The sequence below is a fragment of the Lepisosteus oculatus genome, chromosome 14 (genome assembly GCF_040954835.1).
Source record: "Lepisosteus oculatus isolate fLepOcu1 chromosome 14, fLepOcu1.hap2, whole genome shotgun sequence".
Lineage (NCBI taxonomy): Eukaryota > Metazoa > Chordata > Actinopteri > Semionotiformes > Lepisosteidae > Lepisosteus > Lepisosteus oculatus.
The window spans coordinates 18,256,288-18,400,466 of NC_090709.1; the positions used below are offsets into that span (position 1 = coordinate 18,256,288).

Genomic DNA, 144,179 nt, shown 5'->3' on the forward strand with positions numbered 1-144,179 from the left:
TAAAATTAGCTGGGGTGTCCGGCATAAACTACCGACTGAGCTGTCTGAACCAGCCACTGACTGCCGCGAAGATGGCCTCTTTGAATGAGGAACACGTCGTTGAGGAAACTGAAGTGGTACATTATTACAATATTTTCTGATGGGGGTTTGTTGTTTCAATCTATGGTTAGGTATGTTATTTTCAACACTTGGCTTTTTCGCCAGACAGTGCATCAACCCAGATGGACTTCAGATTTCCTGTCTATTCTGAAAGTGATTCCGGTGATGAGGAACTGACAATATCTGACATGAAAGAGTCACTACAAATGGTAAATATTTTAGGAAAAGGCACAAGTTAAAGTTATGAAGACACAGACATCCAATGACTGTATAACTGATTCATTTGTGCCCAGTCACTGGAAGCTTTAATGCGATTCTTTTCCCATCCTTATTTCTTCGTTCCCATGAATTTACTCTATAGTAAAGGAAAAGTAAAAGCTGGCAACTGCAGGTATTCTTTTTCTGTGATGAACTGCTTGTGCAGAGAGTTATGTTTGCTTTACAGGGGGTGTAGTTTGATGGTAGAGCACATGCCTTGCAAGTTTGAGGTTCTGGGTTCAATTCCTGGCATTTCCAGGTGTTTTGTTACCACCCTCACATAGCAAACATCTTCGCTTGTGTTCAGAGAAAGCCAGGTTTATACAATAAAATCTAGATACTCTTGAAGTGCTACAATGTTGCTTTACTGCTTTAAAGGTACTTCCAATGCATTTAGTCTTGTTAACTATCAAATGATTTTAACTAATTTAACGTCATCTACAAGAAAGCCAGAGAAGATCTTCCGATTTGTCTTGGCTGTTAAATCAGCCGGGATTTCTTGAGAGCTTGTTCAGCGAGCGAGTCCTCCCTCTGGACTCCGCGAGCTGAAAACTGCGTGAGCTCCTCACTGCGTGTCCTGTACTGTTACATGTGCTCTTGTGTAGATTATCTACATGCAGCACAGCGACAAGAACACCTTGAACGTGTTCCGTATGGGAAGAAAAATAATAAATAGAATGTGTAAAATATCCATGGTACAAATCAAAAACATGAAGGACAAAACAATGACTTTTGAAGATCACAAGAGATTCAAGAAACCCAACCATCCACTTGAATGCTGAACACTTAAGTTAAAAGACTGATTGTTTACCTACAAAGCGAAGGACATGACCTGTAAATCTCTTCATGGTTTATAGTTTACGAAATAAAACAATTTCTTTATTTCTTGATAGATGATTTATTGAATTTAAACAAAATCACAATTAAAAACCTTTTGTGTTAAACTGTTATACACACACTCTGACGAAGACAAACGTTAGTGTCTTCTGATGTGTGCACGCCCATTTCTCAAAAACAAAAAAACAACTTAATTGAATTAAATTTATCTACTTTTTATGCTTGCATCATTTTTTAATATTTCTGTAAAATCTTGTCTTCTTACTAGTCTTGATATACATTTTTCGAACATGGTGCAATAATTTTGTTAGTAGTTTCAGTTTTGGAAAATCGCGGCCAGAAGCTACCGAAACTGGTAATGTTCAAATAATAGCAGCATTTTGGGTGGAAAAAGGTATTTCTTCATATGAATCCTAACACTTTTATGGGCGGCATTCTAGGACTTCTCACTTCAGATAAAGCTGTCAATACATCATACATTTCTACTCCATTAATATCAGCAGTGCTATTGCTACCGAACGCTAAATATAGATCCTGGCAATACTTCATCAGATCATTTTTAGAAAATTGTTTATTTTAAGTTTTCCAACACATCTGAACTGTAATTGTGAAATATTACAGCTGAGAACACAAAAGGAATATGAAGATCAAATTCAATGTGTGAAAATTATTTTCTTGGAAGTTGCCGACCTAAATGGAGGCACACGTGTTTCCACGGTAAATTTACTCCTGCTCCCAAACCAATATGGTGCAGCGATATCTGAGAATGGCACTGTCACTGCATGTGAGTCACATGTTCCAGCTGTCAACCTACAATACCATGTTCAACCAATGCTAGTAATATTACTGTTGTAATAAAGGAGCAAGAGAGGTGCAGTTGGTAGAGCTGGCGACCCTTAAGTTCAGAATTGTTGATTCAAGGGTCGTTTGTGTCTTTAATCTTTTAGTAGGACAGTGCAAGCAGGTGTACAGTGACAACCCAATGTCGTATGTGCTTTGTGTAATTCAAGTTTCTTACTGCTTTGGGGCTTGATTCAGATATCGCTGTGAAAGCAAGGGGCAAGCAAAGGTTTTTCTAAATTGAGGGTGATCTGCTCACGAGTAAGTATAAACACCTGAGCATTTACTGTTTGAAGACAACACTTTGTTGCAATACTTCTTCTTCTTAATCTCACATAATGGTATTTTGGTGGGGCAAAGAAGTGTAGCCCTTGTACAACTTTGATAACTGATTAGAGCTTTAAGTTACAGCAACAGGAGTAGCAGTAATGGCAAGATCGTTTGGATTGGATTGGAGCCCAGCATTTCTCATTTCTTATGCAGAGCCGTCGACTCGGAAAGCACTGCCGAGCGCAATAAGGAATTGTGACTTCAGATCGCTGTAACTTAGAGCTGCCTTGGTCTGTTCATGCTGCCTACACGCTTTGAATTGCTGGCATTTTCTGCAAGCATTCCATTCTGAGGTTTCATGAAATTTCTTACATTTGAGACGACACTAAAATATTTCATTTGGGTTACCTAATACAAAGTGCAAACTGTATCTGCATGGGGATCCTGTGGCTCATGAAGCCATTTGTTATTCTGTCATGAGGTGTGAGGGGCAGAATGCAAATCGAGTTGGTGAATAGAAAATGAAACAGGAGTCACTTCTTGAGCTACAAATTCCAAAAAGTATGAAAACCCATGGATTTTAACAGTGCAGAATACTCTGCAAATTGCACTGAGTTGCTTGCTTACTTCTGCTGCTTTTACAGTCATTCACTGTCAGCAAGCACTGGAACAATTCAAGAGAGGTAAAAACAGAAGCTGTCAGGAATGTGAGTCGAACCCACCCCTCCATTTGGAGACCAGAACACCCAAGCCAGCTAGAAAGACAAACATCTTTGAGTTTGGCACCTTAGACCACTCGGCCATCCTGACAAGCAAGAGTAAAAGGTGTGCTGAATGCACCAGTAGTTGACTAAACTGAATTTCTTCCCTGAAATGATTTGCTTGTGAAGAGCCAAGTTGCTTTGAACGGATCTTGGAAATCAAATATGCGGATGGATTCAGAGTGTGCTTTCCAAAGTTTGTGTAACATTTTCCTTTGCTAGGGTACAGTTATCTTCCCAATCCTGATTACGTAAAACCGGGTCCCATCATATAAAACAGCTTTTCTTCCTGGGGAACAAAGGTTGTTTTCAATATTTCTAATTTTGGTTTCAAGATTGCAATTTAGTGTGATTTTAAGAAATTATTTAACATCATACGTGATCTAATTTTCCGGAGCAAATGCGTTTTTCTATTGTAATCTCTTGTGAATGTGTGCATAGGTTTCATGGTTTCAATATAAGACTATAAAATGTCTTCTTTGTATTATTCTGTAGTAATTTGTGAAAAGACAATAAAGTTCTTAACAAATTCCATATATTTGATTTCTGCATTCTGTTAAGGCTATAACAGATAACTTTTCTCTACAATTTTGAGACAGAGTAACAAGTAGAGACGTTTTGCAAGTTACTTTACAATCTAGATAAAATAACATGGCGGTGAATAAGGAAGGCACAGTAGGTTTAGAAGACCGACAACTTAGCTCTTGGCCACCATCCCATTGCATTCAAAGTCTCAGCCTACTATACTATGTTGTATCAACACTAGTAATATTACTGTTGTAATAGAGGAGAGCTGGCGACCCTTAAGTTCAAGATTGTGGATTCAAGGGTTGTTTGTGTCCTTTCTGATCCTTCTAAGCTTTAAGTTGGACAGTTCAAGCAGGATGTTATAGGGTACAGTGACCCCGAGTGCCTTATGACCTTTGCCTGATTCAGCTTTCTTTCCATTTTGAGCCTTGATTCAGATATTGCTCTGAAAGCAACGGGCGAGCAAGAGTGTGTCTGACTCGAGGAAGATCTGCTCACAAGTATTAAATGCTTCAGCATTTACTGTTCGAATACCACACTTTGTTAAAACACGGCTGCTTCTTAAGCTAATGGTAGCGGTTTTTGAGCAGGCATTGTATAGTTAATGCTGTTGTTAATAAAACCTTAAATTCACATAATGGAATTTTGATGGCACAAAATAGTCTAGCTCCTGTACAACTGTACATGCCCGCTGATTAGAGCTTAAAACTACAGTAGCAAGAGTAGCAATAATGGCAACAACGAGTTCGGCATTTCTCATGTCTTCTGCAGAGCCATCTTATTGGAATGCACTGCTGAGATAAAAGAGGACATGTGGCTTCGTTTTTACAGACTGCTGCGTTGCTCTGTTCATGCAGACTACACGCTTTAAATTTATGACATTTACTGCAAGAGTTGATTTTCCAGGTTTTTTTTTAATTTTTCGCATTTGAGCACGCACTAAAATATATTATTCAGGTTCGCCGAATACATCACGAAACCGGTATTTCCAACGGTCTTACATGAAACCTTTTTGTTATTCGGTTCTGAAGTTTGAAAATGAAAATGAAAATGAAAAGGAGGTCACCTTCATAGGCTTGAAAGAAGTCCAAGCCACATAAAAACCCATGAATTCTCACAAATTGCCTTGTGCTGCACCTTTCTTCTGCTGCTTTTATAAATCTGCCTTACACATTTGAATGCATACCTTACTGCTGCTAATCACATTTACGTGTTTACGAAGCTTTTTTCTGTCCATTATGTTCTTGCGAAGCAGTTTCTCCATTTTCCTCCTATTGTGATTGTCAGCGAGCACAACAAGACTGGAACAGTGTAAGACGGGGTAAAACATCTGACTGTCGGGAGTGGGATTTGAACCCGCGCCTCTATTTGGAGAGCTGAACACAAAGCTTAAAAGACACAAATCTATGAAATCGTTATCTTAAACCATTCGACTATCCTGAAGAAACGTATGCTAAGTGCACCGGTTGCATCTGATTTTCCGTAACTTTAGGACGATTGACACAACTGGAAGAACACAATTTGTGGCGTTTAGCATGACAGTCTTGCAGGCAGACAATGTTTTGTCCCATTACTTATATTATTTTATCGTTTACTCGTTTAAAAAAACTCGGTCTTCTCGTTCCTAAATCAGATTTTAAGTGCTTTCGAACCTTACTTCCAACCTAGACTGACAGCTCACTCGATCTGTTTGTGATCAGACTGTGGAGTGGGGGCTGTACCAAACGCATGTTCCTTCCCAATGCTGAGGCGATCATTCGGAAGATGGGTGTGAAGAGAGACAGGCTTTGTCGACTAAAAAACAGGGCAGGATATGCAAGAGCACTAATCACTGGCGACAGTTGTGTTCTTCTTACTATAGGGACTCCCACATTGCGAGTTTTTTAAAGACTCTGAAACTAAAGGAAAGTGGTGACAAATGAAACAGGGACAGGTGGGGTTTGAACCCACAATCTCTGGTTTATAAGACTAACACCTTACCACTTGGCCAGCGCGCCATTGAGGACTGGAGGCTAATGTTGTTCAAATTATTTTTTTCTGAATCTGGTTTACATTGTCTGGAGGCAGCATCAAGAAAAAAAAGGAACAAGTAATAGGTTTATTCCATGCTGAAAAAAAGAAGAAAGAGAACACAACGTTTCAGCCGTGGAGCCTTCTTCAGGTGTGTGACACAGGTGACACACCTGAAGAAGGCTCCATGGCCGAAACGTTGTGTTCTCTTTCTTCCTACGCATGCTGACGCAGCTACCCACCTGAAGAAAAAAAAGGGATTCTTAACAAGGAGATACGCTACAGCAGTGTGACTCCAACAGATGCTCCTGAAGAGACTGGAGGTTTAAGCCAGCTCCTTAGAGCGCTCGGCCGTGGTACACTCGACAGCTGCTCTTCAGCTCTTGTTGTCTGAGCTAGTGGTGTTATGACACGTGAAAGCGACTGCAACTTTGTTTTCTGAGATGCTTCCTCTAACGTGGTGAAATCTCGACTTCTTTGGCACCTCTCGATATACTTCTTCTGTAGAGCAGGCTTTCACACCTTTGCTAATAGCGCCCTTGAAGTCATTTTATTTTTACAGGAAGACGCATTCCCTAACGATATCTCCTGTTTTAGAAATGCTTTATGCGGCGTGTTTGATTCAACGGACAAACAGTATTCTAATTGTACAATGCAGACCTATGCAGCAATCGTACTGGATTTGACTGGGATTCCTTAATACTTCTTGCAAAGGTATTTAGACTTTCATGAACCTACAATAAAAAACAGACCTGAAACTCCCTTGCTTCCAATCTCTGATGTTGCTGTCCTGAATCTAGGACGTGATGTTCTGTAGACCTGCAGTGTCCCTTTACTCTCGTGTTTTCAAAATGTCCGTTGTCGGGCGCAGTTGAAGTAGAACTGTCCTGACTGCACAGGAAAGTACGGAATGATAAAATGTTTCTACGGCTCAAAATGTCCGTTTAGACCGTTGTCATGTCTCTGCTAGGAACGGGCAGGTAGAGAGGTTTTACAGATGCTCATGATGTTTCGCACGGGGTGTTACGTGTTGTAGTGTTTCAAAAGATGTGTTAGCGGATCACAGATTATTTTGAAAAGATGTGGGTTTGCACTGGCTGGGATTAAAACCTGACTCAATTATTTTTAAGGTGCCTGTACCACCAACGCACTTCTGAAAAACACCTGCATATTTTCGCAATCCTCTCTCTCACCTACAAAGTTATGGAGACACAGACGTCCAATGAAAACTTCAATCCAATAGTTTTCCTCCGGGTAAAAAGCAGCGCGATATATAGAGAGATGATATTCAAAGATTTCAACGTTCTTATTGGATTGCCTGTATGCAGATATCGCTCAGAATTCCTAATATGATTTTGAATTCAGTTTTTCTTTACTACTTTCAGTGTTTTTTTTTTACCTTGTTGAAGCAGAGAAGTGACATAATCACAGATGCGACCAGTTGTGCTGTTGTTTCTGGTTAATAATGATTATTGTGAGGAAAAAAAAAGAGCTTCTTGCATTAAGAGCAAGAGCAACCAACGCACTCGCTTGTTGAGTTGGGTATTTTCCATGGGGCTATTCCTCAGCTGCAAAGCTAGTTGTTGAGCAAGGACATCTGAGAACGAGTCTGAATCCGTCAAGAACACAGGAATTCTAATATCTCACTGCCGTCTTGTGTACAGAGATCTGCTTCTTCCTTATTGGATGTTTTGGTGTTTAAGAACACGCTTCCTACCTCGAATGCTAGTTTCAAAAGATGTTACCGGATGACAGATTATCTTGAAAAGATTTGGGGATGCACTGGCCGTGATCAAACCCAGCTCAATTATTTGGAAGGCCCCTGTTCCACCAACACACTTCTAAGAAGCACCTGCACATTTCGCAATCCTCTCTCTCACCTACAAAGTTATGGAGACACAGACGTCCAATGAAACTAATTTTATTCACTCAAGGCTCCGCTCTTTTGTTGTGATGTCATTTTAATTAATATTAGCTTTGTTAAGATGTCGTTTTTGCCTCTTAAAGTTAAAGTCTGCTCCTTCGTTCCTGGTATAGAAATAACATGTTCCATCGTTTAAAAACACCACGAAAAGTAAATTATTCAGCTCTACTGCCTGTGTGCATTGACAAGACATCTCAAAAGGACTTATTAAATAAGAACACGATCCTTCCTGTTACCATTCCTGTGATTGGAGCTTTGTTGCGCTCTTTTTCGTTCTTGTACAATATTTACAGACAGGGCTTTATCACTGGAGTTGTACAGAACAAGTGTACGTCTGTCCTTGAAAATCATCAGTACTGCTGTTGTTCTATGCGTAGTTTAATCAAGAGCACTTAAAAGATACAAAAAGCTTTCAAATAAAACAGAATTGAAAGACAGTCGAGTAAGGAGGTAGAAAAAAAGCACTCCTCCGTCTGGGAATCAACCACCGTCGCCCATGTAACTGGATACAAAAATAACAGATTAATTTGTGCCCATGTATGAAGTCCCGGGTTCAATCCCCGGCTTCTCCAGGTTCTTTATATTACAGTACACACATCGCAATCTTCTGTTGAGTGAGAACTCTTTGCTCGTGTTCAGAGAGAGCCAGGTTTACACAATTAAATTCAGGCACACTCGACGTGTTGCAGAGTTGCACTGCTGTTTTAAATGTACCTCATTTAGTTCTGTTAAATACTAAATTATTTGAACTAATTTAACATCATATTCAGGAAATCCAGAGACCGTCTTCACACTTGTCGTGCCTGTTGCAGAAAACACCTGTTGAATCTCACCCGGGATTTATCAGTTTGCTCGGACAGGTCATCAGTGCTTCGTCTCGGGAAAATAATCAGCACTGTCGTTTATTTCTGTGCGTATGGCCGTGTTTTAAAGCATATAAAATCACGAGATCATTGATTTCTCCAAATAACAACAATACATTTAACCCCGCGGTAAGAATACCTTCAATCCGATCGTTTTACTCCGAGTTAAAAGCAGCACTATATATAATGAGGTGATATTCAAAGATTTCAACGTTCTTATTGAATTGCCTGTTTGAGATATCGCTCAGAATTCCTAAAATGATTTTATAATTCAGTTTTGCTTTACTACTATGATCCGCAATCAGACGCGTTACCCATTGCACTCGAGTCACATTCTCCAACTCAACCACATTGACCTCAGAGCTGCGACTTGTAATATCGCCCCGGTCAAGCTTTTCACATGTGTTCTATGTGTACTTAGACACAACGTCGTTCATTTTGTCTGTTTACGCGTCGTACTGAAATTCACACACGAGGGAAGTCACACGAAAGAAATCACAGAAAAGACACCAACGATTGAAAACGGCTTCATACACGCGATGCATGTGCTCTACCACTGAACTAAACTCCCGATTGATACTTTGCTTGCAGTTCTTTGTGTTAGGAAGAGCGAGGAGTCGACTGAACATTTTAAAGGTCGCAGCAAGACAATAAAACACGAGAATTCAGAACACGAGCCTCTTCTTCATCGTATACTGAGGTTTCGATAAACATCTAAGTGAAAGACAAATTCACTTTTTGATTGAAGAACACTTTTATCACATGTTCTGCACTCCTGATGGTGTTTAGTGTTGCTCTTTTCTACACTCATTATTTGAAGATCCACAGCTAAAATATTCTAAAAAGTACAACTGAATTGCGATGTATTGAATAGTATTTACGTTTACGTTTATATTCACATTCACGGTGATATTGACTTAGGTACTCAAATATTTACTTCTTGTAGTTTGAGTCGTGCCAAAAGTTTGAAATCTCTGCAAATATCAGGATGGTTGAGGATGTGCAAAGAAACCCAATCACATTTAGAGAAGGTGATGTTCAGATCGGATTTATTCGAAGTGTGTCTCTGGGTGCGTTTGATCTACCAACGTTGTTTAACTGAAGGACACCCTGACTGAGTGTGCCAGAGAAACTGACACGTCGTCTTTTTTCCACATTCACAGATTTTTGATCGCTCCCTCTACACCCAGTTTATATCATTGAAAATGATTCAGGAAGCACAGCAAAGTTCTAAAACCAGCGAATGCATCTGCATATATAAAACGTCATTTTTTTCAAATGCAAAATCTTCAACTTTGAAAGATTGTCATATTTTCGTTTTTCTATTTTTTACATAACACGCTTTCCAGAAATAAACTGTCTTGTAAATAAGGCTGCATTAGAAAATGTGTATTTAGGTTTGCTAAAGTAAAATCGGCACATCCCAGTGGGCGAAATATGTAGAATATACGTCGATTAAACGCATACCTTATACGTATAAATGGGCTCCTTAACTGGTCTAGAATGAAATTCTAATATATGGATATCGTTATACGTCAATTAGACGTTTATGATTATATGTTCATTATACATAAATGGTTGGAGTTCTATTATACGGATAAATTTAGAGGACTATCGTTAAAGGTCTATTATACATCAAAGATAGATTTTATAGGTGTAGAAACTAGTAAATAAAGCCAATGATTTGTTTTAGAAATGTATTCTGAAAATATACAATTATTCACACCTGAAAAATATGTAGTTCAAATTATACATTATATACAATATTATAATAAACAAATGGCTAATCATCATTAAAAACACAACTAGTAAACTTCAGTTACAAATTCTAGTAACATGGCAATATATATAGTAATGACAAACACATACTAATTACATGAACACACTAATATTTAACTGAAACCCACATTTCGATATCGATAATTTCTATATTTCCACGAAAATATTAGTAATGTACCACAAACGCTACTTTCTAATAAAGACAGAAATAAACTGTTTGTTTTGTGTCTCATGGTGATCCTCCTCTCCATCCTAATGAAATGTTTAATATGATCCCTCGAGAAAAAAAAAGGAGTCAATTTCCTCCTGGAATGATTGATGCCCTATCAAACATTTTGTAATATCCCTGGAAGTTTATACAGTAGAATCCTGGTTCGTGGCTTAAGTTCAAGGTAAACAAGACTAAGGAAACGAGTTGGAAACTTGATGTCGAACTGGGATTTAAATCAACCGGAACATTTCACTACGTTCGGCAGTATGTGCCAGAGAGCTTCATCAGTCATCCCTTCGATAGCTCACTTGATAGAGCAGAGGACTGTAGTGAAATCAGCGGGGAATCCTTAGGTCTCTGGTTTGATTCCAGCTCACAGGAAGGTGTTTTTTGTGTACTTTAATCAAAGAGTTAAAATAGCAAGTCTGTTTCACTCAGACATTGATCAAAAGCTTAATAAACGCCGAAGCAGAGGCTCCTGTTCCAAATTCAGCTCACGTCTGATTGTCTTGTTTTGGCCAATATCTAATCTTTGAATTAAGGGAATACTCTGTTTGCTTTGTAATTAAAAAAAACATACAGTACAAATGTCAAGTTTTTGGTAGATATAAAGGTGTTCTCTGTTTTCAAAGGATAGGTACTTAATTGGCTTTATGATTTGGTATTGATTTTGTATCGTTGTATTATAAAGTTTGTGCTTTCTGTGTTTTTATCGTATTGCGAACTTATTTTTTAAACAAATGCTTACAAAGGCAAACACGGCACACATCTGTTTATACCAGCGGTAAATTGTACATTTTTATTAAGTCGAAGCTACTATTCACTTTTGGGAGTATAACAGGTTCGGTATAAAGTGGCAAAAATATAAAAGGGGAATATACCCCAGACTGCGTATAAAGCTCTCGTTGTGACTGTTGTTTTATTTTTAGATAAAAATGGCGTACTGTGCACGAAATGTTGCAGAAACGCAATCTGATATTTTAATAATTATTATTTTAATAATTTTATAAAATTGAGGTCCCGGATCCAAATATTAAGTTCTGATTTTCTAAAGTGATATCTTCCCTTCCTCTCGTGGAAGTCACACGATGTGAGCAATTGTTTTTGTTTTTTTCACGTTGTGATCCAAAGAGCCTCAGACGCACAGTAACCAAACCAGGATGGATTCTGCTGGGAACCTACTGAGCTCATTCTCACTCCCTCTGCTGAAAACAGAATCAGCTCTTCGCCGAGCACTGCCTACAGCTGCTGGATGGTGTTCTGCGTCCTACTGCTCCAGCAATTACTTTGACTAAAGACGGATCACTTGTGCGCTTTTAACCTTCTCGCAGCTACAGGCGAGACTGAAGCTGGAGATGTGAAGGCACCTGCTGGTACTGTACATAACTTTCACAATCGCGACAGACTTCTCTTTTTTAAAAAAAAATAGATATAGCCCTGAAAAAGCATTAGCTTTATCAGTTTTTACATTAATCGATTTTGAATCAAATTTTGATATTTGACATTTGATATAATAATTATTATTATTGCTTACACTTATTTAGTGCTTTTTTGGACACTCCACTCAATGTGCTTTACAGGTAAGGGGAATCTCCTCCACCACAACCAATGTACAGCATCCTCCTGAATGACCACAGAGAGTCAGGACCTCGGTTTTACTTCTCAGCCGAAGGACGGCACCTGTTTACAGTTTAGTGTCCCCGTCATAATACTGGGGCATGAGGACACACATGGACCGCAGGGTGAGCGCCCAGCGACAGAAACCAGATGGTACCGTGTGTCGGGCTCGGCTGCGAGCAGGACAATGACATCACGGGGACAAAGTAGAGAAAATCAAAACGGTTCTATAAAACTTGAACTTTACTTGAACTTGAACTTTATTGCCATATGTAACCGGTGCTGGTACAATGGAATTCTTATTTACAGAAAGTCTCTCGATTGTAAAACAAGTGTAAAAAACAAGACAAAGTGCAAACAAACAACAGACAATGTGCAAGTAAACATGTCGACAGTTTGAATGTAAACAATACAGACGTGTAAACAATGACTGGAGATGTGCAATAGATAAGAAATCATAAAGAGGTAGATGGTGATGGTGTAGGTGTGGTCCGAGGGGGATGGCTAAATGTGTTCTCCAATCTCACTGCTTGTGGGTAGAAGCTATTGAAGAATCTAGTGGTAAGTGTCCGTATGCTCTTATATCTCTTTCCTGAGGGCAGTGGGGTGAAGAGCTCATGCCCGGGGTGGTGACTGTCCTCTGTGATGGCCAGAATTCTACTATGGCAGCGGTCCTCATAGAGCTGTTTAATCTCGGTGAGACCGCAGCCGATGATCTTCTGGGCCATATTGACCATTCTCTGCAGTGCCTTTCTTTCTCGCGAAGAGGTGTTGCCATACCACACGGTGATCCCGTTGGTGAGGACACTCTCGATGGTGCAGCGGTAGAAGTTCACCAACACATGTATTGGCATCCCCCATCGCTTGAGGCACCTCAAGAAATAAAGGCGCTGCTGAGCCTTCTTCATGATAGAGTCAGTGTTCACAGTCCAGGTTAGATCTTAAGAGATGTGAATTCCCAAAAACCTAAAGCTGGTGACTGTTTCCACTTCCGTTCCATCAATACTGAGTGGGCTGTGAGTGTATGGCCTGTGTCTCCGAAAGTCCAATATTAGCTCTTTTGTTTTCTTTATGTTCAAGTCCAGGTTATTGCTATGACATCACCTAAGCAGCTGTACAACTTCATCCCTGTAAGTGGACTCGTCATCATCACTAATCAGTCCTATTATAGTGGTGTCATCGGCAAACTTAATGATGCGGTTGTTGCTGTGTCTTGCTGCGCAGTCGTGAGTAAATAGGGAGTACAACCTTGGACTCAGACAGCAGCCTTGTGGGGTTCCAGTGCTCAGGGTGAGTGGTGTTGATGTTTTATTGCCTATCCACACCACCTGTGGTCTCTCGATAAGAAAAGACCTGTCAGCTGTCGGTTCGCAGTCTGGACTCTAAATCCACCAATCCAATTTCAAATCTCCCTAACACCTGAGATGCGGCTTCTTCCAAGTACTTATTTGTATACTTATTATGTGTAAGTGTATAGATTAAACCTTTAATGTATTGTTTAGTTTATCTGTGTCCGAGTGCCTGGTGTAGCTATTTTAAAATCAGGGGCTATGATTTATTGTGGAAGTGCATTGTTGCCACTAAGGAAAAAAAATCCTGAGTTCTCTTAATTAAGAAATACCAAATTTTCTCCTAATTACGAGATAGCAACGATATCATATGTGTGTATGAACAACCTGTTACATTTGCAATGGCAGTACCTACAGGCTATCGATAGGTTTGCTGGCACTGTGGGTTTGGAGTTCCTGACAATGTGCACGCTGAGAAATGCGCACGGACTGACTTTCTTCTCGCAATGAAAATGTTACCGTTTGTAGCTCATGTAAACACAGTTTTAACCAATAGCACACTCATATATATCCTGAATCAAGAACGAATGTGCCTTGGAATCCATTGTACCTCTTCAAACTGAAAGTCAGATATTCAGAGCCTGTAGGTAGCTTCAACAGAACAAAACGATCTGCAGCCGCAATTCTTTCACAGAGTGTATTGTGACGCTCTAACCAGTAGCTGTTGCTACTTCTGCTGGCGTTGCTTTAAACTACTCATCGGGCAAGTAAAGTTGTACAAGGAATAGACTACTTTGAGGCGTCCAAGTTCCATTATGTGAATTTAAGTTTTTTTTATTAATAACAGCATTAGTAAAACAATGCGTGCTCTGAAACGTTACTTATTAGCTTATGAAGCAACAGTGTTTCGACAATTTGCGGTCTTCAAAAAGTAAACGCTGAAGTTTTTATACTTCCTTGTGAGCAGATCACCTTTGATTTAGAAAAGGAAAACTTACTCCCCTGTTGCTTTCATTGCAATATCTGAACCGAGACCCAAGCGCTGAGAAAATAACGCAAGTCATAAACCCGATTTTAATTTAGATAAACATTTTCTAATGCAGCCTTCATTACAAGACAGTCTATTTCTCGAAAGCGTGTTATATAGAAAAGAGAAAAACGAAAATATATGGATGACAATATTTTAAAGCTGAAGATTTTACTCATGAGAATTTGTCATCTTATGTATCTAGACGCTTTTCAACCGCTGGTTTTAGAACTTTACTGTGCTTCCTGCATCATTTTCAGCGTTATAAACTGGGTGTGGAGGTAGCGATCGCTTTGTAAAGCAGTTGATAGGCTGAACCTGTTCAGACTACTCTTGTTCTTTCTCAAACGCTTCCATCATTTTTCTTTCACGCTAGGACGCGAGTGTGTAGATGTGTTTGGTTTTCGTTTCACTGATTCTCATTGAAGATTTGGGAATTAACGACGAAAGAATCAGATGCCTCGGAAAGCAGAAGGTTTGGTTCTCAACGACCTTGAAGACGCACCCATGTAGAGCAGCGTGTGAAGATTCGTACTACAAAACACCCAAGTGCTCAAAGTGACGTCTGCGTTTACCGTTGAAACTTATCATCTCAGGTGTAAAAGCAGTTGTGTGGATTTACTTCACGTAGCAGAGTGGCGCAGCGGAAGCGTGCTGGGCCCATAACCCAGAGGTCGATGCATCGAAACCATCCTCTGCTATACACGGTTTACGCACGATTAATAAGCACACCGTCACTTTAATGAAGTGCTTTGAATTTTTTTTTTTCTCTCGTGTGTGCAAGCTTCACACTTACGGTATTCTTTTATCTTTACCAATAGCAGATGCCCAACTGTATCTTTGGTTGTTCTGAGATCCTTGATAGTTTCCTCAAATCCTTCAAATGAACATTAATATCGAAGCAATTATGTTTATACAGTATATATTACAATTAAGGCACATCTAACAAAATATCAACGCACATTTGTATAATGCTCATTTAATAATGATTGTCAATGATTGTCAAGTTATCCAACAAATCTGTGTTCTACTTTTAAAATATTTTTGCTAAGGATACAACGGGTGTATAAATGAATTCTCCCGACAGCCAGTTGAAGATAAAATTCCACACGTGAAAATAGTTTTCTTGGACATTGACTTAGGTACTTAATTGTTTACTTGTTGTAGTTCCACAAGAGTAAACCACGAAGATTTCCTGCAAAATTCAAGAGAGTTTACAAAGAAATCCCTTCAGGTCAGTTTTTAGCAGAGACTGTTTACATCAGAAAAATCTGAAGCGTATCCCTGAGTGGGTTTGACCCACCACCCTTTGTTTAACAGCTGCACAGGGACACATTCCCTTTGCTTTTCACATTTCACACGTTTGTAGTTAAAGGAAATAAAATACTGCCATTTTCCTGCTAGTTGGCAGTATTTCTTCTGCACTGACCAAGAAAAACCAAGAAATTTATTTCATCTTTCGCAGGCTGTAATTTCCAGAAAAGGGAGTGAATACTTATATTAAGCTAAATCAAGCCAACGGAGATGCACTGCCATTGTTTTTCTGCACTTTTCGTTAAAAGGAGAAAACATTTTCTTGCAATATTTCTTCTGTCCTGATAAGCAATATTTGTATTTTATCTTTCAGAAGTTATATGAATTTCTTGAAGTTCAGAAACAGCTTGTTCCAGAAAGGAAATTAACACTTGCTTCAAAGTAAATCAAGACATATGTCTCTCTCGCTGCATGTGCTCTTATCTGTCCATCTCTCTCTCCTCTTCTCTCACTCTGGCAGTCTGTGCAAAGTATCTGAATGGGATGTAACATCGTTTGGCAAAGAAGAAAAGTTCTCAGAGGCAGAATAAAAATTCATTATTCTCTTCTCAGTCTGATTCACAGCTTAGACTCACACTCGGACAAAAGCTCATCTCCATACTTCTCTTTATCTGACCAATCAATCCAGAACCAGAAGACATTCAGTGCTGCTACATGAACAATATCAGACAGAACAGCCTGTACTTGGGTCACATCTCCCCCTTTTCTCCTTCCTCCCAGCCCTCTTAGAGACAGAGAAGAGCTCCTGGATCTCCTTTCTGTGAACTGGGCTCAGGGGTCACTGATCTGGTAGCTGTGGGCTCTGTTCCAGGTCAGAAGCAAGAAGCTTCTATTAACCCTTTCCAGGACTTCCAGCCCTTCAGTATTACTTTCTTTACTGTATATCAGCCTCCAAATATGTTTTTTAAGTGTTTTATAACACAAGTGAGTGTGGAATTATATTAGTATTTATGTAATAAACACCAGTATTGAAACTCTGATCAGTATATTGATTATCAGTAGCCAATGGTCCGATGGTCGTGTCTACAATAATGACTCATTAACCAGTCTGTAACTCTGAGCAGCGGGTCTCAGATCACACAGAAGAAGACCTGTCTGTGTGTGATTCCACACCAGCCCTGGGATTCAGCTGCTTTCAGTGTCTCACAGTCTTATAAATTTACAATTAGATGAAGTAACAGTTATACAGTTAATTTAAATCATCAGGCCACCTATGGAACTGAGAGCTGGGTGGAAATAAAACCAGGATACACATTTTAACCTCCAGAATCAGGAGTCTGATCCTCCTGGCTTCTATACTCTGAAGATTCGTGTAAAACCCTTAAAAGCGCTTATTACAGGGACTCGTGCTCGTGGGTAAGCTTTATAACGCATTAATCTGTGAAGTAAACTGTATATTTTTTCTGTGAAATGAATTTAATTCCTAGGTTTGTCTCTCTCCTTCTCCAACTGTTATGAATCGCTTCTCTTCACAGCCCGGTGTGTTTTGGAGATGTTATATCTGTAAGAAAAGGTCCCGGGCTCCGGACAGGAGTCTCCTCCAGCGGAGATATGTCAGTGTTATGTCACTGTACTGTTGCAATATTAGGAGTATCTGCATTAGTGTTACTTGCAGTGTATCTGTACCTAAGAATGTATGCAGGGTCTATGTGTGTATATAGGTTCTATGTGTGTGTCTGTGCATGTTTGTGAGTGTGTGAGTGTCTGATTGTGTGTATAAATGTGTGTCGTGTCTGTGAGTGTGTGTGAGTATAAATGTATGTGAGTGTGTAGGTGTATATCTGTGTGTGTGTGTGAATGTTTGTGGAGGTGGGCTTGGGCTCCACTGGTGGGCTCACACACCTGAAGACACTAACGTTTCTCTCCGTTAGAGTATGTGAATAACAGTTTAACCCAAAATATTTGTAATTGTGATTTTGTTAAATGCAATAAATCGTCTATCAGCAGTAAGAAATTATTAAGAAAGTAAGAAATTATTATCATCACTGATAGTTTGATGTAAAGGCTGTGGAAATATCCACAAGTCGTGGTCTTTAAAATGCATTTGGTTTGAAGGCGTTCTGTGCTTCCATTGCGAAGATATGGACAAAAGAATATTCGTGCTTGGTAAAAAAAAAATGTCTTAAAAACGAAAAAGTAAAGGCTGAGAAAGCATTCAGAAGTTATTTTATACACAAAGCCAGTATTCTCGCAACTCTTAGAGGTTTCGTGTAAACGCTACAGACGTGCCAACATCGTTTTCGAACTTCAAGCTAACTTTACCCCAGTCTTAAAATCTGGACCCTCAGATTGAAAGTCTGATGCTTTACCGACTAAAATAAAGACACAACCTGCTAAGCGCTCTTCATAGTTTATAGTTTCTGAAATATTTTCTTACTTTCTTACTATTGATAGACGATGTATTTAATTTGATCAAAATAACGATTACAAACATTTTTAGATCAGCTGTTGATATGCATGTTCTAATGAAGAAAAACTTTCGCGCCCATTTCTCAAACATTGTAAGACATATCATATGAACTGATTTTTTCTGCTTTGAAAAATTAAAGGAGTAGGAAAGCATATAGTTAAATCTTTTATTTTGAAGTACTTTCCATTGATATTAACACTAGTCCCGATGAACGATTCTGGGACATCGTGCATCTTGAATACTATTCTAATAGGTTTCACTTTGGAAATGTGTGCTCTCCAGAAACTACCGAAACTGCTCATGGTCACATAATGCTTAATGCAATAGAAACGTTTGGTGTTGAAAAAGAACATGACTTGCTATGAATATGAACACTGTTACAGGAGGACTCTTTTAGCTTAGATCATCAATTAATCTTACATTTTTACTCCATTAATATCAGCAACTTTATTGCTACTGGGTGCTAAAGGTAGGCCCTGGCAATACTTCATCAGATCTTCTTTAGAAAATGTTTTAAAAAATATTTCCAATACAATAAAAAAGTAAAAAATAACAATTGCATGCAACTGATAAAATCTCTCTTCCTGGGGCGTTGCAGCTACATACAAATTACAATGGAAACTTTATCAGCTTTAAAAGTTTCTTTTGCATTCATATGATGATCAACATGAGACTCAAAACATACCTGTGTTCTGTAAGCGCTGAGTCTGCTCACTGAGCAAGTTGCCTCCTTTGCACACAATAGGAGCCCCGACACTAAGAGAAACGAAGAGAAATGGCTTTAATTGGGCACTTTTCATGTCCAATGTACTTGACATCTCCCAAGGGCGACAGAGTTCTTTTACGACACTGCTTTTTCTTTTTTCGTCTTTCTGTACTCTTTGATGGAAGAAAAAGAGAAATCATGTAAGGGAAAAAAGTCTTTTTCTTTCATGGAGAAAACGAGCACGAAGATATGTTATGTTTAGAATAAGTGATTTAACATGATATGTGACCTAATTTACTGGAGCAAATGCTCACCCAGCAAGGTCTGCTTTACTACGAGAGAGCAGTAGTGAAAGGTTTTATCATTTCACGATCTTGTACAAGAAAACAGTTTTTTTTAAGAATTCTAAATCAATCAGAATTTCAGAGTGACACATAAACCCTTTGTCTGTTTTAAAGAGATGGTATTGTAACGCATAAGGCCTCCATTGCTTGTGAGAGCTAGCTTACCAGAACAGTGACGTCACCGCCCTTCCCTGTGGATAGCAGGGACCACAGCCGCTGGGCTGAAGGGAGATTTCCCTTTGGCTCAAGAGGCTGGGTCCCTGTTGAGTGATACTGGAGGCCTGTGATGGTAGGGGGCCAACCTGATGTGGCAGTGGTGAGGGTGCCCATGTGAACCCTGTAGTGTTACATTATTTTAAAACTGATAAAGATGTCGAAAACACGTTTCTCACTTAGACATTTTAGATGGGGTGGTGTATAATAGCAGCGCTGAACTCACGGTGGTGGAATTGCGATGGGCCAGGAGTTAAATGGATAACATGAGATTGTAGGTTCAACTTTTACCGTGTTCGTGTGATTTTAAATCATTCTCCTCAAAAAGAGATGTCCATTATGTAAATGAACCGCACCTGAAACAAAGGTTGGGTCTGGTTTCCTTTCTCTCCAGCATGAAATAGCAAATCATTACAAAAACACCAGCTAATGTCCAATAGGGTTAGTCATTTAAGTAAACATGAATATACTGTAAGGTCTTGGTACATGGGAGTGGATTTCATCCACCATTTATAAAAGGGCAAATTATATTTACAGGCTTTAGACACTTTTTAATACAAAAGTGATGTAAAACTCCCTAACTTTCAGGTTTGCTTGAACCTGTAATAAAAAAGGGGTCTGAAACTTCCATTCTCTGATGTAACTGTCTCTAAAGTCAGACTTGATGTTTCGCGGATGTGCAGTGTGCCTTTTCTCTTGTCATGTTCAAGATGATTCCCTGCGTGGGCTCCTGACTGTGTGTTCTGTACTGCTCTGTTATTTCGTTTAGATTATCTATGTGGTGTACAGATAAAACTCAACTGCATGGTGTCATTTCCAGATTCAGCACCAGCAGAACCTGAAAACGCATCAGCTGACCTCGACCTGATTTGAACACGCAACCTTCTGATCTGGAGTCAGACGCTACCGGCACCACTAATGGTTACATATTACTTAAGCTCTGATCAGCTTTAAAAGTTTCTTTTGGATCCATAAGACGATTAGCATACCTCAAAACATATCTGTGTTTGATTGTACAGCATTTATGTTTCTATTTATGTTAATTAAGGCAAATATGTCCAAATATCAACATCCAACTTCACAGTGCTGATGTAATAATGCTTGTCAAGTTCTCAAACAAATCTGCTTTGTATTTTTAAAATATTTTAGCAGAGGACGCAACAGGAGTATAAATTATGTCTCCCGCCAGCCATTCAAAGAAAATTTTCCATGGGTGAATATTGATTTCTGGGGAGTTGCAATGTTGGTCATTATTGGACTTTCCCGGTGATATTGACTCAGGTACTCAACTCTTTGCATGTTGTTGTTGTTGGACACGTGCAAAACACTCAGATTTCTGGAAAATATAAAGAGGGCTAAGGTTTCAGCTTTAGCAGAGAGAATGTTTACATTGAAAATAATAATAAGACCATCCCAGGGTGGGCTTGAACCACCAACCTTTCAGTTAATAGGCAAATGCGCTCACTGATTGCACCACAGAGACTAAGGAGGAAGGCTTCTCTCCATTCAGAAGTTTCCAATCAAAGAAAAAAAATCGCTGGCATTTTCTTGCCAGCCGGCAACATTTCTTATGCACTGATAGCCAAGAATTGAATTTCATTTTTCACAAGCTGTATGAATTTCTAGAAAAACACGTTGTTGCAGAATGGAAATGAATACACGCAGTAAACTAAATCAAGCCCTATGTGGTTGTCCAAAACGGCACTTTCTGCTCAACAAGATAGGAAGAAAGGCATCGCTGGGATTTGGAGGCAGGATATCCCTTTAACTAGAAGAAGATTTATTAAAACATATTGTTTTGCTTGCGGTTTCTCCTGTATTTCATTAAATGTGACATTGTGAAATCAACCTGAAGCCCTACATAATGCAGTCACTCTCCCAGTGGAAGGAGCCAAGAGGATCATATCAGAGCTCAAACAGAGAGTTAGAAAATCTAGGCAAATTTATTTAAAGAACATTTTTATTAAACTTTCCAACTGCTCGGCCTAACTGAAGTATTTTAGCTGCATTTTAGCTTCTGTCTATTTCTATACTTTACAGTAGATAGTGTTTAGCCAGTGAAGAGAGATACAAGTGCTATACCCCACAGTAATCGCCGATTCCAATAACCTTAACTCAAGCAGGAAGATCAGTTTCTGCTTGAGACAGCCATTTTCTGAACTGTAAATCTCCAACAGTAGCTGAAGAGTCTGTGTGTCCGGGCTCAGCGGTTATATAAGAAAAGACTCAGCGACCTGCAGGCGTGGCTCATTGCTCTGCGCTCCCCTTGAGGCATGCTGTGGCCTCTCTCCTTTAATGCCTTCATACTGTAATGAATTCGGGTTCAGTGAGGATGAACACAGAGACTCAGGCTTGTGGAGTTAAAAACTGCGGTTTATTTCTTCTCCGTCTATTTACATGGAAAACGGGCGATCTCCCCAGACTGTACACCAGTTTCACTGTGGAACAGCTGCACTGGTCAGCGACCTTCCTAAACCGCATCCTGACCACTTCCACTCCTGTCCTGCCCCTCACCCCGTACCCCAGCTGGGCGCTCTTCGGCCGCAGTCCCGGGGCGAATGCGCTACACTGAGATGTCTGGCGTCCTGCTGACATTGAACAGCCTGTCTACATCCAGCACACAATCCTGCAGCCTCTGCTGCAGGTCCCAACCGTAATCCGGCCCAGCCGGCTATGCCAGCACTCCTCCTGGCGGCGAACCGAAGGCTGGGGTGTACCCGGTGGACTCCTGCACAGTGGTCCGGTACGCCCAGAGGGCGAGGGGTAAGTGGCAGTCCCAGTCCCGCTGGTGCCTTAAAACCAGGGTGGCCAGTTGAGTGGACAGCGTTCAGTTAAAACGCTCCACCAACCCATCGCTCTGGGGATGCAGCGGGGTGGTCCGCGTTTTCTCAGGCGCTGGCACACCCCCGCGAACACCCAGGACTCAAAAAACATCCCCTCCATCAGGGCGTCGGCTACGGTGGACGCGCTCTGATCTGGGAGAGCGTAGGCCCTGGGCCACTTCGTAAAATATTCCATCGCCATCAGGACATAGCGGCTGCCCATCTCAGTGTGCAGAAACGGGCCCAGCATGTCCACCCCCAACCCGCTCCATGGGCGACCCCACCTATGTTGCTGGAGGGGCACCCATGAGCGCCCGGGAGGACCCTTCTGGGCCACGCAAACCACGCATGTCCGGCAGAACTGCTCCACGTCCCGGTGACAGAGACCCCAACAGAAGTGGCCCTGGAGTCGCCACAGGGTTTACACAGAGCCGAAGTGCCCCACGCCCAGCTGGCCATGCACCGCTCGGAGAACTGCCCCGCAGAGCGACCACAGCACCACAAACTGCCACCTGACCTTGCCACTGGGGGGCACCAGCCATCCCTGGCGCAACACCCCATCCTTCACCTCCAAGGGCTCCTACAGTGCGCAGAGAGCTCACTTCCCCCTCGCCACGGGCGGCCTCCTCAAACTGCTCCCTCCGGGCGCAAAAGCGGCAGTCCGCTGCCTCGCACTTTTACTTTTAACCTGCAACTCCCTCGTTTCTTCTAAAGTAAATGGGGTCTTTGCATCATATTTCACCACAGAAAGATCAAACAGTTTCGGCAGAAGAGAAAGAAATCTCCTGGCCCCTATAGGGATTGAACCAGCTGCCTAGGCATTATTGGTACCATCCTAACCAACTGAGACGTTTTTTGTTTTCTAATCTGAATTCCAGGCTTTCTGGAAGTGGACAAAAAAGGTCAGAGTCACCGATTTTCTATCCCTGTCCTCCTTGGAAGAGGACTGTGCAGCATGTTAGGTATTTTAGAGCATTTTTTACTAAGAATTGAACCCATTGCACTTGCGTGTTGTTTCTCTGTTAAGTGACTGGAGAAAAAAAAAAGAAAATGGACACTTAACTGGAGCTGTCAGGTCAGTGTGTGTGCGTTTAAAAACAGTGTCTTTAATTTCCACACTGGTGGGAATATATTGGAGAGATGCAGATTGCAATGGAAAAGATTTGTGTGATGTAGCAACGGGATTCTTTACTGGAAACTGAGCTGCTGTTGTCTGGTTTTGGTGCTGAAAACATCTGTAACACAGTAACAGGGCTGAAAACACTTTGTTCAAACAAAATAACTATCAGTATTTTAGAACTCATGCCATTTAAAAATATTTCATTACCATTGTGTTTATATGTTATATATTGTATTATGTTAATAATTGCTCATTTAATTTGGAAAATTCTCTTTCCATTCCCCAAAGCAGCCAGCATATTTCCAGAAGACAAAAGGTTAAATGCGTTCATAAAGGTCCAGAGTGAAAGTGAATATTGTTTTACACAATATCTTAGTGTTTTGCAAATCATGTTTATTTATAGGTGGCTCAGTGGTTAACATTGCTACCACTCAGGGCTGGAGCCCCATCTTAAATTCCTGTCAGGTTGTCTCATGTTGTGCCTGGTTTTGTCTACAGTGTTTTTTGTCCTTTGTGTGGATCAACTTATACAAATAAGTTGATAAACATTTAAAATTTCCTCCTCCTCTGGGGTTGATATTATCATTATGCTGATGAAGTGGTCAAAGACTCCTTATTGTTTTTATTGATACTTTTAATATCTGTTAACAATCATTATGCTAAAAAATAAAGACCCTGTGCTCAAGTTGGTGATATCCCCACGCTGTTGCAGGAAGTCCTTATAGAAAATGTCCAAAGCTCCAAAGAGGTTCCAAATTAGGGAGCAAGGTGAGGGAAAAGAGGAGGGTTAAAGTAGTGACGGAAGTGAAAGGGGATAGGAAGATTAGCTGCGGCGTGAGCATCTGTTTAAGTGGGTGTGCGTGGGAATGTGAAGGCGTTTGTTAGAGCAGGTGGAATGTGTAACAATATACTTTCGAAATTACATGCAGATAACAAAAATGGTCTTAAAAACTTTATTGCAAAACAAAATTCTAATTACATTTATAAAAATGTTACAATCAAAAGTGGTACATTCAGAATTATATATCAATTAATATTTTGTTTCTAATTTCTGAAACATCACATCATAAAAAAGGAGAAATTATAAAAAAGAAGACTGAGCAGAAATGGGATGTTCAAGCCTCCGTTTTTTAAAACACAAGCTGCAGGTACTGTAGACAGACACTGCGGACAATATGGAAACAGTGGAGTGAAGTGGACTCAGGTCACAGACAGTGTCGGTGTGGAAACAGTGGAGTGAAGTGGACTCAGGTCACAGACAGTGTCAGTGTGGAAACAGTGGAGTGAAGTGGACTCAGGTCACAGACAGTGTCAGTGTGGAAACAGTGGAGTGAAGTGGACTCAGGTCACAGATAGTCTCAGACAGTCTCAGTGCTCAGAGCTCCTCTAAGTCTGTGTGACTCTTTTGGTGAAGCTCTTTTGTGTCTAGACCTGCAGGAGGAGCTTCTCCCAGACAGCCCCGTCAGTCTCACAGTGCCCATCCTCTCCCTGAGACTCGTCCCCAACATCATCATAGTCAGTCCTGTCAGGGGCTCCTTCTTCAGAGGGCAGTGTGGTCAGGACCCTGTCCACTCCAGGGCCAGGGTGGGATACACCTGACAGAGAGACACAGATATCTTAGCTGAAATAGAGTCATTCCTGTCCATCAGCTGCTCTCTGCCTGTCTCCGCTGAAGAGATAAAGCTGCTTAAAAAAAAAAAGAATAAGACCTACAGTAACATTTCTCTCTTTGTGAACCTGGATGCTACAAAATGAATGGCAATCTATCTCCATGTTCTAAAAATGCTCCCACTAACCAGGAGAGGCAGTTTTTAGCCAAGGGAATCTCAGAACAATTAAAGTTTCTAGAAACAATTGAATGGCAAGCTCTCTTAATGAGGTACAGATATTAAACACCAAACTGGTCTTTACATTTGATCTGGACAAGGAGTTCTCACCTTTTGTCTTTCTTGGACTATTAATTGACACTTAATCATTCACCCTAACTTAACTAAAGTAAACCGAGGTAAACGTTATGGTTGCTTTGTTCACTGAATCTCACATCCCTACATCTTAGCATACATCTCCTTGCTTTGAAGGCCCTGAGAATTGGAAATGTTGACAATAGCCAGGTGTATCTAGATTTTTTAAAACACTTCCATAGTCACAATAGTATAGTGAATGAACGTTTTAAGTCGTCGTAATAATCAGAGATTGTAACAGTACATTGTAAGAGTATTTGCTGATTTTATGAACCAATCTAAATAAACAATATACCATTTATTGATAGAAGCATGACATGATCTGCAGTGATACAAATGGCTGTTAGTGGAGTAATGGTTGGATTAAACAGAATAGTTTTTACAATATTGTAGTCAAAAGCCTTGAAATAAGTAATTTTCCATATAAAATTGTATCTTTTAGGAAGAATTGATCATTTAGAGCTCTTCTCTTCCAGTTAGTGTTTATTTGCTGGTGTTAAATTAGGTTGAAACTACTTTCTACTGACAGAGGTTAGTGCAGGCTGGTACAGGGCATACTCATAGTCTTATTTATTATAACTCACCTGACACAGTGTCTGGGCTCTGGGGTACAGTGATGGCATCATCATAGTACTCTGGAGCCTCTTCTGTCACAGAGGACATCAGCTCTCCTGAACCACACACTGTCACACATCAGATTTAAAATTAAAGAGATCTGGCAACCTAACTCTATAATACATTTCAAACTAATTTCAGATTTTTATTGATATGGTGAATAACAACAGGGCCACCTTAATCAGGACAGAGAGAGCAATGCTGTGAACCTTTGTGAAACATCTAAAGAGTTTCATCTGGACACGGGCAGCAGAATAACCCAGAGAATAATCCAGACTCAGTGTGATGAGCTGTGTAGTGCACAGAGGGAGCCTGAATCACTGGGATTGGTGCAGGGTTTCTCTGTAGGACTGGACTGAAATAACACACCTGAGAAGGCATCTGGGCTCTGAGGTACAGTTGCAGTATCATCATAGTACTCTGGAGCCTCTTCTTTCACAGAGGACATCAGCTCTCCTGAACCACACAGAGACAGGTTTACTGTTACATATCAGATTTAAAATACAGGAGACTTGGGAACCTGATTTTATAATACATTTCAAATTAACTCTATTTTGTTTAAATTAAAATGGTGAATGACAACAGAGTAGCCTGTTTCAGAACAGAGAGCAATGGTGTGAATCGTTGTTAAATATCTGAAGAGGAGCTGGAGAATGGCAGCAGAATAACCCAGAGAATAATCCAGACCTATTCACTTCCATAATAAATATAAAACTATTACTAGATTTGGACTTATTTGGGCAGAGCGAAGATACTGAAGAGGAGCTGGACACTGGCAGCACAGTGACCCAGACTGATAGTTCAGAGCTGAGAGCATAGAGAGTCAGTTTAATGTGACCGCTGCTGAGTAACTGATAACTCTGTATTCTGAGGTTGAGATAAAAGAGAGAATAGAGAGAGTCAGACTCACTGGGTTTGGTGCAGGGTTTCTCTTTGGGACTGGACTGAAATAACCAACCTGACAAAGCGTCTGGACTCTGAGGTACAGTTACAGCATCATCATAGTGCTCTGGGATCTCTTCTTTCAGAGAGGTTCTCGAGTCTCCTGAACCACACAGAGACACAGAGAATGTACACTTCAACTCTCACTTACTTCACCACAGTGCTGCAATCACTTTAAACACTGATGTTCATAAGAACTGCAGAGTAAAATGTATTTTCCATGTAGTTATAGTAAAGTGTAATTCTAAATGCTTTGTGAGATAAAATTAAGACAAGACTCCAGGGTGAGTCTTATAAACAGCCATCAAGAGAATCTTTAATAATTAAGTCAGGATGTTGGTGTTAATATCTCATCTGAAAGGTGGTTTCTCCTGCCTTCAGTTTCCCAGTCATCATACTGGGACAACGATCCTGAATTCTGCTCCTGAGGGAAATGGTAACTGTTGCATCAACACTAGTTAGAGCTGCATCCTAACTATTCCTTAAAGGTATCCTCTCCCTCTACTGATAAAGACTAGTTTTGTTTTGTCTTAGCCTCTGTGATCTGTTATCAGGCCAGCATTAGGCAACACTGAAGAGCAGAGTTAATAAGGTGTCAAACAACGGAGGTTATATTTGTCAGATTCAGAATTTTCTACACAAGTTCTCTAGATTTCAGCTTGGTTTGGGATGAGAGTGAGTACTGGACTGCAGATGCCCCACTCCCACACTGATCCCCCTGACTCCATCTCCCCTCACCTGGTACTGGGTCTCCCTCACTATCCTCCACATCATTGTATCCAGAGGGCAGCTCGTCAGAGAGGAATCTCCCTGTGAACAGGAGGACAGATCAATAATACCTGCACTCAGACAGCAGGCTCACTGTCCTCTACTGGCTGTTCCCACTGTGTGAGAAGCCAGAGTGTGAAAAGTAACACAGAGTTTGTTTTTAGATCAGGGACAGTGCTGTGCTGATTTTCGTTACTCATGTTAACATACCTCTTGAGAAAGAAACCACTATCTGAAACCAGTGTGGTGAGATATTCTACAAGTGTAAGTCCTCAAATCTTCCTCAGATGGTGGAGACCAATCACACCCTCTGTACACTCTCTCCACTCACCTCTCCTGGGGGCGCTGTAGGTTCCCTCTCTGGCCGGTTTGTGCTCTATTTCCTCATAAACAGCATCATGATAGGGGGTGTGTGCTCCCTTAGATAGGGCTGTGTTAGGAAACAAACACTCAGGGTTAACATGCAGTGAGGGGAATATAAGGTATTTAATTGGGTGCTAAACCTTTTCTTGGGCATCTGTGCACATAAATATTATAATTATACACATCTGCAAATTTCTACAGATCTCCATCTTAGAGTAAAATCCACATATCAGTTTCATGTGAGTGATAGTAGTGACCACCAGAGGTCACTAGTTCCCTCCCTACCTTTCCTCAGCTTCCTGTTATGGATCAGCTGCCACACTAACAGGGCCAGCACCACAAAAAGCAGAGCCCCCAGTGGCAGGAGGACCGGGAGTGAGCTGGAGAGGCCTCCCAGCTGCTGTGTCTGGGGTGTTGTCCTGGTGCTGCCTGAAGGAGAGGGACACAGATCAGAAAATGATCTTCTGTGTCTTAATCTTCAGTCTCAGTAGTGATCTCATCTAGACAGAGATTAGAAACTGGAGAATTTACCTGTTTCCACAGAAGAAGTGCTGGTGGAAGTAGGAAGAGCTATAATAGAAGATAAAATGTTTTTTGATGAGGAGATTCACAATAATTCTCTTTATTTCTTGACAAAAATGAAACAGAGAGGATACAGTTTATAGAGAGCAGTACTTCTGAAAACCATGCAGTTTGCCAGCAGCATCATTTAGACAAACCGAAATGTCTCTTATTCCCTTCTGTCAACTGCATTACCTGTTGTCACTGGATGACTTTGAGATCCCCAACCTGAAAAAAAAAGGAGAAGGGATGGGTCGAGATTCAGAGAGTATTTAATAGCCATAAGGGCTCATACTAATTGTATTTCTAATAGGCAGAATTTGTGTTGGATTCTTCATTATTATTTACATCTGTATTCCTGTACTGAGAGCAGCCCTGAACACGCTGGGAGCTCCAGCTGCTCCCACTCACCTTTACAGGTGACCCCAGCGTCCTCCTTGTGCAGACAGTCGCTCTGTCCCAGGGGAGGGTGCCAACAGTCCCACAAGTGAAGCTCACTGCCCCTGCAGTTCACCTCGTCCAGCCAGATTGTGCCACTCCCTGGTCCGAATGATGCGTTTCCCACTGCACTCACTGCATCTCCACAGCCCAGCTGTCTGCAGACCACCTGGGCATCTTGCAGGTCCCAGGAGTCGTCACAGACTGTCCCCCAGGAGCTATTGTGATAAACCTCCACCCTCCCAGAGCAGTGACCTCCTCCTCCGACCAGCCTGAGGGGCCACTGGTCTAGTGAACAAAATAAAACTGATTAACAGACAGAGACACAAACCTCATCAGCCTGAGGGGCCAGTAGTTTAGAGATTGGTTTGACACATCTTATCCACATCAAAGCAAAATACATCTCGGCTACTGTCTGGTTAAGAGCACTGACTTTATTTGTTATTTGTGAAAAAAAAAATGTAAGAACTGATTTATTTTATCAACATACAGATACATTTTGTAAACTCACTTGAACATGTGTCCTGGCCTGAGGCTGTGGAACAGGATTTGAAACTCCGGGGCACAGACTTCTTCTCTTCATCTAAAAGAAGGAAAACCCTGTTAATTTAAGATTAATAACCTTTATACTGGACATGATGACATTAAGGTACAAGTAATAGGTTTATTAGGCTGCTCCCACCTGAACTATGATGACATTAATGAGTATCACGTCTGAGTATGAAAGTATGTTAGCTGCAAGTATGAGTACTCATGCAGTCATTACATCTTCTTTTGTCTTTCGTATTATATATTTTTTTACTTTCATTTTTAAATGTGTTGTACGGATTCTGTATATAACACATATTACTTGCTTCTTGAAAATGCTGTGACTGCCAGATCTAAAACAATAAAATAGGAAAACTGTGTGTAGGTCTGAAGACATTTGTAAGGCATATTGCTTGGTAAACTGCTGGATTTAAAGTTCCATACACTCTGGGATTAGGGATTAGAAACACTAGAATCTGCTCATAAAACTAATATTCAGCACTTTTTGACAGGTCACCTTATTTCTTAATTAGCAGATTGTTTATTCTTTTAAACTGGAAATAATCAGTAATGGATAAGACTAAACTAACATTGTGTGACTCAAAATAAACACCACATATACGGAACATTATTTGCTAGGGAAAAGCAATATAAAATCAGCAATAAATTCACTTATACAACTATTGCTATTGCTCTCTGGCAACAGTTACCGGTTGTGTACAGATCAAACATTTTGGCATCATTTCTCTTCAATGAGTCACTCTTGGTGTTATGATAACAACGAAGAGCGACTCAGCCCAGAAACAACTAAGCGTAGCCAGCAACTGTTTTTTGAGCGGAGACAAACATTTCCCTCTTAGACTTGCTTATATCGTTTTCAACATGTTCAAACACATTCAATCCCCCTTTTTTTAGGCAAACAGAGGGTCTGTTTGCGGTCATTTCTGGGATAATGCGACAGGAACGGAGACATGTTACGAGCTTTGCATGTGGTAGAGCTGTGCATTTAACGGGGCTCGGTGTGTTACAATGTCATTAAAATAAATCACGTCACGCCTCTCTGCTGTATGGACGCAGTCCATCCTCAGCTTCACCTGGTATCTGCGTGAAAAATTCACCCAATGTTGATCCCAATGTTTCTGCAGAGATCAAGAACAAGGGGCAGATTCCTCATTTACGCATCGCGAATCCTTAATCCTTTTTCTTTGAAATCCAGCACGGAAATGACAGAACAACCAGCTTGATTAACTAACCAAAAAAAAGTCGCCTACTAAATGCTCATCTGTATTCAAAACAGGTCTCCATGTCGACCACTGTAATAAACAGCATACGGCCACACCGCGACGGTTTGGAGCCAAGCCAAATAATGCTGAAACAGCACAGCTGCAGCGATGTCTGGGCAAAAAGGTAAGAGATACCAGATCGCCTTTCACGACTGTTGGGCTGTGTCCAGTTTTGTACTGTGGAGAGTAATAGTTGTAACAATAGATGGTGTGAGAGAAATCTAGCCCTGACATCAGGTTCCTATGCCAGCAGCCATATCACCCTGCAACTCAACACTGGCAGCCCCCCCCCCCCCCCACTGAAACTCAGCAGGTGTGAGCTTGGTCAGTACCTGGATGGGAGACTCCTGGGAAAAACTAAGGTTGCTGCTAGAAGAGGTGTTAGTGGGGCCAGCAGGGGATGCTCATCCTGCGGTTTATGTGGGTCCTAATGCCCCAGAATAGTGACTGGGACAGAAAAGTGGAGTGTCCAGAAAAGCACTATATAAGTGTAAGCAATTATTATAATTATAATTTATTATAATTAAGACATTTAAAATTCTCTTGAACCTCAAAGTATTTTTTTCTGTTTTTTCTTTGATAATAATGACAGGCATGTTAGTCTGATTGTAATAAAAGCCACTAGGAACAGTTTTTGTGAAACTAATCAATTATTGACGTATTTAGGTGTCAATGTTTTACCCACCATTTTTGTGTGAAGACAGATTTATGTCAAATTAGCTTCTGAGCCATCCCACCATAATCTTAACCTTCAATGTCTTACTGTCCAACACAGGCCATGAACAAAAACAGTGAAACACTGGGCTGTCTATTTACTTTATTAGTCATGCTCTGGAGTCCTTACCTGAGCAGGTGATCAGAGCCACTTCAGAGTCTGTGCACTGGTTCTGATTCCAGGCAGAGGAGGGGCAGTGCCACAGCGTGGAGTCGTGAGGGCGGCATTTAAATTCATCAAGCCAGTGAGGAGCGGAGTCCCGTCTGGGGCGAGATTCAACAACACGCCCACTCTTCCCACAGTTCAGCTCCTGACAGATCAGACTCACTGTGTCCTCACTCATGCTATTCCAGCACACATTGCCCCAGGTGCCATTGTAGAACACCTCCAGCTGACCAGAACAGCCCTCGGCCAGTCTCAGCTCCTTGAACTCTGGGGACACACAAGTGGACAGACTGAGAGAACCCTGCTCTGAACTGACACAGACTTCTAGATTAAAGACCTCAGACAGAAACAGTGTGTCTGCTAACTACTGTGACACTAGAGGATTTCATTATTTTTTTTCTCCAAATCAAATTAATGGAATAGAATGTTCTTTTTCAATAGAAAACAATAAATTACAATCCTAATTGAGAATCTTTGGGTTATTATCAAGCACCCTATTACTATTACAGTAATAGTTATTTTTACATTACTGTCCCTGTTCTTGTCTTGACCAGGAGATACTATACAATTCTCCTGGTAGTTAACACCCTACTGTATGAAAACGTCATGGTGTGATATGAGTCCTGTACCTGAACACACCACTCCCACATCCTCCTTGTGTCCACAGTCATGTTGTCCCCACCCTGCTGAGGGACACTCCCATAGAGAGGACTCATTCCCCAGGCAGCCCACTTTGTTCAGCCAAATGGCTCCAGTTCCCTGGCTGAAGGAGGCCGGCACTGGAGCACTGAGGGCTGTCCCACACTGGAGCTGCCTGCACACCACCTGAGAGTCTGCCAGGCCCCAGGAGTCATCGCAGACTGTCCCCCAGGAGCCATTGTGATAAACCTCCAGCCTCCCAGCACAGTCGCTTCCTGCCCCAACCAGCCTGAGGGAGCGCTGGGCTAATAGAGAGACAGTGCCCAGTGATATAAACACATATACAGTACATATAAACATTACTGACAGTTAGTATAGGAGCAGATAGTCAGAGGTAAAGGGCCAGTGGTCAGAGGTCAATGCAGTACTAAGAGATCACTGTGACCTTTAGTGAGAGATAATTTGCTGAACATCAGCAGCAGATGCAGCAGGGGAAGTAAATGCAGTGCAAGCAGCTTTTACTTCCTGCTGCCTCAAAGACCCTGACTGTCTGCGCGTTAGAAAGGTTGAGAGGGACAGTGTTGAACAACTCCACACACACCTGGTGCTTCAAAGGGCCATAGTCTGAAATGAGTAACAGAGATGTCAACACACACTGAGAGCCCTGGAGATACAGAACAAGGACCAGTTCATACCTGGTGTTACTGAGGAAGGAACAGAGGAAGATGGGAAACCTGTCAAACACACAGAGAGAGAAGGCAGTGTGAGCTATATGTGAATCAAACAAGTTAACATCAGTAATGAAACTAAAATTAAAACAGCACTGATTAATGACAGAATTAGTCAGTATTCTCCCTTTACCTTTGCCAAGTGAATTGTTGCTGCTTTTCAAGTCTGTAAAAGAGAAGGAAGGAGCTCATTACTGTCCACAGGTGTGATGTTTCACCAGTGGAGTGTTGGTTGTCTGTGGGACTGAAAAATAACTTCTATAAACCTTAACCTCTGGATTCTCACTTTCTCTATGGCACAGTACCATGCTTAATTAGGCTCTGGGTTAATGCATTAATTACAGAGATCAGGTGTTAATTACAGTATACTGAGTTCCAGGACAATAATAATTAATAATAATTGCTTACACTTATATGTCACTTTTCTGGATACTCCATTCAAAGTGCTTTAGAGGTAATGGGGAAAATCTGCTACCACCACCAATGTGCAGCCCCTACCTGGATGATGTGTCAGTAGCTATAGTGCACCAGTACACTCACCACACACCAACTCTCAGTTAGGAGGAGAGCAGACTGATGAAGCCAGTTCAGAGCTGGGGATTATTAGGAGACCATGATTGGTAAGGACCGGTGGGAAATTTGGCCAAGACATCAGGGTTACACCCCTACTCATTTCGAGAAACACCCTGGGATTTTTAATGACCACAGAGAGTCAGGGCCTCAGTTTTATATCCCATCCAAAGAACGGCACCTGTTTATGGTATAGTGTCCCCATCACTATACTGGGGCATTAGGACCCACATGGACAGCAGGGTGTGCACCCCCTGCTGGCCCCACTAACACCTCTTCCAGCAGCAACTTTAGTTTTTCCCAGGAGGTCTCCCAGCCAGGTACTGACCAGGCTCACACCTGCTCAGCTTTAATGGGTTGCTAGTTGTGAGTTGCAGAGTGATGTGGCTACTAGCCCTGAACGATCTGAATAACAAATATACACATGATTTTATTCCTCACTGTTTTTGTGTATCTACCCTTCTGAAAGAAAATTACATAGCAACCTACTAACCCCTTTTGAGAAATTTAGAGTTATATATGTTGAAAACACACTGAAATGCATTAAGAAAAAAAAAATTACTGGATGGAGTATATAAAACAACAGTTATTCGGCTAATCAGTGTGCTGCTGTGTGTAAGCACATGATTTTTAAACACATGAATCTCACTAGAGCAGATGACTCCTGCGTCCTGTCCATGAGAGCACCCTGCTCTCCCCCATGTAGAGACAGCACAGTGTGAGAGACGGCTCTCATTGCCCCGGCACTCAAACACATCACCCCTTACTGGTCCACTGCCCTGTCCAAACCAGGCCTGTCCTGGCACTGCTACAGCCTCCCCACAGCCCAGCTGCTGGCAGAGAACACTGGCATCTCTCAGGTCCCAGTACAGGTCACACACTGTCCCCCAGTCCTTGAAGAGCCACTGCAACTCCACTCGGCCAGAGCAGGAGTCTGAGCCGTTCACCAGCCTGAACCCTGTGTATCCTGCATACAGGACAGGGGGAGAGTAGACACAGTGTCACAACACAACAAAATCTCCCTGCAACATCTAGCAGTAACCCTCAACTCTAACTTCAAGTATACAGTAAATCCTCAACATAGTACCACTGATAAATGCGACTTCTACAGCTCTTCACTGATTAAACATCTGTGTGAATTCAGGAGTAGAACAGAGCAGGTCCATGAAATTTGTTACTTCATGTTTCAAAACAGAACTGGATAAGAGACTCAGAGCACCTGTATCAAAAGACACATGCGGTATTGACACTGAGTCAAGGGAGTCAAGAGGGGGGTTATAGAGCAAAGACTGCAGGAAAGGACACGCTGCAGATTTATGTTGCAGTGAGAAGGTGACTGGCAGGAGTTGAGGGTTGTCTCTTTCTCCTAAACATCTCTTATTTCAATTAGGAACTACATTAAATAAATAAATGGAATCAATTATCCTGCCCTTACCAAAACACACCAGTCCCACGTTGTTCTCATGTGTGCAGTTCTGTGATGTTGTGGATGACTTTGGACAGGAGAAAATCTGAATTTCGTTGCCCTGACACTGGAGCTCCTCTGTCCAGACTTGTCCCTCCCCCTTCCCGAAATGAGCCCCCTTCAGCACCTGTGAGGGAACCCCACAGTCCAGCTCTCGACAGACAACTTCTGCATCCTGCCAGTCAAAGTCAGAGTCACACACTGAGCCCCAGGTCTCTCCATGCTGCAGTTCCACTCTCCAAGAGCAGATATCACTGCCTCCAACCAGTCTGACCCCTCGATGAGCTGCAATATCAGAACAATAACAGAGATCATTGTCCATGACCAGTCTGACCCTCAATTAGCTGGAATTGGAGAGCAATAACAGAGATCACTGTCTTTAAGCAGTCCGATACCTCGATGAGCTGGAATATCACAACAATAACAGAGATCACTGTACGTGACCAGTCTGACCCCTGACAGGCACTTTAGAACTGACAGGCCCAGGGCTGTCACAGCCTGGCACTGCTGGAGCAGGAGTACCTGAACTGGGCACTGTCAGACTATGTAGACATGACAAGGATTGTGATTCTCCACATGAAAGCAGATCACAGAGAAAGACATCATGTCATTTAATTCAATGCTATTTTCACACACCTGGGTCTAGCAATCAGCTCTTGGCTACATTGCATTGCAAGACAATTCAGGACCATCAAAGCCTTATAGAGGCCAATCTTTAAACTTAAATCTTTAATTCCCCATCATGAGCATGGTTCAGTATAACCCAGCCCATATTCCAATATGGAAGAGGAGCTAAGAGGTTAGCGGTCCAGTCTTCAATAGCAAAATCATTGAATAACTTGACTGAGCCAACAGAACTTGATCTTGTTCATTTCTATTTATATACAGTACAATTCAGTATTGAGAGCTCAATTCAATTCTGGGCTCATCTTTATCAGATTGACAGTTACTCCACCACCAAGAGTCTGCCCCTGGGCCAGCTGGTACTGCAGCTGAACACACAGATCTCTGTAGCACTGAGCTCTACAACACTGAGCCCGAAATATCATGAAAACACATTAAAATACACCTGAAACTGACCAGATCCACTGACAGCTGGAGAGAAGCTAATTCACCCCCCAGCAGACTCTCACCTCACCAGTGTTAAAACAGCAAAGACACCTTGAACTAGATATAGACTACAGCTACAGCTACAGACCATAACCTAGCTGTTTAAACTGACCGACACTAAAGGTACTGGACAGACAGGATGAGCTTCAGGCTTAGAATGACAGAGACAGGATAACTTCCTGTTGTCCTGTTGTACAAACACATTAATAAAAAAGACAAGTTTTCCGGACCTGAAGAGTCATGTGCTAAATTTTTCTTGTCCTTAGTATACAGTAATTATGGAGTATAATTATCAGTAAATTAGATCTTATTTATGACATATTTATTGCTTATATTTCTAATAACTATATAATTCAAACTAATTAGGATTTATTCTCATGTTTATTAAGAATATCACTTGCTAATGGTAGACAGTAAGAGAGAGGGAGCAATAACAGTAGGGAAAAAGTAAGTGAGAGGGATTGGTCATTTATATGGTTTGGATTAAGACAGTGACCGTAAGGAGGGTTGTCAGTGAGCAGGTCTCAACAGGATAAGAGCATTGGGAATGGGAGGATGGAGAGGTGGACGATAATGATGATGAGTTTTAATTATCCTCACTGCTGGAGATTGGAGACAGTCTGTGTCTCTTACCTGAACACCTCACTCCAGCATCAGAGTCATGAGGAAGGGGATAGTGTTTCACTTCAGTTTTACCACAGTCCCTCAGCGCAGCCTCTGACCCCCTGCAGGAAACCCCACCCAAAAGGACTGATCCAGACCCTGGTCCAAAGTGAGCTCCTCCTGGTGCTGAAACAGCAGATCCACAGCCTAGCTGTCTGCACACCACTGCAGCATCATCCAGATCCCAGTTAGCCTGAAAAACTGTCCCCCACTCTCCTTTATACTGAATCTCCACTGTCCCCTCACAGGGACTGGCTCCATTCACCAGCCTCACATCAGAACTGCCTGGGGAGAGAGAGAAGTACAGTATTATTAGCATCTCTTCAGGATATTTGGTATATTTATACATATTTAAAACATGTCAGATATTATTTTTTCCAGTTTGACTGGATTGCTAGTACATCTGCTGGTGAACTAGAAACAGGGGACACATGGAAAGTGAAACGCAGAAAACCTAATATCTGCCATTTCAGACACTCAATGTATGTGAGACACTAGAGACTCTACCAGCACAGTGTCTGTTTGTGAGAAACTGGAGAGTCTACCAGTACAGTTTTTATTTCTGCTTTTCCACTGTGTTGTGAAGTTGTTCTGAGAGATTCTGATAAGTAATTACAAATTAAAGCCCTAGAAAAATTGATAGGATATGTTTATACACCTTTAGTAATAGCAATTGTAAATTTGTACTCATGTAACCATTTGTCAAATTACACACCAAGTTAATTGTTTTTTTGTTAATCTGCACCTGTGTTCAATCGATGTGATTCAGAAAATTTCAAACTAAATAAGTTGTTCCTCTTCATCTTAAAGGATAGTGTCAGTAATCTTAGGGATTAGGTATGTTGTGTGAAAAACTAAGAGTTTAAATTTGTTAATTTTGAAGAATATACTTGTTGACTGAGTTTTGGAAAGACGGAGGGTCTTTAGAGGAGATGTTTAGGGACTGGGGTGGTTTTTTACCCTTTGTAATTCTTTTTAAAGAGGGCAAGATCTCATCTGACGTTGGAGTGAGAACTTTGATTTTCACTGAAAAGTGAACGAATGCCAAAGACATTAGACTGAGTCCATCTCTCAAGGAAAGTTTTTGTTTTGCAGGAGAACCTGGGTGCGTAGGTAGATGAAGTGAATTGTTTAATTCTGCCAAGACTTAGTTTCACATTTTTCTGTCTGCTCAGCCTGCTTTACTCCTGACATCCTGGCTCCAGTCTGTTTCTACCAGGTGTTCACCAGGTGTTCACTATATATATTAAACTATTGAAAAAAGACCAATGGCTCAAATGGCTCAAATAAACCAAATGGCTCAAATAGACCAAATGGCTCCTACCTGAGCAGAGAAGGGACACTTCCTGTCCAGCACTACAGCTGACTGTCTGTGGAGAACTGCAGTTCACCAGGTGAGACTCGTCCCCAGAGCACTGAATACCTGTCAGACACACAGCACTGTTACTGTCCCATACAGAGAGGAGTTATAGGCTTGTACTACAGAGCACTGAATACCTGTCAGACACACAGCACTGTCACTGTCCCATACAGAGAGGGGTTATGTACTACAGAGCACTGAATACCTGTCAAACACACAGCACTGTCGCCTGTCTCATACACAGAGGAGTGGTATATTTGTATTACAGATCCACAGCCCAGCTGTCTGCAGACCACAGAGGATTCTCTGTAGCCCCAGGAGTGCTGGAGGAGTCTCCCCCAGGTGCTGTTGTAGTGAACCTCCACCCGGCCATCACAGTGACTCTCTCCTCCTGACAGCCGGACTCCACCGTCTAGAGCTGACAGGGAGGAATCTGTAAAAATCAATAATCGTTTTTATTTTCAGTCACACATCAGTAAAACAAAACAAACTCGCAGAGGGGTTATCAGAAATATTTTTTTGCAAGATTAACCTAATACATCACAGTTTATTGTGTCTAATAGTAGTGTTTTAAAAACAGTCATAATAATTTTATGAATGGTCTTGCTTATGATGTTTGCCAGGATGTCAAATTCTATCAAATTCTAACATTGCACTTATTCTGTCTTCTTATACTCTACTCTATACTCTCTTCTAATACTATAAATATTATATATAAGAATATATAAATATTCACTGGTTGATAACAACTCTGCACATTCTAGTTCCCCTTTCCTTCACCTCAACTGCACTGACTCATTCCTCATGAATGAGGAGGGATGTGACAGCACTGGGCAGGTGAGCTCAGCCCTCGAGTGGGGGATGGGGGAGGAATTGTGCTGGCCAGCACCTCAACAGGTGACTGGATCAATAAAAGGAGCACAAACTGCATTGTTTACATCTGTGGCAAAGAGGGCTGTGAATGAAGAACGTGAATATGGACAGACTTGTGTGTTTGGTAACAAAGGGCGCTGAAATTAGCAGCAGGGCAGGCTCCTACAGAACAGCCTGAAGAGGCGGTTAATGGAAGAAAAATATAAAGCAGATAAGGATTGAAGAAAAGGTTGGATTTAAGGGTGGTCTTGGGAACACAGTTGTGCAGGAGCTCTGTGGAGATGAGATATGATTATGAGAATAGAGGACAGAGTGAGAGGTGATAATGGTTGTGGTGGAGCTCTGTGGAGATGACAGAAGATTATGTGAAATGAGGGCTGGGTGAGAGGTGACCACAGGTTGCTTGAGCTTTGTGGAGGTTAGGACAGTTTGAAAAGTGAGGAATGTTTTGTGACTCTGGTAAGAAGATTGCCTTTAATGGCATTTTGAACAGTTGGTCTGCTGTGGCTGGCTTGGAGGCCCACACCATGTAAATGGATTTAATTGCTTCGTGAGTAAGTGGGGGAGATTTGGATTTGACATTCTACTGATCTGTTATTTAAAGCTTTATTAATTCTGAAACTGTTATTATGTGTTGATTCTTACTAGAACAAATGACTCCAGCATCCTGCCCTTGAGAGCAAGCAGCTCTTCCCCATGAAGAGAGAGCACACCAGGAGAGATGGGTCTCATTGCCCCAGCACTCAAAAACATCAACCCCTCTTGATCCACTGCCCTGTCCAAACCAGGCCTTTCCTGGAGCTCCTACAGCCTCCCCACAGCCCAGCTGCTGGCAGAGAACAGTGGCATCTCTCAGGTCCCAGTACTGGTCACACACTGTCCTGTTTTCACCGCGGTACTGCAGCTCCACCCGACCAGAACAGGAGTCAGGGCCGCCCATCAGCCTGTAGCCACTGTAGTCTGCAGACAGGACAGGTGAGTCAGGAGCTGTACAGCATTAACATCACTAGTCTTTATACAAAGGACAGGGGAGTCAGGAACTGCACAGTATGAACACATTATAATCTAATCTTTATACAAGTAACAGTAATCAGTAACTGTACAGCCTGAACACATTGTTCTCTTTATGCAAAAGACAGGTGAGTCAGGAGTTATACTGTATGAATGCAGTGTTAGAAAGGTTGATTTAAAAGTGAGTTGATTGTATAATAACTTCTCATACTTACACATACGTATTGAATATTAAACTTAAATACACAATAGTAATTATCTTTCGCACTGTGACAAACAAAAATGCATCAAGCAATATGGAAATCACATGACCACAAGACCACTGCCTGCTGCAGCTCGCTGACTGATCCAAAGATATTAGTTTGGGGTGCAATATATGGTGGGCATGAAATGCAAAAGGCAATCAAATAAAAATTCTAGAAAGTGGCAAAAACATTCTAAAAAGCAAGAATATGCAAACTGAAAAAAAATTTCAAAAACTTTTTTCCGTTTTGTCTTTAGGTATTTAATTAACCCAGATGGTGACACTGTAGAACAGACAATGCTCTCAAATATTAGGGGGCAAAGCTATGAGGAAGAGAAGTAATTAGCCCACACTGCTCTGAGTGAGATATTGAAGTGTTTATACAACTGAGGATCAGTACAGACAGTGGTGCTCTCACCTGTACAGACCAGGCTGATGTCACTGCTGTGAGTGCAGCTCTGATGCTCCCTGGTTAAGGTGGGACAGTCGTGAATTCTGGTCTCATTTCCCCGACACTGGATCTCCTCTGTCCTGATCAGCCCCTGCCCCTCTCCGAAATGAGCCCCTCTCAGCAGCTCTGCTGGAAATCCACAGTCTAGTTGGCGACAGACGACCTCTGCATCCTTCATGTCAAAGTAGGCCTCACAGATTGTATCCCAGGACGTCCCTCGCAGAACCTCGACTCTGCCAGAGCAGAGACTCCTGCCCCCTGCTAACCGCACTCCTGACATGTGACAAAGCATTTGTACAATTTTTAACTGTATTATAGGACATTAACAGTGTGCATAATACAGTATATCAAAGTAAAATAAATTAGGAGAAATGACAATGGTTAGATTATCTGTATTAAACATTTTTAATCTTTTAAAATTTAAAAGAGTTTGAAGTCATTTGCACTCAATCTAAAAATTTCAGAAGTATTTCAATATGCTTGGTCACATTAGAAAAACCTCTTTCTAACTTGGTCACATTAGAAAAAACTTTTTTCTAATTTAATATAAAGAGGGCAATAAAACTGCAGGGAGGTGGTGCAGAAAGACAGTCAGAGAGTTAGACTGAGGCCTTGAGAGAGAATGATGGAGGACTGAGATCTAGACAGTCAACAGGGGCAGCTTCTGGAATCTCAACAGCAGTCAGAGAAACTGAAGCCTCATGAACATTTATAAACCATTTAATCTACTTCACTACAAATCCAGCTGCCCAAAATGTCCATAGCTACAGATGCAGCCATGCAAAATGCACAGGACAAACCCATACCGTGTGCACCTACGTGTGTGCCACCGCGCCCTACCATGGTACGTGATTGGTTGGCCAAAATGACTGACAGGGGCACTTGTGGTGCATTGGTCGGTCGTGGAAAGATTTAATCATTTAATCTCTTTACTGTGCACGTTTTAATCCACTTAGTATTGAATATTTATATTTAATTTTACCACTAAAGGGAAATTTTAGTAGCTGAGCATAAAAAGAATAGGAGCATAAGCGATATTAATTTAGGAACATAAACATATTATGTAAACTGTATATTGCTGGTCTTGGTATTGAAAAGAAAAAATACACACCAGTATTCCATTTCTACATAAACATTTTAAGCATCAAAGTCTTACATGTGGTTATTTCAGAAACGTTTTTATGTGCTCCTTCTGACCATGTTACTGTACGTTTATACAGTATTCAGTACTTTGTGAGAAAAGTGATAGTTTTAAGCTTTTCTGCGAATACGTATACGTTTAGAATTTGATTAATAGGGAATACAATATGGAATCGCATATCTAAAGAAATTAATAATGGTATAACTATATTCATGTAATTTTGCACAAACAGTAGTATAAGACTTTCCATTGATATATACTGGTCACATGACTGCCTTGGTGGTGTGATTGCTTAAGTGACTGATTTGTAACCCTGAGGTTAAGTGTTCAAACCCAGCAGTTGCCAGCAGTTTTCTTTTAACAAATAAATATTTCTTTGAAAAACTAAAATAGCAAATATTATTGGCATTATATTGACATTTTTTATATTTCTAAATATCACAACATGTTCATACAGTATGTACACAGCGGTAGGGCGCAAATTCACGTGAGCCCGAAAGCCCTAAATTAATATGCAATGGTTTTCGCATCTCTCTCTCACTCTCTCTCTCTGTGTCTACATTGTAAAGAAACCAGTTTCACAGGTATTTTCAAAGTAGAATAAGGGCAAGTCCATCTCCCCCACTCACATGTTTTTTTAGAAAAACAGATTCACAACGCGAAGCTGTATCAGTATTCTGTGTAAAAAAAATCAGTTTGAACATTATGGGTGCTGGTTTTAAGGCGCTGCTGAGTAAAGGAGCTTTCCTGCTATCAGCAGTATTGTGCATATAGTTGACCCTTACCTGAATTAAAACAAGACATAAAGAAAGGGTTTCAGAAATCAAACAAAGCTTTATTCCTTTGTTTTGTGGTCTGGGTAATTGGAGGCTACGCTGTTATGCTTCTTATGGTGATATAGAGGGTTTTTCGCACGAAGCCGTATTGAGCAGTATTTCTCGCGTTGTGAACGTGTGTACACAGCGGTCCCCCCGGGTCCAGTTAGTGCGTAATTATGCATCGATGAAAAACTGGAGGTTTAAAAAAAGAGAATTAGCTCACTGATAGTTTGATGTAGAGGCTGTGAACATTTTCACATTCTGTGTTTCCTTTCCAAAGATATGGACAGAAGAATATTTGAGCGTGGTAAAAAAATGGCTTAAAAACGACATAGTGACGGCTGTGAAAACAGCCACATGTATTTTGCACGCACACCAAGTGTTTTCGTAACTCTAGGAGTTATCGTGAAAAAGCTACAGTTGTGCCAATTGTAATCATTTTTATTTTTAAATACATTTTAGAAAAGTGTCATCTATACAAAAAAGTTGCATTTAATACCACTTGATATTAATATATTTACAGAGATAAGCTCTCAATTAAAGCTCAGATCAAAGATCAAGCACAGATCAAACAGCAAAATGTCTAAGACATGATCTGTGATGTGGTTGAGTGTGAATTGTGGTGCTCTAGCTGTGCTGAAAAAAAAACAGTTGAACAACTCTTAAGCATACTGTAGTTTTTGTTAACACAAGTTTATCAGTGAAAAGACCACGGGCATTTTTCCTCCCCCCTACATTCTCAGAGTAGAATAGAATTTATTATTAGCACCATTTATTACAGTGCTAAATTTAATATTATTGATTATTAATAGTTTATGCTAACACCTAACTTTCTTAACGCGAGAAATACTGTTCAATACGGCGTCGTGCGAAAAACCCGTATATATACACCATAGGAAGCATAATAGCATAGCCTCCAATTACCCAGACCACAAAACAAAGGAATAAATGTTAAATGAAATGTTAAAAGAAAACTGAGGACATAAGAAAAGGTTTCAGAAATCAAACAAAGCTTTATTCCTTTCACCCAAGTCAGGAGACATTAGAATCTTACCACACCTGGACTGTTACAGTAACGCATTAGCAAGTTAAAGCAATTACGTTGAAAAGCCTGGTATAATAATTGTTTTATTCCTTGATGTTCTGATCTGCATGGCACTTTGGCCGTGGTGAATGTGGATCCTGTCTGGCATTGCCAGATTGTGAAAAATAAAAGTATTTTATGAAACACACATTTGCAATTTTAATCAAGATGGGGGTAAGGGAGTAAGGGAGTCGTCTCTATGACACTCTCCCTTATAAAATTAATGTGAAACAAAACAAAAACTAAAAGTAAGATACAATCTACAGACATTCACAACATGTAAATGTTTTATGATATGTCAATGTTGTGAATGTGGTGCTCTAGCTGTGCCGGGCCCCACAGCCCCATCCGCACACACCCCCACAGACCCATCCGCACACACCCCTACTCCCGCACCTCACCTCACCGTGCCTGGCCACCACTGCGTCACACCACACAGCTGCCAGCGCACCTCACCGTGCCCGGCCACCACTGCGTCACACCACACAGCTGCCAGCGCACCTCACCGTACCAGGCCACCACAGCGTCACACCACACAGCTGCCAGCGCACCTCACCGTGCCCGGCCACCACTGCGTCACACCACACAGCTGCCAGCGCACCTCACCGTGCCCGGCCACCACTGCGTCACACCACAGAGCTGCCAGCGCACCTCACCGTGCCCGGCCACCACTGCGTCACACCACACAGCTGCCAGCGCACCTCACCGTGCCCGGCCACCACTGCGTCACACAGCTGCCAGCACACCTCACCGTGCCCGGCCACCACTGCGTCACACAGCTGCCAGCACACCTCACCGTGCCCGGCCACCACTGCGTCACACAGCTGCCAGCACACCTCACCGTGCCCGGCCACCACTGCGTCACACAACACAGCTGCCAGCACACTGCACCATGCCCGGCAGCAGTAGCTATTGCTACTGTCTGAGTCCCTGTGTCTACATTGTTTGTAAACAAACCGGTTTCACAGGTATTTTCAACCCCCAGCCACTGTTGTTTCATCAGTTGTTATCCTGTAAAGTGCTTTAAGAAGCCACCATTAAAAGGCGCTATATAAAATAAAGTTTATTATTATTAATATTGAAAATATTCTTCCTCCCAGAGCTTGTAAATTGTTGTTGTTATTGTTGTTATCCTGTAAAGCGCTTGAGAAGCATACAATCTAGCATATTGTATTTCATTGCACTTTGACAGATCGTCTTATATTCACTTGTTGTCAGAATATCCCCCCCTCCAAAAATCCTTTTTTTTGTTTTGCTTACAATAGTATTTCTCTCGTTAAGAAACTTAGGTGTTAGCATAAACTATCAGTAATCAATAATATTGAATTTAGCACTGTAATAAATTGTGCTAATAATAAATTCTATTCTACCCTGAGAATGTAGGGGGGAGGAAAAATGCCCGTGGTCTTTTCACTGATAAACTAGTTAACAAAAACTACAGTATGCTTAAGAGTTGTTCAACCAGTTTTTTTTCAGCATAGCCAGTGGACTGATCACAATCCCAATGTGTGAGATCTTGCTGTTTGATCTGTGCTTTATCTTTGATCTGAGCTTAAATAGAGAGCTTATCTCTGTAAATATATTAATATCAAGTGGTATTAAATGCAACTTTTTTGTATAAAGCTGTATTTATTTAATACTACTTGATAGCTATATTAAAAGAGATAAGAATTCAAGTTGATACTGTTTAGACTTTTAATTATTTTAAACTGTATTACAGCACTGTACACATGCTTAGAAGAGAGAAAACGCAATGTTTCAGCTGTGAAGTCTTCTTCAGGCGTGAGGGTCTTCTGCTCAAAATGAAACACTAAAATATAGTGTAGGCTCTGAATGGGTTCAACTATGATTTGGGCTTATTTGCCCTCACACCTGAAGAAGGATTCACAGCCGAACTGTTGCAGTATTGTATTGCAGTAAATGTTTATATTGTAATGCCTCCACTGCTTGTTTTGTTTTGCCTCCATTGCTTGTGAGAGCCGGCTTACCGGCGTGGTGACATCACCGCCCTTCCCTGTGTGCAGGAACCGCAGCCGCTGGGCTGATGGGAAATTCCCCTTTGGCTCAAGAGGCTGGGTCCCTGTTGAATGATGCTGGAGGCCTGGGTTTAAGTCCCCAATGGTGAGGGGCTGACCTGATGCAGCAGCGGTGAGGGTGCCCATGTGGACCCTATAGTGTTAAAATGTCATTATATCTAATTTTTGATTTCTTTTTTAAAAATTAAAAAAATTGTTTGCCCAGCCTAAGAGGGGGGGGTCTGCTCTCATTGACAGCTGACATTCCTCCATACACTCAAGTGAAAAATTAATAATGCCAATGTAATGTAACTCATGAGAGCCCGGGTCCTGCTGCATCTGGCTCCGTTATGTTTTTAACCTTATGTTCCTGATTCCCCACCCCGCCGGTCCCGACTTGGTTCATGGTTTTAACTCCCTGGATGGATCCCCTGGCCTTGGACTCTACCTTCTGTCTTGGATTACCCCTTTGGATTTTCTCATGGATTGTTCACCCTGGATTCAATCCCCATGGACACCTGCACCCCTTGGGCATGCCCTCTGTCTCCATACCCTCTCCTGCATGACTTTTTCCCCAGTGTTTCCTCAGAATTCCGGATTGTGCCATCTGCATAGGGCCCGGAAAGAACTGTTCGTGACAGATGGCAACAGCTCAAACACTGTGCATGAGAGGTTGGGCTTTATTAGCTCCACCTGGCAGTAATTCCAGATACTATTATCTTGCTTGCGGTATTATGCAGTATTATACTGTATTATAAGGTATTAACCCTTGTTATACCGCGACACGCCCACCATGTTTTAACGCGGTATAACCTGCTCGTTTTGAATGGCTGCATCTGTATATCCACATTCCTGAAGAAATCTCCACCTGTGGAACATAGAAAAATAGAAGGAAGAATTGATCTGCTATAGCCTGGCACTGCTAGAGCAGGACTGTCTGACCTGGCCACTGACAAACTCTGGACAAGAGCAGGAATTTCACAGCATGGCACTGGTGGAGCAGGGTTGTGCTTCCAGGACTAGCTACACATACCAGGGTCTAGCAGTCATCTCCTGGCCAGAGAGCATTGCAAGAACATGAAGGAACCTCAGTGACATAAAGAGGTCTTTAAACAGAGCCATTTTAAAATATTAATTCCTCACAATTAGTATGGTTCAGACTTTCACGAGTATAATCCAGCCCATATTCTGATATGGAAGAGAGGTCAGAGGTCCAGTCTTAAACAACAAACCTGAAATCATTAGATTACTTTAATGAGCCTAAGAGAACTGTTCTAGTTCATTTTTACTTATATCTTATATTGGTGCTGAGAGCTCATCTCTCAATTAAATCTGGGCTCTTCTGATCCAGGCTGACAGTCACTCCACCAGAGGAGACCTGCTGAGAGAGAATCAGTCCCTGGGCCAGTTGGTACTGTAGATAGACACACAGCCCGCTGCAGCACTGAGCTTCAGAACCCTGAGCCCACAATACCATTAAAACACACCTGAAACCAGATCCACTGTCACCTGACACAAAAACTGTCACGGATGTTGGAAGGGGATGGACCATGGAGAGGCAGGAGAGCGTAAAAAGACCCATATGCGTAGCGGCGGAACGGGGGATTAGCCCGGGCTCAGCAGTTCAGGACAGGTATAGAAACCAATGCCCTCAGGCAGCGGACATGGGGCGACCTGGTGCTGGGCGGGTCTCAGGACATCAAACATCACTGCTGAGCGAAGGTGAATGAGACACCCAGAAATATTTAGCCCCAGAGAGAGAGAGAGACACCGGAAGGACAGCAAAGTACAGGAAACTAGGGACAGGACAGAGTAGGAGTGCCCTCTGGCTGCAGAGGGCGTGACAAAAACACCATTAAAACACACCTGAAAGTGACCACATCCACTGACAATTGGAGAACAGACATTTCACCCCACTGCACACAGGAACCCCAGCTCACCTCACTAGTGTAAAAACAGTAAACACAGTGAACTGGATGCAGAATTCACTGACCACAGCCTTGCTAATTAAACTGACCAACACTAAATGACCTGGAGAGACAGACAGACAGAGGCACTTCCTGTTGTACTGCTGCAGAGACACACAAATAAGAGAGAAGTGTCCAGTGCCTGAATTTCTAATATGTCTACAATATAATTCTGGAATACAATTATCAGTTAATTACATCATATTTGTGACATTATTTATTACTTATAATTATAAGCACTTTATAATTAATGGAATATAATGTATTATATATGTATAAAAATGTTGATTATTAGATTAATTACACTAATTGTTCATAACTGTAACAGAGAGAGGGAGTCGTAACACTATAGAACAAGACTTATTTAAAAAATGAAATTTTCGTGGTTTGGTGGACAGAATGGATATTAACACGATTCCCTGGATTCTACAGATCCAGGGTCTGGGATTCTGATGTGTTCTGTTCAGATCAATTGATTGTTTTTTCTGTCTTATGATCTGAAATTCTGGGCTTTGTCCTCTTTGAAGGTTGAGTATAAAACTTCTCCCTGTCAGAAAGCAAACAAGAGAAGTTTGTCATGCTGTTGCTCTCAGACAGAGTCTCCTGTCTTTGTTTCTATCTTTGATCTCCACACAGGTAGAAAGACACACAGTGACACTCAGGAGTGTTGTCACAGCTGGCAGCAGGACAGGAGCAGTGAGAATGGGAGGACAGATGGATCATGATGATTGACTCTAGATCAATGAAGGAGTTTTAATTGTCTCAGTGTCCTACCTGAACATCTCACTCCAGCATCAAAGTCATGAGGAAAGCCATACTGTTTCACTTCAGTTTTACCACAGTCTCTCAGCGCAGACTCTGACCCACTGCAGGAAACCCCATCCAAAAGGACTGATCCAGACCCTGGTCCGAAGTGAGCTCCTACTGGTGCTGAAACAGCAGAACCACAGCCCAGCTGTCTGCACAACACTTCAGCATCATCCAGATCCCAGCTTAAGTCCATAATTGTCCCCCACTCTCCATCATGATACACCTCCACCGTGCCCTCACAGGGACTGGCACCATTCACCAGCCTCACATCAGCTCTGCCTGGAGTGAGAGGAGAAATATAATACTTATTACCTTGTCTACAGCATACGTTTATAATTATACATATAAAGAAATACACCAGATCCAGATATTGATATTTTCTTACAAGTCTGACTGGATTGCTAATCCTTCCCATGGGGAACAATGAATGTTACAAGAAGTCCAACATAGCAGTTATCTTACCTCTCCTTCCACATGCCTGTGTTCACATATTGACTGTGTGAGATACTGGAGAGTCTAGCAGCACACGGACTGTGTGTCAGATACTGGAGAGTCTACCAGCACAGTGACTGTGTGTGACATACTGGAGAGTCTACCAGCACAGTGACCGAGTGTGAGATACTGGAGAGTCTACCAGCACAGTGATTGTGTGTGAGATACTGGAGAGCCTAACTGCATTAAGACACTGATTTTTTTTTTAAGTGTTGTATTTGAAAGTGAGAGTGAATAAAACATAAACTGAAAAAAAATTAAATCATTTTACAATAGATGAGTGTTTCACAGCTTGTGCTGAAACATATGTGAAGTGTATATTCTTATTCTCTAGGGAATAATTATTTCTAGCAATTTATTTCTAATGAATAATTACATTTGTTTTTTTTTATTAAATGCTCATTCACCTTTAGTTTGGAATATAACTTTTATTTCTAGATTTTTTTTTCTCTGGAAACATTAAATATATGAACAATGCATTTTTAGTTTTGACCTTACAAGATGTTGATTAATTCAAGATTCACAGACTGACTTATATTTATTTATATATCACATACTGTATAACATTATGATTTTAATTAATACCCTTTAAAGCTGTATTAAAAGTGAACAGAAAAGGTCTTAACCTAAAGTTCTTCTGGGTGCTGGTCACTACAGGGATCATGGCTGTAATGACTGTGTTCCTGTGTTTATGGGAGCTGTGGACAATGTAGTGGTCAGTGGCTGTAATGACTTTGTTCCTGGAATTCTGAGACCTATGGTTACTGCAGTGGACAGTATTTTTAAAGACTGTTTAACTTCAGGTCAGTTATTTGTGTCTGTATGTTTCTATGAGCAGTGGTCACTACAGTGGTTTGTAAGTACTGTTACTGGGAGCTGTTTTCACAACAGTGTATAGTGACATTATGACTTCAGAGGGCTGGGATTTGTGTTCCTGTGTTCTTCTGGGAGCTGTGGTCATGACTTTAGTCAGTGGCTGTAATAAGTGTATTACTTGAGAGAATTGGGATTCGTGTTCCTAGGTGCCTGGTGTCTGTATGACATTTTGTTTTCAGTTTCATTAAAGCACAGTGTTATTTTAAATAAGTGTTATTTAAATAATAAGGTCATACTGTAAACAGATTAGCACAATACCATTTCTCACTTGTTATTAACATCTTTTAAACCTGGGAAATGTAGGTCACTACAGTGGTCTTTGTAATGTCTGCAATGGTTGTATTAACTATATTCGTGTGTTTCTGGGAGCTGACAGTAGCTGTAAAAACACTGTTCCTGGGTTTCTCTGAGATGTGGTCACTGCTGTGGTCAGTGGCTGACAGGTACTTCACATGTAGTGCAGAAATGTATGTGAAATGTATATTCTCCTTCTCTGTGTGAGAACTGTGAACAATGTACCTCTTGCCTTTACATTTCAACATCTACATTTGACATGATTATCTGATTAAATTATATTAAAGCACAACAGTTTTTAAGGATACTAGATAGGTTTCACATGGACACACATACTGGGGACTCATTGTATTATAGTGATGTTGTCCTGAGAAACTGCTAAAAAATCGAGTTCTGTGGTTACAAAACTCTAAGTGAATTTCTGTTTAATATTTATATTTTTAATACATATGGTATTATGTAATTAAATATTTAATTGGTATTGCCCTTACTTAAATACTTGCATTTTATTATTAATTTCTGATTATCAGAAAAAGGTGAAATAATGAACAAATATAAAAAATGTTCTTGAAAAGTCAAAATATACAAAAAATAAGCCACGTTACCCTGTCATTATGTAACTAAGACTAAATCTAAAACACAAATGAAATTAGCTGTGAAATAGATGTTAAATCATGTGTAATCATAAACCACAAATTCTTGTTGTAATGCCACAATGCCCTGTACCTGTTTTATTATTCCAGTTGCACCTCAGTTTCTAATAAGACCCCAGTTGCTAATGACACACCAGCAATATTAATGACTTTCACAACTTATTTTAAATTCTGTATTTTCTAACTTGTATACCATTAAATAATGTGACCTTTACAGTACAACATGCCTCTTCAATATCTTAACACAGCAAACTTGGGCAACATGAACCAGATAATAGAAATATCAATTATATATTCACCTTTTAAAAACGCCAAAAGACAATTGTCTAGGGACTCCAGTGTTTTACATTTTCAGAAAATATTTATAGCTCTATAAAATAAAAAATTCATACTAATAACTTCCTGTCACCGTGGGACACGTATTGTTATAACACCCATAAGAAATACTTGTTTTCACAGAACTGAATCTCACACATCTGAACATTAGAAACCTGGACTGTCTAAACACACAAGGGACATGATGACAGCATTAAAACTCCTGTCTTAATTCTCTAGCATTTATGCTTTAGTTTGTTAATAACACACTGTATATCTATTAAAACATCAATCTAAAATAAGAAAATATATGAATCACACAAATACTCCAGTTTTTAATCGCATACTTGTTTTATTAATACATCTGTCTGCATTAATAAAATATCAGTGTCTTAATAATATACCAGTCTTTACTATCACACTAATCGCTTACACAATTCTATAATAATACCATATAGAGGAGACAGAGTTGAGCATAATAACATAGGGTTAATATTTCTGAATCACCCTGTATGGTATTATAGAATTATAGAAACATTATTTTGTATTCCTCACACTTCTTCTATTTTCATATAAATGAAAATTTTACTATTTGGTAACAGATTAGGATTCGTAAACATCTTTTTAATAGATTTAATATGCAAAATATTTTGACAGATTATCAACAGAGAGTGAAAATGACTGTACTGTAGATGACCAACATGGTAGCGAAAATTCCCAATTTTGACCAAGCCTGACACAGACATGTCTTATACAGTAAAGTTTAAAAATGTGTGTTAATTATGTATTTATCACACATGAATATGGAGTTAATTGATAAGTATACTGGAGAGACAAGTGTAGTAACTGTAGTATTCATGGTGTAAATGTTATTAATAATGTTTTTTTAAATTACTGTAGGTTGTTATTTTTTCTGGATGTACAAACCCAGAAAAATAATAATTTAGACCATTTTTTTTAATTTCCACATGGTTTAATTTAAAATAAGACAGCTCAACAAAAGCTCATTTTCACACTACTTAGTACTTTTTCTCATTTTCTATCTAAAACTATAACTTTATGATTAATTGTACATTGATGGAGGTGAAGTTATTGATATGGGTTCTAAAATAGAAATGTAGGCAATTAATTTTTTTTGGTTCTGAATTTTAGAACCAGAACAAAATTGCTTATGATGTTAAGAACTTTATATTTATAATTTTAATAATAATTTAATAGAGCTCCCATAGAGCTGAATTAAAAAAAACAAAAGACAAATATCTCACCGTATAAATTGTTTAAGCAACTAGTTATGTTTCTGCCACAGGCCAAGGAAAACAAAAGTTATCACTTTGATAAACACCCACAAAAGTTAATGGAAAATAAGTTATTTTGTTTCTACCCACATCTTACTCCTTTTCCATTTAAACTTTAATTCCAGTTGCTATCAGGAAAAGACAGGACACTTACTGGCTGAGCTGTGCAGCACCAGGACAGTGAGAGAGAAGATGGACAGGCAGCTTTCCATTGTCATCAGGACAGAGCACAGCTGAGACTCCTGTCTTCACCCCTGAGCCCACAGGGCAACTGAGCTGCTGCTCCGCACCCCAGACCCCCAGTAACAACACAGCCCCCTGCCCCGCCAATCACACACAGCACTGCCTTTTCAGACTGACAGCAGGAACCTCTCACACAGGCGGGACGGCCAATCACACAGGGCCCTTTCAGTCTTCTCCATATATATCAGAGACACATCACTGTTTCCTCTCCCTGAAGACACTCCCAGCAGTGCGGAGGAGGGGAGAGACAGGAGCAGCTCTGTGTCTCACTGGAGGAAACACAGATACAGATACAGACAGCAGGGCTGCAGGTGCTGCAGGGGCAGGAAGAGATCAGATATTAAACTAAAAAAAAACTGTAGACAAGTGTAGCGGCGAGGCTTATTAATAAGAAAGAATTAAGTGTTCTGAGCTTTCCCAAATGGTCCCATCTCTGTTCATCTCTGTGGTGCAGCCACAGAGAAACTATTCATGCAGGCTGATTTAAGGTTTCCTTTGATAAAGTTTCCTAGGACAGCTCCCAAAGGGCGATGCACTTAGCTAAGCCTGGCTATCATGATCAATGGTCATCCATTGGCGCCTATCTGTCTAGGGAGTGCCAGATGGACATCTGGACTGCATTCCTAAGTGTCAGGAGTAAGTGACTCATATCTCACCTTGATCAACCAATCAGGGACTGGTAGGGCCGAGTAACCCACGTGGGACTCTGATGCCCATGGAACTTTCAGCCAATGAATGAGCTGAAGTTCCTCCAGGTAAAAACAGGCAACACAGAGAGCCTGGGAGATTCAGGAGAATTCTGTGGACTTTTCTAAAGGGAATTCAAAGGAGAATTCCAGGGCAGGACGGCCCAGGAGCAGAAGGCTCCCAAGGGCAGGACATTCTCGCAGCGTGCCTCCTGACCATCCTGAGACTCAGCCCAGACAACCACGGAACGGCAAGTGTGTCCGAGTGCCAGAACTTTCCTTTGTTCTAAGAGTCTAGATCGGAGGTTGCCAGAGAGTAACCAGAGGATCCACCCAAGGTTAGCACCAGCAGCAGGCCTCGTGAACAGGTCGGAACTGTGGAAAGCTGAATCACTATTCAGAACTAGCGCTTCACCTGGAACGAACCGGTCCTCTTCCTGACTTGCTGGGACCCACAGTCATCTTTTCTTCTGTGCAAGCCACACAGCACAGCCTGGCACCGAGCCAGAGAGCGCGGATTGGACAGCAACAGCCTGCAACTGTTTCTTTGTGCCCGCAGGAGATCTGAATCTCCAGAGATTGGATGAGTATTCAACTTCAATGCATTACTGCTCGAGAATTCAATTGTTATCCCAACCAGTTGATATCAATTTAATTCCTAAGAGTTATGTACTTGTTTTGAGTATCTAATGTAGAAGTTATAACCAAGTTCATTTACGAAACGGTCTAAATGAATGATATACTGAACGTATGTCCTCTTGATATATGTAACTCTTTGTAACTGATTGAATATATATCTTTTGTATTCTGATAACCCTCTCGATAAGATCTGTTAGGTTTACATGCATATTCTATGTATTAATAAATGTATCCTCGTGTATTAGTACCTGTGTGTGTGCGTTGTTTGAGTTATGTCGCATGGTTGGATTCTAAAGCCATCAAAAGAATCATTTTGTGATTTACTGCTACAATCAATAATTGTCCCAGTAAATGCCCAAACCCTACAGAACTGGTGCCTTCAGAGAGCACATTACACAAGTATTATATTTATAAATCAGTATCAAGATAATTAATTATGCATATATGGTCCTGTAATTCCTGCTGTCTGTATTATGAAGTGTCTAGTGACTGGTGTCCAGAATGTGGTCCTTTGTGCTTTGCTGTCTGTGTCAGGCAGTGTCCAGTGATGGTGTCCTGAATATGGTCCTGTGTGCCTTGCTGTCTGTGTCAGGCAGTGTCCAATGACTGGTGTCCTGCAGTGAGTCACAGAGTTGTTGTGTCTCCAGACAGTAATGTCTTCTGGTCCTCTTCAAGGGCAGTGTGAGGAGAGCCTGTGCTCAAGGTGGCAGTGGGGTCATTCAGGTCAGCACAGGAATACAGAGACAAGGTGGACAGAATAAGAACTGGCTGTCCTGTGACTGTGATCAATAATTTAAATGAAAAAGAAAGAAAAGCCCAGCAGTGATTGTCCCCTATGTACTGAGCCTGTTGGATAGCAGCTCTTCCAGTTGACTCCCTCAGACCCTGAGTCTGTCTCTGTACAGCTACAATCCACACCGATGTTCCAACCCCTCCAGTTGTGACCCGTGTCTCTCTGTGTGGAGCCGACTGCATGACTGAAACTCTCTAACAGCACAGTGGAGCTGAACTGATACTGATACACTGATACACCACCAGTCTGAACAGTGTGAGGGCACAGCTCACATCCTCTTCCTTATTATTATACAGATGCAGCCATTCAAAGTGAGCGGTACAGACACGTACCGGAGGTAATTGGCTGCGGTGTCGCGCATTGTGACGCAAGATGACCCGGGGTACCGCGGTACGTGATTGGTTGACCGACAGGGGCACTCGTGGTCTGTTGGTCTGTTGTAGAAAGATTTACAGTACAGTAAACATCTTTACTGTGCCCGTTGTAGATATTGAATTTTACCACTGAAGGGAAATCTTAGTGGCTGAGCATAAAAAGAATAGGAGCATACTGTAACGCGTGTGAAGGCCATAAACGATATTAATTTTGGAACATAAACATACAGTACTGTATATGGCTGGTCTTGGTACTTTAAAGTAAAAAATACACACCAGTATTCCATTTCTCCCTAAACATTTTAAGCATCGAAGTCTTTAACTAAAGAGATACCGGAGTCAACAAGCATACTTTTAGAATTTGATTAATAGGGAATATAATATGGAATCGCATATCTAAAGAATTTAATAACGATATGATTATATTCGTGTACTGTGACAGGGCTGTGTAGGGCTGTTTTGCCTCCCTCTTCATTTGACTTCCCCTGTAGCCTACTGGTCTACGTGCCCGACTACCAACTCACGGGTTGTGTGTTCAAATCCAGCTGGTGCTGGACTTTCCTTTTAACAAACATTTCTTCGAAAAAATAGAATAGCGATATTATGGACAATCAATTGACTTTTATATTTCAAAATATCACAACATGATCGATTCTAAGTCATTTTTGATAACAATGAATAGTCACCTTCTTCCCTTCTGACAACAGTCCCTGCTTCTGCTTCCTGCTTCTATTGTGTGTGTGTGTGCAATAGAGAAAAGTTTTATAGAGAAATGGAGGCTGGAAAGTATGCGTTACAATATAAACATTTATATTGATTTAAATCGTGTTCTGATTTAAATCGCAAACACCTGTTTAATTATATGTGTTTTTTAATCATAATCAGGCTAATGCAACATAAATTGATACAGTATATTTGTCTTCTAAGTATCTTAATAAACTTTCAGCATAGCTTTCTACCCGTCTAGATTTATATTTCTTGGGATTTTGGGATCAAACGTGGAAGGATTAGATTGTAATCGTTTTTTTATGTTTCAAATACGTGATTGTATTTCTGAATGTTATGTTAAACCTTAAGATTTCCCTTCAGTGGTAAAATTCAATATCTACAACGGGCACAGTAAAGACGTAGACTACAGGGGAAGTCGCATGAAGAGGGAGGCGAAACAGCCCTACACAGCCCTGTCGCAGTACACGAATATAATCATATCGTTATTAAATTCTTTAGATACGCGATTCCATATTATATTAGCAGAAAAGCTTAAAACTACCACTTTTTCACACGCTATTTCAAATGCTAGTTAAATACTTCGATGCTTAAAATCGTTAGGGAGAAATGGAATACCGGTGTGTATTTTTCCTTTACAGTACCGATTCCTGGAATCTGACTGGCTGACACCCTTCTGAAGTGGTTCCATCAAATCTGGTATACGGAAAAGGAAGCGTTGATACATACAAGTATCTTTTAATACACTCTTTGCTGTGCTCTTGAGGATCCTTGTGATATTTTGAGCTCTAGTTGAATGATAAGTGTCGCATTTTAAATCATTTTCATAGTTAGAAATTATGAAATGCCCTGTTAAAAGCAAGGAAGTTTTTATGCCCGTTGAAGTAAAACAAAATGCCTGACAAAGTATGGCTCGGACAGATTCCAAGTGCTTGTACAAATGTGCTAAAGAAATTATACTTTGAGTATACAGCTTGTCCAAAGTCATCCATTATTAATACTATTAGTAATATCTTCGGTAAAGGCTTTTATGCATAAATATTTCTGATAAAGGTAGGTTGTGTACTTTTGTCCAACTGAGCAATCTTGCTTTCATAAAGTATACCAACATTTTAATGACTGATGATTAACATGCTGTAATACACAGTTCAAAATTAAAAGCTCAAATGCTGTACATGAGAGGTTAAGCTCCCCCTGGCCGTTTTACAAGGTGACGCCGGATAGTTTCCGGCATGACGTCAAATGACGCGCGATTAACTGCGTGATACTGCGTGACACCGCGCGACACGCCCACCGGGGTATGCCGCGAAATACCCCACCCATTTTGAATGGCTGCATCTGTAGGTAGTAGGAGCAGCAGTAGGAGCAGCAGTAAAATATTATTAGTAGCAGTAGTATCAGTGGCAGCAGCAGTTGTGGTAGCAGTAGTAGTATTAACAGTTATGCTGTATTAAAACTCTCCTGTTCAATATAGCAGAGTTTTTGTGTTACAGCTTCACCATAATAGCTGCAGCAGCAGGAGCCACAGAGCAGGAGTCAGTTTCAAATTTGAAAAAGCAACAAAATTATGAAAAAAAAAAGTTCAGTCCTTGTTAATACAGCAGTGATTTAAGGCAGAGCTTCACTGGAGCTACAGGTCAGGCTCTGCAGTGAGTCTGTGGTTTTTGCTCCTCCGAGCTCTTCCAGCACAGGAAACCAGGCTGTACTGTGAGGCTGTGGGTGTCAGTGTGATGAGGCAGCTGAGAGCTGAGCTGTACAGGGAGACACACAGGGAGCCCAATATTCAGAGCTCCAGTGCTGCACAGGGAGACACAGGAGAGCCCAGTGTTCAGAGCTCTAGTGCTGCACAGGGAGACACAGGAGAGTCCAGTGTTCAGAGATCTACAGGGTGACAGGTCATCTCCCCACACAGCTCTCTCAGTGTGTCTCTCAGGGCTGAACAGGAGGGGCTGTTCATGTCAGAATGGAGGCTGACTCTCAGAGCTCCAGTGTCAGTATGAGGAGAAGCTCCCAGACCTGACTGCTGCCAGAGCCTCTGAGCCTGAGTGGCCATGAGCACTGAGCTCCTCAGCAGCTGAGAAAAGCCTCCTGTCTCCTGTGGTCACAGTGTGGTTGAACACCTGCACTGTTTTCCTTCCCCCTCTCCTCTCTCTCCCCCTTTCTGTCTCTCTCGCAGTGTATGCTCTTATCTGTCCATCTCTCTCTCTCCTCTCTGCTTACTCTGACAGTCTGTGCAGAGTATCTGAAGGGGATGGAACATTGCTTGGCAAAGGAAAAGACTTCTCAGAGGCAGAATAAAACAAAAATATGTTTTCTCCTATCAGTCAGATTCACAGCTCAGTCAGATTCACACACAGAGCTCTGGGTCCCTCAGTACTATACCCAAATTATTACCTCCTGAACAGACAGAAGCTCATCTCCTTCCTTCTCTTTATCCTGACAATTCAGAACCAGAGGACATTCAGACAATCAGTGCTGCTACATGAACAATATCAGACAGAACAGCCTGGACTCAGGTCACATCTCCCCCTTTTCTCCTTCCTCACAGCCTCTTAGAGACAGAGAAGAGCTCCTGGTTCTCCTCTCTGTGAACTGGGCTCAGGGGTCACTGATCTGGCAGCTGTGGGCTCTGTTCCAGGTCAGAAGCAAGAAGCTTCTATTAACCCTCTCCAGGACCTCCAGCCCTTCAGTATTACTGCCCTGATTCATTGTCTTTACTGTAAGTCACTCCTCCAACCCTCTATCAGAAGTGTTTTTCTGAAAATTGAGCAATATGTGTTTATCTCTTATTATTATTTTTACTGATTTAATGAACAGCAGTATTGCTACTCTTATAAGTGTAATATGATTATCAGCAGCAGCAGACTGATGGTCTTGTCTACAATAGTGACTAGTTGACCAGTCTGTACCTCTGAGCAGTGGGACTTACAGAAGACCTGTCTGTGTGTTATTCAACACCAGCCCTGGGATACAGCGTCTCCCACACGTCTCTCACGGAGTCTTATAAATATACAGTTAAACAGAGTCTGATAACAGTTATACAGTTAATTAAATCACCAAACTGGCTGAGGAACTGAGAGCTTGAGTGGAAATAAAACCAGGAGATGCTCTTCAACCTCCAGGATCAGGAGTCTGATCCTCCTGGCTTCTATTCTGTGGAGATTCATGTAAAACGCTTAAAAGCGTGTATTACAGGGACTTGTGCCCTTTCTCTTCTGCTCTACGCGAGTATGCTTTATAACGCATTAGTCTGTGAAGTAAACTATTTTTTTTGTTTAATAAATTGTATCCCTCGGTTTGTCGGTCTCCTTCTCCAGGTGTTATGAATCGCCTCTCTTCACAGCCTGGTGTTTTTTTCTTTTGGAGATGTTACAGTATATCTGTAAGAAAAGCCCCCCGGCCTCTGGACAGGAGTCTCCTCCAGCGGAGACGCGCTCTGCTCTGTCAGAAAGAGCGCTGTGACGTCACAGACACCAGCCAGAGCGCCGGTATCAGAGAGCAAGACCGCGGGAGGAGCACTGAGAGCACGGAGGAGAGATATTGATCACTTATCTATCGACAGCCAATTAATTCAACTAAAAAACCTTAGAATCATCAATTAACTTCACCGATTGGTGAGTACTGATTCTTTTCTTTCTTTAAATTATTTAAATATCTAGAAAACAGTCAATACAGCCTGTATCGATCAAATACCATTGTGCGTTTAGTGTTCATAATGTTCAATCCCAAATTAAAGAATGATTATTCAAATGATTGTTTAGAAATTGTATTCTAGAGCTTTAAAATTATATTCCAAGTTGACAAATTTGTGTAGGTAACAGTTTAAATGCATTTTTCCACTGTTTACAAATTATAAGTATGGTAACCACGGCGACACGTGCCACATCACTGTGCCCAGCTAGGTGTCTCGCCTTCGTCACTAAGAGTGGTTTGACGTCACGGACTAATACTAATGCGAGTGTATTCATATTTAATATTAGTGAGAGTACAATCGGTAGCTTTAATATTAATGTTACTGTTCATGTCAGTATTAATGGTGATTGCGCTCCTGATAGTTTTGATGCCAGTATTCATGTTAATTTTAGTTATAATTATAGAGTTACTGTTAGAGTATTTACACTAGTAGTCATGTTAGTTTTAGTGATAGCATTACTGTTATTATTAGTATTAGTAGTGTAGTAGTAGTTTGTGTCAGTGATAATGATAGTGTAACTCTTAGTGATAGTGTTACTGTTTTAATGTTAGTGGCATTTGTGTTAGTGTTAGTTATACTGTATTTGTAGTTATGAGTGTGTGTGTTTTTGTGTGTGTGTGTTGGTGTGTGTCTATAAGTATTTGTAGTCTATGTGTGTGTCTGTGAATGTGTGCGAGTATGTGTGTGAGTGTCTGATTGTGTGTATAAATGTATGTCGTGTCTGTGAGTGTGTGTTGTGTCTGTGTGTGTGTCTGTCAGTGTGTGAATGTGTGTCTGTGAGTGTGTGTAATGTCTGTGTGTGAATATGTGTGTGTGGGTGTCTGTCAGTTTGTGATAATGTGTGTGATTGTGTGGGTGTATATCTGTCAGTGTGTGTGAGTGTGTGTGTAGGTGGGCTTGGGCTCCACTTGTGTGTCTGACAGAAGTGACCCATCAACAGGTGTTGAGGTCCAGAGTCGCCTGAGAATGGAACCACTTTCTAGATTCCAGACCAACGTCCAGAGAGCTGTGAGTGCTCTGTTTTTATATGATACGTAGAATACAGTATGTTTTGTAAAGTGCTTTGATGTTCTGGATTAAAATGCAAAATATAAGAAAAAAAATTGATTGATTGATTGATTGATTGACTATGAGAGTGAAGTCTGGTCGAACTTGTTTGTCTAACTGAACTGTCCTGTCCACAGATGTCAACAGAGGTAAACAGAGAAGAACCCACCAGAGACTGGAGACAAGTTTGAGAGTCAGGCCCCGGACCCAGAGAGCTGTGAGTCCATTGCTGGTCTTCTTCATATTGTGATTCTTCCTCTTCTTCCTCCTCCTGAAATTAAAGCTCATCGCAGCAGCAGGGCTCTGTCGTCTTCTCTTGAGGAGGAGAAAGACTCTACCTGACAGTGTGTGCATCTGCATGTGTGTTAGTGTGTGGGAGTGTGTGTCTGTGGGTGTGTGTGCTTGTGAGTCTAGTCCAGCCCGTGTCTGTAACAGAACTGTGTCTGACATCCCCAGATCAGGAAGGAGGTAACAGGAGACTCAGCCAACACAGGAGCCAGACCCAAGACCCCAAGAAAAGCAAGTCTGCATTATTATTATTAGTAGTAGTAGTAGTAGTAGTAGTAGTAGTAGTAGTAGTAGTAGTGAGAGGGTGAATGTGTGTGAGGTTGTGTGTGAGAGAGGGTGAGCATGTCTCAAACTCCATTCCTAGAGGGTCTGGTGCATCATCTGGTTTCCTGCCCAGAGGTCTTGGTTACAAGGTTGATCTAATTTTTTAATTAAACAAAAAATATTCTAATACTCTACCTTTATCCAGACCTTAAATATCCAACTGTGCCTTGAATATTTTGAGTCTTCAACAGTGAGAGACATCAAAATATATTATTAAACACATTATTTCCACATCTTCTTATGAAAATAATTAGATTAATTGTTTAATTGGCTAGCCCCATTTGGAAAGAAAACCTGGAGATGCACCTGGCTCTCCAGGGATTGTGATTGGGTTTGAGACCCCTGGTCCTCAACCAGAACTGGCTCCTCAACAGGTCTCGGCAGGGATGTTGGGGATCATGAAGCTGGATAGCTGAGGGCTGGACACTGCTTCTGAATCGAGGACAGACCACTGTCATGTAGGGTCATCTTGGCCCATGATGATGATGACAGTGTGTTTGTCTGTCTGGTAACTGTTTTCTCCTCCGCAGTGCCGCCGGGAGAAACTCCCTCAAGTTGAGAGAGGAATGGCCGAGCAGAGAGAAGGGCGTCACACCGAGACCTGGGGCAGATCTCACAGGAACGTGAGTATTGGGTTCAACAACATGGTTGGATAGCTTGTTCCACACACCCACCACCCTCTATGTACAGTAGTGCCTTCTGTCCTGACTGTAGGGTCTCATCCAGCTCTCTCTTGAGACAAGCCAGGGTATCGGCTTCAACAACATGACTAGACAGCTTGTTTCACACCCCCACCCTCCTCTATGTAAAGAAGTGCCTCCTGCTCTCATTATTAAATGCTCTTCCCCAAGTATTAATTCTGTTAGACGAAGAATAAACCTGTACTGAGACACAAACTTGGTTGGCTTCTGCTGGTGAGACTAAAGCAGTCAACTTGTTGACAGGTCTCGACAGAGACGGACGTGACGCTGAAAGGCCATAGAGGGTCGTCCAATACTGAGGCGCTGAGCAAAGATTCATCCAGTGTAAGACAACCAATGTGTTCTGCTCAGGATGATGCAGATGATAGTGTAGATAATGAAGGTGGTTATGATAATGATGTTGATGGAAAGGTGTTGATGATGATGATGGTGGGCATGATGATTGTAATGATGAAGAAGGATATGGTAATGAAGATGGTGTAGATCATTTATTAGAAATGTAATGAAGATGATGGTGACAAAGATAGTGGAGATTGTAATGGTGGGGGTGATGATGATGGTGATGAAGATCGTAGGGGTTGTGATGGTGGAAGTGATGATGATGGTAATGGAAGATAGTGGAGATTGTGATGGTGGAGGTGGTGATGATGGTGACACAGTCATGCCTGGGTGTGGCTGTGTGTGAAAGGGAAGGTGGGGTTGGATCAGGTCTGCCGCTGTCATCTGATAGGACTGTCAGAGGAAGAGGGAGCAGACTCCCCCTGTGTCTCACCCCAGGCAGCCGAGAGCTGCAAGTCTGTGAGCCTGATATGTCTGTGACGTCTATCGAAAGTTTGGTTTCAGCTGCAATGATGATGACTGTGATTGCTGGGAGACCAGGGGTAGGGCCTGGTCCTCCTGGAGAAGACCCTCTCAGTTTTCTCTCTGTCCTCCTCATGCCCTCTCTGTGCCCCTGTCCCCTCAGGCCAGCCAGCCAATCACCAGGCAGGAGGTCAGGACCCAGCTGTGAAACTGCCCTAAGGGCCCGGAGAGGGATCTACAGAAGGACAGGGCATAGACCTCCTCCTTGGCAGCCCCCATACCCCATTGCTCGCCCCCTCACACCCCCCCTCACCCACCCCCTGGTACACCCGCTCACCCGGGCCTGACCCCAGCGGCCCTGTGGTGGCTCAGGGAGGGCCTGCAGGTCGAGCTGGAGGGGCTGCTCCAGGAGGAGGAGAGCCGGGTGCGGACCTGGGCTCAGAACATGATATCATCTATCCAGCTGGACTGCCTGGCGCTGTACAATGAAGTCCTGCCCGACTTTGAATCAGAGGGTGCATACGCGGGATTGGTAAGTCCCTTAAACCCCTCCCCCTTGCTTGAATCACACTGAGGTACACAGGGGCTGGGGCGACTCACCTCTCCAAGACACCTGCGTCATCCCATTCCCATTTCACCTCAACATGGTTCTGAGAAAATCTCCCGTCCCCAAGGGGAGAGAGACAGAAGCCGGGCTGGGCCTCCAGCCCTCTGTTTATTCAAGATTATTGCCTCAGGAGGTGGGTGAGGTGGAAGACACACTGTCTACAAATCACCACTAGGTGCAGCGTAAACCAGGGGGTGAGACTCTTGATCATGGATAAGGATAACAGTGGGATGACTCCCCCTCTATTGACTCACTGCCTACTTATGATGTCATGAAGTGAAACTCCACTCACAGTGGTGCCTTTCTTTCTGTCTTGTTGTACAGAATTTATCATCATGGACAACATAGGTCATAGTTTAATGCAAATATTCATTGAGTGGGTGGCGGAAGAATTCATTTATACTCCTTTTGTCTCCTCAGCTAAGATATTTTAAAAATACAGTGCAGATTTGTTAGAGAACTTGACAAGTAAAAACGACAGATCGCCAATGTCATTAGGTTAGGACTGTAGAGTTCTGTTATAATCTTTTGGCATATTTATCTTAATTTTAATGTGAATCTAAAGACAAATGGTATTCAATATTTTGTAACATCCAATACAATTGTAAAATAGGCTGTTATTGTAATAAAATTGGCGAATAAGAAAAAACCACAATTTGTATGATATTATCACTAAATATCAACGTTCAGAGGAAGGATTTGAAGAATCTATCAAAGGATAAACAGTGACAGGAGTGGATTTTTTATTTGGAACCAATACTTTTGCACCTCAATAATCCACTCATTCTCGAAAGAAGAAAACACAGGTATGTTTTGAGTCTCACCATGATCGTCTTCTCGATCCAAAAAAAAAGCTTAAATGTGATAGTTTCCATTGTATTTTGGATGCAACTACCCTCGAAGACAGTTTCACCTTGAGACAATGACTCTCTCACCTGGTAAAATGTATTACCTCTCTTCTGTGATTGAGACCTGTATTAAATCCCAGAGCCCTGGCACAGTGACTCTCTCCCAGTTGCATGCTGTAGTGTAATGGAAGGTTACTGAGAAAAAGTGTTTTATCCTAAAAATGTTGTTTAGGGACAGAGAGTTAGATACTTAGAACAAAGTGTGATAGCACCAAACTCATCAAGGGCACTGGATGTTTTAATAATGTTTATCTCTGTTGCTTGAAGAGGGGATTATGATAAACTATTTTATTAACTGCTCTTCTTTGCTTAAAGCAGAAACCTATAAGGAATGGAAAATTACTGCTTCGCCTGTCCTTGAAGTGTTGCGTCAGCTTAAAAAAAAGATACAAAACAAGGGGTTCTCCTTGCTTGCTTTTGAATCAGCCTTCACTTTTCTGCACAGACCAGTGATTGCTTTTTCCCATATTGCAATATGAATAAAGACCTTACTGAGTGAATGAGAACACCTCTCCTGGCTCTTCTTTGATAAAATTCCACGGCAGTAGCTATCTCAGATATCTGTTTACAGGACACTCAGTACTTGCACAGCCTCACCCAAACTTCCCGCCATTCTGACATCTCCTGTCCAGCCCCACTTCCACCTCTCTGCCATATCAAACAAAACACTGTGCACCCTGTTCACTCTTCACTTTAAACTGTTCCCTTTCGACAGCAAACACTTTAAATCAAGTCTTCACCCCTGAGGTTCATAGTGCATGTAGAGAAGCATCTAGTAAACCATTACTCAGTCATTAACATGTAGCATTGCTTGCAAGCCTCAAATATTAAAGTCTGATTTATTTTATTGAAGACCTTGGTTAGAAAAAGTATTACAATAAAAGTTTCAAAACATATTCCTGCAAAATTCTCAAACAGACAGACTAGAAAGGCTTTTGAGAGCTGAGAAAGACGCATTTAGTTCTCAGATTCTCTTCTTGGTGCATTTAATGTGCATTTGGTGCATTTAATGTGATTTAATTAATATAAATGAAAAGCATATTCAGGTGCAAACATGTTTTTCCAATGTTACACTCACTATACCATTGTCATCTTATCGCAAATTATCTTCAAACATGGTCAAATACAGTACATATTCTAAATAATACCCAGAAAGAAAAGAGAAAATTTAATATTTTGATTTTAAATTCAAATTTCAGTAGTGCAACAATGACCAAGTCCCAGTACTCAAGTCTCACTGTAGCTGGATTCCAGTATCATCAGCTGTTGGCTGGTTTGTAAATCCTCTGATCCTCATGTCCTCCTCTTGGGGTGCAGGGAAGACGGGGAGGTTGTTCCCCTAGTCCTGTCTTGTCTCTGTTCCCAGATTATTGACCGCTTCCTGTCACAACAGTGCCTCCAAGAGGAAGAGCCCTGAACAGCGCAGTGTCTCAGATATATCAGGATAATTAGCCTGAAGCAACTATGCCAGTTTCATATCTCATTGAGACAGTCACCCAGATACAATACAACCCAGAAACCTAGATACAATCACAGGCCTAAAAAAACAAACATTAAAGAACAAGCAGAATAAGTGAAGGAGGGCATGAAAGATTACTGGTGAAAATGTCTCGGCACAGCTGACTTTAAACCTGCTTCTCTGCTCTGGCACACATTTCTCTCAGTGCTGGAGGAGCTGAGTGTGTGTTTAAGCATTGTGTTTCACTGCTTCTTGATGCTGCAGTCAAGACACTGGTGAAACTGTGTAGGTCAGTGTGTATAAAACACTTGTGACATTATATTGTGTGAACTTGGGGTCACAAATTATATTCCAGCATTATTTGCTTTGTCTCAACATCACTGTTTAGCTTCTGGCTTTTAGGTTGCAGCATGGGGTCAAATTCTTCAGCGTGATCGCAAGCTCCTCTATCTGTCACACTGGAACTGGTACTCCCCTCCGAACTGATTTGTGAAGAAACACCTGAAAGACCAACAACAGACACACTGGCCATCACCAATCCCACAGCCACCGACTCCTGACCAGCAACAGCAACAGACACACTGGCCATCACTGCTCCCATAGCCACAGACTACTGACCAACAACAACAACAGACACACTGGCCATCACTGTTCCCATAGCCACAGACTACTGACCAACAACAAGAACAGACACACTGGCCATCACCACTCCCACAGCCACCGACTCCTGACCAACAACAACAACAGACACACTGGTCATCACCGATCCCACACACACTGACTACTGACCAACAACAACAGACACACTGGCCATCACCAATCCCACAGCCACCGACTACTGACCAACAACAACAACAGACACACTGGCCATCACTGCTCCCACAGCCACCGACTCCTGACCACTTCAAACAACAATAACAACAGACACACCGGTCGTCACTGATCCCACACCCACCGACTCCTGACCAGCAACAGCAACAGACACACCAGCCATCACCACTCCCATAGCCACAGACTACTGACCAACAACAACAACAGACACACTGGCCATCACTGCTCCCATAGCCACAGACTACTGACCAACACCAACAACAGACACACTGGCCATCACTGCTCCCATAGCCACAGACTCCTGACCAACAACAACAACAGACACACCAGCCATCACCACTCCCATAGCCACAGACTACTGACCAACAACAACAACAGACACACTGACCATCACCACTCCCACAGACACTGACTACTGACCAATAACAACAACAGACACAATGACCATCACCACTCCCACAGCCACCGACTACTGAACAACAACACCAGACACACTGGCCATCACCACTCCCACAGACACTGATTACTGACCAACAACAACAACAACAGACACACTGGCCATCACCACTCCCACAGACACTGACTACTGACCAACAACAACACCAGACACACTGGCCATCACCGATCCCACACACACTGACTACTGAACAACAACACCAGACACACTGACCATCGCCACTCCCACAGACACTGACTACTGACCAACAACAACAACAGACACACTGGCCATCACCACTCCCACAGACACTGACTACTGACCAACAACAAGAACAGACACACTGGCCATCACCACTCCCACAGACACTGACTACTGACCAACAACAACAACAGACACACTGGCCATCACTGCTCCCACAGCCACAACTACTGACCAACAACAACAGACACACTGGCCATCACCACTCCCACAGACACTGACTACTGACCAACAACAACAACAGACACACTGGCCATCACTGCTCCCACAGCCACAACTACTGACCAACAACAACAACAGACACACTGGCCATCTCTGCTCCCACAGCCACAACTACTGACCAACAACAACAGACACACTGGCCATCACTGCACCCACAGACACTGACTACTGACCAACAACAACAACAGACACACTGACCATCAACACTCCCACAGACACTGACTACTGACCAACAACAACAGACACACCGGCCATCACCACTCCCACAGCCACTGACTACTGACCAACAACAACAACAGACACACTGCCCATCACCAATCCCAAAGACACTGACTACTGAACAACAACAACACCAGACACACTGGCCATCACCGATCCCACACACACTGACTACTGAACAACAACACCAGACACACTGACCATCACCACTCCCACACACACTCACTACTGACCAACAACAAGAACAGACACACTGACACACTGGCCATCACTGCTCCCACAGCCACAACTACTGACCAACAACAACAGACACACTGGCCATCACTGCTCCCACAGACACTGACTACTGACCAACAACAACAACAGACACACTGACCATCACTGCTCCCACAGCCACAACTACTGACCAACAACAACAGAAACACTGACCATCACTGCTCCCACAGACACTGACTACTGAACAACAACAACAGACACTCTGACCATCACTGTTCCCACAGCCATCGACTACTGACCAACAACAACAGACACATTGACAATCACTGCTCCCACAGACACTGACTACTGACCAACAACAACAACAGACACACTGACCATCACTGCTACCACAGCCACCGATTGCTGAACAACAACAACAACAACAGACACACTGACCATCACTGCTCCCACAAACACTGACTACTGACCAACAACAACACCAGACACACTGGCCATCACCGATCCCACACACACTGACTACTGAACAACAACACCAGACACACTGGCCATCACCACTCCCACAGACACTGACTACTGACCAACAACAACACCAGACACACTGGCCATCACCGATCCCACACACACTGACTACTGAACAACAACACCAGACACACTGACCATCACCACTCCCACAGACACTGACTACTGACCAACAACAAAAACAGACACACTGGCCATCACTGCTCCCACAGCCACAACTACTGACCAACAACAACAGACACACTGGCCATCACTGCTCCCACAGACACTGACTACTGACCAACAACAACAACAGACACACTGACCATCACTGCTCCCACAGCCACAACTACTGACCAACAACAACAGACACACTGACCATCACTGCTCCCACAGACACTGACTACTGAACAACAACAACAGACACTCTGACCATCACTGTTCCCACAGACACTGACTACTGACCAACAACAACAGACACATTGACCATCACTGCTCCCACAGACACTGACTACTGACCAACAACAACAACAGACACACTGACCATCACTGCTACCACAGCCACCGATTGCTGACCAACAACAACAACAGACACACTGACCATCACTGCTCCCACAAACACTGACTACTGACCAACAACAACACCAGACACACTGACCATCACCACTCCCACAGCCACTGACTACTGACCAACAACAACAACAGACACACTGGCCATCACTGCTCCCACAGCCACAACTACTGACCAACAACAACAGACACACTGGCCATCACTGCTCCCACAGACACTGACTACTGACCACCAACAACAACAGACACACTGCCCATCACCAATCCCACAGACACTGACTACTGAACAACAACAACAGACACACCGGCCATCACCAATCCCACACACACTGACTCCTGAACAATAACAGACACACACTGGCCATCACTGCTTACACACTCTGACTACCGAACAACAACAACAGACACACTGGCCATCACTGCTCCCACAGCCACTGACTACTGACCAACAACAACAACAGACACACTGACCATCACCACTCCCACAGACACTGACTACTGACCAACAACAACAGACACACCGGCCATCACCACTCCCACAGCCACTGACTACTGACCACCACCAACAACAACAGACACTGACTACTGACCAACAACAACAACAGACACACTGGCCATCACCACTCCCACAGACACTGACTACTGACCAACAACAACAACAGACACACTGCCCATCACCAATCCCACAGACACTGACTACTGACCAACAACAACACCAGACACACTGGCCATCACCGATCCCACACACACTGACTACTGAACAACAACACTAGACACACTGACCATCACCACTCCCACAGACACTGACTACTGACCAACAACAACAACAGATACACTGGCCATCACTGCTCCCACAGCCACAACTACTGACCAACAACAACAGACACACTGGCCATCACCACTCCCACAGACACTGACTACTGACCAACAACAACAACAGACACACTGCCCATCACCAATCCCACAGACATTGACTACTGACCAACAACAACACCAGACACACTGGCCATCACCGATCCCACACACACTGACTACTGACCAACAACAACAGACACACTGACCATCACTGCTCCCACAGACACTGACTACTGAACAACAACAACAGACACTCTGACCATCACTGTTCCCACAGACACTGACTACTGACCAACAACAACAGACACATTGACCATCACTGCTCCCACAGACACTGACTACTGACCAACAACAACAACAGACACACTGACCATCACTGCTACCACAGCCACCGATTGCTGACCAACAACAACAACAGACACACTGACCATCACTGCTCCCACAAACACTGACTACTGACCAACAACAACAACAGACACACTGGCCATCACCGATCCCACACACACTGACTACTGACCAACAACAACACCAGACACACTGACCATCACCACTCCCACAGCCACTGACTACTGACCAACAACAACAACAGACACACTGGCCATCACTGCTCCCACAGCCACAACTACTGACCAACAACAACAGACACACTGGCCATCACTGCTCCCACAGACACTGACTACTGACCACCAACAACAACAGACACACTGCCCATCACCAATCCCACAGACACTGACTACTGAACAACAACAACAGACACACCGGCCATCACCGATCCCACACACACTGACTCCTGAACAATAACAGACACACACTGGCCATCACTGCTTACACACTCTGACTACCGAACAACAACAACAGACACACTGGCCATCACTGCTCCCACAGCCACTGACTACTGACCAACAACAACAACAGACACACTGACCATCACCACTCCCACAGACACTGACTACTGACCAACAACAACAGACACACCGGCCATCACCACTCCCACAGCCACTGACTACTGACCACCACCAACAACAACAGACACTGACTACTGACCAACAACAACAACAGACACACTGGCCATCACCACTCCCACAGACACTGACTACTGACCAACAACAACAACAGACACACTGCCCATCACCAATCCCACAGACACTGACTACTGACCAACAACAACACCAGACAAACTGGCCATCACCGATCCCACACACACTGACTACTGAACAACAACACTAGACACACTGACCATCACCACTCCCACAGACACTGACTACTGACCAACAACAACAACAGATACACTGGCCATCACTGCTCCCACAGCCACAACTACTGACCAACAACAACAGACACACTGGCCATCACCACTCCCACAGACACTGACTACTGACCAACAACAACAACAGACACACTGCCCATCACCAATCCCACAGACATTGACTACTGACCAACAACAACACCAGACACACTGGCCATCACCGATCCCACACACACTGACTACTGAACAACAACACCAGACACACTGACCATCACCACTCCCACAGACACTGACTACTGACCAACAACAAGAACAGACACACTGGCCATCACCGATCCCACACACACTGACTACTGAACAACAACAACAGACACACTGGCCATCACTGCTCCCACAGCCATCGACTACTGACCAACAATAACAGACACATTGACCATCACTGCTCCCACAGACACTGACTACTGACCAACAACAACAACAGACACACTGACCATCAACACTCCCACAGACACTGACTACTGACCAACAACAACAGACACACCGGCCATCACCACTCCCACAGCCACTGACTACTGACCAACAACAACAACAGACACACTGCCCATCACCAATCCCAAAGACACTGACTACTGAACAACAACAACACCAGACACACTGGCCATCACCGATCCCACACACACTGACTACTGAACAACAACACCAGACACACTGACCATCACCACTCCCACACACACTCACTACTGACCAACAACAAGAACAGACACACTGACACACTGGCCATCACTGCTCCCACAGCCACAACTACTGACCAACAACAACAGACACACTGGCCATCACTGCTCCCACAGACACTGACTACTGACCAACAACAACAACAGACACACTGACCATCACTGCTCCCACAGCCACAACTACTGACCAACAACAACAGAAACACTGACCATCACTGCTCCCACAGACACTGACTACTGAACAACAACAACAGACACTCTGACCATCACTGTTCCCACAGCCATCGACTACTGACCAACAACAACAGACACATTGACAATCACTGCTCCCACAGACACTGACTACTGACCAACAACAACAACAGACACACTGACCATCACTGCTACCACAGCCACCGATTGCTGAACAACAACAACAACAACAGACACACTGACCATCACTGCTCCCACAAACACTGACTACTGACCAACAACAACACCAGACACACTGGCCATCACCGATCCCACACACACTGACTACTGAACAACAACACCAGACACACTGGCCATCACCACTCCCACAGACACTGACTACTGACCAACAACAACACCAGACACACTGGCCATCACCGATCCCACACACACTGACTACTGAACAACAACACCAGACACACTGACCATCACCACTCCCACAGACACTGACTACTGACCAACAACAACAACAGACACACTGGCCATCACTGCTCCCACAGCCACAACTACTGACCAACAACAACAGACACACTGGCCATCACTGCTCCCACAGACACTGACTACTGACCAACAACAACAACAGACACACTGACCATCACTGCTCCCACAGCCACAACTACTGACCAACAACAACAGACACACTGACCATCACTGCTCCCACAGACACTGACTACTGAACAACAACAACAGACACTCTGACCATCACTGTTCCCACAGACACTGACTACTGACCAACAACAACAGACACATTGACCATCACTGCTCCCACAGACACTGACTACTGACCAACAACAACAACAGACACACTGACCATCACTGCTACCACAGCCACCGATTGCTGACCAACAACAACAACAGACACACTGACCATCACTGCTCCCACAAACACTGACTACTGACCAACAACAACAACAGACACACTGGCCATCACCGATCCCACACACACTGACTACTGACCAACAACAACACCAGACACACTGACCATCACCACTCCCACAGCCACTGACTACTGACCAACAACAACAACAGACACACTGGCCATCACTGCTCCCACAGCCACAACTACTGACCAACAACAACAGACACACTGGCCATCACTGCTCCCACAGACACTGACTACTGACCACCAACAACAACAGACACACTGCCCATCACCAATCCCACAGACACTGACTACTGAACAACAACAACAGACACACCGGCCATCACCGATCCCACACACACTGACTCCTGAACAATAACAGACACACACTGGCCATCACTGCTTACACACTCTGACTACCGAACAACAACAACAGACACACTGGCCATCACTGCTCCCACAGCCACTGACTACTGACCAACAACAACAACAGACACACTGACCATCACCACTCCCACAGACACTGACTACTGACCAACAACAACAGACACACCGGCCATCACCACTCCCACAGCCACTGACTACTGACCACCACCAACAACAACAGACACTGACTACTGACCAACAACAACAACAGACACACTGGCCATCACCACTCCCACAGACACTGACTACTGACCAACAACAACAACAGACACACTGCCCATCACCAATCCCACAGACACTGACTACTGACCAACAACAACACCAGACACACTGGCCATCACCGATCCCACACACACTGACTACTGAACAACAACACTAGACACACTGACCATCACCACTCCCACAGACACTGACTACTGACCAACAACAACAACAGATACACTGGCCATCACTGCTCCCACAGCCACAACTACTGACCAACAACAACAGACACACTGGCCATCACCACTCCCACAGACACTGACTACTGACCAACAACAACAACAGACACACTGCCCATCACCAATCCCACAGACATTGACTACTGACCAACAACAACACCAGACACACTGGCCATCACCGATCCCACACACACTGACTACTGACCAACAACAACAGACACACTGACCATCACTGCTCCCACAGACACTGACTACTGAACAACAACAACAGACACTCTGACCATCACTGTTCCCACAGACACTGACTACTGACCAACAACAACAGACACATTGACCATCACTGCTCCCACAGACACTGACTACTGACCAACAACAACAACAGACACACTGACCATCACTGCTACCACAGCCACCGATTGCTGACCAACAACAACAACAGACACACTGACCATCACTGCTCCCACAAACACTGACTACTGACCAACAACAACAACAGACACACTGGCCATCACCGATCCCACACACACTGACTACTGACCAACAACAACACCAGACACACTGACCATCACCACTCCCACAGCCACTGACTACTGACCAACAACAACAACAGACACACTGGCCATCACTGCTCCCACAGCCACAACTACTGACCAACAACAACAGACACACTGGCCATCACTGCTCCCACAGACACTGACTACTGACCACCAACAACAACAGACACACTGCCCATCACCAATCCCACAGACACTGACTACTGAACAACAACAACAGACACACCGGCCATCACCGATCCCACACACACTGACTCCTGAACAATAACAGACACACACTGGCCATCACTGCTTACACACTCTGACTACCGAACAACAACAACAGACACACTGGCCATCACTGCTCCCACAGCCACTGACTACTGACCAACAACAACAACAGACACACTGACCATCACCACTCCCACAGACACTGACTACTGACCAACAACAACAGACACACCGGCCATCACCACTCCCACAGCCACTGACTACTGACCACCACCAACAACAACAGACACTGACTACTGACCAACAACAACAACAGACACACTGGCCATCACCACTCCCACAGACACTGACTACTGACCAACAACAACAACAGACACACTGCCCATCACCAATCCCACAGACACTGACTACTGACCAACAACAACACCAGACAAACTGGCCATCACCGATCCCACACACACTGACTACTGAACAACAACACTAGACACACTGACCATCACCACTCCCACAGACACTGACTACTGACCAACAACAACAACAGATACACTGGCCATCACTGCTCCCACAGCCACAACTACTGACCAACAACAACAGACACACTGGCCATCACCACTCTCACAGACACTGACTACTGACCAACAACAACAACAGACACACTGCCCATCACCAATCCCACAGACATTGACTACTGACCAACAACAACACCAGACACACTGGCCATCACCGATCCCACACACACTGACTACTGAACAACAACACCAGACACACTGACCATCACCACTCCCACAGACACTGACTACTGACCAACAACAAGAACAGACACACTGGCCATCACCGATCCCACACACACTGACTACTGAACAACAACAACAGACACACTGGCCATCACTGCTCCCACAGCCATCGACTACTGACCAACAATAACAGACACATTGACCATCACTGCTCCCACAGTCACTGACTACTGACCAACAACAACAACAGACACACTGACCATCACTGCTCCCACAGCCACCGATTGCTGACCAACAACAACAACAGACACACTGACCATCACCACTCCCACAGCACAGACACTGACTACTGACCAACAACAACAGACACACTGGCTATCACCACTCCCACAGACACTGACTACTGACCAACAACAACAACAGACACACTGGCCATCACTGCTCCCACAGCCACAACTACTGACCAACAACAACAGACACACTGGCCATCACTGCTCCCACAGACACTGACTACTGACCAACAACAACAACAGACACACTGACCATCACTGCTCCCACAGCCACAACTACTGACCAACAACAACAGACACACTGACCATCACTGCTCCCACAGACACTGACTACTGAACAACAACAACAGACACTCTGACCATCACTGTTCCCACAGACACTGACTACTGACCAACAACAACAGACACATTGACCATCACTGCTCCCACAGACACTGACTACTGACCAACAACAACAACAGACACACTGACCATCACTGCTACCACAGCCACCGATTGCTGACCAACAACAACAACAGACACACTGACCATCACTGCTCCCACAAACACTGACTAATGACCAACAACAACAACAGACACACTGGCCATCACCGATCCCACACACACTGACTACTGACCAACAACAACACCAGACACACTGGCCATCACCGATCCCACACACACTGACTACTGAACAACAACACCAGACACACTGACCATCACCACTCCCACAGCCACTGACTACTGACCAACAACAACAACAGACACACTGGCCATCACTGCTCCCACAGCCACAACTACTGACCAACAACAACAGACACACTGGCCATCACTGCTCCCACAGACACTGACTACTGACCACCAACAACAACAGACACACTGCCCATCACCAATCCCACAGACACTGACTACTGAACAACAACAACAGACACACCGGCCATCACCGATCCCACACACACTGACTCCTGAATAATAACAGACACACACTGGCCATCACTGCTTACACACTCTGACTACCGAACAACAACAACAGACACACTGGCCATCACTGCTCCCACAGCCACTGACTACTGACCAACAACAACAACAGACACACTGACCATCACCACTCCAACAGACACTGACTACTGACCAACAACAACAGACACACCGGCCATCACCACTCCCACAGCCACTGACTACTGACCACCACCAACAACAACAGACACTGACTACTGACCAACAACAACAACAGACACACTGGCCATCACCACTCCCACAGACACTGACTACTGACCAACAACAACAACAGACACACTGCCCATCACCAATCCCACAGACACTGACTACTGACCAACAACAACACCAGACACACTGACCATCACCACTCCCACAGACACTGACTACTGACCAACAACAACAACAGATACACTGGCCATCACTGCTCCCACAGCCACAACTACTGACCAACAACAACAGACACACTGGCCATCACCACTCCCACAGACACTGACTACTGACCAACAACAACAACAGACACACTGCCCATCACCAATCCCACAGACATTGACTACTGACCAACAACAACACCAGACACACTGGCCATCACCGATCCCACACACACTGACTACTGAACAACAACACCAGACACACTGACCATCACCACTCCCACAGACACTGACTACTGACCAACAACAAGAACAGACACACTGGCCATCACCGATCCCACACACACTGACTACTGAACAACAACAACAGACACACTGGCCATCACTGCTCCCACAGCCATCGACTACTGACCAACAATAACAGACACATTGACCATCACTGCTCCCACAGACACTGACTACTGACCAACAACAACAACAGACACACTGACCATCACTGCTCCCACAGCCACCGATTGCTGACCAACAACAACAACAGACACACTGACCATCACCACTCCCACAGCACAGACACTGACTACTGACCAACAACAACAGACACACTGGCCATCACCACTCCCACAGACACTGACTACTGACCAACAACAACAACAGACACACTGCCCATCACCAATCCCACAGACATTGACTACTGACCAACAACAACACCAGACACACTGGCCATCACCGATCCCACACACACTGACTACTGAACAACAACACCAGACACACTGACCATCACCACTCCCACAGACACTGACTACTGACCAACAACAAGAACAGACACACTGGCCATCACCGATCCCACACACACTGACTACTGAACAACAACAACAGACACACTGGCCATCACTGCTCCCACAGCCATCGACTACTGACCAACAATAACAGACACATTGACCATCACTGCTCCCACAGACACTGACTACTGACCAACAACAACAACAGACACACTGACCATCACTGCTCCCACAGCCACCGATTGCTGACCAACAACAACAACAGACACACTGACCATCACCACTCCCACAGCACAGACACTGACTACTGACAAACAACAACAGACACACTGGCTATCACCACTCCCACAGACACTGACTACTGACCAACAACAACAACAGACACACTGGCCATCACTGCTCCCACAGCCACAACTACTGACCAACAACAACAGACACACTGGCCATCACTGCTCCCACAGACACTGACTACTGACCAACAACAACAACAGACACACTGACCATCACTGCTCCCACAGCCACAACTACTGACCAACAACAACAGACACACTGACCATCACTGCTCCCACAGACACTGACTACTGAACAACAACAACAGACACTCTGACCATCACTGTTCCCACAGACACTGACTACTGACCAACAACAACAGACACATTGACCATCACTGCTCCCACAGACACTGACTACTGACCAACAACAACAACAGACACACTGACCATCACTGCTACCACAGCCACCGATTGCTGACCAACAACAACAACAGACACACTGACCATCACTGCTCCCACAAACACTGACTACTGACCAACAACAACAACAGACACACTGGCCATCACCGATCCCACACACACTGACTACTGACCAACAACAACACCAGACACACTGGCCATCACCGATCCCACACACACTGTCTACTGAACAACAACACCAGACACACTGACCATCACCACTCCCACAGCCACTGACTACTGACCAACAACAACAACAGACACACTGGCCATCACTGCTCCCACAGCCACAACTACTGACCAACAACAGCAGACACACTGGCCATCACTGCTCCCACAGACACTGACTACTGACCACCAACAACAACAGACACACTGCCCATCACCAATCCCACAGACACTGACTACTGAACAACAACAACAGACACACCGGCCATCACCACTCCCACAGCCACTGACTACTGACCAACAACAACAACAGACACACTGGCCATCACTGCTCCCACAGCCACAACTACTGACCAACAACAGCAGACACACTGGCCATCACTGCTCCCACAGACACTGACTACTGACCACCAACAACAACAGACACACTGCCCATCACCAATCCCACAGACACTGACTACTGAACAACAACAACAGACACACCGGCCATCACCGATCCCACACACACTGACTCCTGAACAATAACAGACACACACTGGCCATCACTGCTTACACACTCTGACTACCGAACAACAACAACAGACACACTGGCCATCACTGCTCCCACAGCCACTGACTACTGACCAACAACAACAACAGACACACTGACCATCACCACTCCCACAGACACTGACTACTGACCAACAACAACAGACACACCGGCCATCACCACTCCCACAGCCACTGACTACTGACCACCACCAACAACAACAGACACTGACTACTGACCAACAACAACAACAGACACACTGGCCATCACCACTCCCACAGACACTGACTACTGACCAACAACAACACCAGACACACTGGCCATCACCGATCCCACACACACTGACTACTGAACAACAACACGAGACACACTGACCATCACCACTCCCACAGACACTGACTACTGACGAACAACAACAACAGATACACTGGCCATCACTGCTCCCACAGCCACAACTACTGACCAACAACAACAGACACACTGGCCATCACCACTCCCACAGACACTGACTACTGACCAACAACAACAACAGACACACTGCCCATCACCAATCCCACAGACATTGACTACTGACCAACAACAACACCAGACACACTGGCCATCACCGATCCCACACACACTGACTACTGAACAACAACACCAGAGACACTGACCATCACCACTCCCACAGACACTGACTACTGACCAACAACAAGAACAGACACACTGGCCATCACCGATCCCACACACACTGACTACTGAACAACAACAACAGACACACTGGCCATCACTGCTCCCACAGCCATCGACTACTGACCAACAATAACAGACACATTGACCATCACTGCTCCCACAGACACTGACTACTGACCAACAACAACAACAGACACACTGACCATCACTGCTCCCACAGCCACCGATTGCTGACCAACAACAACAACAGACACACTGACCATCACCACTCCCACAGCACAGACACTGACTACTGACCAACAACAACAGACACACTGGCTATCACCACTCCCACAGACACTGACTACTGACCAACAACAACAACAGACACACTGGCCATCACTGCTCCCACAGCCACAACTACTGACCAACAACAACAGACACACTGCCCATCACCACTCCCACAGACACTGACTACTGACCAACAACAACAACAGACACACTGGCCATCACTGCTCCCACAGCCACCGACTACTGACCAACAACAACAGACACACTGGCCATCACTGCTCCCACAGACACTGACTACTGACCAACAACGACAACAGACACACTGGATATCACCACTCCCACAGACACTGACTACTGACCAATAACAACAACAGACACACTGGCTATCACCACTCCCACAGACACTGACTACTGACCAATAACAATAACAGACACACTGACCATCACTGCTCCCACAAACACTGACTACTGAACAATAACAGACACACACTGGCCATCACTGCTTACACACTCTGACTACCGAACAACAACAACAGACACACTGGTCATCACTGCTCCCACAGCCACTGACTACTGACCAACAACAACAACAGACACACTGACCATCACCACTCCCACAGACACTGACTACTGACCAACAACAACAACAGACACACTGGCCATCACTGCTCCCACAGCCACCGACTACTGACCAACAACAACAGACACACTGGCCATCACTGCTCCCACAGACACTGACTACTGACCAACAACGACAACAGACACACTGACCATCACCACTCCCACAGACACTGACTACTGACCAACAACAACAGACACACTGGCTATCACCACTCCCACAGACACTGACTACTGACCAATAACAATAACAGACACACTGACCATCACTGCTCCCACAAACACTGACTACTGAACAATAACAGACACACACTGGCCATCACTGCTTACACACTCTGACTACCGAACAACAACAACAGACACACTGACCATCACCACTCCCACAGACACTGACTACTGACCAACAACAACAGACACACCGGCCATCACCACTCCCACAGCCACTGTCTACTGACCACCAACAACAACAACAGACACTGACTACTGACCAACAACAACAACAGACACACTGGCCATCACCGATCCCACACACACTGACTACTGAACAACAACACCAGACACACTGACCATCACCACTCCCACAGACACTGACTACTGACCAACAACAAGAACAGACACACTGGCCATCACCGATCCCACACACACTGACTACTGACTAACAACAACAGACACACTGACCATCACTGCTCCCACAGACACTGACTACTGACCAACAACAACAGACACACTGACCATCACTGCTCCAACAGCCACCGATTGCTGACCAACAACAACAACAGACACACTGACCATCACCACTCCCACAGCACAGCCACTGACTACTGACCAACAACAACAGACACACTGGCTATCACCACTCCCACAGACACTGACTACTGACCAATAACAATAACAGACACACTGACCATCACTGCTCCCAGAAACGCTGACTACTGACCAACAACAACACCAGACACACTGGCCATCACCGATCCCACACACACTGACTACTGAACAACAACACCAGACACACTGACCATCACCACTCCCACAGACACTGACTACTGACCAACAACAACAACAGACACAATGACCATCACCACTCCCACAGACACTGACTACTGACCAACAACAACAGACACAATGACCATCACCAATCCCACAGCCATCGAATACTGACCAACAACAACAGACACACCGGCCATCACCACTCCCACAGCCACTGACTACTGACCAACAACAACAGACACACCGGCCATCACCACTCCCACAGCCACTGACTACTGACCAACAACAACAACAGACACACTGACCATCACTGCTCCCACAGCCACTGACTACTGACCAACAACAACACCAGACACACTGATCATCACTGCTCCCACAGCCACCGAGTACTGACCAACAACAACAACCGACACACACTGAACATCGTTGCTCCCACAGCCACCTGCTCCTGACCACCAACAAATACAGACACACACTGGCCATCACCCCTCCCACAGACCCTTCCCATCACCCTCCCCCTTTCAGCAGAGTCTCACCTGAGCCTCCACTGTCCACTGAGGGGACTGAGACTTTTTTACTCAGCATCTCTCTCCCTGGGAATGAAGCAGTAAGTCATGTTATTTAGTCTGCAGACAACACAGTCACCAGGAGTTTTTTAACTTTGAATCTCTAAATTCATATTTGTGTACTATATTAATACAGTCCAATATCACTGTCATACAGAGAGGCACTTCTCATGTGTGACCCTAGACCATTCTATAATACTGAACTACACATCCAGAATACAGAGAGACAGCACTGACAGTATGAGTGACAGATACTGTAATGTGAAGAGACAGTGCAGTACTTGCTATGTGTAAACTGGCAATGAACTCTTACCCATCTTCCTCTTCCAGAGAAGAATGCAAACCGCTCCTGTTGCAAGAAGTACCAAGCAAACTGCAGTTGCAGCTACACTGATGGCAACTCTGGGATCTTAGGACTCGGATCCACCTGACAACACACACAGCACAGAGTTTTACAGTGTGTCAATGTCTATAGCACAGGAGACTGGAGAGCTTCAGTGTAGAATTAGTACAATATAATCAGAAGAGTTCCAGTGATGTACCCCATGTCAATGTAACATTGTAGTTGGAGCCACGGTGAATAACAGTACATCTGTACTCCTCTCTCTCACTGGCTTTGATCTCCACACTCTTCCTCAGCTGGAAGGTGGCGTCACCGTTGGGTCTGATCCCACTAGACTGCACCTCCTCTGTCTCGTTCTCTCCATTCCTGGACAGACTGACCACTATGTCTCCAGGGTAGAAACCAGTGACCAGACAGGAGAGATAGAGAGTCTGAAAGAATCCCGTTTGCTTGGCAGAGACAAACACCTGAGGAGAGACTGAAAGACATGGATTAATGAGACCCACTGCCTGGACACTCCACATTAACACTGCACTGAGAGAAAGGGGGTTAATACAGACTCACTGACTGGAAACTCCAGTACATTAACACTGCACTGAGAGAGAGAGGGGGGTTAATACAGACTTTGACTGGACACTCCAGTACATTAAAACTACACTTAAAGAGAGGTTTTAATACAGACACACTGACCGAACACAAACATGCTTCTTATCTGTTTATTCTGGAATAATTTCAGAGTTCGCTGGGTCACAACCAACAAGGATCTTAACATTGTATTACCAGAGAAGGGTCAGTAAAGTACTTCAGCCTTGAGAGCTTTACAAAACCATATGTAAAACCAACCAAAAATAAAAACACAGCTCCCTATTTTTAGGAGGAATAATATGAGCAACTTCTTCAGTATTACTCACTTTGTTCTCTCTAGAGTCTAAAATAAACCATCACCAAAAGCTAGACTGTCTCTCAGGTTCTCTTCAAACAAAAGGCCCCGACTTGTAAGCCACCACCTTTGGAGCCAGAGAGAAGGCGGATAATTCCTCACAGCTCAGAAAAAAAATGAGCAGGCTGTTTCCCCCCAAGGTATCTTGGGACTTATAGTTCTCTTCCTGCATAGAGGAAACTACATTTTAAACAGACAGGGTCAAGAGGGTAGAGGCTCCTTAAAACTCTAGACCCAAAGCACACTCCCTCTATAATTACGCTTACGTCGCACTTTTCTGGATACTCCACTCATAGCACTTTACAAGTAATGGGGACTCCCCTCCACACCACCACCAAAGTGTAGCCCCCACCTGGACAATGCAAAGGCAGCCGTAGTGTGCCAGAACACTCCCCTCACACCAGCTGTCAGTGGGGAGGAGAACAGAGTGATGAAGCCAGTTCATAAATGTGGAGTTTTAGGAGGCCATGATGGATAAAGGCCAATGGGACATTTTTTGACCAGGAAACCAGGGTAACACCCCTACTCTTTTCAAGAGATGCCCTGGGATTTTGTATGACAAAAGAGTGTCAGGACCTTGGTTTTACATGTCATCTGAAGGACAGTGCCTTTTCACAATCATCACTATATTGGGGCATTAGGGCCCACCCAGACCATAGAGTCAGCATCTCCTACTGTCCCCCCTAACACCTCTTCCAGCAGCAACCTTAACTTTACCAGGAGGTCTCCTATCCAGGTACTGGCCAGGCTCATGCCTGCTGAGCTTCAGGGGATTGTTAGTTGTGAGTTACAGGGTGATGTGGCTACTGGCACATTTATGCACACCTAAGTCCTGGCCCATATTTTGGCACAATTTCCTTTCACACACTCACCTGAGTGATGTCCCCTAAACTTCAGGTAGCGGTCCATGTGCATCTTGAGAGACTGGTGGATTGGAGAGAGATTCACCCACTGGGTGTTGAAGCTGTCGAACTCGAGCATGTCCTCCCCATCGTACCCAATCCAGTCGAATGATTCCACCCTTCCTTTCTCATCCTTTGAGCAACCCACAAACCTCTGCAGGACATGAACCCCTGAGAGATGGACAAGAATGAGCTTCACTGTTATCTCTATTCAACACCTGAGAGACCACCAGAGAAATAACATACACAATTCACAGGCAATCAACATTATGTGTCAACAAAGAGTTCTATACATGTGAGGACAAAATATCACATATTTGTGACAAAATATTAGGTTTTTCCTCTCACCACCAGTTACGTTTTTTAGCTCTTTCATCATTTCAAAGAAGAAAAGCTCCTCCAGAATGCATTGGTTTGCAGAATCTACTGCGACCTGCTTCAGCCAGTCCTGCTTGAACATGACACGCTTCATTCCACTGCTGTACTCCATCAAGGGCTCCCCATCCAGAGAGACTAAGCCCTGGAATTCCCATTCTGTTCTGAACCAAGTTCAACCATATATGAGTCTACCAAAATATGTCTCTCTGGAAAAAAAAGAAATAGTATGTTAATACTTACTGCACAGTATGTACACTCCAGTACATTAACACTGCACTGAGAGAGAGGGGTTAATACAGACACACTGACTGGACACTCCAGTACATTAACACTGCACTGAGAGAGAGGGGTTAATACAGACACACTGACTGGACACTCCAGTACATTAACACTGCACTGAGAGAGAGAGGGGTTCATACAGACACACTGACTGGACACTCCAGGACATGAACACTGCACTGAGAGAGAGAGGGGTTCATACAGACACACTGACTGGACACTCCAGTACATTAACACTGCACTGAGAGAGAGAGGGGTTCATACAGACACACTGACTGGACACTCCAGGACATGAACACTGCACTGAGAGAGAGAGGGGTTCATACAGACACACTGACTGGACACTCCAGTACATTAACACTGCACTGAGAGAGAGGGGTTAATACACACACACTGACTGGACACTCCAGTACATGAACACTGCACTGAGAGAGAGGGGTTAATACAGACACACTGACTGGACACTCCAGTACATTAACACTGCACTGAGAGAGAGAGGGGTTCATACAGACACACTGACTGGACACTCCAGGACATGAACACTGCACTGAGAGAGAGAGGGGTTCATACAGACACACTGACTGGACACTCCAGGACATGAACACTGCACTGAGAGAGAGAGGGGTTCATACAGACACACTGACTGGACACTCCAGTACATGAACACTGCACTGAGAGAGAGAGGGGTTCATACAGACACACTGACTGGACACTCCAGTACATGAACACTGCACTGAGAGAGAGGGGTTCATACAGACACACTGACTGGACACTCCAGTACATGAACACTGCACTGAGAGAGAGGGGGGTTCATACACACACACTGACTGGACACTCCAGTACATGAACACTGCACTGAGAGAGAGGGGTTCATACAGACACACTGACTGGACACTCCAGTACATTAACACTGCACCGAGAGAGAGGGGTTAATACAGACACACTGACTGGACACTCCAGTACATGAACACTGCACTGAGAGAGAGAGGGGTTAATACAGACACACTGACTGGACACTCCAGTACATGAACACTGCACTGAGAGAGAGAGGGGTTAATACAGACACACTGACTGGACACTCCAGTACATGAACACTGCACTGAGAGAGAGAGGGGTTCATACAGACACATGACTGGACACTCCAGTACATGAACACTGCACTGAGAGAGAGAGGGGTTAATAGAGAAACACTGACTGGACATTACACTGCATTAAGAGAGGTTAATACAGACACACTCAACATTATATTATATTGCAAAGGAACAAGTAATAGGTTTATTCCATGCTGAAAAAAAAGAAGAAAGAGAACACAACGTTTTGGCCGTGGAGCCTTCTTCAGGTGTGTATTCAGTATTATATGTAATATAATACATTATATTATGTATAATATAATACATAATATAATATAATATAATATAATATAATATAATATAATATAATATAATATAATATAATATTAACAGTGGTCCTGGAGAGATGGTTTGTTTGCATTTTTTTTTTCATACCAAATCAGCTGATTTAACATAAATCAGTTCATGTGTATAAATACAGCCTTTTTGTCACTGCCTCTCCCAGCTTTTCAGGTCCGTCAATTTTCAGCGCTGCAGACACTTTTGCTCCAAATATGAACACACTTTCCTTGGACCTTTATGAAATTACCCAGCTAGGTGAGTCTGGCAAGACACCAATTGCTAAAAATCACTCAGTCATGACAACAGGCCTGTTTGTACGTTAAATCTATGGAATTGTGACGTGAAGAGGAAATTATGTTTTTGTTGTTGTTTACGGAAAGCGTATCATAATTATCATAATTAATGACCCCCAAGGCTGTAACCGAAATGTACAGACGCAAACTAAGTGACGACAATAAAATAATGATTAAAGTATAGCTTTAGCGATACATAAACATAAAAAACATAGCGAGCTCTTATCACGAGTTTACTACTCGTGCATCTGGAAAAGCACCTCCAGCGACCCAGCCTGGAAGACCCAAAACCACCAGAGCCGCGAACAGCATCATCATGACCCCGGTCTGTTTGATTCGAGCTCTTAAAAAAGAAAAAGAGCCCTTAAAACACCAAAGTGAAGGTGATTGTGCAGGTGAGGACGCTGGTGTTTCATAACACTCAAGAACTTTCGGTTTCGGTAACCTGTCAGACTCGTTTAACACGTGGGCGGTGCTCAGAAAGCCCGTGTATTTGCTTGTGTGTATCGCAGATAGTTTTTACTGGTAAAAAAAAAAACGACATAGGGAAATTTTATACAAACTGATATCATGAGAGGCCCCAGGAAAGATACTGTATAAAATAAAAGTTATTACTTGTTTATACTATTATATTATTTGTTGATAAAGCACTAATACTCCTTGGCTGGGTTATTTCTGACCTGTGCGCGCGGGACAGACAGCTCTGAGTGACAGCAGGCGACACACCTGGGCGCAGGTTCACACAGACGCACCTGTCTCCTGTGAAACAGACAGCTTGAACCATCAGCCTGGGACAGAGCTGACCTAGAGCCAGGTGACCCAGGGACCAGGACTGGGAACCCCGAACTCGCCGTGTTTTAGTCAGTGAATGTAATTTACCCGAGTAGGGTAAACACGGTCTCGCGTCGGTTTTAGCCTTTTAGTTACTGTACGTGTTCTGTAATCAGTATGTTTTACTTATCACGGTTTGTCCTGTCCTAATTTTAATTGTGTATTTGTTTGCGTATTTGTTGTATTCAGAAAAGGGTGGGAAGTGTCGAAAATAACTTTATCAAACGCGAGAGCGCGGTGTCACTGCAAACACGATTCACGGGCTCCGTGGCTGCTGGACTCCTGTCGTCATGGCAACCGGGGGAAAGCACATTGAACAAGCCGACGTACAGAAATCCCGGAGCACCGCGAACATGTGACTCGTTTACAGCATGTTGATCCCTCAAATGAACGGGAGAGAAACAGAAACAACATTTCGGCTGTTCAGACATCTTCATGGTCGACACTGCATTGTTTTTATAGCGTTGTTAGTCGAACATTCATCTGATACCGAAGAGCTTTACTGTCTCAATGGATATAATAGTCTCTGGACAGACTCAGTCTTCACAATAGCAAACCACTGCTCTGTTAAAATAGACAAAGACTCTCTGCCTGAATTCCTGTATATTATCATGTCCCAGGTCTGTCAGCCAATTACCAGTCTGTACAGAGCTATTACCACAACAGGTTCTTCTTGACTGCTAACATATCACCTCCGACATCCTACATCATATATCTAGTCTAAAAGTTCCATTACTGGAGCAACATTACCAGAAAGAAACAGAAAGATACATCAGGTTTTGTGAGTAAGATATTTAGTACAGGAAAGTGCTTGTTCCACCAAGACCACAACCATCACAGAGTAAAATATTATGTTTTATTCTTCACATTCATCCCTAATCTGGATAGGACAGAGACAATCCACACTGCCCCACACACTCATCTTCCACCTCATGCTTTTTCTTTTTGGCGCCTGTAATATAAACAATGCTGCTACTCACACTGGCAACCCACTGAAGCTAAGCAGTTGTGAGCCTGGTCAGTACCTGGGAAAAGGTTGGGGAAAGGTTGCTGCTGGAAGAGGTGTTAGTGGGGCCAACAGGGGGTGCTCACCCTGCAGTCCATGTGAGTCCTAATGCCCAAGTATAGTGACAGTGAGACATTAAATCGAGGTCCTGACTCTCTGTGGTCATTAAAAACCCCAGGGCGTCTCTCGAAAAGAGTAAGGGTGTAACCCTGGAGTCCTGGCAAAATTTCCCATTGGCCCTTACCAATCATGGCCTCCTAATAATTCCCATCTATTAATTGGCTTCATTACTCTGCTCTCCTCCTCACTGATAATTGAGGAGTCAATATTATTCAGGTCAATATGTTCTTGCCTTCCCAAACATCACAGCTATTATCTCAACATCAAGTCCCTTACCAAATACCGTGAACTAATAAAAACACTAACAATTCTTTCTATTTGCCAAAAAGTTCAGATTATTTCTACTTTTATGTTTCCCCTTTTCCTTGAATATTCCTGATACTTCTACATGTTGGACGTTTATTCTTTCAAAGATGACGTTCATTATGCCCTTAAACGTTATGGTTCCATCATGTCGCCACCAGAGGGCACTGCAATCTCCCTTTGCTACTCCAGCTGCACAGCAGACCCACAGACTAAGCAGATGTCTGTACCCGATCTACATGTTTGTTGTGCCATGCTCTTGGTGTTTCGTTTTTCTCCCTGCATTCCTTACCTGGTTTTAGACTTTGGCATTTTTCTTGACTTTGTTATTGGTTTCTGTTCAATTGTTGACTTCCTGGATTACTTTCCTGGTTCTGGACTTTTTATTTGTTTCTAGGAGTCAGTTGCAGATTGTGTTTTATTCTCCTCATTTACATTTCTTTGATAGCTGGAACCTGGATGTGGTCCATTCCTTGAATATCTGAGCTGTTGGGCACCCTTTCTAGCAAATAGGAGAAAGATGTGTTAAAGTCCCAAAATTTGCTCTTTTGGGCTGTTCCATGTCAGCACAATTGGAACTCATTTGCCACTGCCCACTGTAAAATCCCCAACCCTACTAGGACCGTAGGCCTTTTCAAGACTCCAAGAGAGGCTGCTGAGCATGATTTCCCCACAACTCCGGCAGAATTTATGATTCTTTTTCACTGCTCACGTGTCAACACTTAGGTCCTGGACTTCCACCAAATTCACTCTGCAGTCTTGGGACCAATCAGGCTTACAGGAGCGAGACAGGCAGGGTGCCTGACATCAGTCTAGAGAATCACCCTCAGACCTTGGTGCAACTGGAATGCCTTTTGTTTTCTGGGCAGGAAGACAATGACATGATCGCATATAATGGTATATACTGGTACACACTGACTGACACACTCAGTGACTGACACACTGACTGACACTGACTGGCAGAACTCCTGACTGACACACTCCCTGACACACTGACTGACATTTCTACTGATTGACATACTCCCTGACACACTGACCGGAAGAACTACAGAAACTACAGAGTGATACACTGATTGACACACTAACGTTCCTTCTTGGGCTACTGGGCTTTTTTGTTTACTTTTTGGCCTAAATATTTAATTTTCAAACTTTGGCAAATAATTCAATTTTCAGCCCCCAAAACCATTTTTCCACATAACTTTGGAATTAATTTGAATCCTTTAAACATGTCCTGAATTTGAATCCTTTTCCGAGTGGTCATCTTCCCCTTCTGGCCAGTTGTGCAGTGTCTGGGATATTGTTGCATGCACACTGGCTCTGGCTGGGCTATAAAAGTCTAAATCGCTTTCCAAATTGCTATTGGCCTCTTGGTGTGGTCTCATTTTGGCTCCTTCAGTGTGGAGGGTCCGTCTGATGGAGGCAAACTAAGGCAGAGTGTATGACCATTGCCACTCTACATGCCTTGATCATCTTCACCATGTCTTCCTGTAAGTGATCAAGGTCTTTGGAAAAAAAAATATCCCCATCTACTGAGCCGAGCTTTTTCCCCAAGCTTTTGAAAGCTCCTTGGTACTCCTGGATGAATCTCTACCCAGAAGAGAAAGCCAACATAGGCCACAGTCAACAACTGTAGAACAAACATTTCGAACAACATAAACAAGACCCAAGCTTCCTTCCTTGAGCTCACTCCAAAATCCACAGCTCATTCACTCTGGTTTACACCCCTGCCTCTGCAATCTGCTGTCCCCTCCTGGTCCATCTGTGTCACTAGCCCCGTCTCCGTCTCCGTCTCATCTCATCTTCTGTCAAACCCCAGCTTTGCGATTTTTAGCCATTGTTTTAAGTTCATTTGTTAAAAGGCAATTTTAGGAATTATAAAGTTCGCCCTAAACCTTTTTCATACGTAGTTTCTGTAAAATCGACCTTTCCTATTCTCTATTAATAACTACAAATAAGTTTGAATTTTGCAGTCCATAAGAGCTAGCCTCAGTGATCTGGCTACATTACCCTCTAATCTTGTACAATTTGGCTTACATCAGAAACCTGGTGAAGAAATTGCTCACTTCCAGCCCCGATTTGATTTGCAGTGGGACTTGCAGTGTGTAACCAATGGGTGCGCTCCACATCAGGGTTGAGTAACGATGAGTATTGGCATAGGTGAATGTAAGCAATTATCATATGGAATTATAACACTATATTAAAAAAAAAATCACATCCCTGGGTGGGCTCAAACCACAACCTTTCAGTTAACCGACGAGCGCGGGCGAACCTATTGCGCCGCAGAGACAGATTTTTTTTTTGCTAGCGGAAATTATCGTCTTCAAGGTGTATTAATTAGATTTCCATTTTTTTAAATCAAAATGTGCATTTTGGTCTGATTTTTACACATACGGGGATGTTAGCACAGTATTCGAGAAGGTGAAGAAATAAATGTTTGACTGCTGGCTCCACACCGAAGAGAACAATAAAATCGTTACCGGAAACTACAAGTTAGAATTTAGCTGGTTTGATAGAAGCGATTATGGCGATTTGCATCAAAAGCATAACTGTATAATCAGAATCTTGAATCTTGACAAATACTACTGGCCTGGAATGTCTTGCGATTTTGAAAAATTGGCAGGTTTTATAATTTATTGAAATTGATTTTGTCTCATGTTTAATTGAAATTGACTTCATGAAATATATTTATTTGTTAAAAATGCTCTGATGTATATTTGCAGGTTTCGCAATGCCCCAAATTTCAGTCAAGGAAGATCCTTATAAAGCAAGATACAACATGCTCTCTAATAGAGGCCTCTTGACTTCATTCATTAATTCATACTGTATGTACTCTATTTACATTCTCACTACTGTCAGTCACTACTTTCTGTACAGATGCTTGCTAACATTTCCTTTTCAGTTGTTTGCCAATTTTGGGAGCATATCATATCAGCATGGATTCCAACAATTACTGCTGAATTTGTGTGCAGAGTGAAAGCAATAGGATGGTGACACAAATGACATAACACTGGAAATGTAGAATTAATTTTGACTTTAGGTCAAAGCAGGATTAACGGATCCATAATGCAATTATTGAAAGACTCAAGGAGAAGTTTGAAATGTGCAATGTTGCCATTGAGTTCTGGATGTGAATTTGTGAATGAGGTATTTGTTTTGATACTTTCCAAATAATAACTGAATTGAAATAATTGTGGCATTTTGAAATGTAATTTGAGTTTTACATATTTTACTCCATTTTTTTTAAGCATTGTGAATATGCTGAACGTGAGTACCTTTGTGTTCTTTTAACATGTAAAGGTTAACACAGTTCTCTGCAGTTTTCTAGACATTAAAAGTCTGCTCCATTTCACCCACAGACCAGATGAATGAGAGAATGAATGGCACAATTCAGTTACATTAAAACAGTCCTTGGTTACACACAAATCAGTTAATAATATATTAATATTATGTTTTTTATGTGTGATGTTAATGAACAATGAACCAGTGATCTTTGCACTATAAGCTCATAATACAACACAGCCTTTACTGGACCAGCAGTCTCTATACTGTAGGATTACAAACTTATACCATCCAGAATGGACCAGTGAACTCTGGACTGTAGGGTTACAATATGACACAGCCCAGACTGGAGCAGTGGTTTCTGGACTGTAGGGTTACAATTCGATTGAGCCCTAAAGCTCAATAAATCTCAATCCACCATGTCAGTTACAATAAATTAATCAATTTATTTATCACCCATACCAACATTTATAGATAAGTTTACAACACAATGTCCTCCTCGCAGGTCTTACTGACTGGGCAGGATGTGAAAATAAGACTGGAAACTGAGTCTGCAGTTCTGAACTGATGCTACACGGGTGGTGGAACTGACCCCCAGGTTCAGGACTCCTGGATGGAGCAGATGTTCAGGAGGCACTGTCCCAGTGTTGCTGCATCATAGGGGCTTCTTCGCCACACAGACACCCAGAAAGTCATTCCTGTCAGGTCAGGGCACCGATACTGTCACATCCTGCACTCGCCCTCACCCTCGCAAACCCCATTACATTCCCAAACCCATTGTTTCACGCTCTCATTCCTAACTGAACCCATCACATCACTTTTCACTTTTGATCTCACCTTTCGGCTATGCAAAGGTTCTTAGGAGAACTACCTGCCGGATCCCTGACAGATACAGCAGGATAAGATTTATTGTTAATTGATCAGACAGCGTTTCAGAGCTCTGGCTGACATTAGGACAGGGTCTATTCCAGCTGACACAGGGTCACAGAGCTTGTCACCACAAACCCAGGATAGAGGGGTTCAGAGAATGAGGTCTGGACTCTGTGCAGGAGGGTCACTGTGTCTCCAGAGATGCTATAAAATGACAGAGTTCCTGCCCTGTGGTGCACATACACTCCTATTCTGGAGGAGGGAGGGTCAGTTACTGCGGTTCTCACATTGTTGTGCCAGAAAGAGCAACTTGAGCCAGAGCAGCACAAACTCCAAGACTGGTCATTGCGCCCAAGAACACAGTCAAAGCCCCCTTTCCTGCCGATTCCTTTGTAGGTGACGCCTATAAAAACCCCTGTCCCTCTCCACTCCACCTCCCAGTAACAGCGAGTCCCAAACAGCCCTTCTCTGCACAGCACTTGTCTCCAGCTGTCAAATCTCTCGGGGTGATCAGGATATTTCTGGCCCTTGTCACTCCAGGTCACCTTCCTGCTCCCATCAGACAGATAGAGATGTGTATTGACTGTGTTGGGGTCCAGCGTGAGCTGGGAGAAATCTGATTGGACAGAACAGGAGAGTCAGAGGACACACAGGCAGAACAGAATCCCTGAGCAGATCTCATCTAAAGTCCAGCCCCCACAGCCCAGTAAGATACACCCTGGGGTTTTTGATTGGAAAGAAGAAGACGGTCAGATGATAGACAGGCAGAACAGACATACATCTCCTGAGACTCATGAGTAAATGCTGAGTTCCTGAACCCTGTGACTGTTTTTGGTTGTTTTTCACAAGCTTTTTCTCTCACACTTGGAAAATAATAGTACCACACACAATTTCAGCAAACTGCACCGTCTCAAATAAGATGTGTGTCAATGCGTCCATTTGTATCAGTGTGTGAGTCATACTGTGTGTCAGAGTGTATGTGAGAGTGTGCATCAGTGTGTGTATCAATGTGTGTGTATCATTGTGTGTATCAGTCTGTCAGAGTGTGTATTCTTTCAACGTTAGTTGACTGAGAAGATTTTAGATTTTAGATAAGGTTTGTGACACTTGGAACAATAAACACTTCTAACTTCAAAGTAGAGAGGATGTTTGCTGAGGTCTGGAGTAGAAACAATTTTAAAATTTACCTTAGTACCTAGGTAAGGGCTGGATTAACGATTGTCAAGGAGCAGTATAGAACACAATATAAGATGACATTAAGATCACAGAAAAAAGGGGGGGAGAAACAAGGAGACGATAGAGGAGTCCGCAGGAGTTGGGACTTGAAACTTGCGCCAGGCGAGAGCCCCCACTTCATGATCATCCAAACCAAACCTGACTGGAGCTGAGTATTTGAACCTTGTTAGAGAGAGCACGCTATTCTGTGTTTTTAGGGAACTTGGGTTTCCTGGGTAAAGGATACTTCAATTAGAAACGTCTTTTTTGCTTACAGTGCATGTTTAGGATAGGGATATAGGCTCCCGTTAATTTGGTGGCTTCCAGGGTGCAATGAGAGAGAGATTTAACTGCAGGTTGCTTTGTATTTAGTTAGAAGGTAACTCATCTCTTATGTGGCTTCTGTAGGCATATTAAGAGTTTAATGTTTAGTAGCAGTCTGGGGCTTTCTGGGTGACGAGAATGTTAGGCCTCTGAAACGCTTTTTTTGTAAATACTGTACGTACAGCAGCGTGTGTGCTGTATGTTTTGTTGTGTGTAGTGTAGTTTGTGTCTTGCGTCATTGTAATAAATATTTGTTTTAACCAAGTGTGCCTGGATTATTACTCCTCTCAACAAAGCTGTGTCAGAGGACAAATAATACACATGCCTCTAATTATACCAGCCACTTGGGTATATTGCTAGAAATCACTTACAAGTTGAATAATTATTTCATTTTTTGACTAAACCGCTCGGTCAAATCCTGATTTTCACCATTTCCTCCCCATATGGAATGGTATCAATGTATGTGTAATATGGTGTGTATTAGTCTTTCTGAGTGTGTATCAGTGTGTGAGTGTAAGAGTGTATATTAGTCACAGAGTGTTTTGGTGTATCTCTGCTGTGTGTCAGAGCTCCAGATATCTGTCACTAGGAGATCTCAGTGACAAAGACTCACAGTGTAAAAGTTCTGCTCTGCTCCGGGGTTCTGGAGTCTGCAGACTATAGACATCACTCACTGGGGAGACACAGATAGAAATTTCTCATCAGGGCAGATCTGTTGTAGAATTAAACCAGCTGGTTCTTTCATCTGTATTGGAGTGTTGATTTTACTTTTATCAGTCATGGATATGTTTTCCATCTCTTTCAGTGTCTAAAGCTTTGATTCCAGAATACATACTGTAGTTGAGAATTCATGGAGATTTGAGTCCTCTAATACTTCAGTGGGTCCTTTTGTAGTACTGGGTCAGTGGATCCTAATGTATCTGAATTGTTCTACTCTGACTGTATCTCCTATTGTAACTGGACTGTTCTACTGGGACTGTAGCTATTATAACCTATTGTAACAGAAATGTTCTACAGTACTGGGACTATAGCTCCTATTATTAGATTATGTTTCATCACTAACCTGTTCTGGAGATCTTGACTAATTCCTTTTTGCAGATGTCTTCCAGTTGCTCTTTCAGTCCTGAGACAGCTCTCCTCACAGCCTCAGTACAGAAGTGTGGACTGACAGGAATGATGGGGGAGTCTCCAGCTCCAGGAGAGACAAAGAGAGACTGGACAGCCTACAGCAGGGAAGATAGAGAGGAGTTTCCAGTCAAACCCCAATGGGCTATGACACACATTCTGGAGGAGAAGCCAGAAGTAGCTCCATTGGAGAGCTCTGTGCCAAAGACATCTTTCTTTACTGCAGAGTCCTAGAGCAGTGATGTTACCTGGAGAAAAAGGATGTGATCCTCTGTGTGTGAGAGCTGGTACAGCTCAGCGTCTCTCGTCCTCAGCTCAGCGATCTCCAGCTCCAGTTGCTCTCAGAGTCTTTCAGCCTGACTCACTGCAGCCCTCTCCTGAGCTCTGATCAGCTGTGTGACCTCAGAGCGAGTTCTCTCAATGGAGCGGATCAGCTCAGTGAAGATCCTGTCTGTCCAGCACTGCTGTGTGTGCAGAGCTCTGAATGAGGAGACACAGGAATTGTTAGCATTATTACAGAGGAAAACACTCCAACTGAAGACAGAAAAGATGTCCCTCTATCCCTGATCACAGGAAGAATTTAAACTTCTCATGTCACACTCACAGTCCCGATAGTCATTGAGGTAATATACTGATGCAGTGTCAGAGTTTCAGGCAGAATGGAGAACATCAGTATGTCCTCACATTTAGGTATCAGTGTGAATTAGGCTCCTCAGAACTAAAACTTGTTCCAGTTGCTGGTTGACTGGATTGCATCTCTACATGACCACTATACTGGATGTTCTAAATTAGATTTGTTGGGTGTATTAAGAGATATAATATTATCACATGTCGCCAGTAGCTATATCACCCTGCAGCTCTCAACTGGCAGCCCACTGAAGCTCAGCAGGGCTGAGCTGGGTCAGTACCTGGATTGGAGACCTCCTGAGAAGCTATGGTTGCCAACGGGGGGTGCCCACACTGCGGTCTGCGGGGACACTATACTGTAGTGGGTGCCGTCTTTCAGATGAGACTCTAAATCAAGGTCCTGACTCTCAGTGGTCATTAAAGATCCCTGGGCATTTCTCACTAAGAGTAGGGTGTTATCCTGGTGTCCGGGCCAAATTTCCCCCCCTCGGCCTCCAAATTGTCCCCATGTTTGATTGGCTTCCACTTGCCCTGAGATAGACTGGCACCCTGCCTTATGCTTGTTGCTTGCTGGGTAGGCTCTGGCTTCCCGCGACACCATAGGGTATAAAGCGGTTTGGCAAATGACATGACAATATTGTCACATGATGCCACTGTGTTTCCCAGGAGTACTGGTTTGTCCAGTGGCCAGCTATGGAAATGAGCTTCAGTCTTGTCAATACCCACTCTGAGTGACTCCACAGCCTGGTTCAGCTCCTGCAGCTCCCTCTCTCTCTCCTGGAAACTCTGCTGGGTTTGTGTCAGTAGCTGCTTCTGTGGAGAAATGCAGACATTTCTCTCCCCACTCTCAGCACAGATACATTGTCTACAAGACACTGAACAGTGTAATGAATAAAATACAACTGCACAGTCCTGAGATATTGCTACCATAGTACATACATTTTCAGGCCGGATCAATGTACATGATTGATAAATCATGATTATTCAGATCACAATCTGTATTCTTCTTACTTTTTTTTTTCCTAAACACATATTGATTCATATTTAATGTACTTTCATATATTACATTTCTCAAAACACAAGCGAGAAGATGGATTTACCCTGAAACAATTAAAGCAAACAGTCCATTAAACACAAGATTGACTGGAATGTCCTCAAGATTATTGATGCATGCCTATCCTGTTGATCCATCCTCTGAGCATTTGGAAAAGAGAGGAAATGATTCTTGGAGCTGACATTTCCAGATGCACCCTAGTGAATAACTCCATCTCTCGCAGCTCCTGTGCCGAATTTCTAAGGACAGTGAATCTGTCTTTCTTCAAAGTTCTGCAAGCCTGTTGTTTCCCTGCTATTGTGAGATGAGGAGCTCTTTGGCCCCAGCTGAAGCTCATGAAGGTGGTTGAGGATTTTGTTCTTAATTGTGAGTCCAGCTCCATCAGTCTAATGTTCTGCCTCTGATTCAGCATTCCTGAAGCGTCTTATCTCAAGCTTGTAGTGTTACTCTCAGAGTGGTGATATTGATGTCCTACATCCTGTCCTCTATTCTATGGTCACAAATGCAGTTTACTGTTATGGGTTGTCACTGTATGGACAGCTCATGAGGGTCCTGATGTTCCAGGTATCACATTCCGATTGATACTTCTGTGTTTTTCGTTCACAGTAAGATCTTACTGGGCTCTTTTTTCCTTCCTCAACAGGGGTGAGCAATGTTAAAGATTGTTAAACATAAAAAATACATTCTGTCTCTGCCCAGATACCTGACATCCCAGAAACCTGACCAGGACCAGGAGCTTCCAGATATCACTGTTCTGATCCCTGAAGGATGTGGAGGATGTGTTGGGGGTGGAAGAGGTCTGTGTGACACCTTCTGTGGTAGAGAGACCAGCTTCCTCACCTGTTTATGTAACGACACCATGATCAAGTGGCATGGAGACCAGTAGACTGGAGGTCTCTTTCAGCTACAGCCTTTGCCCATCGGAACAGCAGCTGAGACATTCCAGGTGGTTCATCTTCCTCTGTCTGTTCTGCTATTTAGGATGTGGCAATCAGAGCCCAGTTTTTGGTATATGAAGGCAACAGGAATCCTAGCAGGACAGAACAGTTTGTCCTCACACCAACCTGTGGATACTAACCGCAGATCACTCACAGTCCAGGTTCCAAAGAGATGAGGATGAAATTTGCCGTCCATTAATCTCTTCAGTGAAACAATAATCTGAATAACTGGCAGAGCACTGATCTACTAATCTGTGACTTAAGATCATAAGGAATTCATGAAGAGCTGCCCTAGTTGTTCCAGTCAGAGGTTATTGTGATGAGTCTGTCTGTGTAAGAATTTCAGATCTCTGTGGACATGGATTGAGCTAAGAAACACCTGGATAACTTTGGAAATACTTCCTTGTTCCTCTATGAACTATTACAGTGAAAACCTGTTTTTTTTTAATCTCCAGAACACATGGTGTGTAAAGATCAACTCACACACACCTTATCATCACACACTCCTAACACCCCTGTTTCCCCTGTACCTGAAAGCCCTCAGTAAAAAAAAAGTCCTCACCTGTTTCTCAGTCCTTCCTGCTGCGGGAGAGACACTATCATGACCTCTGTGTTCATCCATTGTGCACAAATAACAGACACATGTTTGATCAGTACGACAATAGAACTCCAGGGGTTTGTCATGATTCAGGCATACAAGTTCATCCAGATGTCCAGTAGCATCAACCAGCGTGTGTCTCTTCAAAAGGGCAACTTCATGGTGAGGTTGGAGGTGAGTCTGGCAGTAAGAGGCCAGACACATCAGGCAGGATTTCACAGCTCTCGCTTGACTCCCAGTGCAGACAGCACACAGCACATCTCCAGGGCCAGCAGGACTGTGAGCAGGAGGAGGAGAGCTGAGCCCTGTCTGCTTCAGTTTCTCCATCAGTTCAGCCAGCATGGTGTTCCTTCGCAGAACAGGTCTTGGAGTGAAGGTCTCTCTGCACTGGGGGCATCTGTAGACGCCAGTGTGATCATCCAGATCCCAGTGTGCCTTAATACAGCCCATACAGCTGTGCCCACAGGGAAGAGCCACTGGATCCTTCAGCAAATCCAGACACACAGAGCAGCTGAACTGGTCTTGATCCAGGAAATCACCTGCTGTTGCCATTTTGTCATTCAGCACAAATACCACAAGGAACTAGAGAGCTGTTTCAGCAGAGGTGAAATTGAACTTTTTGTCTGAGCTCTCTTCCTGGAGATGCAGGGGGTGTGTCCTTTGTAAAGGATGTGGCTTAAAAAGGGGTGTGGTTTTGAAACCAGCACCCAGCACTCCACTATGTTGATTGCATTTAGATCCTTGAAGAGAAAGTGCTTCTGTCCCTGCCTGGCTCTCCCTGTGGTCAGATTGTACTTGCAGATGGGCTGAGAGTCTCAGTGCCCTGCAGAGGATGACTACAGGATCAGCCAGCTGCCTGCTGGCTGGTTTCTGTCTTCTCACAGGTCATTCTCAACTACACCCCAGTGTTCTCCCCAGTTTGGCATTAAGCGGTGGCACGTTCTGTGTGAAGGCAGAGCCCTTGTCTAAGGGTGATGGGTTACCTTGACAACCACAGCTGGGGCAGTTAATTTTGGATGAGCCACAGCTGTGGGAGCTCTTTAGTCACACACTGAACACTTCCCCAGAGGGACCAGGTTAGTTGCCTGGGTTAGTTGCAGCTGAGAGAAGACGAATTCAAGGCTTCAACTAACAGACTCCCTCAAGGGGAGACAAGGACCGCTGCCGTAGTAGAATTCTGGCCATCACAGAGGACAGTCACCACCCCGGGCATGAGCTCTTCACCCCACTGCCCTCAGGCAAGACATACAAGAGCATACAGACACTTACCACTAGATTCTTCAATAGCTTCTGCCCACAAGCAATGCGATTGGCGAACACATTTGGCCATGCCCCTTGGACCACACCTACACCATCTACCTCATTATAATTTCTTATTTATTACAAATCTACAGTCATTGTTTACATCTGCATTGTTTGCATTCGAACTGTTTACTTGTTTACTTGTACATTGTCTGCTGTTTGTTTGTATATTGTCTTGATGCACTGCCTGCACTTTGTGTTTTACACTTTTTTTAACAATCGAGAGACTTCCTGTCAGTAAAAATTCCATTGTACCAGTACATGTACCGGTTACATATGGCAATAAAGTTCAAGTTCATTACAGTGACAGTGTATCCTCACCAGGACAGGTTGAGTTTTTAGGCCTCGCTCTCCTTTTTCTCCAGTCATGGCACTGCAGAATAGGGACAGTCCAGGCTCCAAGCAGTGCACTTTTTTCCTTTCTTTTTTTTCCCCATTTACACTGCTGCCTCAGCCCCCTCAAGCAGGGCATTGACTTTTACCGGTGTTTGCTGTGGCTCCTCCCCAGAACCTGCATGTTACGAGTTCGGTAATAGGGACCGAACGAGTGAGTGAACCCACTTGCAGGAGCGAACAAAGCTAAGTCGTAATCCGAAAGCAAACCGTAATCGTAGGAACGAGCCGAGAGTCCAGGGGAAGCAAGATATCCGAAAGGGAACGTGTACCGAAGCCGAAGAGTAATCCGAAGTCGTAGTCCGTAGAGCAATCCGAGAATCCAGAGGTAGCCAGTAATCCAAAACAGAGCGAAAGTACCAATCCAAGCCGAGATCCGAAAAGCCGAAGTCCAAAGGGAAAAACCGTAAGCCGAAATCCAAGACAAACACAGAGCAGAAGAAGCGCAACCAGGAAGCTCGATCGGGAAAACCAATACTGAGCAACGAGGTAGGGAAGGACAGGTGTTTAAGTAGGATGAGACGGGGGTGTGGTGGTGAATGGGAAAACTGATAGGTGAACTGATAGATAGGGGCTACTCCTACTTCTGCCTCCTCCGTTGCCGGGAGGCAGGGTTCGTAACACTGCACTGTTACACCAGAAATCCACATCTTCATGGAGATTTTAAATGTGTGATACAGCAGAGTCCAACAGCCTGTGACTGACAAAATAGCACTTGCTGGCTTCAAAACTGCAATATTTAAACATCCCTCTTTATTATTAATGAAGGATCATGAATAATTAATTTCTGATTCATTAACTTGGTTAATTCGTTGATTCATTAACAGGTCATTGCTGATTCCTGCAGACAATCCTGGTTTGCTGTGTAAAGGGTTAAAACCCATTTGAGTCTTTCTGGCTTTGTCTTTTCCTTCTGTCTGGGGACAGAGAAAATATCCTCTGTCAGAAAATGAGAGTGAGAAACAGAGAAAATATCGATTTTGTTTGTGTGAAAAGGTTTTTGTGTGTTGGTTATTTTCTCTCATGTTGTGAATAAAACTCCACTGAGTCTCTCTTACAGCTGCTTTGTGTGACTCTCACTTGTGCCTGTAAACACTCTTATTCCTGACACCTCTATCTAGAGAGTATCACACCCCTGTCTCTGTGATTCTCTTTGGCTTTGACAAGGATTTCAGCACAGAAATACAACGCAACTGCTAGAGCACTGATGAAGCAGTCAGACCTCCTGTCTGGAGCCCTGGAACAGTGGGACCTAGGACTGGGAATCAGGATTTGGTGCTGTGTGTGAAAGTCAGCGTCGTATTAATCCAGCACACCGGTGAGACAGGGTGGCTCTGATTGAGCTGTGCTGGCAGTGTCACTGTTACGGTTTCCAAATTATTAGAAACCACTAAAGAACTTAAACAGACCCTGCGCAGCACAGCGGAAGCCTTTAAAGGGCAAGAACCAAAACAACAGTCTGAACATACATTTGAATACAAAGTTTTTATAACAAACCCATGGGAAATTACAATATAACATTGTCTATAACACAGTCTAAGGTCATGAATATCAGGCGAACAGGATATCAGGATTTACAAGTTGAAATACAGGCATAAGACAAAACACTGGGTCCCTCCAAACCAGACTTGTGCGATTACGATGTAATCCAAATACAGAGTCCCAAATTCCAAGCTTCTCCATACGAAGGCACCTGTCACCAGGAACCGGATACAAGGCCATTCACACTGGGAAAACCAGGACCCAGAAAACCAAGAACTTCGCAACCCAGGAACATGGAATAGGATTCATGAAGACGTCTGAACCAGGAAAAACCAGGAGTCTATGCCGAAGATCCAGAACCAAGAAACCGAAAGCTTAAGTGCTGGAGCAGGTCCGGCTGTACAAGCTGACACTGGAGATCTGACAATGCTGAGCCCCGAATACAGGGTTAATCAACCTTATATACAAGGAAGCAACCAGTAAACCGATTCTGACTGGCCACCGCATAATCAGCACCACTCAGAGTGTTCTGACAATTAGCGCTTCTTGACAGTCACAGCCCCTGTTTCACCCTGATTCACTCCTGCTTCTCTCTTGAGCTCCACTCCTTCTCCACATTCCTAACAGCCTGTGATGAGATCTCAACATCTGCCTCTTGTAGTTGGTCTGGCTGCCTCAGTGTGGAGAGAGATCTCTTCCCTGTTTCCCTCTGAAGAGCTGTTTTTTACCATCTTGTGTTTCTGTCTCAAACTCCTGAGTCTGTCTCTCCTTCATCTTGACAGATCTCTCTGACAGCTGATGGCAAAAACTGTGTGTTTTAGGAGCTCCAGACAGACATGAGGCTGTCATGTTAATCAGATCAGACAGGGTTGGTGATGACAAGCATGGGTCATCCCAGGGATGCGCTGTCTAGAAAAGACTGAAACACTGAACGATTTTATTTGGATTCAGGTCAGGGTGTAAATTAACAAGGGACTCAGTGAATGAGGTCTGGACTGTGCAGGAAGCTCACTGTGTATCCAGAGATGCTACAAAACAACAGGTTTCCAGCCCTGTGATTCACATTCACTCCTTTTCTGGGGGATCGAAGGACAATTACTACAGTTCCTTATTATTGTGACAGAAGGAGCAGCTGGAACCAGAGCACCACAAACTTGGGATGCAGTGATTCAGTGTGAGCTGACAGCAATCTGATTGGTGAGAAAAGGACACACAGGCAGAACAGACTAATCCCTGAGCAGACCTCCACTACAGTCCCACCCCCACAGCCCAGTAAGATACACCCTGGTACTTATGATTGAAGATAAGAGGACAGTCAGACAGGCAGTGTGAAAACAGTCATTAAGGAGGGGGTCTCCTTTTATACCCCAGTTGTGCCCAGATGAGGGAATTTACAATTATTATCATCACCGCCGTCTACATCCCCCGATGTAGAGGTACTGTACTGCAATAAACAAATAGGAATCTGCAAATCCCGACGTTGTCACGATCATCATCCCTCCTCTAGAGGGTGCTCCTACCATTTTTTGTTGTGTTCCCAGCTTTATTTGCCCCAGCTATGTCCTTCCCCTTTTCCCTATTGAGCCTGGCATCTCCATAGTTTCCAGGCTCAGCTTTGGAAGACCCTACCACCAGGCACAGAAGTGGCCCAAGGGCAAAGGCTTCACCACGGCCCCCTGACCTACTGAGTCCGTGGCTCGGAGTGCTTTATCCCATCAAACTTTTAATTATCCGTGTTCCTAGTTCCCTGTTCCAGAGTTCATCTTGGATGGATCTCCTGGCACTTGGACCTTGGACTGCGCCCTGATTTTCCCTATTGGACTTCCTTTGGACTCGTTCGTCTGCGCTCCCCCCATGCAGCAGTTCACTGCTGTCATTACCCCCAGTGTTTCTACCCGACCCGATCCTGCTGTGTCTTCCCTGATGTCCTCCTCAAGTCACTACCGGATTATACCATCTCGTATAGGGTCTTTAAACAACGCATTTTCACGGGAGTCAGAACCGGCTTCCCTGACAGACACAGCCTTTATCATCGTGGTTGACTTTAATCATACAAATCTCAACTCCGGTCTCCCGAAATACCATGTCTCCTTCCTAACGAGAGGAGAAAACACCCTGGACCACGTTTACAATACGATTCAGAATGCTTACAAGGCCGTACCCCTCCCCCACTGTGGAAACTCAGACCACTTCACTCTGTTTCTCCTCCCGGCATACAGACAGCTGCACAGGCGAGTGAAACCAGCCGTCAGGATGGTGAGTCTGGCATGAAGGATCTGAATCAGTCCTGCAGGACTGTTTTTAATGCACTGACTGTGATGTGTTTAAAGTGACAGTCAGCCAGGATCAATCTAAAGAAGAGTATTGCAAAAACACACTCAAACGGGAATTAGAGGGACACTTCACCACTAATGACCCACGGTGCATGTGGCAAGATATTGTAACGCTTACGGCCGACAGGCACTGTGTAAGAGCCGGCGTACCAGAGCGGGTGATGTCACCGCCCTTCCCTGTGATAGCAGGACCACAGCTACTGGGCTGTGGAGAGATCTCTCTTTGGCTCACGGGGCTAGGTCGCTGCAGAGAGACGCGGAAGTCCCGGGTTCGAGCCCCGGACGGTGCAGGGGCCGACCTAATGCGGCAAGGGCGCCCGCCCGAGCCCCCGTTGCGTTACATTGGTGTCAGAAGTGGGATGGGATAGCCCTTCGCCGGGGACGGCGATTTAAGCGGGGGAGAGTGTAACGCTTACGGCCGACAGGCACTGTGTAAGAGCCGGCGTACCAGAGCGGGTGATGTCACCGCCCTTCCCTGTGATAGCAGGACCACAGCTACTGGGCTGTGGAGAGATCTCTCTTTGGCTCACGGGGCTAGGTCGCTGCAGAGAGACGCGGAAGTCCCGGGTTCGAGCCCCGGACGGTGCAGGGGCCGACCTAATGCGGCAAGGGCGCCCGCCCGAGCCCCCGTTGCGTTACAATATACAGGCCCTCGCAAACTACAAAAGGAAGAACATCTGTGCACCTGCGCATGATGCCTCCCTGCCTAACAAGCTCAACACCTTTCATGCTCAGTTTAAAGCGAGCAACACAGAACCAGTCAACAGAGCTGCAACCTCCGCAGCTGACCAGGTGCTCTCGCTGTCTGCAGATGAGGTGAGGAGATCTCTGCTAAAAGTGAACACACGCAAGGCTGCAGGATCTGACAGCATACCCAGTCACGTCCTCAGAGCCGGCACCAATCAACTGGCAGGTGTATTCACAAACATTTTCAACATGTCCCTGCCCCAAGCTGTAGTTGCCACTTGCTTCAAGACAACCACCATCATCTACTGCCCAGTGGCACTAACCCCTGTTATCATGAAGTGCTTTAAGAGGCTGGTCATGGGGCACATTGAGGACACAATTCCAGACACAGTGGACCTATTCCAATTTGCCTACCAGCCCACCAGATCCACAGATGATGCAATGTCCATTGCCATACACTCTGCTGATAAAAAGAACACATACGCAAAACTACTATTCATCGACTTCAGCTCAGCTTTTAACACTATCATTCTAGAGAAACTAGTCAAGAAACTCAGTGCACTGGGTCTTGACACCACCCTCTGCAACTGGATTCTGGACTTCCTGACAGGCAGACCTCAGGCTGGCAGGCTTGGAAACCACACCTCCGGCACACTAACTCTGAAAACTGGGGTCCCCCAGGGGTGTGTGCTTAGTCCATTGCTCTACTCCCTCTACACCCACGACTGTAAGGCCAAACAACACCAACTTCATCATCAAGATTGCCGATGACACCACAGTTGTAGGTCTGATCACAGACAATGATGAGAGGGCCTACAGGGAGGAGGTCAATCTCCTTACAACGTGGTGTGATGACAACAACCTCACCCTCCACGTCAGCAAAACCAAGGAGCTGATCGTTGATTTCAGGAAACTGCAAACCAGACATGCCCCTATCCACATCAATGGGACTGAAGTGGAAAGGATCAGTAACTTTAAATTCCTTGGCGTCCATATCACCGAGGACCTCACATGGTCTCTCAACACCACCTGTCTGATCAAGAAAGCACAACAGCGCCTGTACTTCGTAATACGGTTGAAGAAGGCTAAGATATGTCCCCAGATCCTCACTAGCTTTTACAGATGCACTACAGAAAGCACACTGACAGCCTGCATCACAGTGTGGTATGGCAACTGCAGTGCTGCTGACCGCAAAGCCCTACAGTGGGTGGTGAAAACTGCCAGTCCATCACTGGGGTTGCCCTCCCATCTATCCAGGACATTTATGACAGATGGTGCTTGAGGAAAGCTCTAAGCATCATCAAAGACCCCACACACACCAGCTACAGACTTTATGATTTGCTATCATCTGGAAAACGGTACTGGAGCATTCGGGCCCGGACTACCAGACTCAGAGATAGTTTTAACCCCGTACTATCAAACTATTAAACTCCCAGCCTCTCTCACTCTCACCTCACCTCTCACGTATGATCTGAACCTCACAGTGCCTTCTTTCTTACCAAAAACTAAAACACATATTGAAATCTACCTCTACCATACATGTCAAAAGCTCACTCCCCATAATTTCTATCCTTTTATTTCATTCTGTTGATGCATATTTTTGTACATAACCTGTTATGTTTTTGTTGTTTTGCACATTGCCTGTTGTTGTTTTTTTTGCACATTGCCTGTTGTTGTTTTTTTTGCACATTGCCTGTTGCTGTTTTTGCACATCGTCTGTTGTTGTTTGTTGCACACTGCCTGTTGTCTCTGTCTTTCTTTTGTTATACAATTGTATTGTTGTGGTTGTTTTTTTTTTCTTGTACTACTTATGTCCGAGAGCTATCTAAATAGCATTTAGTTATACCAGATACCTGTATATGAGTATAATGACAATAAACTTGAACTTGAACAATGCAACACAGTTTTTGCCCATTTCATCTCAGACACATTGCGCACACTACATGTTACTACCTAACCAAAGGCGTAAGAGTTATCGCTGGTATCTGTTGAGTTCCCCTTTATTAGGAGGTTTGTTAATACATGATAAAGCTGTCTTTGGTTTAAAGGGGGACTACAATGCTAGTTTCTGGCTTAGAGAGAATCAGCATCGACAACCACAATGAAAGCAAAATGTACACAGTAACTTGGAAAACCTCCCATTTACATTCCAAAGCAGACTGAATCATCAGGTCTGCGCAGTGCCGTGTTCTGCGATTCAGAACAAGGCAACAAAACTCTTTTCTGGACACTCCACTCAGAGCTCTTCACAGGTCATGGGGATCCCACTACCGTCACCAGTGTGCAGCCCCCTGGATGATGCTCCAGTCTGCTCCAGCACACAGCAGCTTTCAGAGTGATGAAGCCAGTTCAGAGATGGGGATTATTAGGAGGCCATGATTGGTAAGGGCCAATGGGAAATTTGGCCAGGACACCGGGGTTACACCCCTACTCTTCTCGAGAAATGCCCTGGGATTTTTAATGAGCACAGAGAGTCAGGATCTTGGTTTTATGTCTCTTCAGAAGGATGCCACCTGTTTACAGTATAGTGTCCTCGTCGCTATACTGGGGCATTAGGACCCACATGGACCGCAGGGTGAGCACCCCCTGCTGGCCCCACTAACACCTCTTCCAGCAGCAACCTTAGTTTTTCCCAGGAGGTCTCCCATCCAGGTATTGACCAGGCTCACACCTGCTGAGCTCCAGTGGGGCTGCCAGTGGTGAGCTACAGAGTGATATGGCTGCTGGCATAATACTTAATGATCCTTTGATAATTCAGTATCAGAATTAATCTCATAGTTGCCAAGCGATGATCTGCTCCCTACAAATGTCAAATGAAAACCCCCGTCTTCCTTCTTTCAGGTTAGCTTTCAAACAGACTAAGGTCCTGGAGCCCCCGTGAGTATTCAAATCCTCATATTTCTCATGTTGGGTCTGACTGCCTTGCTGTTAACATGGTCAAACTGAAGCGTTTCTTTTTTTACTAGATGTTTTCGACAGGCCTTAAATGTAATAAATTTGATAAGTGAAGGAAATGTATTTACACTTTCTGTTGGCTTTGCCTGGAAATAAAGACAACGCGTCTGAGCTGCTGCCCTCTGCTGGCTGGTCTGTGTCATAACACTGTCACCCCCAGGGTTTCAATCCCTGCAATCATAAGTAAAAATAAGGCGCCAGCCGGAATTGGGGTCTCCAGAGTTCTGATCGCCTCTCTTGTGTCCCAGGAGGAGAGACGTGCTGACCGTCACCCCCTGGCTGGCTCCCATCTTCTGAGATGGGACCTTTGACCCCTTGATCATCGACAGGATCTACAAGCCCCTCAATGTCACCATAGCAACCACAATCTTCACGGTTGGCAAGTAAGACATGTTTATCACAAAGAGTACTTAACAAAAATATATCTTCTCTATCCGTGCCTTCTTTTAGAATGTGCTCTCCTACACTCTGGGAGGATGCACTGTTCCAGATCCCCTGTATCAAGACTAAAAGAGCATTAACTTTCTTTCTAACTAAAAGCACTCTATTGTTGAACACTAAAATAAAAAGAGGCAGGCCTCTTATTACTACTGTTGTTTTTAGACTCTTTACAAGCTAATTGTTTGATTCAAATCTAATGCCAGCAGCCATATCACTTTGCAGCTCACCACTGGCAGCCCCCACTGGAGCTCAGCAGGTGTGAGCCTGGTCAGTACCCGGAGGGGAGACTCCTGGGAAAGCTGAGGCTGCTGCTGGGAGAGATGTTAGTGGGGCCAGCGGGGGGCGCTCAAACTGCGGTCTGTGTGGGTCCTAATGCCCCAGTATAGTGATGGGGACACTGGACTGTAAACAGGTGCTGTCCTTTGGATGAGATGTAAAACCGAGGTCCTGACTCTCTGTGGTCTTTAAAAATCCTAGGGTGTTTCTCGAAAAGAGTAGGGGTGTAACCCCGGTGTCCTGGCCAAATTTCCCATTGGCCCTTACCAATCATGCCCTCCTAATAATCCCCATCAATGAACTGGCTTCATCACTCTGCTCTCCTCCCCACTGAGAGCTGGTGTGTGGGGAGCATTCTGGCGCACTATGGCTGCTGTTACATCATCCAGGTGGGGGCTGCACATTGGTGGTGAAGTGGGATTCCCCATTACTTGTGAAGAGTTATGGAGTGTCCAGAAAAGCACTATATAAGTGTAAGCAATTATTATTATTATTATTATTATTATTAATGGTACTGGAGTTCTGATTGAGCAGTGCAATTGAATGTTTTGTATTATGTTATTGCAGTGTTCTTGTACCGCATTATTATTGTCGAAAATGTTATGTGTTCATGAGCTTTTGATGTGCAAGACAAGTTCCCTCAAGGGCAAAAGAGGTCGATCCAATTTACTTCTGGATTCCTGGCTGAGGGGTAGACCATTTTAGCAAATCACAAACTCAAGCTGGCAGATTTAACTGGCTATGGGGGGGGCTAAACTCTTGATGTTGATTTTTTAATACATTTCACTTCATATAGGCCAGCTTTTGAAAATGCCTGGAAAAAGGAGTCGGCAGAAAAAATCTTTAGCAGGGCTGAAATTTAGGATCCGCTATTGAAAAGGCCCTGGAAAGGGAAAATATGTCTTCCGAGGGGTAGAGAAAAAAGAGTGGAGTGTCCAGGCAAGCAGAGGGAATATGGCAGGGTGCACCCTGGATGGGACACCAGTCCATCTCATGGCAAATGCATAGACAGACGCGCGCACACACACACTCAAAGCAGGGACAATTTTCCCCAGACGCCAATTTACCCACCAGCACGTCAGTCTTTGGACTGTTGGAGGAAGCCGGAACACCCGGAGGAAACCCACTCTAACCGCGTGACATCATGCGAAATAGCACCCCAGGGCCCCATCACTGCGAGGAAGCAAAGACTAACCACCATGCCCCCTCCATTCCTGAACCATTCTCCCTCTTTTCCCAGGTACATGCGGTTCCTGAAGGGGTTCCTTGAGTCGGCGGAGAAACACTTCCTGGTGGGGTTCCGGTTGAACTACTATGTCTTCAGGGACCATCCGGGCGAGGTGCCAAAGGTGTCCCTGGCCCCCGGGAGGAACCTCACCGCCATCCAGGTGCCCAAGTTCGACCGCTGGCAGGAGATCTCTCTGCGGCGGATGGAGATCATCCAGGAGACCATCGAGGAGCGGATCCGCCGGGAGGCCCGGTATATTTACTGCCTGGACATGGACATGCGCTTCCAGAACCGCGTGGGCGCGGAGGTGCTGGGCGGGCTGGTGGCTGCCATGCACGCCTGGTTCTATTATAGTCACCGGGACCAATTCCCCTACGAGCGCCGGCCGGCCTCCGCCGCCTACGTCCCCTTCAACCGGGGCGACTTCTACTACCCGGCGGCCGTGTTCGGGAGTCTCGTCGACGACGTGTACCGGCTGGTCAAGACCTGCAAGGAAAACCTGCTGGTGGACAAGAGGAACAACGTCGAGGCGGCCTGGCAGGAGGAGAGCCACCTGAACCAGTACCTGATCCGCAACAAGCCCACCAAGTTGCTGTCCTCCGAGTACATGTGGGACGACCAGAAGCAGCGTGTGAATGAGGTCAGGGTCATCCGCTTCTCCACTGTCCGGAAGAACCTCGCCGAAGTCCGGGATAATTAGACAGTTGCGGCGGATCCTCCCGGTTGTGCACTTGAGCCGCCAGTACTGACCGAAAGTGAGGCGTGACGGGCATATCCTGTCACAGGTTATGATGCATTTTCCCGAAGACGATTTGTCACGTTAGCGGTTCGGATGGGTTAAGGCAACCGTCCGCATCCAACCGATTCGTCCGGAGGCGGCTTTCCGTCTTGGGTTTGAATCTGTTTACGGGAACATACCACAGTGGCTTAACCAACCTCTGACCCCCCCCCACTCCTCCCAACTGTCAACAGCAGCCGGTTCAACCTTACAGCAACACACACACGTTTTAATCTCATTCCATCCTTCCATTTTCCGACCCCTTTATCCGATTCAGGGTCGAAAAACCAGGGATATCTCCTGGAATGGACATGCGTTCTGTGCAAGGAGAGACATGTGGGCCGCGTAATTTGTCACTATATTTTGTCATACAGTTCAAGAGCTTTTTAAATAAAAACTCCCTATTTGCAATATAACACAAGGTCCTGGTGACAGTTTCTGTTTATGGGATCTGCAGTGATCTGCTGCATATTTGCAAGATGCTGATATAGGCTGCACATGCACTCTTAAAACAAAGGGGAGCTGCACGGCTATTTTTATAGTTTTGGGTTAGAGAGAATCGCCATTGATGAGCGCACTTCAAACCACAATAAAAGTAAAATGTACACAGTAACTTGTAAAACCTCCAATTTGCATCACAAAATAGATTCAGTGAGGCAACAAGACTTGGGCTGAGGTGAAGCGGCCTTTATTACACTGTAAACAAGCAGGCTTGCGGATACATGTCTTTTGATCTAACAGAAATATTGCTGTCAACCTCCAGGCTGTTGTGCTGATACGTGGAGCTTACTTGTTAACTCTGCATGCAGGTCGTGTTTTCTGCAGTGAAATGTCTGCTGCACCACCTGCGCTTGTTCACTCGTCCATCGCATTACATCCGTCATCACAGTGATCTCGTGAGCAGGAAGGGCTACATCACAACATGCTTTTTGTGGGAACTCTTGCCCTCGCCTGTGGAGAGACGAGGGATTTGCAACAACACGGTGCTTTACGGCACTTCACAAAGCTTATGATTTTGTGCTTAATTCAGACTTTTTCCAATTTTTCTAAATTGTCCATGGATTTATTTTGTTACTGGGGCTTAATCACTGGTATGAGAAATTGGGACTGCCGGACCCACATGAAGACACATCACAATTGTTGAAACGTTTCTACATTTTCTTGTGCTTGTGTTGGTACATGTAAGACAATAGGGGGTTTGGGGGTAACGCCTAAAACGGTGGCGGGGGCAGCTGATTTGCCCCCCCCCCAAATCTGGCTACATCCCCCAACTGTGTTAACTTTGTCCGTGCTTTGGAGAATCTTCCCTCGTAGTTTTCAGAGTTTTCGGTGCTCAAAAAAAGGCTCAGGCTCACAGCCTGTGAGTGTAAGGCGTTTGCAGCTCTCTTGAAGACTGATTCCAGTGCCGATCTGTACTATAAGATGGCAACCGGGGATTGTGCTATCGCACCAGAAGTAACGCGTCGCATAATGACAACGTAATGTACGTGATCAAGAAAGGAACAATTTCAGGGGAACCCAAGATTTTTTTATCGCCAATAACTTATTTTTAAGAAATCGCACTTTTCTTGGGTGGGCTTAGTCTTTTACGCTCAGGACAAGCTGATCTAACCCTGTGGTGATCACGGGACAAGCAGGACATGAAACGCCACTTCACTGCCGTGATTTGCAAAGTAAATAGCAGGGTTTATGGCCACGATCCTGCACCTTCAACCTAGGTTGTTAAGAGTTTTTGCATGCTGGTACTAAATGCCATTACAAAAGGGGACCCACTGAGGTTGAAGCTGTTTTTGAAAAAGACGAGTATTTGCTGGCTAAACAAGACACTTGCAGACACATGGGAAGTGGTACTGAAGTAAATAGATTAGAATATATATGGGAAAAGCTGCCAGCAGAGATGAAACTATGTTGTGTTAAGATTGTATCGCACAGTAGGAGTAGGAGGATCTCATTTAGAATAGTGCATATAATGTTGGTGCCTCTTCTTCTCAGTTTAGGGTAGTTTCCACTTGTGGTTGGAGTTTCATGGTTCATTCCGAAGAAATCAGATGGGTTGACTTTGATCTATGTTCAAGACTCAAGAGATTCTGTCAGTGTAGAACACTACCCTTCAGACTAAAGATACTCAGCTCCTTCAGACCTGTCAGTGTGGGACATTCCCTTCAGACTAAAGACTTCTTTCAGCCTGTCAGTGTACCTTTGATGGACAGGGTGCCAGTCCGTCAAAGGATGCTAACCACTATACCAGAACTGTGCCACTTCTGAACAGTGTAAACTAATTTTCTGAAATAATCTGCTGAAACTTTGTTGCGCCACCTTCTTTGTTGACAGTGTTTTGTCTTTGTCGTATTGGTTTTGCTGGACCTTGGCCGTAAAAAAACAAATTTATCCCCCCACCCCAATAGATATAAATCCAAACCTGATTTGCCAGGGATTAAAATTTAAATGAGCCCAAAGTAAAGCAGAGAGACTGATTTGTCTAGGCACCTGGCACGGGGTGGGGGGAGGAGTCCGATTTGAATATTGTCCCTGCAGAGACTCAATTAGATAGGGCCTAGCTAAGCCCAAATGGTTTCCATGGGGACCGCAGCTAGGTGATCAGAGGGCTGTACAGGCCTGGTAACAGTCCGCGTCTACGCAGCATCCCGGGACGTCGGAGACACTCCCCAAATCCAGAGGGGAGAAGAAGGGTGAGTGGTGACTAAATTAGAGGGGAAAAAAATATCGAGGAGCAAATTTTCAGAAAAAGTGCAAAGTTTCAGAAACGCTTTGTAATGAGTGACCTATTAGGAAATCCCGATGTTACTGTTTCGAGGTGTGGAGGAAGATTTTGAGGATTATAGGGAAATTTCAGGACATTTTAAAGATTATCAATGTCCAAACCTGCGAGAAATGTAAGCTTGGTTCGTTTGAGAGTCTGGGAACATTTAAGCGGGTAGGTTTTTTTTTTAAGTACCAAGCGAACCGACAGGGCTCAAAAAGAGCGTTTATTTCACTGTAAGCCCGCAATGTGACCTGTTTTGAAGAGGGAGTGGTTGGTTGCTTTATTGGAGTAAGTGGCGACTCCAAAGCCAGGCTCTGCCTTAAGTGAAACTGTACAGGTCAAGCGATGTTGACCCAGGGAGAACCTGATGAGAAAGATGAAAAGTCCCGCGGCTGGCAGAGGAATCCTACTCTGTTGGGCCCCTGAGCAAGACCCTGAACCCCAGCTGCTCCAGGGGTGTCGTATAAATGGCTGACCCTGCGCTCTGACCCCCAGCTTCTCTCTCCCTGCCTGTGTGTCTCATGGAGAGCAAGCTGGGGTCTGTGAAAAGACAAATTCCTAATGCAAGAAATTGAATATGGCTAATAAAAGTGATCTGATCTTACCAATTCAGGGCCACAGGACCTATTCTGGCAAGCAAAGGGCACTAGGCGGGCTACACTCTGGACAGGACGCCACTCCATCACAGGTCTTGGTAAATTGATCATGTATTATGTCTTTATTATGTATGTGTTGTGTTTGTCCGGCAAAGTCAAGTTCCCATCTGGGCCACTAAAGGCTGGAACCTAATTGGAAACTACATCTAAATGAAAATCGAAGAAATCTGAAAGGAGCTCTTAAGTGTTTCTCTGATTGCAGATTCGCCGACCCACAGTGATGGCTAAGAAGATATGCCTCACCTTAATCGTCTCAGGTTAGTGAGTCCTTTTTTCATTTGTGTGGACTAACCCCGAACCTCTGTTTGGAAAGATGATGTTGCTTTACTGCAGAGTATTCAAGTTCAAGTTCAAGTTCATTGTCACTATACTCATATACAGGTATATGGTATAATGAAATGCTATTTAGCGAGCTCTCAGACGATACGTAGTACAAAAAAACAACAAATCAATTGTATAATAAAAGAAAGACAGAGACAACAGGCAGTGTGCAAAAACAACAACAGGCAGTGTGCAAAACAACAAAAGGTAACAGGTAATGTGCAAAACAACATCAGATGTGCAGAACAGAATGAAATAAAAGGATAGAAATGATGGGGAGTGAGCTTTTTGACATGTAAGGTAGAGATAGATTTCAATGTGTGTTTGAGTTTTAGGTAAGAAAGAAGGCACTGTGAGGTTCAGATCATAGGTGAGAGGTGAGGAGAGAGTGAGAGAGGCTGGGAGTTTAATAGTTTGATAGTGCGGGGGTAAAAACTGTTTCTGAGTCTGGTAGCCTGGGGCCGAATGCTCCGGTACAGTTTTCCAGATGGGAGAGGGTCATACAGTCTGTAGCTGGGGTCTGTGGGGGTCTTTAATGATGCTTAGAGCTTTCCTCAAGCACCGTCTGTCATAAATGTCCTGGATAGATGGGAGGGCAACCCCAGTATGTGAACAGAACTGTGTCACCAGCTCTCTGTAACTATCTGAAACACAACGACGGTTACTTATCGACAGATACTTTATTGATCCCGTGAGGGGAAATTGCAGTGCGACAGCAGCACAGTCATCACAGCAACAGTGTAATGAAATGATACAACAATACAAAAACACAATCCAATCAGTCCAGTCAGTGAGAAGTGCGCTAAGAAGAGTCGCTCACAGTCCAGAATATACAAAGAGCAAGCCGGAACAGTACACAAAAAAGTTGTATTGCACAATATAAATATATTGTCCCTGGCATGTATTGCACAAAAAACAGTTGTAAACGGGGAAAAAAAAAACAGAGGGAAGCAGAGAGTTTACTGTTTAGTCCAAAACCAGGTCAGTGTCAGTGCTGCTCCTGCCCAGACACACAGTGGATGAGTGGTACAGTCTGATGGCAGAAGGCATGAATGACCTCCTGTAGCGCCCCCTGTCGCACTGTGGTTGGATCAGCCTGTTGCTGAATGTGCTCTTCATTCTCCCAAGCATGTCTTAGAGGGAAAGATGGGAGATGTCCATGATGGCCTGTAAGGTTTTTCCTGGGGCACACGATTGACCTTTTTGGAGTTCTCCAGTAAAGAGGCAAAGAAATATGTGTGCAGCTTCATTCAAATACACTGTTTGCTCCAGCCTTCTTATTAATTTTATTTAGAATTGGTCACAAATTTATATAGTGTCATAGGGAAAAAAAAAACAGTGAACGGTTATAGACAATTTGCCAAGGTTAATTTATGGCTGGTTTTAAAAAAATGATTATATACAGTATATGTATTGTAATCTCCTCATGTGGGCTTTTTCTCTCCTTTCCAATATGGACCGGCAGAGATGGAAGATGAAAAGACCTCTGAACTTCGGTGTTGAAAGGGCTGGCGCTTACAGTCTGTCCCAATACAGTCAGTCCAGGGGTCTGTGTCCCCGGTCCAGTTAGTCCAGGCGGTCTGTGACCTCTGGTCCAGTCAGTCAAGGAGGTCCGTGACCCCGGTCCAATTAGTCCAGGGATCTGTGACTCTGGTCCAGTTAGTCCAGGGGTCTGTGTCCCCGGACCAGTCAGTCCAGGGATCTGTGACCTCTGGTCCAATTAATCCAGGGGTCTGTGTCCCCAGTCCAGTCAGTCCAGGGGTCTGTGACTCTGTTTCAGTTAGTCTAGGAGTCTGTGTCTCTGGTCCAGTTAGTCCAGGGGTCTGTGACTCTGGTCCAGTCAGTGCAGGGCTCTCTGATCCTGACCCAGGGAGAGCTCAGGTCTAGTAAATCTTACAGGTCACCCTGAATCGCCGGTTTTATTGATGTTTGCTTCCAATGATCCCTCAGTTACTTTATTGAACAGACCGCCTGTTTAATCATAGTCCAGGTGATCCAGGCCTTTATTAATTGATCAAAGCACTGTTATTTACTCCTGGTCCTGGAGTGTGACGGGTAAATTTATGAGTGAGAGCCTTATAACAGTGCCAATCGAGTCTAATTGCATTTAGAGTGTATTCAAACCACATTTAGAGTGTATTCAAACAAGGTGGATGCATTGTACAGTCTTATGGCAGAAGGCAAGAATGACCTCCTGTAGCGCTCCCTGTCGCACCGTGGATGAATCAGTCTATTGCTGAACATGCTCTTCATTTCTACAAGCCTGTCATAGAGGGGATGGGAGATGTTGTCCATGATGGCCTCTAGTTTGGATACCATTCTCCTCTCAGCCACTACCTCCAAGGGATCCAGGTCAGACCCAATGACAGAGCTTGCTCTCCTGATGAGCTTGTTCTGCCTTTTAGAATCCACAGCTCTAATCCCAGGGCCCAAGCATACCACTGCGTAGAAAATGGCACTCGCCACCACCGACTGATAGAACAAATGTAGCATCTTACTACATACATTGAAGGACCTGAGCCTCCTCAAGAAGTAAAGCCGGCTCTGTCCCTTCTTATAGATGGCCTCGATGTTCTTAGACCATTCCAGTCTATCGTCGATGTGCACTCCCAGGTACTTGTACGAGTCCACCATCTCCACGCCACTCCCATGGATGTAGATAGGAGTAGGTTTGACCTTTTTCCTCCTGAAATCTACCACCAGTTCCTTTGTCTTTGTTACATTTAGTTCCAAGTGGTTCAACCCGAAGTTCAAAGTCCGAAGTATAGAGAGTGAAGAGGAATGGAGAAAGAACTGTCCCTTGAGGTGCCCCTGTGTTACTCACTACCTGTTCAGACACACAGTTCTGAAGTCTCACAGACTGTGGTCTGCCTGTCAGGTAGTCAGTGATCCACGAGGTCATGGAGGCATCGACTTGCATATCCTCCAGCTTCCTCCTTAGAAGTAAGGGCTGGATGGTATTGAAGGCACTGGAGAAGTCTAAAAACATGATCCTTACAGTGTTGCCAGCCCTGTCCAGGTGTGAGTAGGCCCTTTGCAGCATGTAGATGATCACATCCTCCACACCAACACTAGGCTGGTAGGCGAACTGTAGGGTGTCCAGTGATGAGCTGACCAAGGGGTCTCAGGTGGGATAAGACCAACCTCTCCAGTGTCTTCATGACGTGAGAAGTCAGTTCAACTGGTCTGTAGTCGTTGAGGACAGAGGGGCGCCCTTTCTTTGGTACCGGGACCAGGCATGTCTTCCAGAGCACCGGGACTCTCTCCAAGCGCAGGCTCAGGTTGAATAGTCGCTGGAGCACTCCGCTCAGCTGATCAACATAGGCCCTCAGAACTCTGGGACAGATGTTATCTGGCCCTGTGGCCTTACCCTGGTGCAGCCTCTTCAGCTCCTTCTTCACCTGGTCAGCTGTGATGGTCAGCCTGGCCTGGGGGATGGTGCTCATAGGGCTTTCAGTGCTGCAGGTGTTAATGGCAGAGGTGTTGGAGTGGCAGCTGTGGGGGATGGGTGGGTGAGTAGCTGTCGGGGGTTGTAGCTGTAGGCGGCCATGATTGTGAGGGGATGGAGGAGGTGTTAGGCAGTCGCAGCTGTAAAGGGTTAGGGAGCGTGTGGCTGTGTGTGGCTGTGGGGGGATGGGGATGAGCCACAGAGCACCCAGAATCAAACCTGTTAAAGAACTGGTTCAACTCGTTGGCCATCTCCAGGTTCCCCTCTGTTGCACCCCCAGCCTGTTTGAAGCCAGTGATCTCTCTCAAGCTGATCCATACATCCCTTACCCTATTCCTTTGCAGCTTGTCCTCTACCTTCCTCCTGTAGGCGTCCTTGCTCTCTCTTAACTTCTGCTTTAGCTCCCTCTGTACACGGTTGACCTCTTCCTTATCCCCCCTCCTAAAGGCTCTCTTCTTGTCATTCAGAAGAGCCTTCAGGTCGCTGGTGATCCAGGGTTTGTTATTGGAAAAGCAGTGTACGTCTTTGGTGGGGATGGTGTTGTCTACGCAGAAGTTAATGTAGTCAGTGACACAGTCCACCATGCTGTCTATGTCGTCCCCATGTGGTTCGCACAGCACATCCCAGTCGGTGGCCTCCAAAGCACCACGTAGATCCTCCATAGCCTCCTGAGACCATCTCCTCACAGTCCTCATGGTCACAGGTTGGCGCTGGACAATAGGCGTGTATAGTGGTGTAAGCAAGACAAGGTTGTGATCTGATCTGCCAAGGGGGGGAAGGGCTGTGGAACTATATGCATCCTTAGCATTGGCATATAATAAGTCCAGTGTTTTGTTTTCTCTGGTCAGGCACTTAACAAACTGGTGGAAAGAAGGCAGAGTGGTGGAAATAGATATGTGGTTAAAGTTCCCTGAAATAGCTATAAAAGCGCTAGGGTGCTTTGTTTGTAGCCTGGCTGTGACTGTGTTTATGACGTCACACCCTACCTCTGCATTTGCCGTAGGTGGAATGTAAACAACAACAAAGATGGCGCATGTAAACTCCCGCGGCAGATAGTACGGACGCAGTCCTATGGCTACCAGTTCGATGTCCGGGTTACAGACGTGCTCCTTAACATGAGTATGTCCAGGATTACACCATCTGTTGTTGACAAGCACCGCAAGCTCCCCTCCTTTCCTCTTACCGCTCCCGGCGTTTCTGTCCGCCCGCACCGTCTGAAAGCCGCCAATGGTAATGTTTGAGTCCAGAATAAGTTCCTGCAGCCACATCTCGGTGAAACACATGATACTGCATTCACGATACTCCCTCTGGCTCCTCACCAATGCTCCCAGTTCGTACATCTTGTTCGCTAAGGACCTCACATTTCCCATGATGATCGAAGGAAGGTAGGGTTTAAATCTCCTTCTCTTCGCCTTTCACGTCGCACCAGCCCTACAGCCTCGGCTTCTCCTCCTCAGCTCCTCCGGTGAGTAGAGCCGGACGCACTAGCGCGATCAGCTGGTCCCGCGTGTAGACAATGCCTCTGTGGCTATCGGCATTGCAACCCGATAGAAACAGAGGTCCAAGTATCAGAAAAAACAAGAAAAAGTATTTCAGCTTCCTAGTATCCATCATGTTGTGATCGCAAATCTAGTTGCCGGCAAAGGTATGAAGAAAAAAACACTAACACACTAGCATTAACTAACTGAAAGAAACAAAAAGACAACAAAAAGACACAGAGCTGTTGTAGCAGGCTGCCACTAACACAGCGCCATCTTGTTTTAACTACAAAGTGACCATGACTAATAGACATTTTGGGAACAAGTAAAGGTTTGTTCCATGCTGAAAAGAGAAGAAAATAAACGTTTCGGCTGTGGAGCCTACTTCGGATGTCACATGTCTACCTACTTGAACTTGGGCATTTTAGTTGACTTGACTAAGACTATGATTAAATAAAAAAACTGGTGAATAAATTGGTGTTTTTAAGTCACCTGACTGGATAAAACTCTTCTCATACTGACTGCAGCTGAATGGTCTCTCTCCTGTGTGAGTGCGCTGGTGAGTTATTAAGGTACTAGATCGACTAAAACACTTCCCACACTGACTGCAGCTGAAAGGTCTCTCTCCTGTGTGAATGCGCTGGTGTGATTGTAAGTGGCTTTTCCGACTAAAACTCTTCCCACACTGACTGCAGCTGAATGGTCTCTCTCCTGTGTGAATGTGCTGGTGGGTTATTAAGTTACTTGACTGACTAAAACTCTTCCCACACTGACTGCAGCTGAACGGTCTCTCTCCTGTGTGAAGGTGCTGGTAGGGTTTTGAAATGCTAGACTGACAGAAACGCTGCTCCTCCCTGTGCCATAATATCAGTTTGTCCACTCCATCTGAGCAAGGCCTTGAGTGATTCTTCCTCATCCCCTGATCGTGCTGGGGTCTCTTATTCTGCAAATGCTCCATGGAATGGTCTTGCTCTGTGTGCTGAAACTGAGATTTGTTTTCTCCACCGTGACCTTCAGTGTGCTGCTCAGCAGTGTGAATCATCTGGGGCTCCTTATCGAGCTCTCTGAAACTGAAACCGTCCAGTTCATTCAGTTGTTCCTCTCTTTGCCCAAGAACAGACATAGTCTCCAGTTCATTAAAACTTTCAACGATTTTCTCAGTAACCAGATTATTAAACCTGTGTGTAAAGTCATCAGATACTAAGGGATCATATGATTGTTTTAGACTCTGCCGTGACAGTCTCTCCACTTGAACAGAACAAGGCCTAATTATTATCAAGCCCTGTAGGAGCTGCTGTTGCTCCTCCCTGTCCTGACTCTTCTCTGTGTGCTGTGACTCAATACTGTTCTCTTCACCAAGTACATCAGCCTGCTGTTCTGCAGGTCAATCAACTTGGGCTCCATGTCCTGCTCTGTAAGATTTAAAATATCCAGTTCTTCACTGTGTTCTTGTACAGAGACACAGCCCAGTTCATTAAAACCCTGTGTAATATTGTTTGTGTCCAGATTATTAATCTTCTCTATAAAATCATCACATACTAAGAGCCCAGTTGTCACACTCTCAGGTTCTTTCTTTATCATGGGCACAGGGTTCAGATTCTCCACACTCTGTCTGCTCTCTGTGTGCTGCTCACTAAGTGCCTCTTTCACTTCTGTGGCAGTGAGCTCTGTCTCCTGCATCAGACTGGAGCCCCACTCCTCCTCACTGTGCTGCTGTTCAAGAAGAGCCCAGCGTCGGAGAGAGCACTGGCCTCTGAGCCTGTAAACACAGGACAAGAAAACAAGACCTCTATAATAATAATAAAAAAACTATTTTATATAGCACCTTTAAAGGTGGCTTCTCAAAGCGTTTTATAGAATGACAACAACAAAAAATACACAATATAAGCACGATGAGAATTCACAGTTAGAGGAGACAGTAGATGGTGGTACTAAGTACAGTAGGAACAGAGGGGTAAAGAACAGTTAAATAAAGACTCTTCTGAAGAAGAAGGTTTTGAGTCTGGATTTGAAGGAGTTTAGAGAAGGTGACTCTCCGATATCCTTAGGGAGAGAGTTCCAGAGCTTGGGGGAATAACAGATGAAGGCCATGTCACCTATACAATGTAGACGGGCTTGGGGGACAGTAAGGAGAGCGGAATTAGAAGAGCGACGGTTGTGAGGTGGGGAGTAGGGTGATAACTCAGACAGGTACTGAGCCATGGAGAGTCTTATAGGTGAGCAGGAGGATTTTTAAGTCGACAGGAAACTTGACAGGAAGCCAGTGCAAGGACTCCAGGACAGGAGTAATGTGAACACTTGCACTAGACCTGGTCAGGATTCTGGCTGCCGAATTGTGGACATACTGGAGTTTGTTCAATGGGGATTTAGAAACCCCAGAGAGTAGAGCATGAAAGATGTTTTGACAACATTCTACGCATGTGGGTTGAACGTCAAATATCATCCCCACGTTTTTCAATTTAGACTGAAGCTCAAGTACAAGACCATCTACAGATAGGGTTTCACACTGATTTTACAAAGTTGATGGGTGGTGCCAATAAGCATGGTTTCAGTCTTGTCACAGTTAACATGAAGGACATTTTGAGTCAGAGATGCAATTAGAATAGAGACAACCACATCAACATAAGGTTTGGTATGGATGTATATATGAGTAACATTAGCATAGTAATGATTGCTGGGGCCATGTGATCTTAAAAGCTTCAAGCTAAAGCTGTAAGCTTTAAGCTACACAAACACACGTCTAGTATTCTCGCAATCAATTTGGGTTGTTTAAGCATAGAGGAATAATAGAGTTTAAGTGGGTTTCTGATAATATGTGATTTTAGATATATAAGCTTTGTCAGAAACCTAATTACCGTGTAAAAAGTAAGACTACAGAAATAATAATAATACATTACATTTACATTAACACTGCACTGAGAAAGAGAGGGGTTCATGCAGACACACTGACTGCACACTACAGTACATTTACACTACACTGAGAGTGAGGGATTTATACTGACAAGGACAAACTGGAAATTACAGCATATTAACACTGCACTGAGAGAGAGGGGTTCATACAGACACACTGACTGGACACTCCAGTACATGAACACTGCACTGAGAGAGAGAGGGGGGTTCATACAGACACACTGACTGGACACTCCAGTACATGAACACTGCACTGAGAGAGATAGTTACCGCCACGTCGATAAATAATCTGCCCACAAACATATTTCCAAGACTCCAAAGTCTCCTAAATTGGCTTTCACATGGAGAAAGTGTATCAATTGACGACATATTTCTGTCCAAATTTAAAGAACAGCAATAACATTAATGAGAATATAACCAGACCACAACTAGTTTAGTTCGCAGAAAAGAATCCCTCGGCAACATCACAAACCTCTCCTACTTCGCTCTGCATCTCTCCACTACAGTTTCAACAGTGAGGAAGTTAAAAACACCGTTTTTAAACACAAACGTTACTAATTGAAAGTCACTGCACTTACCCGACGGCTCCGTTTCTTCATTTGTTTCTGCAGTGATTTCACAGGGAGGCATGAGTCCAACATGATCCGTCTGTCCCTGATCTCCTGCTCCCGACTCCTTCTCCCACAACTGCAATCGCACTTTAAAGGTCTCGTTTTCCTTCATTCGCGTTATTTCTGTCCCGAAACTGTCCTTGACACACTGTGTGATATGAATCACGGCCCGACTCACCAGGATCTGGGAGACGCTGTGGAGTTTGTCTTGAAACGAGACCTGGGAGTCAGACATCGTGTTTCGGAAAACTTCTGAAACTTCATCCACAAACGATTTGAGCAAAACCCCCATGAAACAGTGAAGCTCGTTTTCCTGCTTCATTTGCGCGATTTCGGCCCCGAAAACATTGTCGACAGACATGATTTTAATCAAGACCCGTCTCGCCAGAACCTGGGAGATCCGGCGGAGTTTTTCTTCAATCGACTTCTCGGAATCATCTGTCCGGTTTCGGAAAACTTCCGAAACTTCGTGCACGATCGATCTAAGCACAGTCTCCATGAAAGAGTGCACCTCAGTTTCCAGATTAAGCAACAGATTCTCCATTTTTTTCAGAGTCGATCTGAAAAACACAAACAATTCCTGCAGCTGCAGTCGCTATAAACACGTGGGTTTGAACACAGAAAGCGAAACGTGGTCAAACAGAGGACTTCCGGGTTATCAGATGAATTTTCCTTAGTGACCGTTGCTATGAACCACAAAAATATTAGTCGAATAAAAATAATCTGAAAAAAATAGTCCAGAATATATATTTGCGATATATTATAGTGTAATGTATACGGCCGACATTTTTTTTTATTTTTATTAAATGTGAAATAATTTACAAATACAACTACAGGAGCAGAAATGGATACAAGAAAAAAAACACGGACAGAAAAAAAAATTAACTGCCAGAGGTAACGATGTAAATTATATTTTTTACATATATCAAATGTTTTCCTTGCTTTAGCATTTTTTTTCATTTTTATAGAATTTAAATAATATTTCAACTCCTTCTGAAAAGTACTAAAAAGGGGAGTGTTATATAAATGTACCAAAGGTTCCCTTTCAGCCCGACAAAAAATGCACAAATCATCCTGCTCATGCTTAAATAAGTACTTATTTAACTGGATAAAACCTATGAACAATTTTAAATGATATCTTTTTAACTTTATTTGTAATACAATATCCAACAGGAGTTGTCCAAACTAACTTCCAATTTATATTTTCAAATGGTGCAATCCAAAAAGATCAACTTGACACGCACATGCCTTTCCTGTATAAAGTAAAAATCATCTTTTTTACAAAACAAATTGCTTTTCTTTTTGCAACATTTCGAATACCGTTAATTTCATAGAAACATCTACCTTAATTTCTTATTTATTCCGCACATCTGCAGTCACTGTTTACATGTCTGCATTGTTTACTTGTACGTTGTCTACTGTTTGTACAGTATATTGTCTTGATGCACTGTCTGTACTTTGTGTAAAGTATCTATATCTATGTTCTCGCAGTCTCCTTCCTCACCGTTCCTGCTCGCTCGACACTCAGTCTCTATGCCTGGGCTCGTTGAATCTCTGTCCAAGTCTTTTGGATCTTAATGACTATATGACCAAAAAATAATTTCAGGTTTACAAATTTGACACCTACTCAATTCAGACTGCACATGTTTCTTGTTACAGAGGGGAAAAAATGCACATGAAATTTCTCATGCTCACCTACAGTATAAGGCTCTGCATGGCTTGGCACCTCAGTACCTGTCTGAACTATTATCGCCCTACTCCCCACCTCGCAACCTTCTCTCTTCTAATTCTGCTCTCCTAACTGTTCCCCAAGCCCATCTACATTCTGTGGGTGACAGGGCCTTCTCCTGTTATGCCCCCAAGCCCTGGAACTCTCTCCCCAAGGATATCACAGAGTCACCATCTCTAAACTACTTCAAAAAATCATAAAAAAAGACTGAAACTGAGGTTTCACAACCCAAAGCAAGGCTGGGAAAGGTCAGAGGACCTGCTTAGTGTGTAAAACACTTACTTGCAGCATTGTGGGTGCTGTGGTTTTAATGCTATTGGCTTGTGAACAGCATCCCCCTATCCTAGTGCACAGTGCCACATTCAATAAAACCATGAGAAAAAGAGATTCACAACCCAAAGCTCTGCCAGTCTTCTGTTTAAACAATCATGGACATCATGATTTGAACATCATGGGTGCTGTTTTTAAAAAGCTGTTGAGTAAAGAATAGGAATTTTCCTGCAGAATGAAAACAGGAAATAAAGAAAGGGTTTCAGAAATAAAACAAAGCTTTATTCCCATGCTGACAGTCTGGGTAATTGGAAACTGCTGTTCTGCTGGTTTTTCGCATGAAACTCTATTGAGCAGTATTTCTGCGTAGTGAACGTATGTATGTATACAGCGGTCACCCAGTGTTCCAGATGGTGCGTAATTGTGCATCAATCAAAACCCCGACTGTCAGAAAAGGATAATTAGCTCACTGATATGTTTATGGAGGGGTTGTGAAAATTTTCAAACTCGTGGTCTTTAAAATACATTTGGTTTGAAGGCCTTCTGTGTTATATGATATGTGATATGGACACAAGAATATTCGTGCATGGAATAAAAAGACAAACTGAAGGCTGTGAGAACATTCACAATGTACTTTATACACAGAGCAATTGTATACACAAAGCAATTGTTTCATAAAAACAGCCATGCCAAAATCGTTTTCGAACTTCAAGCTATCTTTACCCCGGTCAAAGTGATGAAGACACAGACATTCAATGAAAACGAATTTGATTCACTCTTTTGTTGTGATGTCATTTTAATTAATGTTAGCTGTGATTAGGTGTCGTTTTTGTCTCTTTTAACTTAAGTCTGCTCCTTTCTTCCTGGTATAGAAATAACATGTTCCATGTTTACAACCACCACTATAAATTATTTGTTCAGCTCTAACGCCTGTCTGCGTTGACAAGGCATCTCAAAATGACATATTAAATAAGAACACGATCCTTCTGGTTACCATTCCTGTGGTTGGAGTGTTGTTTCGCCCTTTTTCGTTCTTCTACAATATTTACAGACAGGGCTTTATCACTGGAGTTGTACAGAAGAAGTGTGCATCGGTCCATGAAAATCATCAGTACTGCTGTTGTTCTATGCGTAGTTTAACCGAGAGCACTTAAAAGATGCAAAAAGCTTTCAAAGAAAACAGAATTGAAAGACAGTAGAGTAAGAAGGTAAAAAAGCACTCCCCCGTCGAGGAATTAACCACCGTCGCCCGTGTGACTGGATATAAAAATAACTGATTTGTTTTTGCCCAGTCTCTGGAAGCTTCAATGCGATTATTTTTCCTTCCTTATTTCTTCATTCCCATGAATTTACTCTGTAGTAGAGGAAACACGAAAGTGGGAAATTGCAGGCATTCTCCATGCGCACGCACCACTGGGGATGTAGCTCGGTGGTAGAGCGCATGCTTCGCGTGTATGAGGTCCCGGGTTCAATCCCTGGCATCTCTACGTGCTTTTTATTATTGTGCTCACATCGCAATCTTCTGTTGAGTGAGAACTCTTTGTTGGTGTTCATAGAGAGCCAGGTTTACACAATTAAGTTCAGTCACACGCGAAGTGCTACAGTGTTGCTCTGCTGTTTTAGATGTACCTCCAAAGCATTTAGTTCTGTTAACTACAACAAATGATTTGAACTAATTTAACGTCATATTCAGGAAATCCAGAAAACGTCTCCACACTTGTCGTGGCTGTTGAAGAAATCACCTGTTAAATCTCACCCGGGATTTCTTGAGAAATCATTCAGCGAGCGAGTCCTCCCTCTGGGCTCCGCACTAAACTGAAAGCTGCGCGAATTCCTCACTGGGTGTCCTGTACTGTTACAGGTGCTCTCGTGTAGATGTGGAGCATAGCCATAAGGACACTTTGAACTTTTTCCGTATGTGAAGGAAAAGGCAAAAGAGCATGAATAGTATTAATCGTATAAAATATCCATGGTACAACTCGAGAAAGTACTGAAGGACTAAACAACGACTTTTGATGATTACAAGAGATTCAAGAAACACAACCATCTGCACACGGGCTTGGATCCTGAACGCTTAAGTTAAGACAAAGCGAAGTATACGAACTGTAAACTCTCTTACAGTTTGTGAAATAAACCAATTTCTTACTTTCTTAATAATTTCTTACTGCTGATAGACGATTTATTGCATTTTAACAAAATCACAATTACAAACATTTTGGGTTAAACTGTTATTCACACACTCTAACGAAGATAAATGTTAGTGTCTTCCGGTGTGTGAGCCCATTTCTAATAAGAATAAAATATGAGTTATATAAATTGAATTGTTCTACTTTTTATACTTACATAGTCTTATTAATATTTCAGTTAAATATTTTCTTCTGTAGTAATACTAGTCTCGATTTACAATTTTTGGACATGGTGCATCTTAACTTAACTTTGTTATTAGTTTCGGTTTTGGAAAATCGCGCCCAGAAGCTACCAAAACTGGTAATGCAATAGCAGCCTTCTGGGTGGAAAACAAAAAGTATTTCTTGGTATGAATCCTAGCTCATTTATAGGCGGCTTTCTAGGACTTCTCGCTTCAGAAATCCTGTCAACGCATCGTACGTTTCTACTCCATCAAAAGCAGGAGTGTTATCACTACCAAACGCTAAGAATAGATCCTGGCAATCCTTCGTGAGATCTTCGTTGGAAAATTGTTTATTTTATTTAAAACAAATATTTTCAATACCATCCAAAAAGTCAAAAGTTTCAATTGCATGCAACTGATGAGATCTCTTTTCGATGGAAGTTATAAGTACATCCAAAACACGTTTCTTGTGGATCCAGAAGAGGATAATTATGAGGCTCAAAACATGCCTGTCTCTTCTTTTTTTGAGGACGAATTGATTATTGAGGTGTAATCATTGGTTCAAAACCCAAATCATCTGGTATCGCTGTTGTTTCTTTGATAGTTTCTTCAAATCCTTCAATTGATCTTCCATATCGAGGGATAATATCATACAAGTTGTGGTTTTCTTTTAATCACCAATTTTATTAAAATGTCACCTTCTTTTACAGATGTCTTGCATGTATCACAAGATATAACAGTCCTTGCATCTTCAGGTAAAATGTTTTAAAAAGTACAACAAAAGTACAATATACTGAACAGCATTTATGCTTACATGTATATTAAAATGAAGGTACATATACCAAGATATTAAAATACAATTGTACAGATTTGTTTGAAGTTTTCCACCAAATCTGCAGTGTAATTTTGAAGTATTATAGCTGAGAATGCAAGGTGAGTATGAAGATCAAATTCAATGAGTGAAAATGATTTTCTTGGAAGTTGCCGATGTTGGTCATTATTGATCATTCCAGGTATATTGACTTAGGTACTCAAATGTTTACTTGTTGTAGCTTGAAATGTGCAAAACACTCACATTTCTTTCAAATATGAAGATGTTTTACTGTATCTAGTGCTCTGTACTGGTCAATCTGGGTGCTATAAAATACCTATGGTTTGAGGTGCAGTATAAAGTGAATATTGGGGTGTCTCTAGTGCTGTGGGATGCTGCGTTTTAAATTGAGCAGCTCCTGAAGGCAGGACAAGGAGTCTTAGATAGATAGATGCAATTTCTTCTCATTGGATCAATAAAGTATCTATCTATCTTAACCTTTTGATTTGAAGGGAATGTAAATAACAGCCAGGTTGTCTCTTTGGTTGTGTTGTATCTGGTTCTGTCGACAGTGCCTTTTGTTCCTTGTGTGGATTAAATCATACTTATGAATTGATCACAAACATTTAGGCATTCTCTCCTTCTGGGGTTGATTTTATCATTGTGAGTGGCCAAAGGTTCCTTATATATTTAATTAAAAGTCTTTAATTGTACAAAATTAAGAAATTACAAATGAATGACAAAATGGTTTTAAAAAGTTTATTTTTAAAAAGGAAACGTTAAGAAAATGTCTATACATTTCTGCACATCAGAAATCTTACATTCAGAATTCTATATCAATTAATAGTTTTATTTCAGAAACATATCATATTGTACAAGAAAAAAAGACTGAATGGAATAGGGAACTTTAAGGTCTCCCTGTTTTAAAACACAAACTGCAGGTCCTGTAGACAAAGTCAATGAGGACAGTGACTCACTGGTCAGAGCTCTCAGGTGACAGACAGTGTCAGTGTGGAAGCAGTGGAGTGAAGTGGACTCAGGTCACAGACAGTCTCAGTGCTCAGAACTGTTGTAAGACTGTGTGACTCTGTTGGTGAAGCTCTTCTGTGTCTAGACCTGCTGGAGGAGGTTCTCCCAGACAGCTCTGTCAGTCTCACAGCGCCCATCCTCTCCTTGAGAGTCATCCCCAACATCATCGTAGTCAGTCCTGTCAGGGGCAGGGGCTCCTTCTTCAGAGGGCAGTGTGGGCATGACCCTGTCCACTCCAGGGCCAGGCTGGAGGACACCTGACAGAGAGACAGACTCATGATTTGTCAAATGAGCCAGTTATTGAAATAATATTGTTACATATTAGGATTATGAAAATTGTGAATATCAAAAATGACTGAGTAGATAAATTAAAAAATAAATTAATCATAACCCCCAACTTTTAAAGATTTTGCCAACAATATACCCAAGCATTTGGTATAGTTAAAGGCACATAAGAGATTTGTTCTTTGGAACAGCTTTATTGAAAAAAGTACAATTAGTTAAATATTTGTTATTAACAACACTACACACACACGAAATTACACACAACATAAATATACAGCACGCAATTACAAATTTGCGAACAAGGTGTTTTAGACACCTACATCCTAACCACCCAGAAAATTCTCAAACTGCTACCAAGTATTCAGCTTTTACAGAACACCTATACAAAAGAAAGAGAAACCAAACCTTCTAAACCTAAGACATTACAACCTACAGTAAAATCTCTATTTGTGAACCCAATTGTTACAAAATGAATGGGAACCTATCTCCCTGTTCTAAAGATGCTCCCACTAGCCAGGAGAGGCACTCTTTAACTAAGGGATTCTCTAAAAAAGAAATAAAAGTTTCTAAAAACAACAGAAAGGCAAGCTCTCTTTATGAGGGTCAAAGACTAAACTCCAGTCTGATCTTTCCAGTTGATCTGGACAAGTAGTAGAAGCAAGAAGTAGCTCTCGCCTTCTATCATTCCTGGACAGTTGATTGACAATCATTTACCCAGAACTTTATGGTTGCTTTGATCTCTGAATCTCACACCTCAGCAAACATCTCCTTGCTTTGCAGCCCCTAGCCATGTACTGGAATTGGAATTGAAATTGATGACATTACCCAGGTGTACCTAGATTTTTTAAAACACTTACATAGTCACAATAGTGTAGTGAATGGGGATTTTAATTTTCTGTAACAATCAGAAATTATAGCAGTATATTTTGAGAGTACTTGTAGACTTTTAAGAACTAATCAAACATAATAATCTATAGTCTCACACGTATTCTAACCAGACAATATACAATTTATTGATATAATCATAATTTGCATAACAAACAATAAGCATAATAGAACATACTGTATCTGAGAAGTACTCTGCTTTAATATCAATGGCTATTAGTGGGCTAACAGTTATAGTATACAGAATAGATGTTACAATATTGTACTCAAAAGCGTTTAATAGGCTTTTTTAATTAAATTGTATCTTTTTGGAAGAATTGATGATTCAGTGTAGAATTAACTTATACTTATTAAGTATCAATGCTCTAAAACCACAGTGAGGAAGACCTAATAATTTCTGAGCCTAGTAATTCTCTCTGCAGTCAGAGAACAGAATTCCTGGTCTTGGGGAATCTAAAGCTGCTGATCAATTTAAATTAATTTAATTTAATTTAATTAATTAAAATCTGATTGGCTAGGTGTGTCAGTAGGTGGGTTTCAGTGACACTGTGATCTTTGTGATCTAACTTTGTACAATTCAGGTCACTCAGTCTTTATTGGCTGTTATTGATCCTAGTAGGACATGATAGAGTGAAGCTACTGCTACTGCAAAATGCCTGATTCCCCCCTGTCTTGGATGACAGTGCAACAGAGATGGATTACTGGAGGTTATCTTTCCCATCCCTGAAATACCTAACCCACACTGAGCCCCCTGGCTGTACTTTTACCTGAAGTGGGGTCTTCCTCACTGCTGAACACATCACTGTACCCAGAGGGTGTCTCATCAGAGAGGAGTCTCCCTGTGAACAGAAGAGCAGGTCAGTATTGGCTCTGCCATTCTGACACAGACTGACCTGTCAGAGACCTTTTCTCTTCTAGGTAGTGTTTATTTGCAGATATGAAATTAGGTTGAGACTAATTTCTAATGATAAAGGCTACTGTGGGCTGGTACTGGGGGTACTCCTTAGTCTTTTTTATAATAACTCACCTGACACAGTGTCTGGACTCTGGGGCACAGTGATGGCATCATCATAGTACTCAGGGGCCTCTTCTTTCACAGAGGACATCAGCTTTCCTAAAGCACACAGAGCACAGCTTCACTGTCACACATCAGCACACTGAGTTATCTAGAGCACAGGACTGCTGGAGCTCATCAGAACACACTGATTATTTGAACATCACACAGGATCTAAAACTCCAGGCTCTAAGTACAGGAGATCAGGGGGAACCTGATTTCCAGTCCTATTCACAACTGTAATAAATGTAAAACAATTCCTAGATTTTCAAATAAGATGTTGAAGGAAAACAAGGCAGAGAAAGTTTGGCTGTATTTGGACAGTGAGGGTGGTGATGTGAACCCTATGAGATACTGAAGAGGAGCCGGACACTGGCAGCAGTGACCCAGAGTGAGTGTGCAGGGCTGAGATCACAGGGAGAGAGTCAGATTCATGTAACTGGTGCAGAGTAGTACAGACTCCGTATTCAGAGGCTGAGATCCAAGAAAGAGTAGAGAGATTCAGACTCTGTGGGATTGGTGCAGAGTTTCCCCATGTGATTGGACTGAAATAACCCACCTGACAAGGCATCTGGACTCTGAGGTACAGTTACAGCATCATCATAGTACTCTGGGATCTCTTCTTTCAGAGGAGTTATCGAGTCTCCTGAACCACACAGAGAGACAGAGAATTTACACTTCAGGACTCAGACTTACTTTGACCATAGAGCTGCAAAGTAATTGGAAAGTGTGATTTTAAATGTTTTATGGTGTATAGTTAAGCCAAAACTCTAGGGTCGCTGATTTATCTGATCTGAAAGGCAGCATGCTGTTCCGCAGTCTCCTTTTCTATCAAAACCAATGAGAGCAGCACCCTGTTTACCACCCCAGTATTGACCAGGTCTAGTTTTGCTCAGCATCTATGATTTGCTGAGATAATGCTAGTGTGAGGCAACACTGAAAAACAGACTTTATAAAGTATCAAACACGTGTGGTTATATTTATATAATTCAGGATTTTCTAAATAAGTTCTCTAAATGTCAGCGTGGTTTGAGGTGCGAGTGAGTTCTGGACTGAAGACCTCCTCACTCCCACACTGAGCCCCCTGACTCCACCTCCCCTCACCTGGTACTGGGTCTCCCTCACTGTCCTCCACATCATCGTATCCAGAGGGCAGCTCATCAGAGAGGAATCTCCCTGTGAACAGGAGGACAGATCAGTATTACCTGCAGTCAGACAGCAGCCTCACTGTCCTCTACTGGAAGAGAAGCCAGTGTGTGAGTTTGTGTTTATAAGGCAGATCCAGAATCGTGCTGTGTTGATTTTCTTCACTTAGTTTGACACCAGTTGAGAAAAAACCCTACAGGTTTAAAACTAAAAAATACCCTTTTTGTCAGAAACCAGTTGAGTGAGATTTTCTACAAGTGTAAGTCCTCAGATTTTCCTTAGAGGTTGGAGACTAATCACACCTGAAGACTGTCTCCACTCACCTCTCCTGGGGGCGCTGTAGGTTCCCTCTCTGGCCAGTTTGTACTCTATTTCCTCGTAGACGGCATCATGATAGGGGCCGAGTGCTCCCTTAGATAGGGCTGTGTGAGGAAACAGAGACTCAGGGTTAACATGCAGGGAGAGGAGTACAAGATAAAAAATGTCACTCCTAAACCTATTTTGGACATTTGAGCACACAAATGTTATGATTCTGGATTTGCAAATTTCCTGATATCTCCACCTGTAATTGTTGCTAATCTTTTTCAAATAATCTTTCTTAAACTTCAAATGGATTTCTCTACCCTATTAAAATTGCTCACATCCAGCACACCTTTAAATTAGACAGGTTTTACCTCAGGCAATTGTGATTTTAAAGCAGGTTTATTCCTCAAGGTAATTATGTAAATATAAGTTCCATGTGAGTGACAGAACTGACCACTAGAGGTCACTATGTGGATGGAGAGTTCCCTCCCTACCTTTCCTCAGCTTCCTGTTCTGGATCAGCTGCCCCACTAACAGAGCCAGCACCACGAAGAGCAGAGCCCCCAGCAGCAGGAGGACCAGGGGCGAGGCAGACAGGCCTCCCAGCGGCTGTGTCTGGGGTGTTGTCCTGGTTCTGCCTGAGAGAGGGGGAGACAATGGATGAACAGGGATCAGGAGAGGTGCTCTTGGGCTCATATATGCTTCGACAGATGGAATGTCCTGTTCTCCTCATGTTCCCATATGGGGCTATCATGGCTTCAGGGTGAACCCAAGGTCAACGAAGAATAGTTAAGAATTCCAAATCTAAACCACCAGGACTGTCAGTAAATCAGTGATGAAAGAGAGGACACTAGCACTAGATCTACACCGGGAAACTGAAAACACTGATCTTCACAATGAGGGAGGAGAGGAGACACTACAGCAACACTGGGAATCTGAAGAGACAGAAAGACAGGAGTTATCAATGACAAGGAGGATTTATGTTCACCTGTAGCTGTTGTTGGACTGGCTGTTGTCTCTGACAAACCTGTAAAAGAGATAGGAGAGCTGTCAATATATTGCCTTTGGTTTTACAGCAGGTTGAATCCACAGTGGTCTTAATAAAAAAAAATCTTTACATTTGTTCCTTGAGGTCAAATGTAGGATTGCAGGATGAAAGGTGTCTTGTTCTGAATTAAAGACACATACACAGGGCTACAAAACATCCTAATCTTGTGACTGATGATCTTAGCTGGTTCAGTTAGATATTAGGCAGTGATAAAATATGTGTAACAGTGTATCTTCTCCATCGATCTGCTACTTTGTTCATCTACAGTGCTAAGACTCCCCTCACCTGTACAGGTAACCCCTGCATCCTCCTTGTGTCGACAGTCACCCTGATTCAGTCCAGAGTGACAGCAGTCCCACAGGTGAAGTTCACTGCCTGTGCAGTTCACCTCGTCCAGCCAGATGGCGCCGTTTCCTGGTCCGAATGAGGCCTCTATTGCTGCACTCACTGCGTCCCCACAGCCCAGCTGTCTGCAGACCACCTGGGCATCCTGCAGGTCCCAGGAGTCGTCACAGACTGTCCCCCAGGAGCCCTCATACCGCAGCTCCACCCGGCCAGAGCAGTTAGTGCCTCCAACCAGGCGCAGAGCCAGTGGGACTGAAAGTCAACAGAAAGGTTATTCAGTGTCATTAGATCTGTGACTGTAGACGAGAGCAGAGAGGTTACTGAGTGTCTTCAGCTCAGTGACTGTAGTAGAGATTAGTGAGGTATAGAGTGACCCTAGAAGAGAGCTGTATGGTTACTGTTCCTCAGCTCAGGGCTGACTGTTTTACACACTGAACTCACCTGGGCAGTACTGCTGAGGCTGCTGCTCCTGAGGGGCTGGAGTGCTTCTGTCAGCTTCTTTTCTAAGACCTTCAAGAATTAATAGTCATATAAAAACATTATTATTATAAAATGAATAACAATGACATTGCTTTCATTTTTATACATGTTTGGATATAAATTTATAATAATTCAATTGAAAGCTCTTATTATGTTCTGAACTTGGCAAAACACTAATCCACAGAGCTGCTCGAGATAAAGACAAATCACTGCAGAGCTGTTTAAGAGGAAGGCAGCATTACTCTTCACTCTCTACCTGAGCAGGTGATATTAGCCACTTCTTGGTCTGTGCAGTCATTCTGACTCCAGGGGGAGGAGGGACACTGCCACAGGGAAGAGTCATGTTTGCGACAGGAGACAAAGTCCAGCCATTTGGGATCTGGGCTCAGCCTGGAGTTTGTCTCTCTGATGGTGCCCTTGTCTCCACAGCCCAGCTGTTTACAGATCACTGCAGCTGTGGAGTCAGTCATGCCATTCTGACACACACTGCCCCAGGTGCCATTGTAGTAAACCTCTGCCTGTCCTGAACAGCCTGCAGACAGTCTCAGCAGAGTGTAATCTGTCAAGACAGCAGGGAAAGTTAAAGGAAACAAACCCTGACAAGACAGCCCAACGTTTCATTCTGAACTGGTAAGAAACAACTAGCAATGAAATGAAATGAACATGTAATGAAACAATGACAGCTGTACAATAACACAGTTGACATGAAGGTGACAGGCAGGACTGTGTGGTTCTGTTCATTCAGAATCTGGACAGTGCATCACACAGAACTTTAAAATCCCATTACATGATCAGGTTCTGACCCAAAATGTAATTCTGATCAGCTTGGCTATTCAGCAGCAGCACAACTAAGAGACTGAGGCATGAAAGTAGAACTCTTGGCTCAGGATAAGCGGTGCAGCGTTGTGAATGGAGAAAACGTGGCTCAGGGTGACATTTAACACTGTGTGGGTCATCAGGATCTGACCAGAAGCCATTCTTGGAACAAATCAAAATGAAACATTTGAGGCAGAAAATCATGAAAGATAATGGCCAAGACAAATACACCCAAACAGACAACAGGTCTTATTGATGTGAGAAGTTTAAAGTTTGGACCCTAGATTTTACTGGAGGACTGAGATGAATATATCCCCATTCACTAGTGGAGGGGAATTTCTCTTGAGTTTCTTTCTCTCTTTATTTATTTTTGCTGGGATGTGAATATGTGCATTCACATCTGTATCATAAATATAAATATTTATTTTAAAATTAATTCTGCATCCAGCTCAGTCTTTTCCTCAACAAGATGCATTTAAGCACTCCAGATGCAAACCATATCCACAATGTGGAATTCCAGTATGTGGATTATTTTATTTAGTTAACTTACTGAACACAAGATTCTCACATTCTCACAAGTCAAACATATTTAGACACTCTAGATGCAAGCCATATCCACAATGTGGGATTAAAGAATCTGAATCATTGTAATTTTAATTATCTCCCCTACCTGAACACAGGATTCTCACATCCTCCTTGTGTCCACAGTCATGCCGTCCCCACCCTGCTGAGGGACACTCCCACAGAGACGAGTCGTTCCCCATACAGCCCACCTCGTCCAGCCAGATGGGTCCAGTTCCCTGGCTGAAGGAGGCCGGCACTGGGGCACTGAGGGCCGTCCCACACTGGAGCTGTCTGCATACCACCTGAGAGTCTGCCAGGTCCCAGGAGTCATCGCAGACTGTCCCCCAGGAACCATTGTGATATAACTCCAGCCTCCCAGCACAGTCACCTCCTGCACCAACCAGCCTGAGGGACAGCTGATCTAGGAGCAGAGAATTAGAGGTTAGGGGTCAGAGGTCAGTGCAGTACTAAGAGATCACCATGACCTGCTGTTACAAGTTGAAGATTATCTCGGCCCACTAGGCACAGCAGATACAGTTCAAGTACAATGTTTCTTGACTTTTGATTAATTTAATATATACTTATTGTAACAGATTGTTCATAAGCAGTATACCAGATAAGTTACTTTTCTGACCCACTGCTGGGCACAGAGACAATAGCTCCACCAGTGACAAATTGCAGTATTCAGATAGATGCGTTTGCTGTAGATCCCAAAGACCCTAGTGTGTTTGTGACACACAGAAAAAACTGCACACACACAGCTGTTGCCTCACTGACTGATCTGGGATTCCACTGAGCAACAGAGACATCAACACACACTGAGAGCCCTGGAGATACAGAACAGGGGCTAATTCATACCTGGTGTTTTGGAAAAGGGAACAGCTGAAGAAGGGAAACCTGTGAAACAAACAGAGAGAGAGAAAACAGACTGTGAACCATGTGTGAGAGGTGCAGTTTAGCACCAGAAATGAAACTAGAATTAAAACAGCACTGATGTGATTAAGACAGTCTTCAATCTCTCTTTACCTGCTCCAGGTGAATCTCTGGTCATATTTGAGTCTGTAAAACAGAAGAAAGGAGCTCATTTCTGTCCACAGGAGTGATGTTTCACCAGTGCAGGGTCAGCTGTGTGTGGGGCTCAACTGTACATAACATCTGTAATTATTGACTTTCTGAGACTCACTTTTTTTTCAGCCTCCTGTTAAATAGGGCTCCATTAATTAAACTAATTAAACAGTTCAGGTGTTAATTACGGGATACTGAGATCCAATACTTTCTTTCATCTTTTAGAACCATCAGTGAAATCAATATAAATATAAAACTGATTTTTAGTCCTCAGTGAATTGTTGTACCTAATCATCTGAAAAAAAAATGACAATGAAAATGATTACCCCTTTAGTTAATATTTGAGTTATATATTATATGATTCAAATACGCTCACATGCTTTATGGAATATATTTTTACTGGCAGCGTGTAACAGAGCAGGTATTCAGTAAATCATGAAGACAGTGTGCTGCTGTGTGTAAGCACATGATTTTTAAACATAATTCTCACCAGAGCAGATGACTCCTGCGTCCTGTCCATGAGAGCACACTGCTCTCCCCCATGTAGAGACAGCACAGTGTGAGAGACGGCTCTCATTGCCCTGGCACTCAAACACATCAGCCCTTACTGGTCCACTGCCCTGTCCAAACCTGGCCTGTCCTGGAGCTGCAACAGCCTCCCTGCAGCCCAGCTGCTGGCAGAGAACACTGGCGTCTCTCAGGTCCCAGTACAGGTCACACACTGTCCCCCAGTCCCTGAAGAGCCACTGTAACTCCACTCGGCCAGAGCAGGAGTCAGAGCCATTCACCAGCCTGAACCCTGTGTATCCTGCACACAGGACAGGGGAGAGAGCAGAGACAAAGTGTCACAACACAACAACCAGCAATAACCCTTCAAGTATCCTTACAATACTGAGCTTTAAATTACTGTCATATAAGTATCTCACTAACGTGTTACTGTTCAATCCAATTCAATCTGAAATACTTTCTTCATCAGCAAGGCTGGTAATTTATGGTTTAATTAAGTTACTGTTGATCAGAAGATCATCGTATTGAGTTTTCATGGTTAAACACCAATCCCCAGTATTGAATCAGAGCTATAGCAACACTTATTTGTTTCTCTTCTAAGCTTCAGTTTTGAGCTCCATTAAAAACAAAATGAAATGAATTATCCCCCTCTTACCAAAACACTCCAGTCCCACATCGTTCTCATGGGTGCAGCTCTGTGTGTTTGTGGAGGACTTTGGACAGAAGAACAGGTGCGATTCACTTCCCCGGCACTGAAACTCCTCTGTCCAGACCTGTCCCTCCCCCTTCCCGAAATGAGCCCCCTTCAGCACCTGTGAGGGAACCCCACAGTCCAGCTCTCGACAGACAACTTCTGCATCCTGCCAGTCAAAGTCAGAGTCACACACTGAGCCCCAGGTCTCTCCGTGCTGCACTTCCAGTCTCCCAGAGCAGAGATCACTGTCTCCAACCAGCCTGACCCCTCGATGAGCTGGAATTTCAGAACAATAACAGAGATCACTGTCCCTGACCTTTCTGACCCCTCAATGAGCTGGAATATCAGAACAATAACAGAGATCACTGTCCCTGACCACTTGATATGCTTGAATATAAGAAAAGATAGGAAGAGAGAGCAGGAATAGAGAGTGAGTATTCATTATGTGAACATAATTGTGAGGAATTCTAAAGAATACTAAAACTATACACTGTTTTGGAATTTTGGGAAATTGCTCAGCTAAAAATTAATCTGTAATTTATCAAGCACACATTCACTGCAGATCAAGTCACTTCCACAGAAACACTGAGAGATCAATGAAAAATAAGTAAAATGACCAGAACCTCTGCGCACCCCACTGTGTCATAGGAGCTGACATCCTAGAACTCTGGGCTTCAAAGTGGGAATTTGGTTGTGAAACACAAGTAATTGACCTGCAGATATCTGAGACCCTGAACCAAGATGAAGAACACATTCTACCCCAAAGCTTCCTGATAAACCTGGAGAAAACCTGGGAACTAAACAATGTCCTTCAATATAAAGCAGAAATGAACACTTACATAAAAAATAAAGTTGTTTTAGACGTCACGTCCAAAGTGGTGCAGAGGTTATAGAAAACCAAGCCTATCACACCCAGTCCAGCTACTGTTGCAGCTGGACTGCCTGACCTGACCCCTGACAAAAACTGTGAACAGGACTGTCACAACCTGGCATTGCTGGGACATCTGTCTGACCTGGAACTTGAAATAAATTGCCTTTATTTCTACAAAGACAGACACTCTGGACAAGACCAGGACTGTCACAGCCTGGCACTGCTGGAGCAGGACTGTCTGACCTGGGCACTGGCACACACTCTGGATAAGACCACAGACAGGCACTGTGAGTTGTCACAGACTGGCATTGCTGGGACATCTGTCTGATCTGGAACTTGAAATAAATTGCCTTTACTTCTACAAAGACAGACACTCTGGACAAGACCAGGACTGTCACAGCCTGGCACTGCTGGAGCAGGACTGTCTGACCTGGGCACTGACAGACACTCTGGACAAGACCAGGACTTTCACAGCCTGGCACTGCTGGAGCAGGACTGTCTGACCTGGGCACTGACAGACGCTCTGGACACATCCAGGGTTGTGCTTCTCCACATGAAAGCAGATCTCAGAGAATGACGTTGGAGCTCAGCTCCACATACACACAGCTGGGTCTAGCTGTCAGCTCCTGGCTATGTTAGGGATTCGGTAAGAGAAACCGAAACCAGTGAATGAGCCCACTTGGAGGATCTGATAAAGCCTAGCCGTGATCCGAAGAAAGCCGTAGTCGAAGAAACGAGCCGAGAGTCCAGGGGAACCCAGAGATCCAAACAGGGAACGAGTTGGCGAAGCCAAACCGTGATCCGAAACCGTAGACAATAGAGCAATCCGGGAGTCCAGGGGAAGCCAGAGATTCAAAACAGAGAGTGAGTACCGAAGCCAAGCCATGATCCGAAAAACCGTCGTCAAAGGGGGAAAAATCGTAATCCGCAAACCAAGAAAGACACAAAGCAGAAGAAGGAGTAGCGCAACTAGGAAGCTCGAAAGGAAAACCAATACTGAGCCAGGAGGTAGGAACAGACAGGTGTTTAAATACAGGATGAGACGGGGGTGTGGTGGTGAATAAGTAAACTGATAGGTAGACTGATGAAGTAAGGCTACGCCTTCTTCTGCCTCCTCCGTTGCCGGGAGGCAGGGATCGTAACAGGCTACAGTGCATCACAAGAAAATACATGACCAACAGTGCCTTAAAGAAGTCAACATATGGCAGAGCAGTTTAGATGTTAGCGGTCTAGTCTGAAATATCAAACCTGAAATCATTAATTTACATAAATGAGCCAACAGAACTGTTTCTTCTCTATTTATATCCAAAGCTGCATTGGTTTCTTGAATTATTAAATTCTGGACCAACATACCATTTAAACACACCTGAAACCAACCAGATCCACTGACACTGACACCAACATACCATTAAAACACACTTGAGACTGACCAGATCCACTGGCATTGACACCAACATACCATTTAAACACACCTGAAACTGACCAGATCCACTGACACTGACACCAACATACCATTTAAATACACCTGAAACTGACCAGATCCACTGACACTGACACCAACATACCATTTAAATACACCTGAAACTGACCAGATCCACGGACACTGACACCAACATACTATTTAAACACACCTGAGACTGACACCAACACACCATTTAAACACACCTAAAACTGACCAGATCCACTGACACTGACACCAACATACCATTAAAACACACTTGAGACTGGCCAGATCCACTGACACTGACACCAAAATACCATTTAAACACACTGTAACGCTGCTCTGTAGAGGTGAAAAGGATCCGATGCAGATGCAGGAGTCGCAGGGAGGTAAGTAAACGTACCGAGCAAATCCAGGAGCTGAGTCGTAGTCCGAAGGCGAAGGTAAGTCGAGATCCGGTAAAGGCACTGGTGGCGAACAATCCAAAACGTGAGACAGAATCGTAGTCGAAAAGAGAGCTACAGGGTCAAATCCAAAACAGGCAATGATAGCAAACAATCCAAAGGGCGAGATGAGATCCGAAGTCCGAAGGCAAAAGGTGCAGGCAGAATTCCAGGAAGGCAAAAGAGGGGTGAGAACGCTAGGCTGAGCAACAAGTAGAGAACTCAATACCGAGCAACGGGAATCAGGTACGAATGGTATAAATAACCCGGCGTGCCGCACGGTAGAGCAATTGCAGGTGTGTTAACTCGTGCGGCGACGCTTGTTAGTAGTAATCCGCTGCTGGTGCTGATTGGCTCGCTTACGTGTTGATCTCCGCTGGCTGGTGGTCGTGACAGTACCCCCCCTTCACGGGCGGCTCCCGACGCCCGAGACGGCCGATTAGGATAGTCCCTGTGAAAGTCACTGATTAGTGTAGGGTCCAAAATATCCTTCTCTGGAACCCAAGATCTCTCCTCGGCACCAAAACCTTCCCAGTCGACTAAATACTGAAGGGTACCGCGGTTCCATCTGGAGTCAATGATCTTGTGGACCGTATAAGCCGGGCGCCCCTGAATGCGACGAGGAGGTGGCGGGCGATGTTGGGGAGCCGCAAGGGGCGAGCGGTAAACAGGTTTCAGGATGGAGACATGAAATGAGGGGTGGATTCTGAGGGTAGGGGGGAGAGCAAGGCGGAAGGTAACCGGGGTGATCCGGGAACGAATCCGGAAGGGACCAATAAATCTAGGCCCAAGCTTTTTGGAAGGCTGATGTATAGGTAGGTTCCGTGTAGATAACCAAACAAACTGTCCTTTCCGAAAACGAGGGGCTGGTCTGCGGTGTCGGTTGGCGAATTTGGCGTGGCGCTGGGTTGACTTAATAAGAGCTGTCCTCGCCATTTTCCAGGTCCTTCGCAGTTTGGCAATATATTGTTGCACGGACGGCACTGCCGTGAGCGGAGGTGTGACAGGGATGAGAGTGGGCTGATAACCTAAAGAACAAAGGAAGGGAGAGAGACCTGTGGAGGAGGAGGTAAGAGAATTGTGGGCATACTCTGCCCAGGGAAGTAGTGATGACCAATCATCCTGTGAGCTGGAGGTGAAGGCTCTCAAAAAGGTCAGGAGGCTTTGATTGGTCCTTTCCACCTGACCATTGGCCTCAGGATGATAACCAGAAGTCAAAGATACATGAGTCCCTAGAGTTTGACAGAAAGCCTTCCAAAAGGCCGAGATAAATTGAGGTCCCCTGTCCGAGACAACGTCATCAGGCAAACCATGTATCCTAAAGACCTGTTGTACAAACAAAGATGCCATTTCCTGGGCTGTGGGCAATGCTGGGAGGGGGACAAAATGGGCTGCTTTGGAAAAACGATCGGAGACCACCATGATTACCGTATGACCCTGACTGTTAGGAAGGTCCATAATGAAGTCAACAGCTATGTGGGACCAAGGGCGGTGTGGGATTGGAAGGGGGTGAAGGAGGCCAGCCTTCCTAGAGCGCGGAGTCTTGCTCCTGGCACAGACCGGGCAAGCCCGGACGTACTCTGCTGCATCAGATCGCATGGAAGGCCACCAAAAGTCCCTGGTGAGGAGGTCCAGAGTGCGTCTGCATCCCGGGTGGCCGGCAAACCGGGAATCATGTCCCCACTGCAAAACCGCAGAACGCAAGTTGTTCGGGACGAAAAGCTTATCCGGGGGGCAGCACAGAGGAACTGTAGTTCCGTTGAGGGCACGCCTGACCTGATCTTCAATGGAGCAATGAATCGCTGCCACGATTCTGTTAGGAGAGATGATTGGTTCAGGTGTGTCGTCCAGGTCTGGGGGGTCATGGAGCCGAGAGAGTGCATCAGCCCTCCCATTCTTGGAGCCAGGAGTGTAAGTGATAACAAAATTGAAACGAGAAAAAAAAAAGTGACCAACGGGCCTGACGCGAGTTGAGGCGCTTGGCAGATTGAATATAGGACAGGTTCTTATGGTCCGTGATAATGACAAAGGGGTGCTGAGCCCCCTCCAGCCAGTGTCTCCATTCCTCGAGGGCCAGCTTGATAGCTAGGAGTTCCCGATTGCCCACATCATAGTTAACCTCAGCAGGAGAGAGCTTCTTGGAAAAGAAAGCACATGGATGAGGGAGGCGATCCTCTTCGAGGCGCTGGGAGAGGACTGCACCAACCCCATGGGCAGAGGCGTCAACTTCAACAATGAAAGGCCGGGAGGGATCCGGATGCCGTAGGAGAGGAGCGGAGCTGAAGAGACGTTTCAAGCGCAGGAATGCCTGGTTAGCCTCCGGATTCCATTTACCCCGACTAGGACGGTTGCGGGTCAGAGACGTAATGGGCGCCACCACGGAGCTAAAGTTCCGGATGAATCGCCTGTAGAAGTTGGCAAAACCTAGAAAGCGTTGGATTTGCTTCAAATTACGTGGCACAGGCCAATCATTGATAGCTGCCACCTTGGCTGAGTCCATCTCGACTCCAAGAGGTTTACTGAAGCAGCAACCTTGAGTGGAGGACGACAACAGTTGTCACGACAGGCAATGATCTCATTCTTGGCCCAGGAGATGTGGGGATCATGCTTTTTGAGCCAGGGAAGGCCCAGGATCACAGGGTAAGCAGGGGAGTCCAGGAGAAGGAGTGAAATGTCCTCCACATGAGTGGCACCAACAGTAAGGGATAGGGGAATGGTCTGCCAGGAAATACGTCCAGGAGCGATCGGTGACCCATCCAACGTTTGAATGCAGATAGGGGGTGAAAGCGAAGTAAGAGGAATATCCCACTTCTTAGCAAAAGAGGCATCCATAAAATTCCCAGCTGCCCCTGAATCCACCAAAACCGAAAGGGGAAGGTGCGTGTCCATCCAGGAAA

The 144,179-nt window shown here is 43.9% G+C and overlaps 1 protein-coding gene, 2 long non-coding RNA genes, 1 other non-coding gene and 2 pseudogenes across 4 annotated transcripts; 3 read left to right on the forward strand and 3 right to left on the reverse strand.

Moving 5' to 3' along the window:
- Positions 1-24,667: 24,667 nt before the first annotated feature.
- LOC102692859 (antigen WC1.1-like) lies at positions 24,668-40,975 on the reverse strand. Its single transcript, XM_069198904.1, has 14 exons — positions 40,663-40,975; positions 39,798-39,949; positions 35,044-35,158; positions 34,155-34,485; positions 32,211-32,509; positions 31,546-31,848; positions 29,402-29,473; positions 28,864-29,178; positions 28,177-28,320; positions 27,499-27,570; positions 26,777-26,863; positions 26,188-26,274; positions 25,788-25,874; positions 24,668-24,837 (listed from the first exon to the last, which is right to left on the reverse strand). Exons 1-14 carry the CDS (start codon positions 40,973-40,975, stop codon positions 24,668-24,670), a joined length of 2,547 nt encoding a protein of 848 aa, XP_069055005.1.
- An 18,453-nt stretch (positions 40,976-59,428) lies between these two features.
- Positions 59,429-61,176, forward strand: LOC138242897 (uncharacterized). Its single transcript, XR_011191771.1, has 3 exons — positions 59,429-59,530; positions 60,551-60,618; positions 61,114-61,176. It is a non-coding gene; the product is annotated as an uncharacterized lncRNA (long non-coding RNA).
- Positions 61,177-65,431: 4,255 nt separating this feature from the next.
- Positions 65,432-83,065, reverse strand: LOC138242880 (uncharacterized). The gene is made up of 4 exons (XR_011191749.1): positions 82,789-83,065; positions 82,560-82,673; positions 82,217-82,273; positions 65,432-66,246 (listed from the first exon to the last, which is right to left on the reverse strand). It is a non-coding gene; the product is annotated as an uncharacterized lncRNA (long non-coding RNA).
- A 9,857-nt stretch (positions 83,066-92,922) lies between these two features.
- On the reverse strand, positions 92,923-99,698 carry LOC138242799 (tripartite motif-containing protein 16-like; annotated as a pseudogene).
- Positions 99,699-108,475: 8,777 nt separating this feature from the next.
- LOC138242856 (globoside alpha-1,3-N-acetylgalactosaminyltransferase 1-like) lies at positions 108,476-110,888 on the forward strand (annotated as a pseudogene).
- A 15,672-nt stretch (positions 110,889-126,560) lies between these two features.
- On the forward strand, positions 126,561-126,632 carry trnaa-cgc (transfer RNA alanine (anticodon CGC)). Its single transcript has one exon. It is a non-coding gene; the product is annotated as a tRNA-Ala (tRNA).
- Positions 126,633-144,179: the final 17,547 nt, after the last annotated feature.

Coding starts and splice junctions, on each gene's coding strand:
- LOC102692859 (XM_069198904.1), bottom strand. CDS start 40,975: ATGTCAGGAGTGCGGTTAGCAGGGGGCAGGAGTCTCTGCTCTGGCAGA. Junction 28,321..28,863: donor CGCTGGGGTCACCTGTAAAG/GTGAGTGGGAGC, acceptor CCTCTCCTTCAG/GCAGCACCAGGACAACACCC. Junction 25,875..26,187: donor GAGCCCAGATGCCTTCTCAG/GTGTGTTATTTC, acceptor TGTGTGGTTCAG/GAGAGCTGATGTCCTCTGTG.